We start from the raw sequence: 144179 nt of genomic DNA on the forward strand, positions 1-144179 counted from the left end.
TCAAAAAGATTAAACAAGCACATTAAAAGAGGAGGGCAATAAGGACCGATAAGCAGATAGAATACGTAAGCAGCAAACTAACAAAAAATCCTGATTAATGTAAGGCTTTTAGGAACCAAGACCCTGGGCCAGCAAATGAGACTACTAATGGTATTAAAGTGACGCCTAGGATTAAACACACTTTTATTTTAATTGCATCTTTTTGTGCAGCACCCCAAATCCTGTATAAATGAGCACTTCTGGCCTGATCCAAAGATCAGTGAAATCAATGGCAAAACTGTCACTGGACGTGAAGGACACTACTTACAGATTTCCAGTTAAACATATGCCTAAAGGCTTTCCTGAATAAGGCCTTCATCTAGATGTATACTTCCTGTACAAATATTATAAGTATTTTCACTGCAAACAGCCTGCAGTAATTACAGAGAATTCATGTGAAGAGCTCCAGGTCTGGAACAGGGTGCTGCAGTCTGTAAGTGTGGATGGACACTGGAGGTAGGACATGGAGGAAGAAGCTGACTGGATTTTTGAATGCTAATGAGAAAGAAAGGATGTTTCTGCTGTCCAGGATACCATACATGGCTACTACAGTTGATCAACTTTCTCTCTGCTTTCATGTCTACACAGAAAACAGTAGAGATCAAAGTCTGCTAGATATTTAGTCAGACAGAATTGCTGCGAGTTTGTCCCCAGGGATTTGACTTTACCAACAAGCCCCTCTAAGCTTGCCAGTACACTCATGTTTTTTCTGTAGTCCAATTTAGGCTGAAGAGCCATCCAAAAACAAACCCACTGAGAATGTCATTGAGCTGCCAGGATATACACAGTATAGGAAATAAAGGGACTACTGAAACTCTAGGGGAACACTTAGAGGGAGATCAACATCTTCAGTCTCTCTCTCTTTGGGCATTCTGGGACTCTGGAGGACCTTTACCATAAAAGGGGGAAGAGCGGGTAGAGAAGTGAGAGAAAAAACTGAGGGTTAAGAGTTTTAAATTTCCTGGGCACCACACACACAAAGACAGACAAGTGAAATAGGCCACTTTATTAAAAAAAATCCTTAAATATGTTTCAGATTTCATTTTTATTATATCTATGAAAAGAGAGATAAACTCCCGGACCAAATTCAGTGGTTGTGTGAAAGGATCCATTGCTTACTGAAGTCAGTGGGAGTTACACCTGCTTACATTACAGCAGAATTTGGCCCATTCTGAGAACAGTGCTACGAACACATTTCAGTGTAATTACTTTGCCTTGACAATTGACAGTATTTTGTTTTTGCATAGTTGACACAGGTCAAAGAAAGTGAAAGGCAACTGCAAACCTAACCCAAAAGTAACATAGCACATTGAAAAAGTGTTATTTGTAAGTTCTTGGAAATAGATACAATTTGTCACCTTTTATCTGACATTAATTAGGAGCTATAGTGTTATGAATAATCCATTCTGTGATCTGTGCCAGTCTGCTAGAGGACTGAGTAGTCCATTCCAGGTTTTGGTTTTGACAGGAACATTCAATTACATACAGAGCCGTGCATGCTGTTTTCTCTGAGCTACAGGATTAAACCAGTGGTGTGCAGAATCTTACTTTAAAACCGTATATTGTATCTGTATGATTGATTCCAGAAGTTCCTACTCCAGACACGACATTGGTGACTAAGATGGGATCAACAAGAACCAGAAAACAAAAAACAAACAAAGAAAAAGGACCACAACAAAAGGGGAAAGAAAAGATATGAGCTCCTTCTAGCAGTTTTAGATTGTACAACGCAGCCCACAGAAACAATAGTCTCCCTACCTGAAGTTGCAGAAGCCACTCTCCTGCCATCCTGTGATTGGCACTTTGCAAGCATTGTGCCTTGCTCTGTCAGACCGGAAGTGTAGTGGCAGCCATTTTGAGTTGGACGTATCCTCCAGATTGTATCAGAAAGCCTGGGCATTTCTGCCTTAAATTAAAACAAAGAAACAGAACCAAAAAAATCCAAACACACATCAGTGTACACAGAACATTGCTAAGCAAGGTTTTGTGACAAAAATCTGTCAAGGGTCCACCTTATCTCCCACAGCCACACTGTACACTTTGCAATACTGCAGTCATAACTTATTAAAAAAAAAGAGTTCCCAAACTTCCTGAGTTTCCTGTCCATGAATCTCATTCTACTCTGGGACCCAGATGAGCACACTGGTTTGAAAGGTTAGGAAATCTATTTATTGCAGCGAAGGAAGATGCCTATCACAAATTGTGCTATGATCCTACACTTTGCAGGAAGCAAGGTGCACCATATTTTTAAAACTTTACCCAACAATGGGGACAGCAAGGACTTGAGAAAGCAAAAATCAACAGTCATAAGGTAATTTAAACCACATAAAAAAACTGACTATGAACAATATATGTTCATGCATGTATGTTATCAGGAAGGGGAAAACACGGATGTATATCATGCCCACGTAACTTGCCTTATGAGTTCGCTAATGTAGATCACAAGAGGGTAGATAACAAAAGGATGTTTGTCAGCTAAGCTGAGAAGACAAATTCTCCAAGACCCCCAAATGACTTGTTAGAATACTGGACACCGCTCAAGCAAACTAGATGTTGGAACACATGCTCAACAAATAGAGCAGGGAAGCAATATGTATAGAGGCAGCACATGTATTCCACACTAAGAACTAAATCAGGAATCGAGCGTGGCGTTCTCAAGATAGTAACCAACCCTGGAAAACTCAGGGCCCAGCCACAAAGATGACAAATGTCAAATGTTACAAATGTGGAGGCTCTTACCGCACCAAGCTGATTGGCCAGCAAAAGGGGTTTTCTGTGATAGTTGTGGAAAACAAAACTACTCCCCCACAGGTCAAGAAAGATTTCCAACAAAGACATCAAGATCAATTGAACATGCTTCAAGCTGACATCTCAGAAGATCACAGCTCTCATGCCTTCATAGTATTCCCCAAGAGAACAAGTCTTCCAAGCACAGCGTTCAACTACAATGCCACATCACCATATAATGATACGATTCTGAAGTTTTAATTGACACCAGTTCATCAATGAATGTGATGGCTCAACATATGAGGCCATGCCACAGAAACCGCTTTTACAACCAACAGCAGTAAAAGTATATGCCTATGGCAATCCAGACCAACTGACAATGTGTGGTATATTCTCAGCTCATTTTGTATTTAAGGATGGGTCTGTTACCAGTTTGATATATGGGCTGACTAATGGCACAGGTACACTGTTAGTTATGCCACAGCAAGTGCACTAGGACTGATTCGGATCATCCAAATGGGACAGCCTAACAGGCTAAATCAACTCCTTTAATTTCATGAGGATACGTTCAAAGGAATAAGAAGGTTTAAGGGACACCAAGTAAGATTTCACATTGATCAGATGGATCATCCTACAGCTCAGCCACACAGACACATTCCTTTCCATGTAAAAAAGCTGATGGAAGAACCACTTGGAAGAACTTGACATCACTGAGCGAGAGGAAGGCCCTGCATCATGGATCTACCCTATAGCAGTGGCACAGAAACCAAAGCAAGCAGGCAAAATCCAAATTTACATAGATATGCATTTCCCAAGCAGGTTAACACATCACCTGATGGTGGTAGACATTACTGCAGATATGAACAAAGTGAAGTTCTTCTCCAAGGTTGACTTCACAGAAGGATACAATCAACTTGAGCTCCACCCTGAGTCAAGGTACACAGTAAACTTCACAACACATGTGGGTTTACTCTACTATAAACGACTCAGTTTTGGCATTTCTTCAGGCACAGAAATATTTCAAAACACCATAGGTCAGATACTTGCTGGAATCCCTGGAGTTCTTAATCTAAGTTGATGACATATTAGCATTTGGCATGACATCTGAAGATCACAACACTTGATTAGCAGCTGTTTTTGAATGAGGAGCAGACGTTCATGCTAAACTCAGACAAATGTGAGTACAATAACCCACATTAGAACTTTTGGATACAAGTTCTCCAAAGATGTACTTCAGCAGATCCTAAAAAAGTGAAGGATATACACAATGCTATCATGCCCACAAACCCCACTGATGTTCATAGCCCACTAGGGTTTGCAAATTACTGTGGCAGATTCATGCTGAGGCCACTGTCACACCATCTGTGAGAGTTCTTACCAGGAAAAATCAAATAAGGGTTTGGTCAGATGAACATCAAAATGCATTGCAGGAACTACAGAAATCCCTTCCCAGCAATGCAGTCATGTCATATTTTGATTCCAGTAAGAAAACTGAGCTCATAGATGTCAGCCCCGTGGATTAGGAGCAGTCCCAACCACAGATTGATCTGTAGTTTGAGTTTGAACACACTGCTTATGCAAGCAAGGTTCTTTCTCCCACTGAACAATACTCTCAGACAGAAAGAGAAGCTCTTGCTGTAGCATGGGGATATTCCCACTTTCATTTATGGATGTCATGTCATGATTCCAATGATGATCACAAACCTCTTGAACCTATGTTCAACCATCCCTCTTTTTGCCCCCTAGCTCACACTGACCTGCTCAAACTGCAAAGTTATCTACTTCTCTGGAAAGAATAACTCTGCTGACTACTACTCCAGGTACCCTGATTCTGAAACAACTAACAATCACAACACTACAGAGAAAGAAGAAGCACATGTAAACTTCCTCCTCTCACACACCATTCCTAAAGCTTTCATTACAACAAATAAAAACAGCTACAGAATCCAACACATCTCCAAATGGTCATTAAAACCACTCAGAATTATGTCTACATACCCTACATTTGACTTCTGAAACAATCTGTTCTACAATCGTTTGCCCATGCCAAAGGTGAACTTAGTGTCATGGACAATGATTTCCTACTCCAAGATATGAGACTTGTTATTCCACGTTTGTTGTGGGATCACACAATTGATTTGGTTCATGAAGGTCAGACTGATAAAAACAAAATAAGAGCTCAAAGAAAAATCTGATACCCTGGGATTGACAGATTTACTGAAAACTCTCATTAAGTCTTTTAGACTATGCCAAGAATCAGTTCTGCAAAAATCACACTCCTCCACTACATGTATCTCCTCTGCCCACATCCCTATGGATGGAAGTTAGAATGGATTTTTTGATCTCCCAGATGGAAAACATTTTCTGGTTGTTATATAGACAACTATTCTCATTTCCCAGAAGATGAAATATTCAGTGCTACCTGTGCCAAGGCTGTTATACCCAAATTAGATAAGATTTGTCAGCTTCTGGCATACCTGCTGTTATTAAAATTGATAATGGTCCTCCCTTTCAAGGCTTGCAAATCACTCAATTTGTTGAGCATTTTGGTTTCAAACATCATAAACTTACTCTGCATTGGCCAATGGAGAAGTTGAGAGTTTTATGCGAACACTCAGAAAGCACTATGAATTGCTGCAGCAGACAGATTGGATATGAAACGAGGGTTCTTTTTGTTTCCTCCACAATTATCAAACTGTTCCATTGGCATGGCACTAGCTAACAACTGTCCTATTCAGCAGACATCTAAGATCAAAATTGCCACCAGTTGAGCTAAGACAGTAGTTCTCAAACATTTGTACTGGTGACCCCTTTCACACAGCAAGCCTCTGAGTGCAACCCCCTTATAAATTAAAAACACTTTTTTATATATTTAACACTATTATAAATGCTGGATGCAAAGTTGGATTTGAGGTGGAGGCTGACAGCTTGTGACCCACCCCATGTAATAACCTCACGACCCCTTAAGGGGTCCCAACCCCCAGTTTGAGAACCCCTGAGCTAAGAGCTGATGATAAATCTTTACAACACTATGACCATGAAGTGAAGCTCATAGAGAAAAAAATATACCAAGACCAGATCTTTCAATGTGGGAGATGTAATTCTTGTCAGAAATTTTCAGCCTCACACCAAACTCTCTATGCCCTTTTATCCTGAGGCTTACAAGATCACAGTGGTGAAAAGCATGATGGTCACTGCTCAGAGAGGCTCCCAAAAAGTTACACAAAATATGTCTCAAATTAAACCACTTCATGGCACTCATTATGTTCTCACTCCACAATAAGATGATGACAATGACGACAACAACAACCTTACAGAGACTGAACCCCCTGTATGCTCTCCAAGGCAAGTGAGTGGGTCAAGTGAGTGCTCCAGAGGCTGAAAGTCACCATTACCTGAACAGAAGTAGTTGTCAACCTCCAGTGCATTTGAAGGATTGTATAACATAAGTGACTGTGCTTTTGTGCAGGGCTTTGGAGCTGTGCTCCGGCTCTGCTCCAGCTTCAGGCAAAAACCTGCAGCTCTACTGCTCCGCGCTTCAGCTCCGGGCTCCACTCCAAAGCCCTACTTTTGTGGATGTATTGATTAATCACCAACCTTTTGACATTGCTTCATTTATTTTATGCTTCTTGCATTTTATTTATAAGTTTGAAGTGTTTCAAAGTAATGAATTTAATAACTGTTGTAATTTGAAGTGTGTGAGGGAAAGGGAGGGATGTACTGTTTGTGAAGAATCCATTCCATGATCTGTACCAGTCTTTTAGAGTACCGAGTATAGCAGCTAGGTCATATTAGTCCATTCCAAGTTTTGGTTTTGACTGGAGAACTCAGCTAGGAATACATGCTGCGTTCAGTGAGCTAGTGGTGCCTGGAACCTTACTTTAAAAACTACATACTGCATCTGTGTCATTCTTTCCAGGAGCTTCTAATCAGTTAGGACACAGCAGGAGCCTTGCATTATCATGGCTACTTGAAATGTACCTGCAACTCTCTTTGACAGGCAGGCATTTTGTCAATGAAAGTTTCAGGCAAACATTTGAGGGTGAAATTTGACAGAAAACTGATGGAAGGACTTTAGCTGTGAGAAAGCCTTTACTCTGGAGTTCACGCCTCTACTCCTGAGTCTGTTAACCATTCAGACACACTGCAAAGCCTATTCCTGAGGGAGGAGCATAAGATGATCTAGTAGTTCTGGGCGGCTTCAGCTTGATTTTCATTGTTTGGTTGGCTATTTTCTGGGTTTGCAGGTGAGGCGAGATTGCTCTATTTACTCCTGTTTGTATAGATGTCAAAAGATCTTTGGACAGGTGCTTTTATTCTTTACGTATGCATTGAAAGATACTCAAATAAAATCTGCACAAGATGAATATGTCTAAGTCTATCTTCAAGCAATTGGCAGTTGACCGCATCGGATGGCACCGCCCTGTAGGGTGGGTGTCTATGACATTGAGAAGAACCGTGTTGCTGAGCTGGAAGCACAATGCCAGGTATGGAAACAACGTGGAGCTCAATCAACACAAGCAGGCAAATAGCTTGGTGCGGTAAATGTTGTTCTTCCCGAACTGGTCTATAGAGCCATGCGAAGACCCATTAATGCGAAATGTGACTGTCGGTCATCCTCAAAACTGGGGTGACTACTATTATGATTATTGTTAGTATGTAGACCTGTTTGTTAGCCTGAGACAGAATTTTGGATTTGACCTCTGATACTCATATCCTTACTAATATGTATGAACAAAGAACAAAGACACTGTGTGTTGCATTTCCCATAACCAGATGGGGCTTACAGCACAATAAGAAAAGATAAGGGATAGAGTTAAAAGTGTTACTGGGTATGGTGGGAGTGTAATATATGTGTATACGCTGGAAGGCTGCCTGGCTCCTCTCTCAAGCCAAGGTCAAGCAACCAATCAGGAGGGACAAGGAGGGAAGTGGCAGGGGGAGGCATAAGAAACACTAAAAGCCAAAGAAAGGTCTGGCCTTGGCCAGAACACCACCTCACTCCTTACTCCTCCCATGAGATACAAAAGAGTTGGTACTAAGCCCCCAGACTCATGACCCTTCAAATGCAACGTGACCATAAGTTGTAACGGGTGGAACCAGAGGCATACACTGCAGGTATATTTGGGCCTGCTAGGAGGAGGGGGGACAGGGACACAGTTGTTGGTGTCACTGGGCAGGCGCCCTAGGTAACTCGGGAGGGTGGAAGACCACGAGTGTCGATGAAGCCCCCCTGCTCTAGGCCCAAGTGAACCAAAGCTCCTCCATGTTAAACTTTGTATAACAAAAATGTGCTAACAGCTGCAAAAATGTAGTGTTAGCAGCCAGTTCTTTATTGTAACACACTGAAGCTAGGCTGAACCTAGCTCAAAGCCGCTTTTAGAGACAGCATACATGTCTGTAACAGAAACAGGGGGGGAGGAAGGGGGAGACAAAAGATTGAGTGAGAAGAAACGCTGCAGCTGGACGGAGGAGGGAGGGGGAGTGGGGGGTAAGCTAGTCAACGAAAAAAAGTTTTGCAGTAAACAACTGGGGTATATAAGGGAAAACCTGCTTGTATCAGTGTGATGGTTTGAGGTGTGTCAGTCTCCTTGCACCGCTTTGAGATCTCAAATAAACTTTGTTTGCTTCTCCACCCTAGTGTGTTCATTGGCGCGAAGCACACCGGGCAATGGACGCCGCTGTTGCCCCCCTCGGGCACTCTGTGCCGGCAACATTTCTTGGCGCCCAATGTGGGGCTCGAGGCTGAAAATTAGCCTTGCCCGGATCCCTCCTGGTGGTCGACAGATTGCGGCCACGACCAACGCCCAGCACGCACCGGTGACTTCATCGGGGGCCTCGGCGAAGACGCGGTGTGAGTGACCCCAGAGGGAACAACGGTGCAACACGCTCGAATAGTGGAGAAGCAGTTGCAGGCGACGGTAAGGAACTGGTCCATTGGATAAGGTAGGAACAGTCCAGTGGTCTGGACTTTTGCCCGAGATTGGAGATGCCCAGTCATTGTAATTCCCATTAGCTACTGGTGTATAGGCATATAATGGGTCAAGGGCATGGTGTGGGGCGGCAGGTACAGTGTACACCCTTAGAATGCATTCTAGCAAATTGGAAGGTGTTTGGCTTGGATCCAATGACTAAGAATAACTTTAAAAGGTTCTGGACAGTAGACTGGCCTCAATATCAACTAGAGGGCCAGGAGAGGTGGCCACCGGAAGGATCACTTAATTACAGGATGATCCTCCAATTAATCCTGTTTTGTCAGCGAACGGGTAAATGGAATGAACATCTGTATGAGCAATTGTTTATGGCTTTATGGCATAGGACTGATATTTTGCAACAGTGTAATTTGACTCCGACAGGTTCGGTAGTCACTAATGTTAGTCCCCAGAGCCCTCCTACAGTTTTTGTAATGGCAGATTCGGTGTCCCCTTCAGCTTTAACACCTCCACCATATAAAGAGCAGGTGCCCCAGGCCCCAGAGATTGCTCCCTCCGTGGGATTCTATCCGTTGCTTACCGAGACTGTGGTAGCCTGCCCGACAACGGACACACGCCCGGTTGGCACAGTGCAAGTGTACACCCATGTCTCTTTTAACCCCGTGGATCTGGCAGCCTTTAAAGCACAGGCTGGGGAATTCTCAAGGAATCCAAGCCGGTTTATTTCAGTTTTTGAGGGGTGTCTGGCTAGCCACAAGCCTGACTGGGATGACTCTCAGATCCTTATGAGAACCCTGTTGTCTGAGGTGGAGCGGAATCAGGTTGTGTCCAAGGCAAGGGAGGAGGCACAGCGGAGACATGAGGAGAATGCCAATGATCCTAATCCCGTGCAGGCGGTTCCCATGGTTGATCCCAGGTGGAACCCTAATAACCTCCAGCACCTCGCCCTCCTCACCTCCTACAATGAGCTGCTTTTGTACGGACTCCGACACTCAGCTGTCCGACACAACAGTTGGGCAAAACCATATGAGATAATACAGGAGCCAAAGGAAAGTCCAGTTGCCTTTTTGCAGCGCATCTGAGACGCTATTTGGCAAAATACAAATGCAGCCCCTGATAATGAGGCCACAGAGGCAATTATAAAAGGTATTTTTACCAGCCAAGCGGCCTCTGATATTAAAAGGAAATTGCAGAAAAAGGAGGATTTAGTGGGCATGAGCATGGCACAGATACTGGAAACTGCAAATAAGGCTTATAGCCTTAGAGAGGGAGAAAAGGAGAAAAAGCAAGTGAAAATGTTGGTAGTGGCAGTGCAAGCCGGCAGGGAAAGGCCCCAGGAAGGTGGAAGGGGCCGGGGAGTAAGGGGCCGTGGGCATGGATGCCCTGGCCCGCAGGAGAAGCGCCTGGGTCGCAACCAGTGCACTATCTGCCGGCAAGAGGGACACTGGAAAAATGAATGCCCCCAAAGGGAGCGTACTCCTATGATGGCTGCGGAGGAGCAAGAATAGGGGTGTCAGGGGAGACGGACCATCCTGCCCCCGGAACCCCGAGTAAAAATGCGGGTGGGAAATTTGGAAATAGACTTTTCAGTAGACTCTGGGGCAACACGCACCACTATAAATCAAGCCACAGGAAAAGGAACCAAGTGTTCAGTGTATGCCCCAGCGGAATGTGCTTTGGGAAACAGAACTATATCTCACAAGCTGGTTTACCTCCCCAATTGCCCAACACCCCAGCTAGGACGGGACCTGCTTTGTCGCTTAGGTGCTACCCTGCATTTTACCCAAGATGAAATACCCTTACCTTACCGCCCAAGAATGCTTGGATAATGACTCTTGCAGTTGAGCCCTCAGCTATGCAAGCCCCAGAGTGGAGCCAGTGGGAGGACCAGGTGTACCCCCTAGTCTGGGCATCAGGGGTCCCGGGAAAAGCCACACACCAAACCCCTGTCAATGTGCAGCTTTTGCCAGGAAAAGGCCCGGTGCGAATCAAACAGTATCCAATCAAGAGGGAAACCAGAGAGGGGCTACAGGGAACTATAGACTGATTCCTACAATACGGTGTACTTCTAGAATGTCAGTCAGCTTGGAACACTCCTATTTTGCCTGTGCAGAAGCCCGATGGCACGTACCAGCTGGTACAGGACATAAGGGCAGTTAATGAACAAGTTAAGACTCTGCACCCCCTCGTCTCAAACCCATATACCTTGTTGTCCTCTGTGGGGGGACAGTATACCCATTTTTCAGTCCTGGATTTAAAAGACGCTTTCTTCACAATTCCGGTTGACACACCATCTCAGAAGATTTTCTCCTTCCAATGGGAGGACAAAAAGAGGGTTAAGAAGCAGCTTTGCTGGACAATGTTGGCCCAGGGATTTAAAACCCCCACACCCTTTTTGGCCAGGCCCTGGCTAGGGACTTGGAGGAATGGGACAATGAGGACAAGGTCCTCCTCCTGTAATATGTAGATGACTTGTTAATTGCAGCTGTGGGTCTAACCCCTTGCCTTAAAGCCACTGTGAGCCTCCTGAACTTTGTTGGACTCTGAGGCTATCGGGAAGCACGGAGTAAGGCTCAAATCGCTCTCCCAGAAGTACAGTACTTAGGGTTTCACATAAGGCAGGGAGAACGTCAGCTTTCAAACGAAAGGAAGGAAGCAATCTGCCAAGTTTCTATCCCAAGCAATCGTAAATGGCTCAGGGCATTTTGGGGCATGGCAGGCTTTTGTAGAATATGGATCCCTGAATTTGGACTGTGGGCTAAACCCTTGTAAGAATGCGTTAAGGGAGCGGATCACGACCCCTTTCACTGGTCCCCAGAAGCTGACAAGGCATTTAAGGTTCTGAAAAGAAAGCTGATGGAAGCTCCAGCCCTGGGTCTGCCGGACCTCTCCAAGCCGTTTCAACTGTATGTACATGAGAGGAAAGGGGTGGCCCTGGGAGTGCTTACTCAGTTATTAGGCACCTGGAAACATCCTGTGGCTTATTTTTCTAAACAACTTGATCAGGTTGCCAAAGGGTGGCCAGCGTGTTTACGGGCGGTTGCTGCAACTGCCCTAGTACTTGAGGAAGCCAAAAAGCTAACTCTCTGGGAGGGGTTGTGCAAGTGTACACTCCTCACATGGTTCAGGCCCTGCTGGATGCCAAGGGTGGTCTTTGGCTCACCCAGGCTCGGGTGGCTCGGTATCAGGCTAAACTTTTAGAGAATCCCGAAGTTACCCTGCAGACCTGCCCCTCCCTTAACCCATCCACCCTTGTGCCAGAGACAGAGGAGCGGGAACATGACTGTTTAGATGTAATAGATGCCCAATACTCCAGGCGTCTGGACTTAAAGGACCAACCACTTCCAAATGTGGAGTGTGAGTGGTACACAGACGGCAGTAGAGCTGTTGTAGATGGACAAAGGAGGGCGAGCTATGCTGTTGTGACCCTCCACGATACCGTAGAAGCCGAGAGTTTACCCACTGAGACATCTGCTCAGCTTGCTGAACTAGTAGCCCTGATCCGTGTGCTTGAACTGTCAAAAGGAAAACGGGTCAACATCTTTACTGACTCTAAATATGCTTTTGGAGTGCTACATGCACATGCTGGCCTGTGGAAGCAAAAGGGACTGCTAACAGCCCAAGGCTCTCCAGTCAAGCATGGGTCTCAGATCCTCTGGCTCCTAGAAGCTGTACAGCTCCCCTTAGAGGTAGCAGTGGTGCACTGTAAGGCCCATCAAAGGGAAAATCAAGATGTGGCCTGGGGTAATGCCAGGGAGGACAGGGAAGCCAAGCGTGCTGCCACGCTGCAGCCACCTGAGGCAGAGGCTGCCCATATGCATGCCCTCATCCCATCGGTGGGGGAGCTCCCAGCCCCTCAGTACTCTCCTGAAGAAAGAAACCTGGCTGACAGGCTTGGCCTCCAGGAAAAGGAGGGATGGCTCCACTCCACAGAGGGAAAAATCCTGTTACCTCAAAGCCTAATCTGACCAGTGTTACAAAAACTACATCAAACCACCCATGCAGGCAGGGAGGCTCTTACCCAGCTTATAAGTAAATATTTTCTAACCTCTGGACTTAGACCCCTAGCATCCCAGGTACAGGCCGAATGTTTGGTCTGCCAAAAGAATAACCCTCGACCAGGATTGTCAGTGACATCAGCCACTCTGGAACCTACCCCGGGCCCAGGATTGGTTTGGCAAATAGATTTTACTGAGTTCCCCCGGACTCAAGGGTACAAATACCTTCTCATCTTAGTGGATTGATTCAGCGGATGGCCGGAAGTCTTCCCATGCCAAAACAATACTGCCAAAACAGTGGCCTTAAAATTTGTCAAGGAGATCATTTCTCGATTCGGACTCCCCCAGTGGATAGAATCTGACAATGGAACCCACTTCACATCAAAAATTGTTCAGAACATATCGGATGTCTTACAGATCCCTTGGAAGCTCCACACTCCATGGCGACCGCAGGCCAGTGGAGTAGTGGAACGCACGAATCAGACACTCAAGCGACGTCTCTGAAAAATCTGCCAGGAGGCTTCTCTTCGGTGGCCTGATGCTTTGCCCCTTGTTTTACTCCGTGTCCGTGCTCTCCCTAAGGGCAGATTAGGGCTCAGTCCCTTCGAGATTATGTTTGGAAGGGCATGGCCTATGAATGGTACTTCGGTTCTGGCAGGGGAGTGGGAAATGGGGTGTGGTTTCTTGTCTCAGTATATGCGCTCTTTGTCTGCTGTTCTCTGTTCTCTCCACAGGTACACCAAAGATTTTCAGCCTCTTCCGCTGGATGTCCCAGTCCACTCCTTGCAGCCAGGCGACTCCGTGTTTGTTCATACCTGGAAGGATGAGCCTCTCCAAGAGAAGGGGAAAGGACCCCACACCATCCTGCTGGTTTCCCATACAGCAGCAAAGGTTGAGGGACACAAAAACTGGATTCATCACTCTCGTCTGAAAGCAGTGCCCGCTCCTGAACAGTGGACCATCCAGCCTGCTAAGACAACTTCCAGCAACGATTTGGGACTTAAGCTGTTATTTAAGCAACAATAATAAGTGCTGGGAATGCCCCGTGATCCCTTTGGACAGCCACAGCGCACTCCCTGCAAACACGTTGTACATTGGTTGTGTTTATTTTCAGAGGACCAGCCTAACCTGTCGGCCTGGCTCCTTTTGTGGGGGTTTCTCACATGCTTGTTGTTAGTATTTTTTATTCTGTGGGCACTTGGGGACTTGTGATTCTAAGACCCTAAAGTAATCCGCCCAATAAGGGTTCAGGTCCAGGGTCTGCTCTCCTGTTGCTGTTTGCCATGACATTGCTGCTATTAACTCCGGTGTTCTCCCAAAAGCATGCAAAGTGGGAGAATAATAGTTTTTTGCATCTAACCCGTGCAGTTGCTCAAGGTGTAAATCAATCCTCATGTTGGGTCTGCATACACACTCCCACCCATACCGATCAGGGCATTCCTCTATGGAGTGTTCCCCTTCCACTCAATGGCACACTTATAGATCAGCTTTTTCCTGATTGCAACTATGGCCCGGACTCCCCGGTTCAGACATGGTCCATACATATGGCACCTCAGAGTCCCTACGCTGCGTGCTACTGGCGAGAGAAGGGAGACAATACCATCTTTGTGGGCAATGCCGCGGTGGAGTGCAATTACTCAGAACACGTTTACCTGAGCTCCTCCTCCACCTGTGGCCGAGCCCCATGGCCGGTCCCTATGGGATCTGGCTGGTATTGGCTTTGTAATCAGACGGCTTATAAAGCACTCCCAGCTGACTGGTGGGGCTCTTGTGCCCTGGGGGCTGTGGTCCCCGCGGTCACAATACATCCAACATTGAACCAAGGCGAGGTCCGTAATCATGTTTGGCGGAGCCGATGGAATATTCCTGCTAATCCCCTGTCCAGTCGGCCTACAGGTTTTCATGCTTTTGTCCGCTGGTTTCTGCCTTGGTTGGGAATGAGTGAGTTAGAAAAAGCCATAGTAAATATTTCTGCTGCCTTGGAGATAATGGCAAATTCCACAGCAGATGCCTGATCAGCTCTGTAGGGTGAAGTCTTTCAATTGTCCCAGACAGTTCTACAAAATCGATGGGCTCTAGATTACCTCCTTGCTAATCAGGGCAGAGTTTGTGCTTTAGTCAACTCCAGCTGATGTGTGTTTACAAACCAACAGCAGCAGGTGAAAGCTGATATACATGCTGTCAGGAAGCAGGCTGCCTCCTTTCACCGTATTACCCTTGATAACACCGGTACAGGAGTACAAGAGGTATGGGGTTGGTTAACCTCCTGGATACCCGATTTAGGTGCATGGGGCCGGCGTATAGTGTTTTTGCTCTTTGGTGTACTCCTCTTCTTTGTTATTCTTTTTGTGCTCATACAATGCTGTAAAATGCTTCTGAACTCACTCAGCTCCCCCCGATCCCCTGGCATTTCCCAATTGACTCTAACTAGTGACCCACACGCCTACGAGCTTAATCAATTCTTATCCTCTGCATATGAGAACACTCAGCCAAAAGCCTTCTCAAAGGGAGGGAGTTGTTGGTGTCACTGGGCAGGCGCCCTAGGTAATTTGGGAGGGTAGAAGACCACGAGTGTCGATGAAGCCCCCCTGCTCTAGGCCCAAGTGAGCCAAAGCTCCTCCATGTTAAACGCTGTATAACAAAATGTGCTAACAGCTGCAAAAATGTAGTGTTAGCAGCCAGTTCTTTATTGTAACACACTGAAGCTAGGCTGAACCTAGCTCAAGGCCGCTTTTAGATACAGCATACATGTCTGTAACAGAAAGCGGGGGGGAAGAAGAGGGAGACAAAAGACTGAGTGAGAAGAAACGCTGCAGCTGGACGGAGGAGGGAGGAGGAGTGGGGGGTAAGCTAGTCAGCGAAAAAAAGTTTTGCAGTAAACAACTGGGGTATATAAGGGAAAACCTGCTTGTATCAGTGTGCTTGATTTGAGGTGTGTCAGTCTCCTTGCACCGCTTTGAGATCTCAAATAAACTTTGTTTGCTTCTCCACCCTGGTGTGTTCATCGGCGCGAAGCACACCGGGCAACGGACCCCACTGTTGCCCCCCTCGGGCACTCTGTGCCAGCAACACAGACACGGGTTAAAGGCTCTGCAGCATCAGAGCTATGTATATGCTTGCTTGAAACTAACCTCAATAAACATTTCATTGCCTGCACTTCGGACTTCCGGTCTTGTGCTTTCTGTCTGCATGACAAGAACCAGGGTGGGGTGAAGGGAAAGCCCCCACCAATTATGCATTGAAATGACTCACTTGAGGTATTTCTGCTACCACAACATTGCCTTATAGGAGAATTGGGCATTGTTAAGTGTAAAGCCACATTAAATGTCAAACCCTTTTAAATTGTGATCCTTTCAACCTTCCACCATGTTTGCTTCAGCTCAGTTTCTTCCTCTCTCCCCTAGCTCATTTGCCAATTGGTAGGTTTACAATTCTATTTCCCACTCTCCCCTGATTCATCTCCTTAACTGGCCACTCCATTGGTCAGGTCTGAATATTTTACTGAAGACATCCTCTGTCAATGTTTTGTTCAAAGAACAAAAGAGAAAGTCCAGCTGCCAGAAAAGATTTTCTTAGCTTCTAGAGAGACTTCCCTTTTCCCCCACACTCATGTCTACTACCACAATAGTAGTCAACTCTTTAGCTCTATTATTGTTCATGACACAATATCATATACATTAGCAGAGGCAAAGGTAGGTGAGCTTGGGACCAAGCTCTCTTCAGGATCACTCCTAACAATGTTTTGTTATACTAGGGATACATATGAGATGCCTGGACAATAGCAACTCATCCGTGCTGCCTAAAATAGAAACAGAAGTAGCAAACTTTAATGTTCATCAACATTGTAAGAGTATGTGACAAGCGCCATTAACACAACTGGCACTAATGGAGGAATCTCATGAAGATTGCTACCAACTAGCACTCAGAAGCTGTATTAAAATGTATATTGTTTGCTTGCACCCAATTTACCAAGCGATCCAGACCATTTGGAATCAGTGACCTGTCCTCTTCATTATTTACCACTCCCTAATTTTTGTCATCCACCAATTTTCAGTGATTATTTTATGTTTTCTTCCAGGTCATTGTTAAAAGTGTTAAAGCCAACTCTGTGGGACCGGAAACACATCAGTTTGACAATTTCCTGTTTACAATGATAGTTTGAGACCTACTAGTTAGCCAGTTTTTAATCCTTTTAATGTGTGCCATGTTAATTTTATGTTGTTCTAGTATTTTAATCAATATGTTGTGTGGTACCAAGTCAAATGTCTTACAGAAGTTTAAGTGTATTACATTACCACTATTACCTTTATCAACCAAACTTGTAATTTCATAATGAAAAGACTGCAAGTTAATTTGACAGGATTCTTTTCCATAAACCCATGTTGATTTGCATTAATTACATTACCCTCTTTTATTCTCTATTGAGTGCCCTATATGCCACTCCATGTCTTGCCCAGTACTAATGTCAGGCTGACAGGCCTCTAAAGGTCATCCCATTTAACCTTTTAAAAAACTGGCACAACATTAGTTTTATTTTGGAATTTCTCCAGTGCTCCAAGACTTACTGAACATCAACATTAATGGTCCAGCAAGATTCCCTTTGAGTGCTTGACTTGGCAACCTCAATGTTCTTTTTAAGGTAGTTCTAGATGTAATTTCCTAGGTTTAAAAATAAAAAAAAAAATAGTGTGGCTTCCTATTGACATCCACATGATTCATCAGCAAGCTGGGAACCTTTAGATTTGCAACACCAACCTCTTCCACTTGAGTTAATGAAGTAGCTGATAATTGACTATTGTATCATCCTCAATGGGAACCTCAGTACTAGAAAGGGATGAGACATATTTTGCCAGTGGGTTTCACAGCTATTTACTGACAGTAGAGGAATGGTGAGACTCTGGAACCTTGGGTTCCATTCCAGGCTCTGGAGGGAAGCATTCACTAGTGGTAACAGACTCTTTCTACCTACGCTTGACCCCTTTTTCCCCCATCTGCTCCCCCTCCCCAGCTCCTTGTCTCAATCTCTTTGCCCAGCTGGTCCCTGTTCTCCCCCTTTCCCCCAGGTTCTAGTCTCTTAGTATCCCCCCAGCCAATTGGCTCCCAGTCCCAGATCTCCTCCTCAACCAGTTACAATCTCTCCCCTAACTCTCAGTCACATTTTCTCTTCCCCCCTACAGTCTCCCAGACTCTCTATCCCCATCTACTCCTTTCTCTCACCTCATTCTGGCTGTTGTCCCTCTTCAATCAACTCAGACAGTTCATAATGCCAGCAGGAGAATCACTGAAACCAGAGGAGAGACAGAATTTCTGCTCGCTGTTGTGGTGCCCAACCCTACCCAGTCTGGAGCAGCAATTACAGGGAAAGTCTAACATCACCCCTGTAGCTCTTGACTGGAGCCCTGAGTTGCTCTGCAGGGATAGCACATGTGCAGTCCAGTCACACACAGGAGTTGTAAGGGGCTGGAGCATGAGGAGTTGCTCTCTGGGAGTAGCACTTGTGTAGCCTGGTCAGCATTAGGAGCGGGGAGAGGCTCAAGCAAGCTCAGTGAAGTGGAATCTTTGAAGATTTTAGATGCTAAAATCAAAAGAAGTCTCTACTGGGCATGTGCAAAGTGTAACTTTTTATTTTGGCAAATTTGAGCAGATTTTCATACAGATGTTGAAACAAACATATTTGAGATAATGGCCAATATGTGCCAGATTTGAAGTCACAGCTCCAAAACATTGGGCACTAGAGGTATTCAGGAAAAAAAAAGGATTCTAAACATGGGCTATACCACATTGGTTGTTTTGTTTTAAATTTTAACAAAAAAGAGTCTGTCCCCCCCGCCCCCCCATTTCAGAGAAAAGAGCTAGAAAAAACTATCAGACTGAGGCAGACCCCTGACTTGGAATATTTCACCCCCAATGGTTAAAATTTCTCAAAGTTATAAGCAAGTGAAAACAGAGTCTTATAATGGGAAATGTTATATAGCAGTTTTCATCAGTGCTTATGTCGGTGTAACTTATGTTGCTCAGAGGTGTGGAATATTCACACCCCCAAAAGACATAAGTTTTGCCAACATATACCATAGCATAGACAGCCTACGACTTTGCAGTTTTTCTCTGTGGGATGGTACCATGGTGCTTTCCTGCCAGCACGTGTATTATATGAGGCTATGAATTAACAGCACTCCCAGGCCACTCATGTGATCTATGGTGCTATTTAGTAGTGAGTACTGCTGGTTTTCCCTGGACCCAGAGGACCTCCAGAATGGTAGAAAAAACCACCTCCCATGAAGTAAGAGTACTAGACGCTTACTTGTAAAAGAGCAGGAGAAAGGAAGAAACCTGCACACCAATCTGCAGTCACTGCAGATGATCCCTGGGGCATTATATTACAAAGGTGACACTACATGGGGAAAAATCAGGGTGAATATTTTAATAATTTTGCTTACAGTTGGTTAAGGTGTGAGCTATTTAACTATGACAGTGTCCCTGTAAGTACATGCCTTGCAAAAAAATATGGCATTTCACACTGTGCTGTTATAAAGCACATGATTAGCTAGACCTTCAGCTGGTATAAATTGGTGTAGCTCCCTTGAATTCAAGTTAATCTACATCAGCTGAGAATCTGGCCCATTACATATATTATGGGGAGAAATAGGCACACAGTATGGTGATTTCCAAGGTCAGCATGCAGCTAAATAAGCACATGGAAAATAGAATTTAATTTAGCTGTTTAAAAAGTAATAAATTATAAAGAAAAGGGCTCTGAAAGAAGACGGGGGGGGGGGGGAATAGTCTCTTCTGTAAACATATTTCACCTATATGTGATGTGACTGAAAAACCCAAGAGGATGGCATCATGCCCACTCAAACATCAGCCAAAGGAAAGTATGAGATTGTATGAAAGCACCAGGAAAAACTCATCCAGGTTGGATTACCACATTATTAAACAATTAAAGCACCACAGAAGGTACACAGAAAAGGCAACAGGGATAATCCCAGAGTGGCCTATGATGGGTGACTAAAAGTTGGAGCTGACAGAGCTTGGAGAAAAACAGCTTTGATGAAAAGTAAAGTCACCAAAAATACATGCTTAGGAAGATCTTATTTAAAGTCAATGGAGAAATTAGACATGGAAACAACTTGGACAGCAAAAATACTCTTGCCTAATTTTCTGACAATTTCATCTTACTTTGTAGATTTTAGTCTATTTTTATTTCTTTTTCTATTTCTTTCTTTTTATTTTCTATTTCTTGCTCCTGAAAGTTAGACAGCACTAGGATCTAAATTCTTCTGTCTGTCACGAAGAGGTCAGTGTTTGTTACACAGCTCCCCTCTGTAACCAAGACACAGAGGATGTGAGTTTATTACTGCACCAGCTACATAGCCTGGTTCTAGCTCAAATGGGAGAGATTTATGCTACCAAAATAGCTACTGTCGCATAAGTGGTGACTTGTCTGGGGTTCAAACTGCCCTGGGTCTCAGATACTGATGATGAGCTTTCTGTATCCAAAGGAAGTATATAACCCACTGGTCAATGAGTATAATGTGCTCCAGATATACAAAGCATATGAGTTTGTTACAGCTCCAGTGCCTGTCTCTACAGGTTGAGCTGAAGAGCCTTATGTTTTCAGCTTTGGAGATCTGGGAGTCAGTTCTTGGGGTAGGCCACAATAGCAGCTGTCACATAGCTACAGAGTTTGTACAGGTTTAGACTGTATCTTCACTAGCAAGCTTGGTATCTGTAAATCTCCATCTTTGGGAAAAACAGTAGAAGCTGTAATACAAACCAGGCTCAGCTATAGTGATGGGCTTGAAATCTAGAATACCTTTAATAGCTCCTTAACTTTTGCATGCTTAACTTTGCAAGCTTAATGTTCTTTCTAATGTAAATTTGTGTGTAATGCCAGTTGATTTTATATATTATTTGATTATGAAGTCTATTTTCAATTGTATCATAAGTGAATCACTATCATTTTATTATATTTTACACATATATTAGGGAAATTCAGGGATTGGTTATGGGCTATGTTGTTAATATTTATTATTTGTATTGTGATAGTTCCTACGAGCCCCAGTCATGGACCACAACCCTAGCAGGACTTCACATACACCCCTCAGCCAAAAACCCCTGGGTGAGTTCATACACACTTAATGGGATTCACTACTGAGGTACTTCCTTGTGAATCAGCTCATGACCAGTCTGTTGCTCCTTCCTTCACTTTTTCACTCTGTGGTCTCACTCACTCTCTCCATGGCTTGACCCTCTAGCCAGGTAACTCTGTGGTTCCCCCCACCCCCTTCCAGGGTATTAGAGTCTCCCCATATTGGCTGCCCCAGTATTGTTCCCAACATTGCTATAATTCAAAGCAATGCCACTTCCCCCGTGGCTGGTAGGGGAACCTGAGTCCACCCACTACTGCAGGTTCCAGCCCACGGACCTTACAATCAGCAGCCAAGGTCTGCTCCATCCTAAACCCTGAGCTGCTTCCTACTGCACTTCTATCAGAATTCCTTATCCTTCTATCAGAATTCCTTATCCACCACCCTTCTGGGTAAACCCTTCCCTCAGGGCCATGATCCCAGGGCTTCTACTCTCCCTCTGGGTTTCCTCTTTTCCCTCTCTGATCGCAGAAAGTAACTGCAGGCATCCATGCTGCAGTATCCTTTCTGTTTCAAACTTCCTGATTTGATACCAGCCAAGCTCCAGTCTCAAGCAGTACTTTCCTATAAAGCATAACTCTCCCTCAGGTGTGGCCTATTAGGTTACTTAGCCCCTTCTGAGCCATATTAACCTCTTCCAGGATAATGCGGTGTGAATACCATTTGTTTTAGGTTAGTGCTTATGCCTGCAGTTGTTAATTGAAGGGTGAGTTCACATCTATCAGTCTCAATGTGGTTTTTACTCAACTCCTAACAAGATTTCAGATCAGAACACTAGTTAGGCCTTGTCTACACTGCCACTTTACAGCGCTGCAACTTTCTCGCTCAGGGGTATGAAAAAATGCACCCCTGAGCACTGCAAGCTTCAGTGCTGTAAAGTGGCAGGGTTGGCAGTGCCCCAGCACTGGGAACCGCCCCCTAGCCCTGGGAGCTACTCCCTCGTGGGGGTGGGTTTTTTACACTGGGAGAGCTCTCTCCAACCGCTGGTGCCACGACTACACAGCTATGTTAATACGCTGCCACAGTGAAGACATGCCCTTCGTTATCCACCCAGTCTCAGTCTGTACAGCTGCCTCACTTGCTGTTGAAAATAGTTTGTGCCATGGTTTATATCAGAGATACTCTAGACTGGGGCTCCCAAGCCTCAAGTGGCTCTTTAATGTGTCTCCTACAGCTCTTTGCAGCGCATTCTATTAAAACACTGATTTAATTATTAACCAATCAGGATGCTTTACCTATGTTATTAACCAATTGTAGCTGATAAAATAATACTACCTTGTCAGTCATTTTGCAGTTATATATAGTGTAAATGAAACAATGAATTCACACTATTGTGGCTCTTTTGGATAATGCTGATGGACAATTTGGCTCCTGAATCACTGAGGAATGAGTATCACTGGTTTATATGATTAGATCAGGGCCCATAAGAGGAATGAAGTCTTATTTTATATTCTACTTGATCGGTTATAAGCATTTCATGTACTTTATTGTGGTTTGTATATGTTTAAACCAAGCATTTGGTGTTCAGTGTAAATAAAAAACAGTCAAGACTTTGTCTCTAAAGCAGGCATTTCATTGCTGAGACCTTCAGGGTTTTTAATTAATTCTCTTAATCTGTTTATTTCCCCAAGCTCCCTGCTTTAGTTTACAAGTCTAAATTATCAGCGCTGGAGGATGACTAATAAATTGACTCCGAAATGATTCTTGGTTTTCCTTCTCTGAATTTACAAACAGTGAACGAAAACAAAGATATCACAGCATAATGTGTGACCACACCTTTATGATAATCTTATGAAAGCCAGAGCTAGTCTTGAATGGCAAGTACACAGTAATGTTATGTAACCCTTCTGTCCCTCTGAGTTGGCAGCAACAAGGGCCAGGTTCAGTATCCAGGGGTTCCGTTTCAGTAACACAATGCATAACCGGCTCGAGCCCCCACCCAGTGACCTGGGACACTCATATACCACACCCCCCTGGGCGCCTCTAGGAGGCAATACTTCCCCTCTCGCAAGCACGGAGTCTGAGTGTAGCAAAATCCTTTTAATAAAGGAAGGAATCAATGCGGCATCCCGCTGGAGAAACACCACAAACAGGGTTATAACACAAACCATAAACAAAAAAAAAACCCACCTCCAAGTACGTTTGGCACTGTCCTTTTTCCCTTTAGGGTTTTAAGTCCAATCACCCCAAAGTCCAACAACCCAAAAGTCTCTGGTCAATGCCACCCCAGAGTTTGAGAGTTTATCTGTAGAGGTCCCGCCCCCCAGCCTGGGTAGAAAGGGGCACCTTACGTGGTCCGGGGCCAACTGCCCTGCCTCTCCGTGGGTTCTGCTTCTGCCTTCTCCACGAACTGCTCCGCTTTACCAGCCGCTCCACTCTGCTCCTCCAGCCGTCCTCAGAAACTGCTCCGCTCCACCAGCTGCTCTGCTCCATGAGCTGCTCTGCAAACTGCTCGGCTCCGCTCGCTCTGTGGGCCACTCCACCCGTCCCACAGCTACTCCGCTCTGCCAGCCACGCTGCTGCCACCAGCTGTCCCGTGATCCGCTCCAGCCGTCCCCGCAACTGCTCCACTCCGCCAGCTGCTCTGTTCCACAGTATATCTTCAGGCTCCCCCACTAGCTAGCACAGTACTCAGTGCTCTCAGCTCAGTTATTTCAGCTCTTTAGTGATTTCCACTCTTAGTGATCTCAGCTCTTAGTGGGGGAGCCCCAGTGCTAGTGCACCATTAGCCCAAAGTGAATTCAGCTCAGTAACCTGTATTTAGATTCTTGAGGGAATAAAAAAAATCAACTCTGACATTCCACAGTGGAGAGAGGAGGGGGTGCAACTGGTGCTTCTGGCTCCACAAGGAGACTGCACCACCAGGCACAGATACCCATACCCAACCTCTCTCAATCCACTGGGATTTTGGAACCCATGTCCCTTGTCTAGCAAGTACCACCCAACTGAGGGTGAGTCATTTGTCACCAAGCAGTCCCACAGCTCAGCAGTCTGGGATAGGGTAGACGTGCCTATGCAAATACACTCTCTGACATTCTTTCCACCAGATGTCAGGGTAGAGCTTATCCTGACTCTGCTTACATCTATATAAGCAATTAGCCATTATGATTACCCATATTTTTCCCCTCTCTTTATGACGGATACTCTAGGCCTCCCTTCCCCATATATTAAAGAAAAGCTTCTGTACTAAGTAGGCTTAGCAAGCTGGTCAATTAACCGGTCAAATGATGGCATTTGACTCCCTCTTATTTGACCATCATCAAACATTCCAATCAGAATGTCCTGATAGAGGTGGCAGCCTACTTTTTTGATTGCATCATGGTTCCATCTGTAGCACGCTTACTTGAATGTATTGATTGTTCACTTTACTCCATGCTAATGCCACATGTTGGGAAAATGCTTAACTAATTGAAAGAAACAGCTCCCGCGGCGCTGGGTTCTGACCCGCACGGGGCCGGCGAGGCCGCGGGAAGGATCAGCGGGGAGGGGAGCTGGGCTGAGTCCGTCCCTAGGCCACCTGGCCTGCAGTAAGGGGCGCCCTTTGGGTGCAGGGGAGGTGGGGTTCATTTTGGTGGGGATCTGGGTGGTTGGGGCGCACTGGGGAGGGTGTCTGGGGGAGCTTATGGGGGTGGTATAGATGCAGGGGAGGTGGAGCTTCTCAGGGTGAGGGTTTGATGGGCCTGCGTAAGTGGAGCCCCAGCTGCTGCCAAGGGGCTCTGCATGAGGGGGAGGGATCGCTCAGCGGTTTGAGCATTGACCTGCTAAACCCAGAGTTGAGAGTTCAATCCTTGAGGGGCCATTTAGGGATCTGGGGATTGGTCCTGCTTTGAGCAGAGGGTTGCACTAGATGATCTCCTGAGGTCTCTTCCAACCCTAATAATCTATGATTCTATGAGCATCTTGACTGATCTGAATATTCTAGAACAAACAGAGTATATATGTATAACTTTATTTGTTAATCAGGCCATCCATCAATGTACATGGTGGTTTTCAAAGCACATTAAATAAGGTAAAAGACAGAGTCCCTGCCCCCAAAAGTTTACATTCTAAACTGACTAGATAAATACTGAAATTAACACACAAGAGAGTGGGGGAAGGAGAGGAGGATTCACGATCATTAAACTTCCTGCCCCAGCACAAAGAGAAACAATATACAGCCATTAAGCCACTTGAAGAGTTGGCCTGCTGCCTGCTTAGCATGAGTACATTTAAAATTGATGACTTCTTTTCTTCTATGGTTGCTATTTTTCCATTTCTTTTGTGCCTATTCAGTATTGAATAACATACATTTAACTGCTAATCTAACATTGCTAATAAAAAGGAATTATTTTTTTCATTTTTTAGAACCTCATTTCATTGTGTTTCACATTTTTCTGAGTTAATATAACTTAGTTACGTAACTTGTTTTTGTTTTTTTTAAGGAGGCATAGTGTCTAAGCCTAAGCCTACTGGAGACCATAAAGTCTTACTCTTTATTATGGTTGTTACTTTTCTAACAAATCGGTGCTTTAAAATATTTGACAATTTTTGAACAAGTCAATTGACCAATTATTTTTTGACCTGTCAAATGCCCAGCCCTACAATTAAGCCTCACTGCAGGGCTGGTTCCCCCTTGCAATCCATAAGCAGCTCTGGCCTGTTCCACTACAGCCAAAGTTACAGTGTAAGTTAGAGTGTAACAACTGAATGGAAGGTGATGAATCCTGTATAAAGACACACCACAGGCAGGAGTATGGATAAGAGACTGAACCATATTTCCTGGCCTTGGTCACAATGAGTGTAACTATTTGGTGTTCCTGTCCTAGTATTTCTTCTGTTCTAGTTTCCTTCAATGTAGTTCTATGAAACTTCTTCAATTAAACAGTGGATTGTCAGTTGCTGGTATAATCCACTGATCATGGTGTCCCCCTCTGTGCCCAATCCACAGAGGATGTAAATGTTTTTATAGCTCCAGCTCCAAGCTTTTAGCTCTGGAGGTCCCTGTTCAATCTCCAAATTGGTGGCTATCAGTTTGGCATTTAGGATTTTGTCCTTTGTCCATAAGCCTCTGGAACTGATACACCTTTTGAAGTGTGTTGTAATATTGTAATAGTATTAAGTGTAATGTGCTAGATATGCTAAACATTTGTATGCCCTTTCATGCTTCAGCCACCATTCCAGAGGACATGCTTCCATCCTGATGATACTCCTTAAAAAAAAAAAGTGTTAATTAAATTTGTGACTGAACTCCTTGGGGGAAAATTGTATGTCTCCTGTTCTCTTTTACCCGCATTCTGCCATATATTTTGTGTTATGGCAGTCTTGGATGATGACCCAGCATATACTGTTTGATTTAAGAATGGTTTCATCGCAGATCTGACAAAATGCAAAGAAGGTACCAATATGAGATTTCTAAAGATAACTACAGCACTCAACCCAATGTTCAAGAATCTGAAGTGCCTTCCAAAATCTGACAGAGAGGAGATGTGGAGCATGTTTTCAGAAATCTTAAAAGAGCAACACTTTAATTTGGAAACTACAGGATCTGAACCACCAAAAATGAAAATCAACCTTCTGCTGGTGGCATCTGACTCAAGTGATGAAAATGAACATGCATCGGTCCACACTGCTTTGTACTGTTATTGAGCAGAACCCGTCATCATTATGGAACAGGGTCAAAGCATGAAGGGGCATATGAACGTTTAGCATATCTAACACCGGCTACAAGAGTGCCATGAGAATGCCTGCTCTCACTTTGTGGTGATATTATAAATAAGAAGCAAGCAGCATTATCTCCTGTAAATGTAAACAAACTTGTTTGTCTGAGCGAATGGCTGAACAAGAAGGAGGAATGAGTGGGCATGTAGGCACTAAAGTTTTACATTGTTTTAGTTTTGAGTGTAGTTATGTGACAACAACAAAATCTACATTTGTAAATTGCATTTTCAAAATAAAGAGACTGTACTACAGTACTTGTATGAGGTGAACTGAAAAATACTATTGTGACGGGTTGTCACCCTTGGAGTGCAGTCTCACTGCTTTTCTGTCCTCACTTCCCTTTCCCGAAAGAAGCAAACAGAAAATAAATTGGTAATCTCTTTGACTGATCTCTAGCCACCACACTTAACTTTCACTTTAAATCTCCACCAGCGCATGAAATGCAAATCTCACTCAGAACAAGCTGTGCATTTCACCCTGCTTGACTACACCACTGTGATGGGTTGTCATGCCCAGGGTACAATCTGCGAGCCGTGGGGACCGCTCTGCCCCCTAACCCTACAGCTGGGCTAACCCTTCTGACATGGCTCTGCTGGTGACTCAGTCAGCCTCTCCAGGCCCTGTTATCACCCAACACGACTGCAGATAGTGCCACACACCAAACTGAGCTACCTGAGTACTTTACCTAAGTCACTCAAGGACAGACAAAAGACAACAGCCAATTTCCCAGCTTCTTGAGAAAGGGATATTCTCAGTAAGTGTCCAATCAAGAAACAACTAACTGACAATGAACTTCGGGAGATGCCAATCCACATCTGAGCTTTCCTCCGAACGTTCAAACTAACATGTAAACAATGGCATTGGACTGCAAACTAAGTCATGCATGGACATGTGACTTGCCCATGTGACTCCAGAATCCATCTTGTTGCTATGATTTTCCATAGTAAGAACAAAAGGGGTCCTTCCATGGGCAGAGAATATACAAGGCCCTGAAAAACCCTCCATTTTGTCTTCAGTCCTGCTTCTTACTTCTGGAGGAACCTTGCCACAAACCAAAGCTCTGAACAAAGGACTGAATGACCCATCCCAGCTGTGGATGTACTCCCGAGACTTGATTTGACCCTGCAGTTTATTCCATCACTGCTGCAAGCCTAAACCAAGAACTTTGCCATTACTGAATGTAATTGATTCCATTGAACCAATTTTAGCTCTCATATTTCTTTATGAATAAACATTTAGATTATAAAGGATAGACAACAGCATGATTTGTGGGTAAGTTCTAACTTGTATATTGACCCGGGTCTGGGGCTTGGCCCTTTGGGATGAGGAGAACCTTTTTTCTTTTACTGGGGTATTGGTTTTCATAACCACTCATCCCCATAATGAGTGGCACTGGTGGTGATACTGGGACACTGGAGTGTCTAAGGGAATTGCTTGTATGACTTATGGTTAGCCGGTGAGGTAAAACCAAAGTCCTCTCTGTTTGGCTGGTTTGGTGTTCCTTAGAAGTGGAAAAACCCCAGCCTTGGGCTGTAACTGCCCTGCTCTAAGCAGTTTGTCCTGAATTGATACTCTCAGAAGTGTCCCACCAAAGGCAGCACCATTACACACCCCTGCTGGAGCATAAACCCAGAATTATACCATCTTGCACTGGACAGGGATCTGTACAATGTAAGTACATTAATATAGTTCGCTTTCCCCTTGATGTGGAAAAGGTATGCAGTTTTGTGTTAACCAAGCTGAGATTTTCCAGACCCTTCATTCAAAACACACTGGTTAAGATAAAGCATAAAACAAGTGTATTAACTACAGAAAGATAGATTAAGTGATTATGAGTGATAGTAAACAGATCAAAGCACATTACCTAACAAATAAACAAAAACTGCAAACTGAGCCCAACATACTAGATAGATAGGATTTGACTTAGCAATTTCTCACCCTGCAGGCTTGCAGATTCTTAAGGCACAAACTGCAATTGCTGTGCAGCCTGGGTTCCCCTCCCCTGTTCCAATTCCTTTGTCTTTCAGAGCTTCCTTGGTGTTGAGTTGTGGGGGAGTAAAGACCAATCATGATGTCATTCCCCACCTTATATAGTCCCTTCCTATGGTGTGAACCCTTTTTTTTAAGCTAAGTTCCCAGCCCAATTTGTAGAAAAATGCAGGGTCCAAAATGGAGTTCCGTGTCATGTGATCTGGTTGCATGCTATGCTGACTCATAGTAGCCATTACGCTTCCGACAGCCTATGCGTTCTCAGGAAGGCTCACCAGGTGGGGGATAAGCTCCTCCTAAGGCCTATTGTTTCCTTTAATGGTCCATTACCTTGAACAGGCCCTTTACAACCAGCTGCCTAGTGGGTACAGTGTTACTCAGGTGTAACCATTTTTGAAATACAGATACATAGCCAATACTCATAACTTCAGATACAAAAATGATACACACATAGAAATAGGATAGTCAGATTCAGCAAATCATAACTTTTCCATAGACATCTTAAATGACATATTATATACTATGTCATAATCATTTCACGATACCATATGATGAATATGAGGTGCAGTGTCACAACTATTTCTTCTCTCTTTTATACAGTGTAAATATTTGTAATAAAATTAATAAAGTGAGCACTGTACACTTTGTATTCTGTTTTAATTGAAATCAATATTTGAAAATGTAGAAAAACATCCAATAATATTTATTAAAAAATTCAATTGGTGTTCTATTAACAGTGCAATTAAAACTGCAATTAATCACAATTTTTTAAAATCAAGTTAATTTATTTTTTTTAGTTAATTGCTTGAGTTAACTGTGATTAATTGACAGCCGTAATTTAAACTCATTTAGTATCCCAGTATGGTGTTGCATTGGTACTTGATATGTTGTACAATCGCTCAATTTAAAAAAAGGGTAAGTAGTAGTCCACTCATAAGTAGTAATGATTCCTGTTTAATTTAATAAAAATAATAATAATAAAGTCTGTGCCAAACCTTGGCGCAAGAGCAATCAGGAATCCCATGGAGTTTCATTTTATTTGTATTTCTTTAATTTCACACTTGGATAATCTTGCAGCAGTAGTGGATTAATGCAGGCCGGGGCATCTGACCTATTTGGGGACCCTGCAGGAGAATCAGAAACTGGGTAGATGGGGGGGGGCATCAGCACTGGAACTGTGGCCTTTCCCCCTGCTCCTACTCTTCCCCCATGATACCACTGACCGGCTCTGGCTTCTGGCAGGGCTGCCCGGAGGGGGGCGGGGGGCAAGTGACCCCCACGAGAGTTTTTCAGGGCCCCTGGAGCAGGGTCCTTCACTTGCTCCAGGGGCCCTGGAAAACTGTCGTGGGGCCTGGGCCACCGGAGCTTCTTCCACTCCGGGTCTTCGGCGGCAATTTGGCTGCGGGGGGTCCTTCTGCTCTGGGACCTGCTGCCAAAGTGCCCCAAAGACCTGCGGCGGGGGGATACTTCCACCCCAGGACCCGCCGCCAAAGTGCTGGGTCTTCAGCGGTGGGAGGTCCCCGCTGCCGAAGACCCCAGGTCCCCTGAATCTTCTGGGTGGCCCTGGCTTCTGGCCTGGCCAAGGGGCAGGTCAAGAGCCAACCAGGGGGCCCAGTCTGCTGTGGAGAGTCCAGATCCTCCACCTGGCCTGGGCAGGGACCAGGGTGCCCAAAAGTAGCCCCCAGCCTGTGTCACTTCACCCCAAGCACACCATCCCTGGTGGGACTCAAGAGGGGAGGCTCTAATCTGGCCGTTTACCCCCTCCCCGGGGCCTGCAGACACACCACCCTGCCCCAGATAGAAGCTCTCAGGAAGCCCCGGGAAGATCACAGGCAGGAAGGGCTACTCTGGCATGGCTCCCGCTGCTAATGGCCTGGCCTCAGCGGCCACCACACTCCACCTGGGCTCACTCAGTGCCTTTGCCTGGCTTCTGCTGCCAGGCTGCTCCTGCTGGGTCCTACTGCTGCCCTGATGCCTCCATCGGGTCCCTCCTGCTCTTGGTGACAGGCTGCCCCCACTGCCATCTGGGCTTTGTGCCTGAGACAGCAACCGTGTACAGTACCATTCCACCTGTCACTTCTGGCCTGCAGTTTGAAGTTCAGGGGGAACCACCACCACCCCCTTCCTTCCCAAACTATGCCCATGCCATCACTGTTTCACACCTGCCTGAGGTTACTACGCCCATGTTAAAAAGTGAGGGGGCATGACCCTCTCTGTCCCCCCAGTTCTGGCACCCCATGGCTCTCAAGATGTGGGGCACCCAAATGTTCTTTGTGCCCAGAGCCCCAATAAATCCTAATCCACCTCTGTCTTGGGTGAAATCCTAACCCTATTACAGTCAAAGGAAGAACACCCATTTACTTCAGATGAGTTTGGATTTCACCTCTTATCTTCAATGGCTGCATTCGTGCCTTGTCAGAGTTGGACATCTCAAGTTCGGTTCTTACACTTCTCACTGTCTAATTGAGCACTATGGATTGCATTTACCATTTCCAACTTTGTGCTGCATGGTTGTATAACCTGAAATGCTTGCTGCGTCTGATGGGATTATGCATGAATGTCATTGCTCTTATCCCATCTCTTTCATCCAGTCCAGGTGACCCAAGTCTAATTTATATAGCAGCTTTCTTTCTTATGGGTCTCAAGATTGGAGTTCATCAAAAATTTTCCATAAAAATTTTCAGAGAAATTGGATTTTTTTTCTCCAAAATTTTCAACAGAAGGTTTCAGGTTTTCATTTAATTTTTTTTCCAACAAATCATGAATGCTCTTGTGAACATTTTCATTTAATCTTAAGAACATTTTTTGGACTAAAAGTTTTAACTGGCTCTATTCAGAATTTAAAAAAATAAATTATATCTAAGAACAATTAAAGCAGCAGCAAGTGTATCTCTCTACCTTTTAATTCCAGAAATTTACATGCAAATTCTCAATAGAAGTGTGAATCCCCCATTAAGGAAAATATTTATAAAATGTTCTAGCTCCATTTTCTCAAAATTATAATTAGTACATAACCAATTAATGTTGATCTTATTGCATTAGAAAGCATATACAGTGACAAAAGTAAAATTACCAGGCTATAATGCTGTTCCCATTCAAGTCAGTGACTTCAGTGAGAGCAGGATTAGACTCTATGCGGAAGACATTACTATCTAACAACTGTTCATTGGCCTAAATGAACTAAGATGGCTGCTCCCAGGGGATGGATATTCACACACAAAAATATCACAAGTGGCACACTTCTTAAAAATCCCACTGACCACCCTTCCTAATCCATAAATGGGATCCTTCCAAATCAGAACTGAGGCAACTACGTAGCAACATAGTGTGGAGATGTTTGCAGGGATACTACTCATGGGTTCTATCTGTTCTGTGGATAAATAGAGCCAACACTATTACTCACACCTTTCACAAGTACTATACTTCTTTTTAAAGGAGACAAGTCTGGAGTTTATGCTCTTTTTGTTTTTTAGTTTGAACAGTATTCTTAATCTGCCCACCAGTGTCAACTGCTAATGCTAACCTGTCAACATTTCGTTTCAGGGAGATTCATTCTTAATGTACTTTCACCTGGACAAATAATTATTTTCCCATCACTCTGACTCCGACAATCGTATACACAGCACAAACCACCAGAAAGACAACACATTAAGATATGTAGTGCATTGGGGTTTGCAAGTGTTCAATTAAAAAATGTCTAATTTCACACATTGTCATTGCAATAGAACCACAACAAAACCATGAGCAATAAGCAGCAACATGGCTGTATCTTTAGACTGAATAAAAATCAGTGGATAGAGGGAAAAGGGTCAATATAAATATATTTGGGGTTTATTAAAGTGTTTAATAGAAGGTCTCGCAAATTTTACATTGCATTTTAATTTCAATCAGTTTGGATAAGAGTAGTGTCATGGATTGAAAACTGACAGCGTTGTCTTCTAAAGCTATCTGGTAATTTGATTTTGAATTCAGTTTGTGGTCTAGCCTGTTATAGTTGCCTCTTTTTTAGAACAGCAGGATAGGATCTGTTGAACACTGAATAATATTTGCAAGGCCTATACATTTCTGTAGGTACTGGCTGACAGAGTCAATTCTGTACTTGGGGTTTTATAAATAGTCAGGGGGAGAAATTTAAATTGGTAGAAAAAGAAAAGAATTTTCTGTAATAAAACTGTCATGGTATAAACCCCCACTCTGAACCTTAGTGTCCAAAAGATGGGGTACCAGCATGAATTCCTCTAAGCTCAATTACCAGCTTAGTACTTACAGCGCTGCCACCAACCAGGAATTCCAGTGCCTGGTACACTCTGGTCCCCCCAAAACCTTGCCCAGGGACCCCCAAGACCCAGACCCTCTGGATCTTAACACAAGGAAAGTAAACCGTTTCCCTGACCATTGCCTCTCCCAGGCTTCCCCTCCCTGGGTTACCCTGGAAGATCACTGAGATTCAAACTCCTTGAATCTTAAACAGAGGAAAATGCACCATCCCCCACTCTTCTCTCTCCCCCTCCCAGACTCTCCCTGAGAGAGACAGTAATCCTAACACAGAGAGAAATTAACCTCTCTCTCCCTCTTCCCTCCTTTCTCCCCACCAATTCCCTGGCGAATCCAGACCCTGTCCCCTGGGATCTCACACCAGAATAAAAAAAAAAAAAGTCAGGTTCTTAAAACAAGAAAAGCTTTTAATTAAAGAAAGAAAAAACAGTAAAAATTCTTTGTAAATTTAAGATGGAATATGTTACAGGGTCTTTCAGCTATAGACACTGGGAATACCCTCCCAGCCTAAGTATACAAGTACAAATTAAAATCCTTTCAGCAAAATACACATTTGCAAATAAAGAAAACAAACAAGCCTAACTCACTTTATCTACCTAGTATTTACTATTCTGGACATAAAAGAGATTGTATCAGGGAGATTGGAGAGAAACCTGGTTGCACATCTGGTCACTCTCAGAACCCAGAGAGAACAACCACCAAAATCTAACAGCACACACAAAAACTTCCCTCCTTCAAGATTTGAAAGTATCCTGTCCCCTGATTGGTCCTCTGATCAGGTGACAGCCAGGCTCACTGAACTTGTTAACCCTTTACAGTCAAAAGAGACATGAAGTACTTCTGTTCTATTAACTCTTAACTATCCATTTATGACACACACCCCAAATCGCTGACAGTGTGGAACCACACTGGCAGTGATTTCTCCCTAGAACTCTAGAATAAACAGATCAATAAACACATGCACCCTTACATATGCTACTAATTATGTACAACTACAAGATTCTTCACATTGTAAGGACAATTTTTAACCAGTGGTTTTTGGGAAAATTTCACAGGAGAGTGCATCAACTCCTTGATCTGTTGCCACTGCAGACATTCCAGGGTTGTGGAGAGGTTCACCTCTTCCACGCCGCCGTCACTTTTCCCTTCATCGTAGACACCGTCAGGCCACTTAGCATCATCTCCTCCCTGTGCTGCAAACTGACAAACCTGTAAGTCTCTGGAATAAAAGGGCTTGAGAGAACTAACATGGTACACTCTGGGCTTTAGGGAGGAATTGGGAAATGCTATGAGGTAGTTAACAGCTCCCAGGCGCTCTTGAACCATGAATGGCCCTTCCCATGATGCTTCCATTTTACGGGCCTGTTGCACCTTCAAGACCATAACCTGGTCTCCTACCTTGAAGGGACGCTCTCTGGTATGTTTATCATACCAGGCCTTTTGCTCTTTCTGAGCATCCCCTAGGTTTTCTTTAGCTAGGGCGAAAGAGTGTCAGAGGGTGTTTTGTAGGTTACTTACGAAGTCCAGAATGTTAGTTCCTGGAGAGGGTGTAAACCCCTCCCATTGCTGCTTCACCAACTGTAATGGCCCTTTAACCTCATGGCCATACACAAGCTCAAACGGTGAAAACCCTAAACTGGGATGTGGTACAGCCCTGTAGGCAAAGAGCAACTGCTGCAACACTAGGTCCCAGTCATTGGAGTGTTCATTCACGAATTTACGTATCATGGCCCCCAAAGTTCCATTAAACCTTTCCACTAGGCCATTGGTTTGATGGTGGTATGGGTGGCAACCAAGTGATTCACCCCATGAGTCTCCCACAGTTCTTTCAGGGTCCCAGCCAGGAAATTAGTCCCTGAATCCGTAAGGATGTCGGAGGGCCAACCTACCCTGGCAAAAATGTCTGTTAGGGCCTGGCACACAGTTTTAGCCCTAGTGTTGCCTAGAGCTACTGCTTCCAGCCATCGGGTAGCAAGAATAACTTGCGAAGGGTTGCTAGGATCGGCTGTGTTTTTCTGCTTAACCTGTTCTAATGCCAGGGCCTGCTGGTGGGCCTCCCTCTGGAGTTCTGTTTTCTGTGGGCTGCCTCTTTGTCTTCTTGTTCTCTTTTGTGGGCTGCCTCTCTTTCTCTTTCTCTCATTTCCATCTCTTTTTCCCTCCTTTCCTTCTCTCTCTTTTTCTTTTATCTCCAGCTCTCTCTGTGGCAGCCTCTCTTTCTCTCAGCTCCATCTCTTTTTGTTTTATTTCTAATTCTTGTAGTTTCTTTTCCATGTCTCGCCTGTGATCTGCGTCTTTGATTTGTGCCTCTGCATCCAGTCTTGCCCGTCCCTGTTTCAGGGTGTCCTTGGTAGACATGGTTTCTGCTTTCTTGTGTTGGGGCGCCCTCTGCTGTTTACTGCCTGAAATGCTGCTTCTCTGTTGCCACCTTAGGGTTGCTTAGCAATAGAGTCTTTTTTTAACTCCTTCCACCTAGTATTCTGGACATAGTTAGAAAGGAAAAAAAACCATTCATTTGCAAATGTGTTTTGCTGGTGTCCCTTTGTTTAACAAAGATCCTTGTTAAACCTAATGCCTATGACATCAGAGTACTCAGAAGGGAGAGACCAAGAAACTTGCAGACCTTTGCTTTTAAAAACAATCTCCTCTAGCCTGCTTTACACACAGCTAGCAGGGAAAGAGAATGAAAAAAAATCTTACTGGCTTTTGCTTCTAAACCCAAACCTCAGTCTGCCTGCAGATAGCTAGCAGGGAGAGAAATAAAAACCTCATTGGCTTTTGGATTCTATCTTATCTATCTATCCCACACGCTGCACACCATGTCATGGTATAAACCCCCACTCTGAACCTTAGTGTCCAAAAGATGGGGTACCAGCATGAATTCATCTAAGCTCAATTACCAGCTTAGTACTCGTAGCTATGCCACCAACCAGGAATTCAAGTGCCTGGTACACTCTGGTCCCCCCAAAACCTTGCCCAGGGACCCCCAAGACCCAGACCCTCTGGATCTTAACACAAGGAAAGTAAACCCTTTCCCTCACCGTTGCCACCACCCAAAAAATTAGAGTGTTTTGGGGCACTCTGGTCCCCCTGAAAAACCTTCCCTGGGGACCCCAAGACCCAAATCCCTTGAGTCTCACAACAAAGGGAAATAATCCTTTTTCCCTTCCCCCTTCCAGGTGCTCCTGGAGAGATACACAGACACAAGCTCTGTGAAACTACACAGAGTGACTCCCCCTCTCTGTTCCCAGTCCTGGAAACAAAAAGTACTTTCCTCTTCACCCAGAGTTGACAAAATCCGGTTTCCTGATTGGTCCTCTGGTCAGGTGCTTCAGGTGAAAGAGACATTAACCCTTAGCTATCTGTTTATGACAAATGCTCAAACCACTGAGCTATCCCTCCCCCCCAGAAGAAGGGAAAATGTAAAATAAATCACAGTATTAGAAACAAGCAATGATAAAAGTAATGGGTAGGGGTTTTTGTAGAGAACACACTATTTGTTTCTGGGTAAACTGATGGCTCAAGGAAGTATACCAAAGGTGTTTTGTTTATGCTAGACAGTAGGAATTGATCATTCCTGGCTATAGGTGGTGCTCCTTCGAGGGAGTCCATAATGCAATTAGGGAGCTTCACTGTTTTGGATAGCAATAAAGGATTTATTACTAGAATTGGTATGATAACTGCTGAGCTGGGTGTGTGCAGGCATGGGTTCATTAACATCTGGAGCAGAGATCCCCCATGATGCAGGGCTTCCCTGCTTTTTTGGTTCCAGAGTTCAGTGCGGTTCTTGCCTTGGAATCTCTGTTCTCCATTCTGTATGCTAATGGAGATGCCTCCCTGTCCTATTTTTGATGCAGATGAGGCTAGGGGAGTTTCCTTAATCCTGTCACCCTTGTCCGGAGGGGTTTAGGTGTGTCTCCCATTGCCTTTTCATTGCTTTTTGTAAGTCTTTCTTCTGATTGGCTTTGGTTCAAGCAAAGGCTGTGGAGGGGGGAAGGTCTTTTGTGAGTCAGACAGGCTGGATACTGCACCCTAGTTCCCCAAGAACACAGAGCTGATTGGTCACCCTACTGTTACCTGACAGCAAGTGTAAGAAATCGGGACAGGGGGTAGTGGGGTAATAGGAGCCTTTAAAAGAAAAAGACCCAAAAATTGGGACTGTCCCTATAAAATCGAGACATCTGGTCACCCTAGGTAACGACGTAGGTAAGCCACCTCCCTAAGAGGCAGTAGCAAGGTCGATGGAAGAATTCTTCTGTTGACCTAGTGTTGTCTACACTGAGGGGATAGGTCAGCTTACCAACACCACTCAGGGGTGTGGATTTTTCATATCTATGACCAATGTAGTAAAACAGCCCTAATTTTCTAGCATGAACTAGGCCTGAATGTTATTCAGCCAAGGAAGAAGTTCAAAGGGGCCGCAAGCCCAAACACACCTTGTCTTTCCTTGGCCAAAGCAGGGAGAGTAAGAAATATGTTACATATCTTAAAGATTAGCCGAGAGTTGGGCGATTATTATTTTTTAAGCACACAGATCTTTTTCAACGTAGAGTGCTTTTCTTCTTTTTTTTGGTGGGATGCAGTCAGAATAGTCACAAATTCAGGCCAGGTCAAATTTGACAAATAGTTTCAGCCAAGAAAAAAAAAACTCTTTCTTAAGAAGTTGAAATGCTTTATATCGTCCAAGTTGAAGTGTGTTGTTTTAACTTATTTCAAAATGCTGATTCAAATTTGGCCATTTTTCTCTCTCTCTTCCCCCCCCCCCCCTTTAAGGGCAAATGCCACCCAAAAATGGCCAAATTTAAATGAAAGGTTTAAAAAAAAACAACAACAACAACCACCACATTTCAAGTCAACCTAAACATATCAGTCAATTGAAAACAATTTAATAGTTTGATTTGATACAGAGATTTGAACCAAAACCAATTTAAAAAAAAATCTAATCAATTTTTTTTCTTCAGATTTTTCAGTTTTGTCCTTAAACTAAAAATCTACTTACTCAGCTCTCTCCACCACATTTCATTTAGAATTAATCAGCCTGCCAAAAAGCTAGGCCCATTTGCTTCTGGGGGTTGCACAGCTGAGATGGCTACCTAATTTTGTGCTGTGTCAGTGACTGAAACAGCAATTCAAAGAAAAGAAAGTTTAATAAATTGAAATAAGTTAAACAACAGTAATCAGGAATCAGTGTGGGTCCTAGATTGTTTCAAACACATGGCTTAGAGCAGGGCAGGATTTATACTTTACGTGCCCCTAGGCACAGCATCTTCAGCACACACACACACAGAGCCAGCCTACAGCTCACCATAGTGTTTTCCATAAAAAATGAAACTTTTAACCCACTTTTAACTCTGGGGCACCCCTATGCACATGCCTGTTGTGCTTAATTGAATGGCTCTCTCTGGAGAAACAGTATGTGTAACTAGACAAAAACATCAGGCTTAAACCTAGCGGGTGCAGGCCACATCCTGTTACTGACCTGTTCTCTGAAGAGCAAATTCCCTAAGCAGCATTGCCCTTACTGTGAGGGTGACCAAGGAGCTCCAGCCAGGAGAGAAAGGTGAATAGGGTCAGCTGCAGCCATGACTCCTCCCCTACCCTTGCCTACCACCTCCCTGCCCCCTATGCCAGGCACTGGCTGCAGGGGCAGTGCAAAGCCTTCATGCCAGCTCTACACCAGATCTCATTGTCACGTGAAAAGCTGCACTTGCAGCAACCTCCTGTATCTCCTTAACATCAAAGAAAGCACAAAAGTAGAGCCATGTTAACTCTCACCTACTTACATATGTGGATCAGTGTAATGGGGTGCACTCACCTCTCGTGAGCACCTCCTGGCAGCTGTTGCCCTTGGGAGGCAGGTCTTCAGTGGCTGAACCCTCCAGCTGAGAGTCTCAGTCTAAAATGAATGAACCCTTTCCAGGTAACAAAGTTCCAACAGGGCCTATCACTGTGCCCTGCTCAGTTCTGCACCCCTGTCTCTGGGCTCAATTCTCAGCCCTTTTTAAGTTCGCGTTAAGTTTGTCCCCGCCCTATTATGGAGCACTACCCCCAGGGCTTTCTCCCTGGAGACTTCGTTGTTAGCAGTTCTGTGGTTTTCCAGCCACCTAACGAGGTCACTTCTTAACTTCAGTCACCTTTCAGGGTAGTGTGACTAGATATCAAGAGTGAAAAATCAGGACACTTATTTTTTGGCGGGGGTGTATAGTTGCCTGTATAAGACAAAGCCCCTAATAGCAGGGCATTAGGTCACCCTATTCCAGGGTAACAAAGGTTCAGCAAACCTTTGGGGGTCGGTCTAGATGACCTCCTGAGGTCCCATCCAACCCTGGTATTCTATGAAATAGTTGACCTCTTCAGGGTCATCAGGCCCATCTCTGAGCTTGTTGAAACTCCCAGCCCCTTTCTTGGGCTTTTAATACAGGGTCTTTTAGTACAGAGTCTTATCCCCTCCTTGAGGCTTAGGGCACTTCTCCAGTGGCCAGTGCGGGGATCCAGGCCCACCCACTATTCCAGGTCCCAACCCAGGGATCCTACACATAGCAGCCACATACTACTTCCTCTAATAGTTGCTGCTGCTATTTCCTGGGCTGCCTCCCAAGTAGCCCCTACCTCAGGGCTGAAGTTCTCAACTCCTTTCCAGACCTTCTTCTGGGTCTCCCTTGAGCTCCAGCAAGAGCTTCCTTACTGCTCTGGCCCAAGCCAGGAACTGATCTGCTCAGACCCTGCAGAAACTTTTAACTGAGCCTGCTGGGCTCTGATTAGCTGTTTCCTTGCAGCCTTTCTAGGCAGGCCTGAAGGACTCACCTTCTCTGCTCCTTCTCTTGAGTGGGGTCTGGTAGGACTGTGACATGCAGCAGGGGGCCTCAAATGGCCCAATATGTAATGTCACAATCATTCATTATTGATAAATTCCCGTTCTCCCATTATGTACCAGCCTCTTGCAAATCAATCCGGAATCATGGAGCTCTGTGCTGTAAAGTTTTTTGTGAAAGATCATACTGTATATGTTCAACCTGCTGCATGAATCTTCGCAATAACCCAGAGATGGATTTACCCATAAGGTTGAGTCTGACATGCTTGAATAATATGATAGTGCCTGTACACAGAGGGGCCCTTGCTGAAACTCCTGACGCAGGAGACCTTGGTGTTGAAAGCAGCACTGAAACCGTGTGCTAATTACAGTTTTGACAGATGACTCAAACTGAAGCTCTTTGCAAATTCATTTTCTAAAACAGAGTTTGTCACAGTTACAATGAATAGCAATTAAATTGCAAATATCAAAATGGAGAAATTTACCAGCCAGCACTTAATTGCATTGCCGTTCTAATGCTTGAAAGCTTTAGTATCAGTATAACAATGCATCTAGCTCTAGGTGATCCTTTTGATTGTAGTGCTTTATTAATCTATGAAATTATCACCAGAATAACTCCAAGCACTAACACAATGATATATTCTTCTTTCCCCTCCCAGAGATTTAATTCAAAATTTTTAATCAAGCACATAAAAACACCATAATATCTTACTGGGAAATCTATTTTTATATGAAATCATGCAACCTAATGCATTTTAGATGTTCTTTACTGTGGATGAGGAAACTGGGACTGGGATGTAGGGTGACCAGATGTCCCCATTTTATAGGGACAGTCCCAATATTTGGGGCTTTTTTTAATATGGGCTCCTAGAACCCCTCACCCCCATCCTGATTTTTCACACTTGCTATCTGGTCAACCTACTGGAATGAGAAGCCTGAGAAGTGGAGAAATGAGGTGGCTAGGAAGGAAGAGACAGGACTAGGCAGACAGGTTGGAGGCAGATAGGCTCCAGCCTGAAGGGAAAAGAAAGGGTCTGTGAATGGAACCTAAGATTCCTGAGTCTCTCCATTCCTCTACTGTCAGCAAATATCAGTGAAACTCACCTCTTTTGTACATACCCATTGTGTCACAATCTTTAATTATAAGATCCCATGCTATATTTTCCATAGGACTCCTGCCTCATTCAGTGCATAAAAATGGATCAGCACTGGGAATGAATCAGGGTTGGATAGTAAAAGGGGCCTTGATTTTTGCAGAAATTAGGAGTGTGATGAATATGGCAGGGTTTTGTAGGGAGAGAAAGGATGGTCTTATGTTTAAGGCAATTGAATAGCACCCTGGAGAATTGACTCCTATCCCTGCGTTTGCCACAGAGTGCCTGTGTAATGCTAGTCAAGTCATTTAAAAATCATACTTTTTACAAGTGGTAATTACTTGTGTGGTCCTCATCCTCTGGGCCTTTGGGTCTGAGTGTGAGCTGCTGCAGGGATGAGCACACACAGCTGAAATTGAAGTCAAGAGGAGCTGTGCTTTATATGTTCAAAGTTCCATATAAAGCTAAGTATTCTGAAACATTGGGCCCTATGAACCTCACATTGGGCACCCAAAATTAACATTAATTTCTCTGTTCTTTAGTTTCCTACAACTAGAATGGGGATAATACCCTCCATCCCCTCACCTCCCAGGGATGTTGTTAAAATATAATGTTTCAAAGCAAAGCACTTTGCTACTGTAGTTATGAGTGCCATTAAATTATTAATTTCCTCATAGGCTTTTCCTGTCTTCACAGGAGGAATAGAGCGCAGGGACAATGGGGAGAAAAAGTATTGGATAGTTGCTCATTAAATGACCACCATCCATCTATCCCGAATACAGTCTCCACTGAAAAAAATATGTTCCCACCTAATAAAGATAGTATCATAATGCATATGCACTAGCGGGCCAAATTAAGGTTGCACGAGCATCTGTAATTCTGGCATTACTTAACTTATCAATGCTTGACATTACAAGCTTAATGTTCTTTTAATGTCATCTTTGTCTGTAGTATACTGTATACCAAATTTTGTTTTATAGCTCAGTTAAATTATAAGCAGTGATTTGGCTTATCAAACTAAGTACACCTTGACATTCTTCTAACTTTAAAGTTTAAGGCCTTTTCCCAGCTGGATGCTGCTCTGTCAATTTTAGGTTTATTCAAACAATGCAAAGCTCTACAGATTTCTCCTCTTGCGCTTTTCTGTTGTTGTCTGATAAACAAAGTTTCCAAAATAATTGAGTCCCTTGGTAGCATTATTTTACTATCTGTCTGAAGTGCAAAGCTTCTTCACTCGAAAAATATATATAACAGAAATGTTGTAAGCTCTGCATACCTTCCAATGCTTTACTATGAAGGCAGTAGGTGAAGTTTATTTATTGTTTCTGGTTAAAATTCCCATTTCACAAAAATTTCTAGGCAAAATTTAGTTGGGTTCTCTACTTGACTATATGGTGATAATTTGATTTATCACAAGCACCAGTCCTACTTCTCCAAATCTGAATTATATTATATACACTAGAGAATATGCTTAAATTTTAAGAACTTGGGGATTTGCCCATGACAGTGTTCTAAGGAATTTTGTTTTTAATTCTACTTCCATTTCAATCCATTACCAATCTGTAACATCTAAAATATTTTAAAATCAATTTTCATTGATTAAACTTTCTAGCATAGAACAAGGGATTTAAGTATTTGTCTGTTTCAACTCCTAGCTATAAAAGCATATATAGTTTTGGTTTCAAGTAAGCATTTCACATAATGTATAGGGTTCCATTTTGTTTTTTAAAATGTTGTATGTGACAGAATTCTTCAAAGTCAACAATCAAAATGACTTCATTGCTATTTTTTCCACTGGGATTTGCAGCTATAATGTTTCAGAAATGCAGAGGTCTTAAAGCTCGAAATCCTGATGGTAGAAACAGATGATTGCAGTCAGGAGCTCCAAAACATTAGAACTGCAATCATTTGCTTTCAAAACTTTTGGGTAAAATTGTGGTGCTATTGACTTCAGTGGAAATTTTGCTACTGACTTCAACAGGAAAGGATTTCACTCATTATGTATGGAAAAACAGTTTCTGTGTTGCATTCTATAGGTGATATTTTTGATTAGGGAAAACAAAAAGGAAAAGAACAAAATAGTCGCCAATAGAGAAGAGTATGCATGACTTTCTAAGAGCAACCATCCTGAACACGCTCAAAGCAGGATAAGGAATCAACTCTAACGCTTAAAAATAGAATGCACGGAAACCTGGCTAACAGTTACAAAGTGACATATCACATAAAATAAATACTATTTTACCAAGTCCAATCAAAGCTGTTTTCATAGCTGCATACATCAGAAATGTTTTTGAAATGCCTTTTGTTCAACAGATCAGAAGATAGAGTGAAAATTTAGCAAGAGTATTTTCCATTAAATATGTATTAGCTACAGCAGCTTGCCAATTAAGTTACACATTATCAATGTACAGTCACTGTTCCCACTGATGTCAAAGGCACTCTCACAATTCTAAGAGTTATAAATAATGGTTTCAAGAGGATTGGAAGGAGAAGTTCTTACTTGAAGACAGACCTCATTCAAATATGGATTTAACTCAATTTTTTTTTTAGTTTTAATAGAAATTTGTATGAATTGCTCTCAGCCACAGTGGTAAAATTCTTTCTGCATCCACTGGAGACTCATAGGTGAAATTCTGACTCCACTGAAGTCAATGGCAAAACTCTCATTGAGTTCAGTAGAGCCAGGATTTCACTCCATGTTTTCCTTTCTAAAAATGAAAATCTTTGTCACAAACACAAGTTTAACAGTACCACACTTTCACTCTCCTTGCTCAGCAAAATATACACATTTCCTGCTCAAAATTTACAAAGCATCTTTCATTTAGGAGTAGGTAACATCTCACAAGAGGGCTTATGTTGATGAAAAGTACCAAATGATGTCATGCAAAGCACTACTTTCAATAGATGGATTGTTTTCCATGTCAGATGCTATCTCCTCTGGACATAATCTCATGCTTGGGGCAACCCTAAACCTCTGACTGCTGAAGTTGGGAAGGGATGATGGGTGGCCCTCACAAAGTTGTCATGTTTTGACCACTCCCTCTGAAGCTCTGGTACTGGCCACTCAGAGACAGGATACTGAGCTAGATGGATCATTGATCTGACCCAGTATGTCCTTTCTTATGTTCTTAGTCTTTTTCTCTCACTTCAGTTTTCAAAATTAATTCAAAGGAAAGAAGTAGTGTGCAAAATTCATTTCAAACTATGGAAATAATTACAGTGGTAAAAGTATTGCAATCTGCCACAGCATATATATTAAATGGCATCAAATTAATTCTGTATTAATCCAAAAAGGACAAAGAGGGTTACTGAACAGCAGCCTGATTTGCTAATTTATTGCAAAAAATGCAAGATCCTTAAAGAGCATGCCTTTTCCTTAATGTCCACAATGCAACCAGGTTGACAGAATACATTCCTTTATGTGCTCTGTGAGTTGGGTATGATTGTCTATTTTACAACATGAGATCAGCTGTTCTGTTTCATCCTGCTAAATGTCTTATTTTTCTATCTATACAACTACAATCTACATCTCAGGACCTGGGCTGAATGACCAGGGCAAAAGAAAAAGAGGTCTTTAACAGCAGCTCTCCTTTTCACCATCAAATAACAAGAACCAGCTTTGTGAAACTAGAGTTGCAAAATACTGGGGACACTCCAAAGGTTTAATTTCTCAGCTGCTGTCCACCCATCACTTTAGCAGTATGTTCTTGGGACCAGGGGTGAAAGTAGGCCGGTACGGTGTACCGGTAAGAAGTGGCTGCCATTACCAGCACGTACACAGCCCACATTAAAGCACTGCTGCTGCTGTGCTTTAAGGACCCCCAGTTTTACCATAGCTGCCCCTTTTGCTCCCCCATCAGCAGGGCCACCAACGGGGGCGGGGGTAAAATGGGCAGCTGCTCCGGGGCTCCAGCATCAAGTTAAAATGGCCTGGGGCTCCTGGCTGCTGCTACTGCTACCGTGGCAGCATCTGGACCCCTGGGCCCTTTTAAATCGCCATGGGAGCCCCAGGTGGTATGGGCCAGGCAGCGCAGATGGTCTGGCTGGGGGAGGCTAACCCCCAGCCTCCAGGAGCCGAGAGCCAGGCCCCTCTACCGGTAACTCTTTTGTCCTACTTTCACCCCTGCTTGGGACTAAAGGTTAATTGTCTGGGGGTAAGCTCATAGGTGCTGGAACTACGGATTCTGGGGGTGTTGCTGCACCCCCCTGGCTTGAAATGGTTTCCATCATCTACAGGGTTTACAGTTTGGGTCAATGCCTCTCAGCACCCCCACTAAACAAATTGTTCCACCACTTCCGGGTAACATGCACAAAATTGCAGGACCAAGAGAAGTAAATAGTGGTGTCCCCCAGGGATCGGTACTGGGCCCAGTCCTATTTAACATATTCACAAACAATCTGGAAAAAGGGGTAAACAGTGAGGTGGCAAAATTTGCAGATGATACAAAACTACTCAAGATAGTTAAGTCCCAGGCAGGCTGCAAAGAGCTACAAAAGGATCTCACAAAACCGGGTGACTGGGCAACAAAATGGCAGATTAAATTTAATGTTGATAAATGCAAAGTAATGACCTTTGGAAAGCATAATCCCAACTATATATATACAATGATGGGGTCTAAATTAGCTGTTATCACTCAAGAAAGAGATCTTGGAGTCATTGTGGATAGTTCTCTGAAATCATCCACTCAATATGCAGTGGCAGCCAAAAAAGCGAACAGAATGTTGGGAATCATCAAGAAAGGGATAGATAAGAAGATAGAAAATATCATATTGCCTCTATATAAATCCATGGTATACCCACACCTTGAATACTGCATGCAGATGTGGTCACCCCATCTCAAAAAAGATATTGGAAAAGGTTCAGAAAAGGGCAACAAAAATTATTAGGGGTATCGAATGGCTTCCATGTGAGGAGAGATTAAAAAGACTGGGATTTTTCAGCTTGGAAAAAAGGCAACTAAAGGAGGATACGATAGAGGTCTATAAAATCATCACTGGTATAGAGAAAGTAAATAAGGAAGTGTCATTTACTCCTTCTCATAATACAAGAACAAGGGGCCACCAAAATGATATTAATGTGTAGCAGGTTTAAAACAAACACAAGAAAGTATTTTTTTCATGCAATGCACTGTCAATCTCTAGAACTCCTTGCCAGAGGGTGTTGTGAAGGCCAATACTATAACAGGGTTCAAAAGGGGGTTAGATAGATTCATGGAAGATAGGTCCATCAATGGCTAGTCTCCGATTCCCAGAAACTGGGATTGGGTGACAGGACATGGATCACTTGATGATAAACTGTCTGTCCATTCCTTTTGGGGCACCTGCCATTGGCCACTGTCAGAGGATAGGATATTGGGCTTGATGGACCTTTGGTCGACCCAGTATAGCCATTCTTATGTTCTTAAGCTGAAAAGCACATTACCCTATAGTGACCTCTCTCAGCAAGCTAGCAAAGGAACTGATGAGCTCCAGGAGGAGTTCCATCATCAAGATCTCTTTGATCAGAGAAGGTCATCAGCAGCACAAAGCTGTTAGAGACTAGGTATAATATTAGAAGGGAAATATCCTCTACTGAGAGCCAAAGCAAAACAAAAAAACCAACCAACATCTACCTGTTTTGTTGCCCTCACTATCATATCACTAACAATGATGACAAGCATAGGTGACCATGTCCAGTTTTGTTCATTAGTTCTCGTAAGTAACTCATGATATAGACCTTTAAGCCGCTTTGTGCTGCCCACTATCTTTGTATATAACTGCTGTCATGGAAACACTTCCTCCAACTAATGTTTTATTCAGCACCAGCCTATATATATAAGCCAGTAGGGGGTATTGGAAAACACAGAGTGACTCATATTAATCCTAGGAAGCTGGTTAGTTTTATAGATCCGTTAGCAGTTCCTGGAATAAATGACACCACCCCTCCCCCCAGTCACATTTTAGCAAATATTTCTGCTCTTAAATAATTACAGCTCTTTAACTGCAAACTATGGACCAGAAGCTTGAAGTATGTATTTAGGTTTGTTTTGTTTTGTTTTAAACTGTGCCCTTCTTCAGTGGGAATTTGCCTGAGTAAGGATTTCTGACTTTTGCTCCAATAACTGTGACCATTTCTGAAGATAGTTTTCAATTTTAGGTTTTACTTTTTCTTGTGCTCTTTTGATTTTATATCCACGGCATTTTTGCCTTAGGTCACTTCTGAACATAAATAGAAATTCTGATTAAAATCATCAATAAATAAGCCCAAGTGTGTCACGTGCACTACACCTTATTCTCCATTGAGAGGTAGTAGAAAGTCATTTACCTCAAAACCCTGCTCTCCTGAAAAATGTGCTGCTGTTTCTTCACCAGACTACAATAATTTTTTCATGAATGGCTTTTACTGATCATATGCCAGGTGTTCTCATGCTTCTGAAGTGAAATGTATTTCACCTTTATCTGCTATGTTTAACATGAGATACCGAAACTCTGATTTGCATAAAGCCAGTGAGGTTTCTCATTCCATGGGCTAGACATAAACCCCAATCCAGCAAAACTTGTAAACACATTAATAGTCCCATGAAATCAATGGCACTCCTCGTGCTTAAATTATGCAAATGTTTAAGTGTTTTGCTTGATCAGGGCCCCAGCCTGGTAAACCTCAATTAACTTAGTTGCTCACGCTTCGACCAGATCTGAATTCGGATTCATGTCCCCATGGAATTTAGAGAACTAAATAGGAGCCTGAATCTCTGTGTCACTTTTTTGCTCTGAAAGTCTCATAAATTAACATCATGGAAATTATAATGCACAGAAATATACATAGTGTTTAATAGAAATTCTAGTATAACAGTCTGAAAAGCCCAATTCTAGGTTTATTGTAACTCTCTTAAAAGTCCTTAAAAATCATGTTAAAATGATAACTTTGGAGGCAAACTCTTTCTGCCTTGTACTATGGGAGATTTTCCAAAATATTTTATTTTAAACTTATATTAATAAATATCACATCTCCCTCCCCCCCTCGAATGATATCTGAGTTTATTTGCAGAATGTAAGAACAGCCATTTAAGTGTTGCCAGCTACTGGCAACAAACCAATTCCTCCCATTCCCTCTCCCCCATCATCCACACCCACTCAGAATAATTCTTCCATACTTCCCACCCCAACCCAGCTGCAGGCAAACATTAAAGAAAAGCTAGATGAACAAATGTGTCTTGCTCTTTATAATTAGTGTTCTAAACAAACTTGATATTACATTTAGTTTATTAAGGTATTCATGATGCAATGTTACTTTTAAGGGCAGAAGCTGTATAGAGGTGATGCAACAGATTGTAGATTCCCAGTCATCTGGCCTGGACAGAGCAGGATGACACAGGGATGGCAGAAGGGATACACTGAGCAGTGCATCTTATTGCTGCTCCACAAATAAGTAGATGTGTCCCCACGCATGCCTGGAGCTAGTCACAGCATGCTGGTAGCTAGCTGAGGATCTGGATTCTCACCCAAGCCAGTAGACCATGACCCTTCAAACCATGGAGTGCCAGGAAATTCAGAAGTCACATTCCCTTTCTAGGGCACTCAAGTGCCAAATAGGAAAGTTTCTCTGATGCTATGGAAAGCAAGTAGCTACCTACATCCTCTTCCCCATGACTCTTTAAACCATGTTATATATACATTCACATGGTGATAGATCAGTGTATTCTAAAGATATTCATACATGGCTAGAGGTTAGAGATACCTGGTTCCCAATCCCATCTATGCCCTTGGCTTGCTGTTGTTTTGGGCAAATCATGTAGCCTCTATCATCTCCTTCCCAACCTGTAAAATGGGACTAAGGATATTCAGAGGATCATTCAAGAGCTAAGTATTCTTATACATACACACTATACTTTCAGAAAAGAACTATCTCAAAATTGAATTAAAACAGAGCATATATCAGTGATTTAGGGTAAACAGAGGAATATTGTAACTATCCCCAAATGAAGAATAATTCTAATGATTTGAAGATCAGTGGTATCTACCTTAAACAATATTTTTTTAATTTTAATGGTTAGGGACAGATTCCCTGGTATGCTCTGGGTGTTCTATGCCATGCTGGAATAGTACAAAGCAGCCAGAGTGCACTGGCCAGTTAAGTTGAGTTTACATTTCTCTTGCTGAAGCAAGGACTGAATAATTTTGAAAATTTCACTACGAAAATGGGTTCCCCAAATTTTAAAGAAAACAAAATAGGGCCCTATAATGCATAAGAGATCCCTGCCTTGCTGGGGCCATCCACGTGTGGATCTCTGACTTGGAAAGGAGAGGGCAGGGATGACACTCGCCTCTGTGGCAACATTCCTCCCTTGCCCTAAACTTTTTACTGCATTCTCTGAGTCTGGGGTTCCATGAGGAGGCTGGGAGTGATTAGACCTCCAATAATATACTCTTAACCAACAGCATGCTTCTCATCCAAGGTTCTGAGTCTCGGTTGGTGAGTGGGTAGGACTTCCTTTCAAAAGTACAGTCATCACTGCAGCTGTCAGCCCTAGTGGGGACCAGGAGGGACAGGACAGCTCCCACTCTCAGTGCAGGATTCTGTGTGTTTCTGTGTTTGATGTGTACTGAAATATATTACCGCATTCTAACAATGGAAATTGAATTAGTACAGGAAAGGCAAACTTTCTAAATTCCTCCTGACACTATTCATAATTTTAAAATTACATCTTTTAGACAAATCATTTTTAGTTAAATTAGTAATTGGTTGAATACACAAGTAGTGATTGTCACATTTTTATTGTAAAAATGTAGTTCATCATCCATGATTCATATCTGAGCTGGAGTAGAATTCATTTTAAGAATTCTAATAGTCCTGTGTTTTGAAAAATGGACTGAGTTTGACTCTGGCTAACACCTCCAGCCAGGTCAAGTAACATATGAAAGTGCAGCAGTTAGAACAAAGGATGGACAGCTCTTGCAGCAGGGCAAGATATATACAAGGTTAGAAATATTAGATTTTTAATCAATAAATGTTGGTAAACAGATACCACCATACACACAAGCCAACAAAAATATTTCCATTAATAATAGTCATCAAAATTTACAAATAAGCAAAGAAAGAAAAATGCTTCTTAGGAACTTAAAGTAAAAATCCAGTGATTCAGACTTTTGACTTAGACTTGTTACAAATGGACTAACAAATGAATAGTAAAAACAGGTTGATTTTTTGGTTCTCAGCCTTTGTTGATTCTCAGCCTTTCCAGACTACTGTACCCCTTTCAGGAGTCTGATTTGTCTTACATACCCTAAAGTTTCAACTCACTTAAAAAGCTATTTGCTTACAAAAATCATAAATAAAAAATACAAAAGTGTCACAGCACACTGTTACTGAAAAATTGCTTACTTTCTTATTTTTCCTTATAATAAATCAATTGGAATATAAATATTGTACTTACATTTCAGTGTATAGTGCAGAATAAACAGGTCATTGTCTGTATGAAATTTTAGTTTGTACTGACTTCACTAGTGCTTTTTATGTAGCCTGAAGTGCCTAAACCCAACTTTCAATGAAACAGTGTCCAAGTCACTTTTGAAAATGTTACCTCATAAGAACACAGGAAGTTCATAAATGGTTAAGTCCATAAATGGCTATTAGCCAGGATGGGTAAGGAATGGTGTCCTTAGCCTCTGTTTGTCAGAGGATGGAGATGGATGGCAGGAGAGTGATCACTTGATCATTGCCTGTTAGGTTCACTCTCTCTGGGGTGCCTGGCATTGGCCATTGGCAGCAGACAGATACTGGGCTAGATGGACCTTTGGTCTGACCCGGTACGGCCATTCTTATGTTCTGTAGAAAACTAGGCAAATATATAGATGTGTTGATGTACCCCCTGGAAGGCCTCTGCATACCCCCAGGAGTACATGTACCCTTGGTTGAGAACCACTGGATTAAAAGATATTTACTTTGTATATTTTGACATATGATGTTGACAATTTATTTTAATGGTTTACAAAGCTTTAACTTTTCAAATCTCAAATCTATGGCCCTTAAAAAATTACCTGACGCTCCCTCTCCCTCATAATTTCACTTAACTGCGAAATTTTAAGTAGATACAAATCTAAAAAAATGCTTACAAATAAGTAGATATTAATTGGTCAAACTTACAAAAAAATAATAATTGAATTAAGCCAAACCTAGATATATATTTGGGGTAATAAGATGTGAAGATGAAACAGGAAAAATGGTAACAAACTCAATCTAAATCAATTAAATCAGTCCTGAATGGGTTTGGGATCCAGACAGCAGCCAGATGGCATGAGACCCCATCTTTTGGGAGGCAGAAAGGAGGAGTTGTGACAGGATGCCTGGGGTACAATCTGGAACTGGGGTATCTCTGTGTCCCTTAACTCTCCAGTCTGGGCTCTCTCTCACAATTGCTTTGCTAGTGACAAGCAGCAAACCCTTCCCGGCACTATCATCATTCAGTACAACAGCATGTGGAGCCCCACACCCAGTTAGATTGCATAAATGCTCCCAGAGCCACTCATAAATCACACAGAGAAAGATACCAGCCAAATCCCCCCAACTCCCAGCCTTACACCCCACAACTGTACCACTTTGCCCTTGGTAGAAGCCTGACCACTGTAAGGCTGTGGAGAGAACACACACTAGCCTTTGTAACCTAAGCTGAGATTTCCCAAACATTTCTACCATAACATATTGTTTTAAGTAAAATACAAAAACAGATTTATTAACTACAGAAAGATCAGTTTTAAGTGATTATAAGTGGTAGACATTAAATATCAGAGCTAGTTAGCTGTGATAACTACACAAGGAGGGCTAAACCAATATAACATACATTATTAAAGGTTAATACCTAAGGTAGAAAGGAAAACAGAGCGAGAGCAAGAAGGGGGATCTCACTGCTCCCTGAAGCTTGAACTGGCCGGGTTCCCAGGTGATGGTGGTAGCTCAGTGTCCTGAGGCAGGAGACAGGCAAAGTCCCCAGCACGATCAGACAAGAGATGGAGTCCCAGTGGAATGATGCAGAGCTTGGGTCTATGCATCAGAACACTGACTGGAGGGTGAGTAGGGATTTTTGTAGAGAAAATACAATGGTTCAAGGGAGAACACTAGATTTGTTTGTAGGTAAACTGATGACTCAAGGGTTTTCTTTAGGCTGGACCGGGGTCGGCAACCTCTGGCATGCGGCTAGCCAGGGTAAGTCCCTGGCAAGCCAGGCCGGTTTGTTTACCTGCCGCATCCGCAGGTTCAGCTGATTGCAGGTCCCATTGGCCACAGTTCACCACTCCAGGCCAATGGGGGCTTCAGGAAGCCACAACCAGCACATCCCTCGGCCGGTGCTGCTTCCTGCAGCCCCCATTGGCCTGGAGCAGCGAACCGCGGCTGATGGGAGCCGCGATCCGCCGAACCTGAGGACGCCGCCGGTAAACAAACTGGCCCGGCCCAGCAGGGTGCTTACCCTGGCGAGTCACGTGCCAGAGGTTGCCAACCCCTAGGCTAGACAGTAGGAGCTGATCACTCTTGGCTATGGGTGGTGTTTTCTTCCAGGGAGCTCACAATGCAACTATGCTGCTTCAGTATTTTGAATATCAATCAAGGATTCATTACTAGAATTAGTCTGATAATTGCTGAGCTGGGTGTGTGCAGACATAGGTTCATTAGCATCTGGAGCAGAGATACCCCATGATGCCATGCTCTCCTGCTTTTCTAGTCCCAGAGTTCAGTGCAGTTCTCTGTTCTTCATTCTGTAGGCTAACAGAGATGTCTTAATCTTGTTACCCTTGTCAGCAGGGGTCTAGGTGTCTCTCCCATCGCCCTTCATTGCTCTCTGCAAGTCTTTTCTCTGATGGGTTTTGGTTTAAGCAGAGACTGGTAGGGGGTATCTTTCACGAGTCAGACAGGCTGGATACTGCACCCTGGTTCCCCAAGAACACACAGCTGCCCCGTGAAAAGGTCACTGAAATTTGAGCCAGCTGCTCCGCTGTACAGAAGCCAAATGCTGTTGAGACTTGGCACAAGGAGAATCTGTTCCTGTATGACAGAGTGCTGGGGAGTCTGCTAAGAGCTTATGTTCAGGCATCAATGGTTCATGCACTGTGTTACTAAGAGAGAGGGGAGACTCCCCAGACAAGAGAGAGACTCAGGGTTCCTGCAGGAGGAGCAGAGGTGAAAGTAAGTTGGTACGGTCTTGTACGGCATACCAGCAAGAGCCAGTACGCCGTGCCAGACTGCATCGACTTCCACAGCGGGGATTTAAAGGGCTTAGAGCTCCCCACCGCTGCAGGCAGCCCAGAGCCCTTTAAATCCTGGCCGCGGCTCCAGCAGCAGGGCTGGGGCTGGGATTTAAAGGGCTCAGATCTCCCCGGGGCTGCGGGCAGCCCAGAGCTCTTTGAATCCCGGCCATGGCTCTGGCGGCCAGGCTGAGGCCCGGATTTAAAGGGCTCTGGGCCAGAGCCCTGGGCCTTTTAATTTGCCCAGGGGCTCCCAGCCACCTCTGCAGCCAGGGGCCCCTGGTTGATTTAAAGGCTCTGGGTCTCCCAGCCACAGCTAGTTCCCCAGGGCCTTTAAATCTTGAGAGGCCACGCCTCTTCTGGGTGAGGCCATACCCCCCTCAGGACTCCAACAGTACTGGTAAGTCCTGTAAGTTACTTTCACCCCTGAGGAGGACGGATGAGTGGATAATGGAATGGTGTCCCTGCTGAGGGGTGCAGGGGCAGGGACTGGAATTTGTCTCTTCCTAAGAAATATCTGAACTGGCGCCACCTGCTGTTATTTGCATAAATAGCATCATCATGTCAAAGATGGATTGTGTTTGTTTCTGCTGTGTTGTTGAGAAAGTCCATAAGGGCAAGAGAAGATCTAACATAAAAGAGAAAGCATCATTCTCAACTAGTTTGTTCATGCAGGTGTCTTTTTTTCTGCCATACACACAATAAATATATTTGCACAACTGAAAAGTATCTCATTCAGGGGAGTTCACAACTTTTCATTAGAACCACTATATTTCTTTTACATTATCACAGAGTATGGTGGATATAAATGGTGTCCCATTATTCCATCTTCAGGATTCTCCTCAGTTCCATAGGCCTAATTCTGAATTTTACAAAGGCCCCTTTTCCACCACTACAGACGTGTAATGGAGCCCTAAAGTGGGAGCAAATCACATTTACATTCAATTTAAGGCCCCTTTTACATTGCCAGAGCAATGCAAAAAGCATTACAGTAAATAAGAATCAGTGCCTATGTGTTTAGTGACTTTCTGGACTAGTATCCATATTCTGAGAACTTGCTTCTCATGAAGAAGTAACCTCACTTACTGATGTGCAGTCTCATAAAAACTGTTTGCCAAGATTCAAGTCAAACAAAGTGAAGGCACATTTATAATGCTCACTCTGTGTATCACATTTAATTCCAATGACAGTCTTGGCTCCATGCATCAGTACCAGCCAATTCTGTTTATCGCTCTGGGGAGTGGAGGTTTGTTCTCTATCTTATCACTTCAGCTCTTTGTGTATTATTCTTTTTCTTTGGCAGACATTTAGATTTAGAATGAATCCAGATGAGTCTCTTTCCAGCACCCTCTTTCACTTAACTGCAAAATGCTTCATCTGTGTGCAGCAACTTACTCATGTTTATAGATAGAATTTGCACCTGTTTGGGGAGAGAGTAAAAATGAGGTAGAGAATTATTTCCCCCTTAAATTCCTCCCTCTTCTTTAATCTTTTCTAAAAGATTATTTTCTGAATTCCAGTGTCTGGGTTATCCTCATTCCCACAGTGGTTCTCAAACTTCTGTACTGGTGACCTCTTTCACACAGCAAGCCTCTGAGTGCGACCGCCCCCTCCTATAAAATTAAACACACTTTTTTATATTTAACACTATTATAAATGCTGGAGGTGAAGTTGGGGGTAAGGGTGGAGGCTGACAGCTCACAACCCCCAAGTAATAACCTTGCCAACCCTCTGAGGGGTCATGATCCCAAGTTTGAGAATCCCTGAAAGGTAAGTGGCTTCCCACTGCAAGAACAATCACATTGCATTTTATATGTGTGATGTGTTAGTTCAAAGTAACATAATGGGCCAGGTTCTCTGCTAGGACACCTCTACCCTGATGTAATGTCTCCCGATATAACAAATTCGGATATAACGTGGTAAAGCAGCGCTCTGGGGGAGAGGACAGCTGTGCGCTCCGGCGGATCAAATCAAGTTCAATATAACGTGGTTTCACCTATAATATGGTAAGATTTTTTGGCTCCCAAGGACAGTGTTATATCGAGGTAGAGGTGTATAAATATAAATGATTGCCACTGAAGTCAGTGGAACTCCAATGTACACCAGCAGAGATTTTGACCAGTATGTTAAAGCTATTTTCAAATATTTTAGTTTAAAAATATGTTCATTAACTTTGTCCAGGGAAAACAGTATAATGCAATTTAACAGGAAAAGGAAAATAGGCTATATTGATCCCAGAGTATGCTAGCAGGCCACAGCCCTGCCCTCCTTCCCCAAAGGTAGAAAGCGTGCCTGCCTGCCTGGTGGGAGACTGTAGCAGTACAAGGTTTCTGTAACCTCTGTCAATGGGGGACCTGCAAATGGCCAGTGCAACCCAAAAAGGAGATATAGAAATACAGGTATCATCTTCTTGTACTTAAATCAATGATGTATGCATTAATACCCAGAATTTACCTGCAGGTGCTTTCTTTTACCACATGTGATGAAATTCTCAGATTGATACATCTGGAAGTGATGTTTCTATGTTAGCAAATTAGTATCTCAACAGTTGAAAGGAAATTTTTGCAAGTGCAGTACTAATGCAGGTGGTATTTCAAGAAATAATGATCACCAGGAAAGGCCGTTAGAGAGACAAGGTGGGTGAGGTAACATCTTGCATTAGACCAACTTCTGTTGGTGAGAGAGAAGTTTACGAGCTACCCAGAGCTCTGTGTAGATTTGAAGAAGAGCTCTGGTTAACTGATAAGCTTCTCTCTCTCAACAAACAGAAGTTGATCCAGTAAAAAATATTACCTTACCCACCTTGTCTCTCTAATGTCCTGGGACTGGCACAGCTACAAAGAGGAAAGGCCAAAGCACTGTTTCACTAGTGAAGAACAGAATGTATATCAATTAGGTGCCCTTCCCAAAGATCAAGTTCCGAAGCCACTAAATTAATCATGTCTCTTTACAGCTCAAATAAAGATCACACCATTCCCTTTTCTAAAATAACCAGGAAATCTCTCAAACCATTCTATGTCTAGGGAACATGTGTTATTTGCCCTGCCATTTCTATGCAAATAAGCAGAGTGCTTTAATATATATATATAGGCTCGGAAATGCTTTATTAGTGAGCATATTACAATTACATTATGAACTGTCGAGCTCTGTACAAGCAGCCACACACAATTAATCTTGCAATTTTCTCTACTAGTCTTAAGCAAATTCAAGATTTCTGACAACAAAATTGATGGCTCACGTGTATCATAAGTAGTCTCCCATTTTAAGAGTAATGGCAGGCTATTATTTAGCCAAGAACTCTCTCAAGTATTCACTAATGATGCTCTACAGTATGTTCCTTCACATCATTTATATCATTAAGGAGAAAGATTCCAGGGTCACTCAAATAATCCTGATACTTACTAAAACTGACAGCTCAGTCAACTTCAGTTGCTGAGGATGGTGATCCACTAGGAATCCATAGCACTCTATTTCATGTCACCACTATTGATGTTTCAACATCAGCTCAAAAATAGATTCTTATTCTTATATTTTGATTCAGAAGCTACCATTGTATTTACAGTATTCAGAGTGACATTTTGGAGATAGTAAAGAAGTGTGTGTGGGAGGAAAGGAGGTGTACAAGCCAAGAACAAACTCATTAAAAATGTTAAAGTAGTAAGAGAACAAGCTGGGAACTAAAGATTATAAAAATGCTAAAAAGATCAATTTTTGAATTTGGCCCAACTCTACAAACCTCTAAGCACTGATGCTTGTAGTGAGGTAGATCAGTTAGGAGCTTTATTGATTGTATCTAACTCTTCTGCCAGGCGGAGCCAGCAGCAACCAGGGCCAGGTTCAATATCTAGGAGTTCTTTTCCACCGATACAACACGGAATTGGCTTGAGTAACCTGGGAAAATTATACACCACCCCTTGGTGCTTCTGAGAGGCAATACTTCCCCTCTTGCAAGCACAGATTCTGAGTGTAGAAAAGAAACTTTTAATAGAAGGAGGAAAGTAACTCAGCATTAATTTGGAAAAACACTGCAAACAGGGTTCATAAACATAAACCATGAGCAAAAGACCCACCCCCAAGTAAGCTGGACAGTGTCCTTTTCCCCTCAGGTTCTTAACTCCAGCAACCCAAAAGTCCCTTTCACGTGCCCGACCCTTCTCTGCACCTCACTCACAGTTGCTGTCCTTGGTCAGTGCAGATCCAGAGTTCAGAGGTGCATCTGCAGAGTTCATCTCTCACCCTGGCTGGGGGGGAGGAGAAAGGAGGGGTAGAAGAGGCACCTTACTCACTCTGCTACTTGGGCACCATCAGGGGCTTGTTCACCTGCACATCTACCAATGTGATATATGCCATCATGTGCCAGCAATGCCACTCTGCCATATACATTGGCCAAACCGGACAGTCTTTACGTAAAAGAATAAATGAACACAAAACATTAAAAACCAGACAGAGAACACTTCAATCTCCTGGGACACTCAAACACACTTGAAAGTGGCAATTCTTCAACAAAAAAACTTCAAAAACAAACTCCAACGAGAAACTGTGGAACTGAAATGAATTTGCAAACTGGACACCATCAAATTAGGCCTGAATAAAGACTGGGAGTGGATGGGTCACTACAGAAACTAATTTCCCCATACTGTTGCTCACACCATCTTGTCAACTGTTTGAAATGGGCCGCCCTGATTACATTGCCCTCATTGCCACTACAAAAGTGATTTTTCCTCCCTTGGTATTCTACTGTTGAGAATAGCCCACTTCCACTTTAATTGAATTGTCTCATTAGAACTGACCTCCAACTTGGTAAGGCAACTCCCATCTTTTGAGGTGCTGTGTATATGTACCTGTCTACCGTATTTTCCACTCCATGAATTTGATGCAGTGGGGTATAGCCCATGAAAGCTTGTGCCCAAATAAATTTGTTAGTCTCTAAGGTGCCACAAGTACCTCATTGTTTTTGCAGAGTGTCTCAGTGTTCGATGGGCACATACAGATCCTCCATTAAAAGCCGCTAAATCCAGTAGTGGAAATGTATTCTTGTTATACTATTATAACAAGTTCATCATGTGATAGAGTTTAAGCCTGTAACTTCTCATTTTAACTTAATTACTTGTAGAAAAATACTGCTCACCTACTTAAAAAGATAGTCACTGGGTTGTTTTTTCCTCTTTTGGAAGAATGTGGGGGGAGGAGTACACTGTTCATCTGTCACTGACTGTTCACAGCCAAAGATAGAAAATGCAGTTCTAATTAAAATATTTGATTGATCTGTTTTTAAACCAAAAAAATATTTTTTAGAAGTCACTTATTGTTCCAAAGGATTCATTTTTTTTTAAAGAAATACTTGAACATTTGGAGTAATTTAGCAGTTGGAAGAACTATTGCTTGTACAATATGCGTGGCTCTAAACCATTTTTCTATTACCTACTAAATTACATCTTATGTAAAAGTCTCTTTATGCCATTAGTCAGTTTTAGCTATCCCAATCAATTTTTCTTTACATTTGCTGGCTGTGAAAGGCCTAAATAAGATCCACAGCCGTTCAGTATAACATGGGAAGACTTTACATCAAGACAAAAAGGTTGATTCTATTATTGTATGATTAGTGTAATGTAAAGCTGGAAGAGACCTTGAGAGGTCACCTCATCCAGCTCCCTGCACTGAGACAAGACCAAGTATATCTAGACCATCCCTGACTAATCTGCTATTAAATGCTTGTTTGTTTAACCTGCTCTGAAAAAATCCTCCAATGACAAGGATTCTCCAACCTCCCTTGGAAGCCTATTCCAGTGCTTAACCATCCTTATGGCTAGATTCTCCACCACAACCCCAATATCTAACCTGAATATCCCTGACTGTAGATTAAACCCTTTTCTGTCTTAACTTCAGTGAACATGGAGAACAAGTGTTCTCTTTATAACAGTGTCATAAACAGATAGTAGGGGTTTATAGAACAGAAGTACTCCATATCTCTTTTGCCTGTAAAGGGTTAACAAGATCAGTGAGCATGGCTGTCACCTGACCAGAGGACCAATCAGGGGACAGGATACTTTCAAATCTTGAGGGAGGGAAGTTTGTGTGTGTGCTGTTAGTTTTTGGTTGTTGTTCTCTCTGGGTTCTGAGAGTGACCAGACATGCAACCAGCTTTCTCTCCAATCTCCCTGATACAGGTTCTTATAGATTCAAAATAGTAAGTACTAGGTGATAAGGCGAGTTAGGCTTATGTTTGTTTTCTTTATTTGCAAATGTGTATTTGGCTGGAAGGAGTTCAAATGTGTATTTGGTTGGAAGGAGTTCAAATGTGTATTTGGTTGGAAGGATTTTAATTTGTACTTGTATACTTAGACTGGGAGGGTATTCCCAGTGTCTATAGCTGAAAGACTCTATAACATATTCCATCTTAAATTTACAAAGACAATTTTTACTGTTTTTTTTCCTCTCTTTAATTACAAGCTTTTCTCATTTAAGAACCTGATTGTTTTTTTATTCTGGTGAGACCCCAGGGGACTGGGTCTGGATTCACCAGGGAATTGGTGGGGAGAAAGGACGGAAGGGGGAGAGAGAGGTTATTTTCTCTCTGTGTTAGGATTACTGTCTCTCTCAGGGAGAGTCTGGGAGGGGGGAAGGTGAATTTTCCTCTCTGTTTTAAGATTCAAGGAGTTTGAATCACAGTGATCTTCCAGGGTAACCCAGGGACGGGAAGTCTGGGAGAGGCAATGGTGAGGGAAAGGGTTTACTTTCCTTGTGTTAAGATCCAGAGGGACTGGGTCTTGGGGGTCCCCGGGCAAGGTTTTGGGGGGGACCAGAGTGTACCAGGCACTGGAATTCCTGGTTGGTGGCAGCGCTACAAGTACCAAGCTGGTAATTGAGCTTAGAGGAATTCATGCTGGTACCACATCTTTTGGACGCTAACGTTCAGAGTGGGGAATTATACCATGACAAACACCCTTTAACATATTTGAAGATTGAGGTGGGATCAGATAACAGTCTTCTTTTCCTCAAGACTAAACATGGCCAGTTTTAACCTTCCCTCATAGGTCAGGTTTTCTAAACTTTTTGTAATTTTTGTTGATCTCCTTTGGACTCTCTCCAATTTATCCACATCTTTCCTAAAGTGTGGACTCCAAGTGTGGAGAGAGCACTGCAACTGAAACCTCACCAGTGCCAAGTAGAGTGGAACAATTACATCCTGTGTCTTATATACCACACTCCTGTTAATATACCCCAAAATAATATTCGCCTTTTTGAAACTGCACCACATTGTTGACTTACATTCAGTTTATGATCAACTACAATACCTGGTTGTTTTTAGCAGTACTACTGCCTAGTCAGTTATTCCCTATTTTGTAGTTGGGAATTTGATTTTTTCCTTCCTAAGTGTAGTACTTTGCATTTGTTTTTATCGAATTTGATCTTGTTGATTTTAGACCAATTCTCCAATTTGTCAAGGTTGTTTTGAATTCTCATCCTGTCCTCCACAGAGTGCTTACAACCCATCTGTAATGGGGGGGGAAGAGTCTCTACTGTTTACAAGCAAGCAGCTTGATCAGAACCCCACGCAGCTGCAAGAGTTGCCAGTCATGGAGGCAGGCACCCACCACTGCAAACAACAGAGAAAACAAGACCTGTTAGAAAGGGGAGAGTGCAGAGAAGGAAAAGGAGGCAGTAAGGCCACGAACAGCAAGGTGGCAATTGCCATACACAAGGCTGCCTCCGAGAAAACAGCCAGACGACTAAGCCCAAAAACAGAAGGCCTGCCACTTTCCCATTGAAAGTGAGGGTCCAAGAACTGACCTGAGTGAGAGCAAACTACCGAGCATCAGTCAGGATAAACTAAGGCCCCTTGAGAGACCACCCCCAGAGGTGGTGACACTGTCCCAACTTGGTGTCATCCAAGCCATTAATATATTGACTAATACCAGATGGAGGACAGACCCCTGTGGCACCACATTAGATATGTCCTCCCAGTTTGACAGCGAACCATTAATAACTAATCTAAGTGCAGTATTTCAGCCAGTTATGCACCCATCTTATAGTAATTTCATCTAGTTCACATTTCCTTACTTTGCATATGAGAACGTTGTGTGGGACTGTGTCAAAAGCCTTACTCAAAATCAAGATATGTCTACTGCTCCCTCCCATCTACTTGGCCAGTAACCTTGTTAAAAAAGGAAATTAGGATGGCTTGGAATTATTTGTACGTGACAAATCCAGGCTGGCTATTATTTATCATCCTATTATCCTTTAGTTACTTACAATTTGATTGTTTAATAATTTGTTCTAATATCTGTCCAGGAATTGAAGTTAGACTGACTGGTCTACAGTTCACTGGGTCCTCTTTGTTCCACTTTTTAAAGATAGGTACTATGTTGTCCTTCTCCTGTCTTCTGGGATGTCACCGTCCTCCAGGAAGTCTTAAAGATAATGGCTAATGGTTCTGAGACTGTTTCAGATAGTTCCTTAAATACTGTAGGGTGAATTTCATTAGGTCTGTTGATTTGAATACATCAATTTATCTAGATATTCTTGAACCTGTTCTTTCCCTATTTTGGCTTGTGTTCTTTCCCCCCTTGTTGTTAATATCCAGTCATACTTTACATTTGTAGTGAATACTGAAGCAAAATAAGCATTAAAAACTCCTCAGCCTTTTTGATGTTGCTCATTATTAGCTTTCCTTCTTCTTTCTCTTGCTCCTAATGTATTTATAGAATCTCTTGCATCTTAGGGCAGGTTTACACTACAGTGGTAATTGATGCTGTGAGATCAATCCACTGGCAGTCGATTTAGTGGGTCTAGTAAAGACCCGCCAAATCGACTGCAGATCGTTCTCCAGTCGATCCCATTGTCTATTCCCGTTGACCCCTCGTAATAACTCGACCTAAGGTGTGTTGACTCCAGCTACATTATTCACGTAGCTGGAGTGGCGTAGCATAGGTTGACTTACTGCGGTAGTGTAGATGTCGCCTTAGCCTGAAGCACCTGGTGCAGGTCTCTGTTGGAGACAGAATACTGGACTAGACAGACCACTCATCTGATCCAATCTGGCAATTCCTATGTTCCAATTTTTCAAGACATTTTCAGAGCAGCATCGGAAACTTCAAAGCACCAGTTTTCAAAACATAGTGTCTGTGTCTATGGTATTTCTAAGGCATATATCACTGACAAAACTGGCAGGGAGCCCATTTTTAAAGTTTTGGCACCTTAAAAGGACATTCAAATCCAGCATTTGGACACTAATCAGCACTGAGGTGCATAAATGAGTCTATAAATTCCTTTGAGCATCCAAATTCAGGCTCTGAGTGTTCTACAAAAGCAAACCAGGGGATGTTTATTTTCTGTGGAAAATAATGAATACATACAGTATGAAAGGCATAGAAAATATAGCTAATTTATTATACTAGTATCTTATTCTAGATGCTAGCTCTTCTAGTTTCTGGGACAGCCTTTCAGTTGTCTTTGTCACTATAACCTCCTCTGGCATTGGACACTGCCACTACCTCAGTTTCCCCACTTTAGAGATTCTCAACAAACTGTCCCAGACTCTTGTGCAAGTTGAGAAAAACACCTTTTGCAATCTAGTTTAATAAAACACAGTTCAGAAAAACAAATATATCCTGCAACCTACTCTGGGTCTTCTCTTGTTCCATCAAGAGCTCCCTCATGGGGCCACATGCTGTCTTCACCTTCAGTGGGCTCCACACTCTATTACACCTGGTTGGTACATGGCAACTTCCTCTCACCCTCGCTGGAAGTCCCAGATTGAACTGTAAACAAAGTGCAAGTATCAACTCCCTTCAACGCCCATCTACACTCTCCAGTCCATGCAGGTAGCTTTAACCTATCTTTTCCTCTGGCTAATCTAGGAGAACTTGTTCCCTGGCCCTCTCTTAAGCTAGGTCTCCTCAGGAGCCTCCCTGAAGGTTTCTCCTCTTCATCCTTGTATCAGCAGTCTCTCCAAGCTCCTCAGGCCCCTCTTAGGTCTTTTCTAGTCCCAAGTGTCCCCCTGCATGAGCAGGTTCCCTTTGACAGAGGGTTAGAAAGTCTTTGGCTACCATCATGTCATGCCTGTCACTTGACCTGGCCCCCAACCTAAGCCCAAACTCATCACCTGGAAGGCAGATTACTAGGCACAAGGAACCAGGCCACTCTGTGACAGTCATATACTCTCTTTGTTAGGTATAGCAGCAGTTGTCTGTACTCTCAGAGCAGAGATTGGTTATATATAACCAAACAAATAAAAAGCTTGCAGCCAACATTTCCAAACTATAGGGAGATCAGACCCATTTAAGGTTCCCTAGTTGCAGGGAGACAGTGATTTGCTTAGTGCTTATTTTCCATCTCTCTGCTGCTGCTGCCACTCCCATTTCAGGCCCTGGGTTCTTTCCCTTTGCTTTAGATGGCAAAACACAGCCTTGTTGCCTGCAGTCTCTATGGCAACAGACAGGGAGCCATGTTGTGTAGCACATGAGCATAAGGAGGAAGAGACAGGAAAGGGAGAACAGGGGGAAAGAATCATGAGAGAATGAAGAAGTTGGGGGTGGAGGAGAGCTAAGAGAAAGAAAGTGACAGAACCAAGGAAAGAAAGGAGGGAAGAGATGGAAGGTGAGAAAAGCAGATTTGTGAGAAAGGAGATCAGGAGGAACAAAAGGAAAAATAAGGAAAAAAGGTAAAAAGAAAAAGGAGTTGTGAAAGAGGATGCACAGAAGCAGTTGAGTTAGTGTACTGGGAGACCTTGGCAAACCAGTAAAGTGCCTGAAACCACTATGGCTTATTGTTAAAGGCTGGGGGGGAGCTTTGGGGTGCCACAGAAAAGACAGCTTGACCCCATGTCCTTCCTGATAAGAATTGTGTTAAAGTTGCTGATCCTGCTCTTTTAAAATGCATGTATGTGCCTCAAGGCTGTAAACTCCGGAAAAAAACACACCTGGTTAATCAATAATCAGAAGGAGCCTCTTGCTTGCCCATTGAAATTGCTTGCTTAACAAGGTTTCTTTAAGGGACATGTCATTCTATTACTAGGACTGGAAGGGACCTCTAGAGGTCATCGAGTCCAGTCCCCTGCCCTCATGACAGGACCAAATACTGTCTAGACCATCCCTGATAGACATTTATCTAACCTACTGTAAGGAGACTGTTATCCCCTTACTAACATTCAGTGGGGGTGTTTTGATTGCAAGCTCCCAGCACTAAAAGGGGAGGGATCGATGGCAAATCAGGATCCTGAGGCTGACAGTCCCCAGGAACAATGGCGAGAGGCCAATGCTCCAGGTCAGCCTGATTGACAGGGTGGGCAGGCTAATCAAAGAGACAGAAGGCCAGGGGGGGTCCCGTCCTCCGTGTGAGTTGGAATTGCCTGGGTCAGACTGAGTGGGGCCGAGCTAAGGAGAGAGCAGGGGCGCAAGCGAAGCTGCTAGGAGCAGAGCTGCAGCCCCAAAAGCCAGAGCACAGCCCAGAGAGAGAGAGAGAGAGAGAGAGAGAGAGAGACAGACCTGCCCCTGGGAGGGGAACTGCAGCAACCAGAGCCAGAGGGGCCAGACAAGCAGCCCAGGAAGCAGGTGAGAGCTGAGAGAGAGTCACAGAAGCAGCCTGCAGAGCAGACCTGCCCTGGGAGCAGAGCTGTAGCAACTGGAGTCAGAGAGACCAGAGAAGCAGCCCAGGGAGCTGAAGGCAGAGCAGCAGCAGCAGTCGCCGCCACTGTGCTGAGGCAGTGTGGAGCTGGGGCTGCAGCAGTCCGGAGCTGGGTGCGGTGAGTAGCTGGGAAAAGCGAGGGGGACCATGGGCAGTGGGCCCAGCACAGGGAGATGCCTCAGCCAAGAGGCCCTGCAGGCCAGACTTGGAGGGGGATCGTAACCCTGACACAGTGGAGGTGACACTGGGGAGAAGGGTCCTGGCACCCAGAGTCTGAGAGTGTGTGGCCACCGCCAGAGCAAGTGTCCAACCCACAGTGTTCCTGCAGCACAGCCAGGGCCTGAGAAGGCGGACTGGGACCTACAAGGAACAGACTGTGAAGTGCCCTGATGTCCAGAGACATTGTTTGTGATGGTCCCTGCCACAGAGCAGGGTGATGTGTTTTCCTTTAACCTTTCCCAATTTTTCTTATTCTTTTTTTAAAATTAATTGTTAATTAAATAACGTCTATATGCTTTAAATTGTATGATATGATCAGTGGGTCAGGGAGGTGCGCAGTGCAAAGAGAGTACCCTGGAGTGGGGACATGCTAGCCCCTGTCCTAGGTGACCACAGCAGCGTTGGGGGTTGAGCCCCCTGGGCCCAGCCTTGTTGGGGTTACGAGGACTCTGCCAGACAGGAGAGTGGAAAGGGAGTCCTCAAGGGCAGGGAGGCCTCTGGGTAAAGGAAGTGGGAGCGAGGACGCAGATCCTTTCGCTAGCCCACTTCACCGGGGTAGTGCAGAAGCCAGGAAAGTTCCCCACAATAGCGGGATTATTCCCCCGCTTACACTACTCTTAAATATCTCCAGAGATGGAGATTCCACAACCTCCCTAAGCAATTTATTTCAGTGTTTAAGCACCCTGACAGTTAGGAACTTTTTCCTAATGTCCAACCTAAATCTCCCTTGCTGCAGTTTAAGCCCATTGCTTCTTGTTCTATCATTAGAGGCTAAGGTGAACAAGTTTTCTCCCTCCTCCTGACGACACCCTTTTAGATACCTGAAAACTGCTATCATGTCCCCTCTCAGTCTTCTCTTTTCCAAACTAAACAAGCCCAATTCCTTCAGCCTTCCTTTGTAGGTCAAGTTCTCAAGACCTTTAAATCATTCTTGTTGCTCTTCTCTGGACCCTCTCCAATTTCTCCACATCTTTCTTCAAATGCAGTGCCCAGAACTGGACAGAATACTCCAGTTGAGGCCTAACCAGCGCAGAGTAGAGCGGAAGAATGACTTCTCGTGTCTTGCTTGCAACACACCTGTTAATGCATCCCAGAATCACGTTTGCTTTTTTGCAACAGCATCACACTGTTGACTCATATTTAGCTCGTGGTCCACTATAAACCTTAGATCCCTCTCTGCCATACTCCTTCCTAGACAGTCTCTTCCCATTCTGTATGTGTGAAACTGATTGCATTTGTCTTTATTAAACTTCATCCGGTTTACCTCAGATCATTTCTCCAATTTGTCCAGATCATTTTGAATTATGACCTGGTCCTCCAGAGCAGTTGCAATCCCTCCCAGTTTGGTATCGTCTGCAAACTTAATAAGCGTACTTTCTATGCCAACATCTAAGTCCTTGATGAAGATATTGAACAGAGCCGGTCCCAGAACAGACCCCTGCGGAACCCCACTTGTTATACCTTTCCAGCAGGATTGGGAACCATTAATAACTACTCTCTGAGTATGGTTATCCAGCCAGTTATGCACCCACCTTATAGTAGCCCCATCTAAATTGTATTTGCCTAGTTTATCGATAAGAATATCATGCGAGACAGTATCAAATGCCTTAGTAAAGTCTAGGTATACCACATCCACTGCTTCTCCCTTGTCCATAAGACTTGTTATCCTATCAAAGAAAGCTATCAGATTAGTTTGACATGATTTATTCTTTACAAATCCATGCTGGCTATTCCCTATCACCTTACCACCTTCCAAGTGTTTGCAGATGATTTCCTTAATTACTTGCTCCATTATCTTCCCTGGCACAGAAGTTAAACTAGCTGGTCTGTAGTTTCCTGGGTTGTTTTTATTTCCCTTTTTATAGATGGGCACTATATTTGCCTTTTTCCAGTCTTCTGGAATCTCTCCTGTCTATTATTAGCTATTATCTTTGGAAAATCATAGGAATCATCATCTGCCACCACTGAGAACAGCCTAGCGCCATCCTCTTTGGAACGACCCTTCAGGTAGTTGAAGGCTGCTATCAAATCCCCTCACTTGTCTTTTCTGCAGACTAAACAAGCTCAGTTCCCTCAGCCTCTCCTCTTAAGTCATGTGCTCCAGCCCCCTAATCATTTTTGTTGCCCTCTGCTGGACTCTCGCCAATTTGTCCACATCCCTTCCATAGTGGGGGAACCAAAACTAGATGCAGTACTCCAGGTGTGGCCTCACCAGTGCTGAATAGAGGAGAATAATCACTTCCCTCGATCTGCTGGCAATGCTCCTACTAATACAGTCCAATATGCTGTTGGCCTTCTTGGCAATGAGGCCACCCTGCTGACTCATATGCAGCTTCTCGTCCATCATAATCCCCAGGTCCTTTTCTGCAGAACTGCTTCTTAGCCAGTCGGTCCCAGCCTGTAGCAATGCATGGGAATTTTCCTTCCTAAGTGCAGGACTCTCATCAGATTTCTTTTGGCCCAATCCTCCAATTTGTCTAGGTCACTCCAGACCTTATCCCTACCCTCCGGTGTATCTACCTCTCCCCACAGCTTAGTGTCATCTGCAAACTTGCTGAGAGTGCAATTCATCCCATCATCCAGATTAATAAAGATGTTGAACAAAACCAGCCCCAAGACTAACCCCTGGAGCACTCCATTTGATACCGGCTCCCAACTAGACATGGAGCCATTGATCACTACCTGTTGAGCCCAACAATCTAGCCAGCTTTCTATCCACCTTATAGTCCATTCATCCAATCCATACTACTTTAACTTGCTGGCAAGAATACTGTGGGAGACCATATCAAAAGCTTTGCTAAAGTCAAGATATATCACAACCACCACTTTGCCTTCTATGATGAGAGAACTGGCTCTGTGGATATGGGGAATCAGGTTGGTCAGGCATGACTTGCCCTTGGTGAATCCATGTTGACTGTTCCTGATCACCTTCCTCTCCTCCAGGTGCTTCAAAATGGATTCCTTGAGTACCTGCTCCATGATTTTGCTGGAGACTGAAGTGAGTCTGACGGGTCTGTAGTTCCCAGGTTCTCTTTTTTCCCTTTTTTAAATATGGGCACTATATTTGCCTTTTTCCAATCATCCGGGACCTCCCCTAATCCCCACGAATTTTCAAAGATACCGGCCAATGGCTCTGCAATCACATCAGCCAACTCCCTCAGCACTCTTGGATGCATTAGATATGGACCCATGGACTTGTGCACGTTCAGCTTTTCTAAATAGCTCTTAACCTGTTCTTTCACCACTGAGGGCTGCTCACCTCCTCCACATAGTGTGTTGCCCAGTGCAGCAGTCTGGGAGCTGATCTTGTTTCTGAAGACTGAGGCAAAAAAAGCATTGAGTACTTCAGCTTTTTCCACATCATCTGTCACTATGTTGCCTCCCCCATTCAGTAAGGGTCCCACACTTTCCCTGACCACCTTCTTGTTGCTAAAATGCCTGCAGAAACCCTTCTTGTTACCCTTCACATCCCTAGCTAGCTGCAACTCCCAATGTGACTTGGTCTTCTTGATTACACCCCTGCATGCTCTAGCAAAATCTTTATACACCTCCCTAGTCATCTGTCCAAATTTCCACATCTTGTAAGCTTCCTTTTTTAGTTTAAACTCACCCAATATTAGTTACGCCAAGCTCAATTTACAGTGGAGACACAAACAACTTTCTTTTGACCATTTGTTTACCAACAGCCTCCACAACAATTTTTAAGAACATATTACCAATATACACACACTCTTTATACCCATCACGCAGAGAGATTCATGACCAGTTTTTAATGAGATACCTTACAAGATACTGTTTGGCTAAATATTCTGACAGCAGCGTGTTGGGTCTGCCCTTTGCCCATTGGCATAGAAGGAGCTCCTAAGGTCACAATGTTCCATCATAAATGCACAGAGATCATTCATCAGAGGGTTCTTATTTTCGAAATTCAGGAATAGGTGTTAGACAGCAACATGGCCTTGGGGCAGCTCTAAATATCACTCAGCTGCCATTCCAGCAGCAGAGAATAGCCAGAGTGCAATGGTGCTCTGACCTTGCTGTGTCAAATTCAGGGGATGAGGATGAAAATGTAATGGGAAGGGGTAAAACAGTGGTTAATAACCAGAGTGTATAGTTGATTAATAGCATTCGGGAAGGTAGAAAAGACGACATATATAATAGGTTAAAACTGACAAGAAGTTTAAAGGGATGAGTGAGAAGGGCAAATGATTAATGTGAAAAATCAAAAATGGTTGTATCCTTCCCAGCCACTTTGCCCCCAGCTCCTTTGTTTGGATGTTGATTTAGATTGCAGGCCTTTCCAGACAGGGACCTGTCTTTCTATATGTTCTGTAAAATGTATAAGATTAATAATGAAGTTTCCAAGACCTACATGCTTTGTCTCCTTTGAACAAACTACCTACAAAAATATCTTTCATGCTGCCTGACATCTGGCAACGTGATTTCCTTTCCATCTCTCAGTGTAGAAAGAAATGCAACGCAACATGGGCCAGCTTTCCAGATAGTTTCCAACTTCCTTTTCTATAGATGTAAGTGCGTGGGGACATTATAAATATATACACCATTCTGTGCTGACAACGAGTGAATTAGATTTTCAAAACTATATCAGTTCTTCCTGCTCTTATATATATTTTTCATTACCAAAAATCATCCTTAAAGAGCTCAGTAAATAAGTTTTGTGCACGGAGAGTTGCAGGCACATTTTCATCTTTTTGATAGTTTCAATGTTTTCTCTCTCCAAAATGTTCTTCATTCTTCTTCCAAGGTGAAACGCCTGCTCCCACCCCCATTCTTAGTTTGGCAAAAACTACTCCAGCTCTAAAGCCCTGCCTGGTGACTGCAACAAAACTATGTCCACTCATATAGCTCCCATATTGTAGCCACCTAAGAATTCCTAATTTTAAACAAGAATACAATTTAGGACCTTCTGATCTGAAAATGTAAGCCCTTATCTCTTGAGCTAGATCTGTAAAACTGTAGTGATTTAGGTGTTTATGAGCCAGATCCAAACAAAAGGAGAACTCAGCCATAACTCCTACTTGAATGCAGGTTTCAGAGTAGCAGCCGTGTTAGTCTGTATCCGCAAAAAGAACAGGAGTACTTGTGGCACCTTAGAGACTAACAAATTATTGTTGAGATTTAAAATGGAAATAATTCAAGAAAAGTAAAGGTTTTCACTGGACCAGAACTATTCAGGCTATTGCAGAATGACATTAAAATGTGGTTAAAAATAAAAAGGGTAATTAACACACACATTATGGGCTATATTCTGCTTCTTGAACTGCTGTAATCCTACTGGGGCAAATTCATCCCTGGTAGAGCTCCAGTGAAGTAAATTGACTTCAGTGGGGTAGACCTAGTGTATATTAAGGCAAAAATTGGCTTTATGTAATTTTTAGTCATGAGATGTTACTATTGCTAAACCATATTCCTTCAGATACACACAGATTATTTTCTTAAGTGAGTGCTAAGCCCATGTACTAAATCTTCAATTTTAAACACAAGGAGCCTAATTCATCCCATAATTACACTGACAGTAAGTGATTTGAATATTTAGTATTACAAGGCCTCTGCTTTTTATGAAACATGAATATAGGAAGGAAGCAATTGGGAGTGACCTATATATCCAGAACAACTGTGCAGTAAATGGCGTCATGTAAAGCAGCTGTTACTGTAATTCACTGTCAGAACAAGAATGGAGTTTTGACAGAATTCTCTGTTCCTTCTGACTCGTGATCTCTACAAGAGGTTTTCTAATAACAATTCTATCATGTTCCAAATGTAGCTTCATGTTAGACTGCAATTTGGAACTCTACAAGCTATTCCATTTCAGTTCAGGGCCCAATACAGTACATATACATTTGACGATCAAACTGTAAAATTCTCTGGCTATCTAAACAGGACAAGCGAGACTTCCGTGCTGTCGCTGTATGCATTATCTGTTATAAAGTAGAGCTAACTGATCTTTATACTTTGACCATATTATTTTAGATTGAGATTTAGCACCAAAGATTAAAAAAAAAACCAATCCTCAGCTGTGAGTTTTGAGAACCAAAACATTTCATTACCCATCTGAAAATAAATCAAGAACCAACCAACCATATTACCTGCCAGTTCATGAAAAATGAATCTGATAGTCCTGTGGAGCCTGATTCAAAGCCAACTGACGTTAACTGCAGTCTTCCATTAACTTCAACAGGGTTTGGATAAACGCTTAGTGCACAAACTCAGAACTGAATGGCAAAATAATCAAATCTATGTGCTCTTCTGATCCTGGGAAAAAAAAAAAAGAGAGTCCAGTACATTAAGTTAATTTTCATAAAATTTAAGGAAATAAAGGCGGTCAGCCTTTAGAGTACAGCATACTTCTTACCTTTTAAACAGGCTCACATATTTTTACACCTTTATTCACAATAAAGATGGAAAATAGGGTTATTTTCCAAGCCGCTAAGAAGATGAACCAGATAATATGCCTTCTCTAGACCTCTCCTTGTTAGCATTGTCTCTTCCATTTATTTCTCACTTCACCTGCTTTCTTCTTTGGCTCTCATCCACAGTGCAATACAGCTCCTTCAGTGTGTTTGTTACCTGACATCTTTCTCTCTCCTTTAAAACTTCACTGTATCATTTCTCTCCTCCTCTTGACATCTAGTATAGTACTATGTCCAAAGAGAACTTCCTTGCATAAAAGCATTGGAGTCACCATCTTATTTCAAGAATGGGGAGGAGGGATAGCTCAGTGGTTTGAGCATTGGCTTGCTAAACCCAGGGTTGTGAGTTCAATCCTTGAGGGGGGCCACCTGGAGCAAAAATCAGTACTTGGTCCTGCTAGTGAAAGCAGGGGACTGTACTTGATGACCTTTCAAGGTCCCTTCCAGTTCTAGGAGATAGGTATATCTCCAATTATTTTATATTATGTTTATTTTTAGGAATTTAAGGCTGCTCACAACCATAGCAGTCATTGAAGTGTAAGTTGACCCTTTCCATGCGACAGGGATATAACCTCTTGTAACCTTGACCCACGTTAGGTAACTGAGGCCACAAAATAAAGTTTGGACTGTCACCAGCACTCCTGCAATGTCTATCAAAGTTATTACATCTACATGCACCAGTGGCTTGTTGTACACTCAGTCTGCCATATTCATTCTAGATTTTCTTTATTTTGCTGCCAAGTTCACTTTGAGTCTAGAGCTGCTGTTCCCTTTGGCCCCATTGCTTCCCTTCAGCAGAATACTCTGAGGGTTTATTGTCACTGACTCTAGAACTAAATGACTCTCTGAAGCTCATGTAGTGAAGATAATGTTGTAGTGACATGGTGAGAAGAGACTTTTACCTACGAAATATTTTATTAGGTCAGATTTATTATCAATTTATATTTAAATACTACCTATTCCAGAGCCCTCACTGAGGGCAGAGTTCTAGAAATGGGTTTATATTGTTTAGCAGTAGTTTTGAATACTTGTTTGTTTTGTAACTAGATGTACCCAATTATGCAATAAAACCCAGGGAGCTGTCCCTGTAAAGTCAGGCTGGAGCTATCTAGAGTGGGCCCTTGCAGAGGCCTTTAAGCAGTTTGCACTGCTGTACTAAGATAGTTGCATGCAGCTGAAGACAGAGGAGGACTTAGCCTGTAGGATGTCCCGTCCCTCCCTCTCAAAAAAAAAAAAAAGATTCAAATAATAGTTATCTTTAATTAAACCAAAGCTTGGTCCTTGAAGCTGTACAAACACATGACACTGAAGCAGGGTTTCCAACTTCCTAATTGCACAAAACACCCCAGCCTCCACCCCCTCCCCAAGGCCTCACCCCTGCTCATTGCATTCCCCCTCCCTCTGTGGCTCACTCTCCCCCACCCTCACTCATTTTCACTGGGCAGGGGACTAGGGCTCTAACTGGGTGTGCAGGCTTCAGGGTGGGGGCAAGAAATGAGGGGTTCAGGGTGCAGGAGGGGGCTCTGGGGTGGGGCTGGAGATGAAGTGTTTGGGATGCAGCAGGGGGCTCCAGACTGGGGGGTGAGGCTGAGGGATTCAGAGTGCAGGAGGGAGCTGCAGGCTGAGGCAGGGGGTTGGGGTGTGGAAGGGAGTATGGGCTCTGGGCTAGGGGTCTGGGCTCTGGGGTGGGGCCAGGGATGAGGGGGCCAGGGTGTGGGGGGAGGCTCTGGGCTGGGTCAGAGGGTTAGGGTGCAGGGGGTGAGAGCTCTGGCTGGGCGTGCAGGCTCTGGGGATGAGAGGTTTGGGGTGCAGGAGAGGGTTCCAGATTTGGGGTGACTCAGGGCTGGGACAGGTGGTTAGGGCACAGGCTTACCTCGGGCAGCTCCTGGTCAGTGGTGCAATGGAGCTAAGGCAGCCTGCCTGCCTACCCGCCCTGGCACTGTGCTGCATCCTGGAAGCAACCATCAGGTCTGGCTTCTAGGCAGGGGGGAGGAGGCTCCACATGCTACTCTCACCTGCAGACACCTCCCCCCTGCCCTGCTCCCATTGGCCAAGGTTCCTGGCCAATGGGAGTGCAGAGCTGGTGCTTGGGGTGGGGGCAGGGCATAGAGTCCCATGCTCCTGCCCACCCCAGGAGCCGAACCTACTGATCACTTCCAGGGTCCAGTGCAGTGCCAGGACAGGTAGGGACTAGCCTGCCTTAGACCCGCAGCACCACCGACCAGACTTTAAACAGCCTGGCTGGCAGTACTGACTGGAGCTGCCAGTGTCCCTTTTCAACTGGGTATTCTGGTCGAAAACCCGACACCTGGCTACCCCAATCTGAAGCCAGAAGAAGCTGCATTCACATACTAGTGCCACTAGTCCCACAAATGGCACTCTCTAATGGATAGACAAGATGAGTGAGATAATATCTTTTACTGAACCAACTTCTGTTCATGAAAGAGACAAGCTTTCTAGCTTACACAGAGCTCTTCTTCAGGTCTGGGAAACGTATATTACAGCTAAAGACAACGTGGAACAGACTGTTTAGAATGAGTAGTTAACAAATCTTTCAAGGGACCATTCAAGGTGAAGTGGCTCATTAAACACTCTTCATTAATACCTCTTGCAGAAGCTGGTGTTACTTGAGTTGGGGTGTCCTGGTCTGTAGAGCTTGGGGCAGGGGGTTGTTTGAAGGCTGGAAGAGGAGGGTTCAGGAAAGATTTCTTTAGGAAGTATGGGTGGTAGTTTGATGATACCCCATATGGGTTCCAGTGTGAGGTGGTAGGTGACAACTAGGGGTGTGTGGTCAGAGAATCGGAAGTTATTTCTGTATCAAAGCAGGTTCTCTCAGGATATTTGGGTGGCTCATTCCATCATGTGATCTACTTCTCTGGTGGAAGCAGTTTTGAGTGTGTTATGATGTATATCTAGACTTCCTCCTCAGAGCATATTCTGTGGTATCAGAGTGCCTTGCTGGAGATAACATTTCCTGCTGTGTTTGGGGTGATTACTGGATCTGTCAAGGTAGATTGGTGATCCAGGGGTTTCTTGTATATGGCTGTCTATAGGAATCAATTGTTGAAGCTGATTGTGGTGTCCAGGGAAGTTGGTTCTAGTGTGGAAGTGTTCCAGAGAGAGTTTAATGGATAGGTAATGGTTCTTGAATTTTTGATGGAGTAAGTTATCTGTCCAGAGGATTAAAATATCATTGATGTATCTCTGTATTATTAGTTTTGTAGTGCATTTGTCAGAAATTCTTCAAGGTAGGCCACTTGACCTTAAATGGTCCCTTGAACCGTGTGTTAACTCCTTTTCTTAAACACTCTGTTCCACCTTACATTTAGCTGTGCCACCTCGAGTACCTTTCCCAGACCTGAAGAAGAGCTCTGTGCAAGCTTCTCTTTTACCAACAGAAGTTGGTACAATTAAAAGTATTGCCTCATGCACCTTGTCTCTCTAATATCTTGGAACTGACACAGCCTCACCATTGCATACTCTCTACTGGATGTCCATCAGAAATGTGACCTCCTTTCTCTAAGACTTGTAGTGGTTTTACACAACAAATATTTCATGGCATATGTTCCATCAGTGCTATGACAGGAACAACCCAGTAAATGTGAAATAAGAAACTAGGAAATCCCTAGAGCTGAGCAAATATTGAAGGAAAATAATCACTAACATTTTCATGAATTCTGAATTGCTTTTTTAATAGAGGCCTGTGAGGCAGCATCTTTGTTTGATGATCCAGGGCTCTGTTTTTATTCCCCCTCCCCTGCCTTTTAGTTTGCTTTTCTATGACTAGTTAGAAGAGTTAAGGTTTTCCCTATGCTGCTTCAAAAGTGGTGCATCTTTTTAAGCAGACAATACTGGCTGTATTGCATGCTATACTGTATTGTCTTAAGCAAATATGTAATGCTATCTTTTCCTGGATAGTATGTCCCAAATCTGTGCAAGCCTGTATCAGTTCCCTCTGCTGCAACATTGAGGTTAGTGGAACAGCTCTTCTAGTTCACTAGATAGAGGCCTGTATTATTCCTCCTACGCCCGAGGAATTCTAGTCCTAATTCCACATTGATAAAGTGACTTGTATAGGAGGATAATTTATATTCCACTGCTGAAAAGCTAGTGTTTAGATACCAACTTTACGCATCTTTTGAGCACAAGTTGTATAGACCATAGGTTTGCTATGTAGGATTTTGTAACCTATGAAAATAAGAAAAAAAGTGGCCACCTTAAAATCTCAGTTATCAGAGGATAATAAAAATGTATAAGAAGTGGCTAGCATCTCCGGTACTTTTGAAAAGGAAAATTGAAACTTTCTATATTCCTGTTTATTCATTTAATTCAATAGTGCTCAGGATTAATCTTTGGTGTTTAGCTTCTGGGATCAGTTTCATCCAGAGAAAAGCCAAAATCCATTTGATTAGAAAGATGCATGGCTATATGGAACTAATTTAAGCTCTGTTCACAAATTTGCTGAAACTCAACACAGCTGGCAGCTTTAGCTCAGAAGGGAGTTATGACTGACTAAAACTGAAGAACTTATTGTACCCTATCAGAAAGAGCAGCCCTTCCAAACCAGAGAGTTGCAATAACTGGGGCTACAGATTAGGTGAATGTAGCTTTAGTATCTCTTGCTGATCCACAATATGCATTACCTTTATTAGTGTCATATGACTTTTAAAACTAAGAGTTCCCACATTAAGACAATGGAGTAAAAGCTTTTTTAATCTGGCATGCAGGAGGAGTGGGGGATGCCTGTAAATGAAAAATTCTGGTTAACTAAGAGGGAGGGAGTTTGGGTGAAGGGCGGGGGGGGGGGTTTCAAGGTGCCAGATCTGGGAAGCACTCACCTCAGGTGGCTCTCTGCAAGTGATGACCTGTCCCTGCTGCTTCTAGGTGGAGGTATGGCTAAGCAGGTCTGTGTGCTGTCCCCCACCCTTTCCTGAAAGCTCCCATTGGCCAGGAACTACAGCCAATGAGAGCTGCAGGGGTGGCACCTGTGGGTGGGGGCAGCGTGCACCTCCATCTAGGAGCAGCAGGGACAAGTCACCACTTGTGGCCAGGTAGAGAGCCTGCTGGCCCCACACCAGCCAGATTATAACTGGACTTTCTATTAAGATTAGAAATGCCAGTTTATAGAGCTTTCTGGTTGGTACAGAACTGGATAGCACAGCTTTTACTGTAATATGGTCTTAATGGATGTAAGCATCTGTTTGTTTGGGTCTTTTCCTGCTACTGGTTTGGCAGAGATGCAGTACTGAATGAATAGGCATCTGGCAGACAGTAAGCTAATAGCCAACACCATCCAAGCCAACACTGAGGAGCACTGCATTTTTAAATGCCTGTTCAACTCCAGCTAGAAGCAAATAATAAGCTCAGGTTTTTAACTTTACTGTCTGGTTGATCTTTTGTTATTGAATCACAAGGGTGTTGAAAATTTTAATATAGGATACCACCATAAAACTACAAAATACCTGGTAAGCATTACTGCTGTTCTTTATGAACTTAAACAACACCTTTCCTACAAAGGCGTATTACTAATCTTACCTATTTCTAAAGTTGTTTCATACAGGACTTGTTTTTTGCCTCTCTCCCAGAGATTCAAGTGCTTTTATATTCGGGATTAGAGCTAATAGGGCCCACCTGGTCTGGGGGACATAGTGAATCAGCAGAATATTGACTATATATGCTTCTACAGACTGGTGAATCTTAACTCCTGTTAGGGTGCTAAACATGCATAATGAGGAAAAAAAGTCCCCTTAAATTGTAGGGTGATTACACAAAATTTAGATGAACAAGAGTCAGGGGATTGGATATAGAGCTTTTTATCTGCTACCATTTTGAATCCAGGTCAAGCAGATAGTGGACAAAAAGTTAGTATATTCTTATAGCTACACTGAGGCCTCTGTGAAATGAATTGGTGGTCTTAGTCCTGGCCATTTAACAGGCCATACCTCTACAATAGGTGTGAAGTAGCTTGATTGTTGAGTCTCAGCTACCAGTTCTGGGGGTAGATCCTGGGAAAAATGAGGCATGGACTGGAATCCCTTATGTTATGCCCTGGCAATTCCTGGCTGCTGTAATAGATTAAAACAACCTTTAAAATATTCTAATTTAAATCAGGGACCAGCCTGGCTCCAGGAGAAAGGTGGTCTACTCCACCCTTGATAGCCCACTGCTCAGTGCCACTGAACACTGAGCTACAGCTCAGGCTCTAGGCTGCAGGTTGTTCATCAAACTCTGTCCACAAAGGTCGCTGATCAGAGCGGCTCCAAGCAGATGTATGCAGCTTGAGATTTGGAACTTATTGTAGCTAAGAGAAAGAAGAATCCCTACCTTTAACAAGCAGCAAAGAGTCCTGTGGCACCGTGTAGACTAACAGACATATTGGAGCATGAGCTTTCGTGGGTGAATACCCACTTCGTTGGATGCATGCATGCTCATGCTCCAATGTGTCTGTTAGTCTATATGGTACCACAAGACTCTTTGCTGTTGCTTTTACAGATCCAGACTAACATGGCTACCCCTCTAATACCTTTAATGAATGCCCATTTTTATTCTGTTCCATCACTGTAGTAGCTGAGTGCCTGTTTAGGGAGGTTAGATAATATTTTGTCCAGTAAATGTTTTTAAAAAAGGTTTTACATGTCTTCATTTTTTCCTGATCTTTTCCTTATGCCCTCCACTACATTTTAGAATTATGCACTTCAAACTACAGCACCACACAGCCTAGAAAAAACCCAGCTCCTGAAGTTTCCTTAGCAACAGTAAGCACCTGAAAAAATTTGGCAATTCTGTTCATGCTTGGTGAGGTTTTTAGCACTTAGAGCATGTGATATCAGTGCATTGTGTCAGCAAGATCTGAAATCAATGCTGAATTATCCTTTCAATCAGCAAAAGGTTGTTCTGGCTCTACTGATTACACTGCTCCACAGCCAAAATGCTTCTGAAATCAATGTAGTAACTTTACTAATTCTGGGTCACTGAGAACAAAAATGATGCTTAAAATTGTTGATTGGCTCTAGTTTTCAAGATATGCTATTGGGTCAGTATATACGACCCTTGACTTGGGAATGGTGGAGGATAAGTGAGTTATAAAGGGAAGGGATCTCAATTTAAACCAGAAATGACTAAAATACATCTTTGACTGGATCTATGAATAAATCTATGACTGGGTTTGGACAGTACTTGCTTTTTAGGCAAAAAAAGTAATGATGCAATCTGAAGCTGGTATTGCATCATACATGATATGAATTGCATGTTATTCCTAGAAGTCATGGATGATGCAATCATAACGAAGCTTACATCACTCTGCTGAACAAATTGCCCTATATCAGCTCTAGAAATCTTACAGTGTCCTGCTCTCTTCTTTAGCAGTGTTTGATTTTGCAAAGGGACACATTTCTGTTTAGCCAAAGTGAGCAGAGATGCCTCGTACTTGTGTGAACAGTGCAGATAACTTCTGCTATGTTTGTGGTGAAGTGACTTTTGCATCACAAAAGCGCAGTATAACCACAATGGTTAAGAAAGCCTATCGCCTTTATTTTGGCTGCAAAATTGGAGATCAGGACAAGAGGTGGGCCCCACACATATGCTGCAACACTTGTGCAACAAATCTTGGCCAGTGGTTGAACAGGAAAAGGAAATCTATGCCTTTTGCAGTGCCAATGATTTGGAGAGAGCCAACAGATCATACCAGCAATTGTTGCTTCTGCATGGTGCCTCCAGTTGGGAAAGATGTGTCAAAGAAGAAAAAGTGGACTGTGCATTATCCAAACATTCCATCAGCTATACGCCCAGTACCCCACGGAGAAGGACTGCCGGTTCCTGATGCACCAGAATCACTCTCACTTGAGTCAGACGAGGAAGAGGAAGAAACTTCTGGTCCTGAACCATCAATGTCACAGGACCCACATTTTCTCCCATCCTCCTCCTGAGCCACACCTCATAACACAAGGTGAGCTGAATGACCTTGTCAGGGATTTGGAACTACCCAAGAGTAAGGCAGAGCTGTTGGGCTCCAGACTACAGCAGTGGAATCTCCTGGCAGGCTATCAGGGCAAATGGAGCCCATCAATGCTTGCAGACTATTGCTGGACAGTGATAAGAGATGCTCCATTTAATGAATACAAGAGACAAGCCAAGAAGCGCCGAGTAGACACTGAATAGGACTAAACTATGTACATAATAGTTTTTTGCCTTTTGTTTCATAATAAATTTTATTTATATAACCCTTTTGCTGATTTTTAAAGTGTTACATAAACAGGACAGGTGAAATATCATCATGTAAAGCAACCATAAACACATGAAAAGACCTAGGTTTACAATTTGATTAAAACTCTACTATCTATACAATATAGACATAAAATGTAAAAACTTAAATATCTTAGAAACAGTAGCCAGTTGTTTTAATTGTCATTTGACTTCAGCACATCAAAATACATAATAAATAGCACATTTTATCTCTGAAGCAGACGACTTCTCAAAAATTGTAGACCAGTGTTACTTGGGTGCTTCAGGCACAACTGATAACTTTTAGTCTCCATTCCATATTAATGGTTCAAAGCTACATTTTAGATCAACACTTTCTTTCACTCAGACAAGCAAAGCTAAAACTTGTGCTGGACATTTAAATTCAGTTTAGCTAAAAGTATTTGTGGTAATTGAAAGATAATAACTGGATCACATTTCACTTCACTGATAGAAAGCTGGTTTTATATGGCATCATAAGAGAGCCAGTAATAGAATTATATTGACTTTAAAGTGTGTTTGCGTAGAATATGCACACACACACTTCATAAAAAGGTGACTTTATTAAATACTTCCGTTAAGTAGGTAAGATCCCATGGGAAGCAAGTCTAAGGGGAAAACCAATAGAAGAAAAACAAATGGTAGATTTCAAACAGACATTATTACGGGCACAAGAGGAAACTATCCCACTGTGAAGGAAAGATAGGAAGTATGGCAAGAGACCACCCTGGCATAACCAGATCTTCAATGATCTTAAAGAAAAAAAGTCCTACAAAAAGTGGAAACTAAGTCAATTTACAAAGGATGAAAAACAAACAAACAAAAAAAACACAAGTATGTAGGGACAAAAATTAAAAAGGCCAAGGCACAAAATGAGAACTAGCTAAAGATAAAGGGTAATAGAAAAAACATTCTACAAATACACTAGAAGCAAGAGGAAGTCCAAGGACAGGTAGGTCCGTTACTCAATGGGGCAAGGGGGTGGGGGAGAAATACAACAGAAAAATGTGGAAATGGCAGAGGTGCTTAATGAAATTGTTTTGGTTTTCACCAAGAAGGTTGGTGGTGATTGGATGTCTAATATAGTGAATGTCAGTAAAAAATGAGGTCGGAACTGAAGAGGCTAAAATAGGGAAAGAAAAAGTTAAAAATTACTTGGACAAATTAGATTTCATTAGGCCTTATTAGCAGTTTTATTTTGGCACTGCTTGGGGCCGCAAAAACCCTGGAGCCAGCCCTGCACACATTCAAAATGGGAAATGACTGCCTAGGAAGGAGTACTGTGGAAAGGGATCTGGGGGTCATAATGGACCACAAGCTAATTATGAGTCAGTGTAATGCTGTTGCAAAAACCACCACGCAAGGATTCTGGGATGTATTAACATGAGTGTTGTAAGCAAGAAACAAGTAATTCATTCTTCTGCTCTACTCTGATTAGGCCTCAACTGGACTATTGTGTCCAGTTCTGGGCACCACATTTCAGGAAGGATGGGACAAATTGGAGAGAGTCCAGAGAAGAGCAATAAAAATGATTAAAGGTCTAGAAAACATGACCTATGAGGGAAGATTGAAAAAAAATTGGGTTTGTTTAGTCTGGAAAAGAAGATTGAGTGGGGACAGTTTTCAGGTACTTAAAAAGGTTGTACAAGGAGGAGGAAGAAAAATTGTTTCTTAACCTCTGAGGATAGGACAAGCAGCAATGGGCTTAAATTGCAGCAAGGGAGGGTTAGGTTGGACATTAGGAAAAACTTCTTAACTGTCAGGGTGGTTAAGTACTGGAATGAACTGCCTCGGGAGGTTGTGGAATCTCCACCATTGTCTCACCTGCTCTTAAATCTCCAAACACCTGTCAGGAATGGTCTAGATAATTAATCTTGCCACAAGTGCAGGGGACTGGACTAGATGACCTCTCAAGGGTCCCTTCCAGTTCTAGGATACCTATCTTGCATATAAAGTCAGAGGTCAACAAAATATTTATCCTATTTATTTGCACCATTAGTATTGCAACTGTGGGAGCCAGATAAAGACAAATGCACTGATCAAAATAGATGCCAAATCAATTTCTTCAAAGCTAATTTTAGTCAAGTTAATTAGGGCCATCTTCTGCACAGAATGGAATAAATCTAACATTTTGGATAGAGCATGAAATTAATGACAGAACAGAGATACTGTTATTGCAATGGAAGTCATTCACTGCCAGTTTAAGTTAGTTCATTTCTAGCAACTATTTGTCTGTCCATTCAGAATCTAGATGAAATGTTATGCTCTTATGAGTACAGTTCTGCATAAATCCTATTGTAGAGGTAAAGTATTTCCTTTCACTTGGATTTTGTTGTATTCCCACCCTGGGGCACCTCTGAGACAAGTGTGGAGTCTGTATAACAAGGAATTCAGTATTGTTATGTTTTTCCTAATTAATGATTTCAAAAGCATGGAGACCTGAAGTTAACACTTACCCCACAATATCTTGGGCAGTGTCCACAGTTTCCCACCTCTTGGTATGAAAGTTCAGACATGCCTGTCCCCTTTCCCTCTACTGCATTGCCCTCAGTTTGTTGTTAGATCAACAAAGGCAGAATTTGGGGTGCATTCTTGAGAGTTCACTTCCCACTCCTGGAGTGGGAATGTGTTGAGCAATGCCACTGCTACCACTTGCTGCTGATCACCACTGATCACCTCTGCCTGCTGATGTGATGTGTTCTGAGGGTTGAGTGCCCCAGCTTTTAATGTGTAGTAGAATGCAGCTGCAGTGAGGTTTTCTGTCTCTCACCACACTAGATTTAAGATTCAGCCTCCTAGAAGAAGAGAGCTCCAACTCGAGTCTGATCACCTGTCTTTAAATATTGGAAGGGAGAGCCAAGTGATAGCTAAGAGTCTGTGGCACTACCAAGTAGGAATACCTATTCCCACCACCTCAGACTTTCACTTGGCATCACTACCCTCTACTTAGCAAATGAGGTTCAAGTTAGAGTGCCCCCCCACCACCACATTAGGGCACGGTAAGTACAGTTTTGCTGCCCTTTAATCATGCAATTGTTTTTATCCCTATGTATTACCTTGCAGCCAAACCTAAAAGTGAAGTTTTAATCCAAAACAGCCAAAGTTGACAACTTTCGCAAAGCAGGTTTATCAGATGATCACCTAGACCAGCGGGTCTCAACACATTTTTGATGGCTGCACTCTGACTCTTGCTGGGGACCACTCTGACAATTTTTCCTAAAATAGTTAATTAACTTCATGCATTTTGTTTTTTTCCTAAACACATTCAAGTGCTGACCCATCTCTGTCCCTGCCTCCCATGGCCCTTCAGCAAAAAAGTCTGTCCCAGGGAAGGTGGGTCAGGAACTCCCCAGCTGTCCGCGGAGCCCCAGGCATCTCATGCCCTGGCTGGGCAGAAGGAGTGGAACTGCCTGGGGAGAACCCTGGTGACTGAACGCCACAGCTGCCTCCACAGACAAGAGCTGCTTCTAATACTATGCACATTGGCCCCACATGTCTCCAGAGGCATTGCTCAGAGCCCCCAAAGAGGCTGTGCAGTGCAAGGCACCAATCCCTGCTCGCAGCACCAGTGCTAACATCAAGATGGTGCATCTCGCTGCCCTTGGTAACAATTAATCAGGAGCAACAGCTGGGTGCTGCAGGAAAGGAGTGCTGGTTTCTGGGAGGATAGACTGCAGGGGTGGGGTTGTGAGAGTCGAGCCATTCAGGGGGTAGCTGAAACTTTAACTTGTGCCCCTCCACCATCAACATATACAGTTTGGGGAAGCAAGGCCCTCTATTACTCCCTCCCAATCTCTGGGCATGCTTTGGAGGCTGCTGTGGCAGTAAAAAAGCCGCTGGTGGCCACATTTGAGAAATGCTGACCTAGAAACACCAACCTACTTCACCCAAGTGAATAGGGTCTGCTCCTGAAGCTTCTTTCCCCAGGTTATCAACAGAGGGCAGGCAAGAGCTTTCAGACCTTGGCTTATAATAAAGGGTTTATCATGACACTGCTATGCTTCTCAGCAAGATACAATCTGGGGCTCCATTGCTAGTGCCAGCGCAGCTGCACCTTTGGTGGGAGTTGCTGTAATACAGGTACAGAGAACCTCCCTGAGGCAATTCCTGCAAGCTATTCTGAAGATAAGGGAAAAAAGTTTAGCCACTGGAATGAGGTATAAGAAAAAAGGTACTTGACCTGGAGAGTAGGTCACAAGCTTTGGGCAGAAGTATGCCTATGAATAGTGCTGCCAAGATACAAGCAGCAATCATAAGGAAAGACTAATGAAAATGGTAGGCACAGCAGGCAAATGGTTACAGGATGAAAGATTCAAGATGTTGAGAACTAATAATTTCCCTGATACTAAGAACCCCATCTGAAGAGGAGACAATTGGGAAGAAAGCCTTTCCCCTACTACTTTATAGCAATGTGCAGCTGAGCAAGCAATATCTCCTGAAATGCCTGCCTTAAGTTGGAATCAGCTGATAAATATATAGTTCATGACAGGCCAAACTGAAAGAACAGAACAAGTTTAATAGTAATTAACTTTCTTAATTTGTATGTGTGTTTAATATTGCAGAGACAAGCACTCAAAAGTTAAGAAATGCAGAAGTAAAGATTCCTGCGCAACCTTGATTTGGCCCCTTTGTGCATATATTATGATGTGGTCTTTAATTAAATGTTCACATATGGTTTTTTACAGGACCCCTAACATTCAGTGCATAGGATGGACAATTCTCACCTAGTGAGGAGCTACTCAGTATTTTTTCAGTAAATGGCATCACACCTTATTGACTGAACACTAGGCATACCCTGCCCTGAAAACAGTATTATTGATTTCCTTGTGGGCTTTTCTCTGGTGCTCATCACCATATTATCTGAATGCTTTAGAAATATTAACCATCTTCACAAAACCCCTGTAAAATGATGGGCTGGTATTCCCATTTTATAGATGGGGAAATAAGGCACAAACAGATTAAGGTCAAGAGTGTCCACTAATTTTGAGTGGACAATTTGAGATGCCTAAAACCTGACTTTTCAGAGTACTTAGAATTATATAACAGAATCTATGTTCAAAGCACAGCTCCCACAGACTTCAGTTGCGGTGGAGAGTGCTCAACACTTCTGCAAGTCAGAGACTAGGATCTCAGGACATCCTAGAAAATAAGGCACCGGCAACTAGTGAACACCTATGAAAAGGTTGGTTTAAGTAACTTAACTAGCACAGAGAATATCTGTGGCACAGGTAGGGATAGAATGCAGTTCTCCAAGGAAGCATTCAACTGTCTTAATACACTTAAGTTCTGCAACAAATGAAGGGGTCCTACAGACAGCTTCTTTCACTACACAACTTGATTCATTTGCAAAGCAGGGCCATCCTGTGCACTGAATGACAGCTTCTGTGAAGGAAAATAGTATTATTATGTAATTAGAAGCTATCATCATAATTAGAGATGGTACAGGCAACCTTGAGCATTCAAAAGTTAGGAAGTTCCAAAATTGACTTTGCAACCTTACTGTTCTTTTAAGAGGTGTGTTATTTGCTACATTTTTGAAGAAAAACAGAAATTCCATCATGTGACATCATATTGACACTTATGTACTTCGACAGCAGGGTTGGAACCTTCATATTTACCACATAAGCCTCTGCCACTTGAGCTAATGTAGCTGAGGAGTAACTGATAGCAATAGTAGGTCATCCTCCATGTGGACCTGCACTAGAGGGAATGAGACTCACTTTGCCAATGGCTCCGCTCATGATCTTACCCACAGCCTCAGTCCCGGATCAGGAATGGAGCTGCAGTCAGTGGCCAGGGATGGTACAGGGCTGGGTGTGCAGCAATGCCAAGGCTGGGGATAGAGCCAGGTATGGGGCCAGAAGCCAGGGACACAGTTGTGGGCAGGACTGATCAGAGCTGGGGGTGGGGAGGGGCTAGGTGACACTCCTTCCTCATCCTGTGGGAGTTGGCCTAGGCCCTGCCACAGATCCCTGTACAGTCTTCCATGCCCCCGCTAGGGGAGCACACCCTGTACTTTGTGGATCTCTGCCTTACCCAGTCAGTACTAGTTTCTCCCAGGAGCTCCACAGCCAAACCCACTTTCCTCACCACTCCTAATCTTCCAACCCCCCCAACCCTTTGCCCAGCCAGGCCCAGGTCCCTATTCCCAGCTCCTTCTCAGGTTTGTCTCTCCCCTTCCATGGCCTCAAATCCTTCTTCCTTTGCTCCTGTTTAGGCCCTTACTGGCCAGACAGTCCCAGTCTCGCTCCAAGGGCTTCTCATCCAATCTGTTTCTCCTACCAACCCCTGTACCCTTTTCCTGTCTCCTTGTCCAAGTTCTTGCCCCCCCCCACCCTACACACCCCTCTTGTTGGCTACTTTTCCCAGTCTTTGCTCATCTAGTCCCAGTATTCCCCTTGCATCATCCTCAGATACTGGTCCCCTCCTTATTTCCCCAATATTGGTTCCCAGTCTCTTTGCCCAGCCAGTCCCATTTTACTCCCCCACCTCTCCCACTTTTCATTCAATTCAATCTTAGTGTCTCATAGGCACATCCCTCAGCAGTGCCTAGGCCCAGCATCCCATTCCTAGTCAGAATCTCCTGGCCCAGCCAGTCCCAGTCTTCCCTGCAACTCCCAGTTAGTTTGTCTCACCACCTCCAGTCCCAGTTTGACCAAGTTCCTTATTCCAATATACTTTCCCTCCGCACTGTCCAGTTCTTGTTCTCTTTGGAACCAAGTCAGGCAGCTTCCCCATCCACATGCCTGGGTGCATGCAGAAGAGTCACTGAGCACAGAAGAGAGACAGGCTTACTGCTCTGTTCCAGTGTCCAGCCTCACCAAAGGCTAGAGCAGCTGTGAGGATGGAGCCTGCTCAGTTGCTTTGTGGGGGATGACATATGCACAGTCTTGAGTCACACATTCAGCGAGAGGCTGAAGCACGTTCAGTGCACATTGAATCTTCAGCAATTTTAGAAACTTGCAACTGTTTAGCTTGTACTGTTCATGGACAAAGATTTTTTTCCCAAAAGTTTGTAACCTAGCCAAACTTGGACAGATTTTCCATAGGACCAGCAAAAAGCATATTGCTACCACGCACAGGCCATCCCCTGCTAAATTGCACTTTCCTGTTCCATAAGATGGGGCACTCAAACCACCAGAGTCTTTTTTTTTTTTAAACATGAAAAAAGCCAATTGTTTTTTCTTAACGTTCTAGGAAATAGTTTTATCTATTTTGTCTGAAGCTTTTTCAAAAACATTGAGGCAGAAATGTATAATTTTTGGCCCAGAGTTCTGCAAAGTTCTAAGTATCTAAAAACTGGGTCTTATAATGGGAAGTGCTGGGCAACCTTAACAGGGCATATGACCAGGCTCACCTATAACAATGTGACCGCCCAGGTTATGATACTTAGCACTTATATAGCATTTTACAACTTGTGTTCTCTACACTTTTCATAAACGGATGGTTACGGGTTAATGCCTCTTATCTGTAAAAAGAGGCAAAAAGTTCACCTAGCCTAGCTAACACCTGACCAGAGGAACCAATGGGGGAACAAGATGTTTCAAAAGGAAGGAGGGAAGTTTTTCCTTTGTTTAGAGTTTCAGTTTCAGCTGGAGTGAAAAAGATCAAGGAACCAGCCTCTTATCAGAGTAGTAAGTTTTAGAAAGGAATAAATAGGTTTATGTTTATTTCTTTGTAACCTGTCTTACCCAACTTGATTCTACCTCTAATTGCATATTTGGGTATTTTTTTGTGTAACTAAATTTGTGCCCAGGGGAACATCCTCTATGTTTTGAATCTGTTGTCAGAGAGTAGCTGGTATGCTAATCTCTCCCAGGGGGTTTTCTTTTACCTTTCTTTTCTTTAATTAAAAGCCTTTCTTAATACCTGATTGATTTCTCCTTGTTTTTAGATCCAAGGGGATTGGATCTGGACTCACCAGGGATTGGTGGGGGGAAAGGAGGGGGGATGGTTAATTTCCTTCTGTTTTTATATCCAAGGGGATTGGATCTGTGTCACCAGGAAATGGGTGAAGTCCCTCAAAACTACCCACAGAAAAAAGTAGTGCTTGGGGGATGGCGGCAGCGATACCAGATCTAAGCTCATCCTCCCTGATTGAACTACCTCATTATCTCTAGCTTGCCTGCATATTATATAATACATATACATACACACACCTACCTGCCCCTGGAAATTTCCACTACATACATCTGACGAAGTGGGTATTCACCCACGAAAGCTCATGCTCCAAAACGTCTGTTAGTCTATAAGGTGCCACAGGACTCTTTGCTGCTTTTACAGATCTAAGCTGGTAATTAAGCTTAGAAGTGTCCATGCAGGTCCCCACATCTGTACCCTAAAGTTCAGAGTGGGGAAGGAACCCTGACATGGTGAGCAGCTACTCACAAACAGATTCAAAACACAGAGGATGATCCCTGGGCACAAAAATTGAGTTACACAAAAAAATACCCACATATGCAATTAGAGGTAGAATCAAGTTGGGTAAGACAGGTTACAAAGAAATAAACATAAACCTATTTATTCCTTTCTAAAACTTACTACTCTGATAAGAGGCTAGTTCCTTGATCTTTTTCACTCCGACTGAAACTGAAACTCTAAACAAAGGAAAAACTTCCCTCCTTCCTTTTGAGGCATCTTGTTTCCCCATTGGTTCCTCTGGTCAGGTGTTAGCTAGGCTAGGTGAACTTTTTAACCCTTTACAGGTAAAAAAAAAAAAAAAGAGGCATTAACCCTTAAGTGTTGTCATAAACAGATGGTTAACTAATTCTATTAAACCTATATACAGCCCACAAGTGTCTTGTGTATTTCATGTTGCTCCTTGACAGGGTGGGGGAAGAGAAGAAAAAAAGAAAACCAAAAGGAAAGAAGGTACCCAGTGAGGTTTATTAGATGCAGAAAAAGTTGAGTCTAGAGAAGAGAAGACACAGTTTAAGTAAGTAAAAAGCAATGGGCTTAAGAGAAGACACAGTTTTCAAGTAAGGACCAGAAGCAATGGGCTTAAATTGCAGCAAGGGCAGTTTAGGTTGGACATTAGGAAAAACTTCCTGTCAGGGTGGTTAAGTACTGGAATCTTCTTCATTAGGGATTTTTAAGAGCAGGTTGGAAAAACACCTGTCAGAGATGGTCTAGATAATAGTCATTCCTTGAGTGCAGGGGACTGGCAGGGGTGGCTCCAGGCACCAGCACACCAAGCACATGCCTGGGGCAGCAGGCAGGTTGCCTTCAGCAGCATGCCTGTGGAGGGTCCACTGGTCCCGCGGCTTTGGCGGACCTCCTGCAGGTGTGCCACCGAATCCGTGGGACTGGGGAACTCCCACAGGCAAGCCGCCAAAGGCAGCCTGCCTGCAGCGCTTGGGGAAACAAAATACCTAGAGCTGCCCCTGTGAACTGGGCTAGATGACCTCTCGAGGTCCTTCCAGTTCAATGATTTTCATTATCTTGTCATGCCTTTGCACTACTCCTTAGAGCAGGAGAAAAAACACCAAAAAACAGTATTCTGCTGAAGATCACCTGAACTTCCCCTTCTTTAAGCATCTTACTCAGCTGAGCTTAGTCATCCTTGATCCATTTCACTTGGAATCTAGCAGTGTCATGTGTCCTGACATGCAGCACAAAGGATTTTTCCCTACTCTTCAGCATCCTTTTCAGCTTTGCATCTGTATCTCATATCCTTGCTCCTGGCAGACACACACTTCTGTTTTCTGCATCTGGTCTGGTGACAGACTTCTCAATTCTTCCGAGTCCCCAGTCACAGAGACCTGTCTCTTCCTAGTATTGGTATGAATCTGTCTTATGTTCTCTCTTGCAGTCCTCTGTATGTTTTCCCTTAAGCCAGGGAGCAGAGCCATCTCCATCTCTTCTGCAGAGACTGGCTTCTCTTTTCTTCCTCAGCACCTCATCTTCTGCCTGAATTTCCTCTTGTTCCCCAACTCTATTTTGCCACCACTAGTGGTCTCTTCATCTTTATTTGCCTCCTGGTCACATTCTTCCATGGATTACCCTCCTCTTCTAGTAGTCTGTCCTCCAGGTCCTTTCATTTAGCAGATGTCTGCAAATCTTGAGTTTGTCTATCACCTCCTCTCCTGCATTATACTTTCAGAGCTCCATTTGAATTCCATCATCTCTGGGGGCTTCTCTATACTACTCCTTAAGTTGCTGTAACTTATGTTTCTATAGGGTGTGAAAAAGCCACCCTCTGAGTGATGTAAGTTACATCAACTTAAGTGGTATCCACACCACACTATGCTGGTGGGAGATGCTCTCCAGCTGACATAGCTTCCGCCTCCCATCAAGGTGGAATGATTATGCCAACAGGAGAGTGCTTTCCCATCGGCATAGCACATCTGGTGAAGATGTGCTACAGCAGTGCACTGATGTAGCACGAGTAGTGTAACTAGTCCTAAGTGATAGAATTCCTGGCAGAGAAAATCCAACAGGTGGCAGTTCCATATAATTAGCTTCTATCAAATACCCACTTGAGGATGATGTATATCATGGAGCTTCCACATCCAACCATCTTCTTTGTCTCCTCTCCTCCTTGGGTCACTTCTACTACTACCTCCATAGCCCTATGCCAATTTACAGAAATTGAGCATTTGGTCTTTAGGCCAATTCAGAAAAGAACTTTAGTTCACGTTAAGAGGAAAGTTAAGCGTGCATTTAAGACAAGTACATGCTTTGCTGGAAGGGAATGCATTATTGAACTGGGGCCAACTTCAGTATTTGCAAGAGAAAAAAGCAATATGCAAAACAGATTTGTCATTAGAATTAGAAAAGTACTTCCTTGTTAAGCAAGCAGATCATGTGGGATGCAGACATTAGAACAGTTCAGGAAGAATGTTAATTTATTAGATAGCTGGAAGAAGTTTTATTACTAAAATAGTTGTAGGAATAAGAGGCTATGTATGCATGCAAATGCAGAATCAGATTTGCATACATCACATGTACAATTGTATGATTTTTTAACTGATTTTAAACAAAAAATCACATCCTAAAAGTCTAGCATTAGAATGTATAAAAAAAATAAAAAGCCTCTATAGCAACATATTACAGTTAGAGTTAAAAAAAGCCTCAATTGTTGTAAGTTGATATAGTATGGTTGACTCCAACTGAGTTACATTAATTTACACCATCATTGGATTTGACCCAAAAAGATTTGAGGAATTTTAAGTTTCACTCACTACAGAAAGTTTTAAAAGTTATTAATGAAATATATTGAAAAAAGTTTTATACAAGACACCAACAACACTTAATAAAGCTTTTAAAGAATGTACTGCTGTAGTCAATGAAGCATATTAGCATATGTGCAAGGTGCCTCAGGTGGCACGTGACCAGGATTTGTCACTGAATTTGGTCTACTGGTCGGATCATTAACTTCCCCAGGCCAGGCCGGGTACTGATGGGGAGTGCAATGTGAATGCTGCTCCATGCTCCCCAGTGAAGTGTAATACAGTAAAGAGCAACAAGACACAAGGACACTGAAGTCAGTTATCTGCCACTGCATCGGATACAAAAAAGAGAAGCACCAAACAGTTTGAAGAAGTGGGACCTTATACAAGCAAGACTTTGTTGCATGAAAAGTTGAGATTTTGAAATTTGGTTCTCTTCTGATGTGGAATGAACCTTTTAAAATTTTTAAATGAATCAAACACTAAAACCCTGCTCCAGAATAGCCAAAAAGCCAAGTGAACAGGGCACTGACCTGGGATGTGGGAAATACAGATACATGTGCCTGCCATACTTGATTCAGACCACAGCCGGGAATGCAGGTCTCCTGCATCTCAGATGAGTACCTTAACCATTGAGCTATTGGCTAGTCTGCATCTCTGACTTTTATGAGGGGAGGGAGAGGAAGACAAGATAAATTCTATCCCAGACTGAGAACTTTCCCAATTAAAGTTTTGATTAAAAAAAACTGGTATATTTCCACAAAACATTTCAGTTTTGACAAATTGGCATTCTCCAACAAAGAGAGAATCAAACAAACAGTTCCTGACCAGCTCTACCTTAAAAGAAAAAAGTGTGGCTTGTGTGCACAAACAAAAAGAGAGTTCAATGGCTTCCAAAGCCCTGTGAGGAAGTCTGGACATTTTTACTGAGTCAGGCTTATAATTAACACTGGTCCGCTTCTAAATTAACAACTCTTGTTGCAGAGGAACTAGCTCTGTTACACTCTGAGTTCTCTGTACTATTTCCAAGAAGAGCATTCTAATGCCTCACTCAGCACAGCAATATTAAAAGAGAACAAGTTGATCTGTTGTGAGATCAAGTGCACATGACGTACATCTGTGCGGGACACTGCTATGTTCATGTGGCGCTTGCAGTCACACAGGCAAAACTTGGCTAGTTTCATCTTCTGTTACAGACTTAACACTTAGCTCAAGTCCATTCAAAAGTTCATGAATCTTTAAAGTAGCTGGGCCCAATTTCAAAAGAAGGGACCAGCCAGTGATTGTTCTCAGTGAAACCAGGTGAAACTTGCTTGTTCATTCAAACCTGAAGCTTCAGAAATACAAAGCCACAAGTGGAAGCCCATGAAAGAGGTCAATTGAACTCTTGCAAACACACAGCTTTTCATAAAACCTACACACCAACCTATCAATATACCACGGCAAATGAGAGTGTGGAGAAAAGGTTTCAACTTTAGCAGATTGCTGGTGACATTTATGTTTCTTCCCCTTCATGTGATTGGTAAAAATGTAAACAAGATTAACAGGTGAAATCATATCAGCAGAAAAAAACCTAGCTGAACACCACAGACCACTAGAAAAAGAATTACAACTGCCTACTCTCCTCCCTACCTAGGTGTAATTATAAACTCCAGCCCCAGACTGTAGTGAAAGAGGTAGAAGCCCGTAGTATATAGGACCTCATGTCATTCTCCCTTTCTTAACTATGAAGCTTCCACTGAAAAAGGAAATGGATATTACTACAAATTGCTTTTCAGTGTAAAACAAGGGAAAAGTTCAGATACAAAAACTGGAAAAGAGAGTAGGGCATCTACAATGATGGGATACTGTGCACTCTGGCAATCCTTGAAACGTTAGACAAAATGGCAAAGACATAGGCAGGTGACGGCCCTGACATGCTGTATATCTGAGTTGGTGCTGCCACCCAGCGTTGGACATGAGTACATGAACACTGCCACAAGAAGGATGTCATGAAGACAATTGTGGCAAGTGAACAGGAATTGCAGCTATGTTCTTCCAGAGGCAGGTGGAAAGGGTGTTGCTTATTTGCAGGTATTGAAACCAATGTCAGCCTTCTGTACAGCTGCTTTTTGTCCTTCATAGCCCTCCATGCCATTTTAAGGGTGACAACATCTCAGTGCGTTAGAGGGCTATATAGGCCAGCACAGTTCTGTCTTCTCAACCCCCATACCTGAGCTGTCTGGTCCCTTTTTATAACCTCCTCCAGGTAGAACAGGCTCTGTAGGTTAGGTAGAGCAGAGTCACCTGTGCCCTTAATCACACCTGTTCCAGTATGGTGTTTATACACACCCATCACAGGGAGAAAAATGTGATATTAAAAATATATTTGAAAATCTCTGCCTCCTTGCTTTTGATGTTTTAGTTTTCAAGCATATCTGCAACCATGAGAGCTAGAAACTTAGCTTTTCTTTTCATGAAAGCTGAAATTGTTTCCGAGTAGCAGCCGTGTTAGTCTGTATCCACAAAAAGAACAGGAGTACTTGTGGCACCTTAGACTAAAATTTATTTGAGCATAAGCTTTCATAGGCTACAGCCCATTTCTTCAGATGCATGGAATGGAACATATATTGAGGTATGTGTATATACACGTTAGTCTCTAAGGTGCCACAAGTACTCCTGTTCTTTTTGCTGAAATTGTTGTATTCTTATGACTCTAGGAGCTGGGACTTCAAGAAAACACACCAAGTATCACAAGACACAAACAATTACAAGAGTTGGCAACACTGCACAGCAGTGTTTTCCCAGTGACAGTAAAACAAGTTGTCCTTTCATTTTCTCATCCTTTTCCTGTCAAAGGACAGGGCAACTGCACCTGTATTTCCTTTCAGTGGTTCAGCAAAGCCACCCACTCAGCTCCCCACCTGTTGCCTTTCTAGTTGGAGACCCATACCTCCCCCTCTCTTTTCACTAAGGTACTCCCCAGCTGTGTATTTCCCAGCAAAGACATTTGTCTAAACAAACCTGCTTGCTTTCTCTTCAGAGATTGATAAGAGTGGTTTCTACAGATTATGTTACCTCAGTTATTTCAAAGCAAGCCTTCTTTATTCTTCAGGTAAAAGGTATTGCAGAGAAAGCATTAAAATAATAAAGAACCTGCTCATATGCTAATAAGCTCACCAGGAATCACCCCACTCGGGTTTCTTTGGGGTTATAAATTCATCATAGCTTCAGCTCAGAACAAGCAGTCTTATGAGACCTCCCTAGGTCACACCCTTCCAACTCTCCCCTAAGGACTGGGGATCTACATGGACCAGGGGATCCTGTCAGCTTGCTGGATCAGGAAGAAGACTGAGTCAGCTTAGGACCCATGTTTTTATCCAAGAGTCTTTTCTTTGTCTGTTGGTCTCTGAAAATCCAGTTTGAATTAGTATTTGCATATCTCCAGGGGGAGGCTTCAAAAGCCAATACAGAGGAAATACATTAGCATCCCTCTTCCCTAGTAGAGGAGATATATAAATGCTACACCACCACATACACAATTACATTTTTAATACAGTGTACTCCCAAAGGTATTATCCCTAATTCAATAAACTTTATCTTAATTCCATCAGGTTTGTTCAGGATATCATCAACCTTTCACCATCTGCTCTGTATACAGAGTCAGTTCTTGCTCCTGCGCTTGTGAAAAGTTTTTCTGGAAGTCAGGCTTTTCCAGTGATCCAAGTCCCTCCATACTGTGTGTTTACTCTGTTTCAGCTGCTGCTTTGTTTTCTTGTTAAGCACACATTCGTGCTGTAAGTTACGCTACTGAGGACTGCTACCATGTTCCCCTGTGCTGTGTGCTCACCTAATAATGTGAGAGGACTCCATGTTCTGGAACACTGAGGAAGATTGAAAGAAAGCTAAGGGTAAATGGGATGACCTGGGTAATTATAGGCCTGTCAGCCTGACTTCAATCCCAGGCAAGATAGTAGAATGACTAATATAATGCTCAATTAATGAACTAAAGGAGCAGGGCCGGCTTTAGGCCGATTTGACCGATTCCAGGGAATCGGACCCCGCGCCTAAGAGGGCCCCGTGCCTTAGGCACCTTTTTAATTTTTTGTTTTTAAACTTAGCCCAGTCCCTGGCTGCGGTCTGCTCCGGGGTCTTCCATGGTCCCGCTCCTTTGAGCGAAGCGCTGGCGGGAGCGCCCCGCGACCCCGGCTGGAGCTCCGGCCAGAGTGCGGCAAGCCCCGCGATCCCGGCTGGAGCTCTGGGCCCTTTAAATAGCCCCCAGAGCCCTGGGGCAGTGAGGGGCTCCGGGGGCTATTTAAAGGGCCCGGGGCTCCAGCTGCCTTTGCCACCCCGGTCCTTTAAACAGCCGCCGGAGCCCCACCTCCCCCATGCATTCCCCAGCGCTCCCGTGGCTATTTAAAAGGTCTGGGGCGGGGCAGAAGGGGGTTTGGGGGCTACTTAAAGGGCTGGGGTTCCAGCTGCCTCTGCTGCACCCCCTGACCTGCCCACACCAGTCCGGCCCCCTCTGCCTGCAGCCAGCTCTGCACCCGTACCCACAGCCAGCCCCTGCCAAACCCCTTGTCCTGTCTCCAGCCAACCCCTGCCACACACCCCTGCAGCCCTGCCCAAAGCCAGCCAGCCCCACACACTGCTGCCCACACCAGCCCTGCACACCCTGCCCAGCCCACACCCTCTGCCCTGTCTCCAGTCAACCCCTGCTGCACCCCACTGCCTGAAGCCAGCCAGTTCCACACTCTGCTGTCTCCAGACCTGCAAACCCCTGCTGCACCCCCCTGCGGCCCTGCCTGAAGCCAGCCTGCCCCACACCCCGTGTCCAACCAGCCCCACACCCCTTGCCCTGCCTGCAGCCAGACCCTACCTCCAATCAGCCCCTGCCCTGCCTCCAGCCAGCCCCATGTTCACTGCTGCCCTGCAGTTTCCAGGGCAGTAACCCTGCACACCTGCTTCAATAAGAGGGGCAGGGAGCAGCTGGGACCAACACATGTGCACACCCCCAAGGAGTGGTGGGGACCCACACATGTGAAATGGCGGTCATTAATAGCCAATCAACAGCATATATGATGCAATGTATATAATATATAATTTTATTATTCATATAGTTATGGAGAGTAAATAATACATGAAAGAAATGAAAGGCTTTCCCCCCCCCCCCTTTTTTTTTTTTTAAAGTCATCCCTGCCAGGGCCCCGCCAAAATTGTTCGAATTGGGCCCCGCACTTCCTAAAGCCGGCCCTCTAAAGGAGGGTAATGTAATTAAGACAAATCAACATGAGTTTATGGAATCTAGAACCTGTAAAAATAACTTGTTTTTTATGACATACATTTGGTTGATAAAAATAATGGTGTTGATATAAATGACTTCTGTAAGGTCTTGGACTTGGTACTGCAAATATTGATTAAAAACTAGAATAAAATTAACATGGCACTCATTAAATAGATTAAAACTAAAAACTACTAACCTCTAAAGTGTCAATGTAACTGTAAACAGGGAATTATCATCAAGTGGATCTGTCTCCCTGTGGGGTCCCACAGGGATCAGTTCTGAGCCCTACACTATTTAACATCTGGAAGAAAATAAAATCACTGATAAAGTTGGCACATGCCAAAAATTGGGGAAGTGGTAAACAATGAAGACAGGTCACTCATTCAGGGTGATCTGGATCAGTTGCAAACTGGGCACAAACAATGTGTTTTAATACAGCTAAATGTAAATGTATGCTTCTAGGAAGCAAGAATGCAGGTAGTATTTATGGGATGGGGAATGCTATCCTGGGAAGCAGTGACTCAAAGATTTGGTGGTTTTGGCAGATACTGGGAACTCATGTGCCACTGATTATGATGCTGAGGCCAAAAAGAGCTAATGTGATCCTGAGGTGCACAAATGGGAATCTCACATAGGAGTAGAGGGGTTATTTTACTTCTATATTTAGTATTCCAGCAATCGGTGCACCAAAGCTATGTCCAGTTCTGGTATCCACAATTCAAAAAGGATGTTGAAAAATTGGAAAGGATTCAGAGAAGAGCCACAATAATAATTAAAGGATTAGAAAACCTGCCTTATAGCAATAGATTCAAGGAGCTCAATCTGTTTAGCTTAACAAAGAGGATTGCTGGTGACACTTGATTTGGCAGAGAAAGGTATAACACAATCCAATGGCTAGAAGTTGGAGCTAGACAAATGCAAACTGGAAATAAGCCATTTGTTTTTGACAAATGAAAAATTAACCATTGGAACAATCTACTAGGAGTTGTGGCAAATTCTCCATCACTGACAGTTTTTAAATCAAGATTGGATTTTTCTAAAAGATGTGCTCTAGGAATTATTCTATGGAATAATATTCTAGGAATTTCTGTGGCCTATGTTATACAAGAGATCAAATAGATTATCATAATTATCCTGTGACAGGATTCACTCACCACTATAGCACCTCCTGCTAGCTGTCCCAGGGATTCACCCTGCTAGCTGGTGTGCCCTCTTCTGACAGTGTGTTGCTGCTGCCACTTCTGCTCCAGGAAGCAAGTATCCTCTTCATGACACAGCCTTCCAGCCATGTCACATTCTGTTCTCCCCCCCTGCCAGGGGAAACTACAGTTTACTGTCTAGCCACTTCCCTTAGTGGCAACTTCAGCCAATAGTCTGGCCACTTACTCAGTGAGAAGGAGTGGGGACCCAGGCCCACCCACTACTCCAGACCCCAGCCCAAGGCCCTTGTAGATGGCCACCACTTGTGGCATGCCTTCTGACCCCTCAGTCCATTTCCCTGGGCCACTTCCCTGTGGTGCCCCAGCACCCTCTTTGTCCTTGCCTCAGGGCCTCAACTTGTTAATCCCTGCAGCCACCCAGGAGCCATCCTTAGCTCCCCCAGGTCCCTGCTAGCAACACTACTCTGTCTAGGGTACTAGTACTCCTACTAGAGCCTGATCTTCCTTCCTCAAGCTCCAGGTAGCTACTGGCCCTGCTCCGCCCAGCAGCTCTTCTTACATGGGACTGCGCAGCCCTGATTGGAGGACTGCAGGCTCCTTACAGACCCTTTCTAATTGGCTGCATGCTGTGCAGCCTCCCTAGAGTTCTATTAACCCCTTATGGGCCAGCATGGTGCAGATGACCCATCACAGTTCCCTTCTGGCTTTAAAATCTGTGTTTCTAAAACTGAAGTGACTCTTAGAGATGCTGCAACCGCAGCTAACATTCTAGCCATGTATGCACAGATTGTTTTCCCAATGCCTCTTCCAAACTCTTCCCTCTGGCAGCCTGTGCTTCTCCCTCCAAGTTCCTTGTAGGTTGCTACACTGAGAGTAACAAACTTTGGCTAAAGATTTCACATGCAAAAACTATTTAATATCAAGTAACAGTAACCTTTAATATGGCTCTATAGACAAAGCAGAGTTAAGGATAAGGTTTCTGGAAATGTTTGTCCATTATCCAGAATTCCCCCCTCCCCCCAGACAACATGGTAAAGATACTGTACTGTTAGAATTAAGAGGTGACAAATTGACACTGAAAGGCAAGCTCATATTTGACATTGAGACAATGAGATTACTTTAAAATGTTCAATATCCTAGTTCTGTCATTCACCAGATGAGGCCTACTGTTCATCAAATAGACATCTTAGAGAAAACACTCAGGCTTTTCTAAAAACAAAAACCACCACACACACACACCAATTTATGTTGGCAATTATAGATTTGATTAGCACAGCAATTTTTGCTCAAACAATCAAGGGACTCAGATTTTTAATTAATGGAGTTATAAAATAAAGAGCCTGAGACTAAGTTATATTCTCAGGCAACTAGTTTAAACATTTTTGCAATATAACTGATCTTTAAATTGACATTTAAATGTAGACTTAATTCTGCTCAGCCACACTGAGGAAACTACTGAAGTAGTGTGGTTGCTCCAGTATAAAAGATCAGGTTTTAGCTCTGTTTGTTTCTCATTATGACAGTTATTGAGAGCTTAATGTAATGCTCAAAGGTTGTTCAATCACTTTGCTAATAAAGAAGCATTTTTGCCATATTTGTTTGTTACATGTGTAATGTTCCATGGCACTCAGTATCCCAGATACCACATTATATACTTATCATCAAACTTGATTTCAGATCAGTTTGAATGCATCAGAGCCATTATTTCTGTGACTGAATTGAGTTTACCTGGTAGGAATCTTGTCCCCCTATGACTGAAGATAAAGTGAACTAATTAAATTCAGCCTAAGTAGTGTGGAGTTGTAACAATTAAAATTATTTCCAATATAAATTTTCAAACATTGAGATAAGATTGTCAGTTTAACAATAAGTTGTTTAGAATGGTCATATTTTATCAGATAAGGTCACACGTGCATAACTCCAGGACAGGGTTCATGGGTGAGAATTGTAAGCAGAGCTATGTGGTTCTCAGTAGCCTGGACTTAAACACCTAACTCTATGAGATGGGGAGGGCTTGGGACACACCCCTCTTATCAGCATCTCCCACTGCTATTTTAGGCAGTGTCCTGCTTTTGTGAACTGCAGGTGCTATCTCTCCCCATTCATTGAATAAGGAGGCTAGGTGCCTAACTCTGTGATTCACAAAGCCTGTGTTGTTCCTGTGATATTTTAGGTGTCTAAAAGTTAGGTGATGCAAAACTTGGCATCACAGCAACCCAGACCCTTTATGACTCTCCATAATACATTTAATTTTTAAAATTTGCTGTACACTTTAAGTGAGGTGTGAGTGCCCTCTTGTGTTTGAAAGACAATTATTTGAATGCAGTTCAAGAGAACTAGTTCACGTGCCATGTGTGTAACTTTATTAAAGTTATTTCAAGCCTTGACTTGCTCTTAAAGGCCTGATCCTGCTGTCCTATATGTGGATCTCCCAATGAAATCTGTGGGAACTATTTGTGCTAATGAGCTGGATCATTAACTGGATCATTAAGACAATTTAAACAAATCAATTAACATTTCCTGTATCTGAGATCAATCCTCTCTGCACATCTATCTATGCTAGACAAAAGCTTAAATAGACCATATGCATCTTATTCCTTGAAGAATCTTAGATATGTGGCAAACAGTAGTTATAAATACAATATTGGCACAATGAACTAGCATTATTTCTTATTTGCATGGAATATTTAAAGTAGATTATTTGATACCTGAGCTGATAGAAATAGCCCTATCATTTTAAGTTGTGATTCCCACTCCAACACCCTTCAAAATGTGTTTTTTTTCATTGTGATCAGATAATCTGACCTATATTATACAAGCAACAGAACTTCACCAAAATAATTTCTTTTGAACTAGTGCATTATGAAGTACTGTGTATATTTATGGTGCTATATAAAAGCTTAATACAGTACAATTAGTCCAAAATATGAGTAACAAAGAAGGAATACTAGCATTTCTCCAAACTTAACCATAGTTTTATAACACAACTTAAGGCAAGAATGATGGTAACAAATGGCTACCTACATTTCTGTAACTGTTCTTCCAGATGTGTTGCACATGTCTATTCCACTGCATGTGTGTGTGCACCCTGTCCACTTGTCAGGGGTTTTTTTTCACTCTGTGGTACCCATCAGGGTGGGTCAAGCACTCTCTGTTGTCACACACCCCTGTGTGCTGGTATAAGAGGGCAGGGTTACCCCTGTCTCCCCTGAGTTTCTTCAGACCAAATAGGATCCAAAAGAGGTGAAGGCAGGAGGGTTGTGGAATTGGACATGTGCAACACATCTGGAAGAACTGTTATAAGAAAAAAGTGATTACCTATTTTACTGTGAGTGATTGCACATCCAGGTGATTCACAGATTCACAGGCCTGGATCTACCTGAACAGTGATTGTAAGACAACCCGTCCGAACCCAGCATCATCCCTGGACTGATGGGAAATGGCATAATAAGAAGCAAAAATGTGGCCCAATGACCAAGTCGCTGCTTTACAAATGTCTACAATCAGCAATTGTGCTAAGAAAGCAGCCAAAGTTGCCTGTGCTCATAGACTCATAGACTTTAGGGTCAGAAGGGACCAATATGATCATCTAGTCTGACCTCCTGCACAAAGCAGGCCACAGAACCCTACCCATCCACTTCTATAACAAACCCCTAACCTATGTCCGAGTTATTGAAGTCTTCAAATTGTGGTTTGAAGACCTCAAGCTGCAGAGAATCCACCAGCAAGTGACCCATGCCCCAAGCTGCAGAGGAAGGCGAAAAACCTCCAGGGCTTCTGCCAATCTGCCCTGGAGGAAAATTCCTTCCTGACCCCAAATATGGTGATCAGCCAGCACTCAGGAAAGAATTCTCTGCGGTTACTCAGATCCCATCCCATCCAACATCCCATCACAGACCACTGGGCATACTTATCTGCTGATAATCAAAGATCAATTGCCAAAATTAAGCTATCCCATCATACCATCCCTTCCATAAACTTATCAAGCTTAGTCTTAAAGCCAGATATGTCTTTTGCCCCCACTACTCCCCTTGGAAGGCTGTTCCAGAACTTCACTTCTCTAATGGTTAGAAACCTTCATCTAATTTCAAGTCTAAACTTCCTAGTGTCCAGTTTATACCCATTTGTTCTTGTGTCTACATTGGTACTAAGCTTAAATAATTCCTCTCCCTCCCTAATATTAATCCCTCTGATATATTTATAAAGAGCAAGCATATCCCACCCTCAGCCTTCTTTTGGCTAGGCTAAACAAGCCAAGCTCTTTGAGTCTCCTTTCATAAGGCAGGTTTTCCATTCCTCAGATCATCCTAGTAGCCCATCTCTGAACCTGTTCCAGTTTGAATTCATCCTTCTTAAACATGGGAGACCAGAACTGCACATAGTATTCCAGATGAGGTCTCACCAGTGCCTTATAGAACCGTACTAACACCTCCTTATCTTTGCTGGAAATACCTCACCTGATGCATCCTAAAACTGCATTAGCTTTTTTAACGGCCATATCACATTGGCGGCTCATAGTCATCCTGTGATCAACCAATACTCCAAGGTCCTTCTCCTCCTCTGTTGCTTCCAACTGATGTGTCCCCAATGTATATCTAAAATTCTTATTATTAATCCCTAAGTGTATGACCTTGCACTTTTCACTATTAAATTTCATCCTATTACTATTACTCCAGTTTACAAGGTCATCCAGATCTTCCTGTATGATATCCCGGTCCTTTTCTGTGTTAGCAATACCTCCCAGCTTTGTGTCATCGGCAAACTTTATTAGCACGTTCCCGCTTTTTGTGCCAAGGTCAGTAATAAAAAGGTTAAATAAGATTGGTCCCAAAACTGATCCGTGCTCTAGAAGAATGTGCCAATACTCTAGCTGGTGAGGTTATATTAGCCAGTCAGTAGCACAAAAAAATGCAGGAAGGGATCCAGGATGAGATTCTGAGTGGAAACTGATAGCCCTTAGCTTTGTCTGCAACTGCAGTGAACAGCTGCATAGAGGATCTAATGGGTTTAGTACACTCCAGCCAGAAATCTAAAGTACTTCTGACATCCCAAAAAATGAAGTTTTTCCTTGTCCCTGTGTGCATGGGAAGAACATCAGCAAATAGATTTCCTGGTTAACCTGAAAATTAGAGACTGCTTTTATGAGAAATTTTGGGTGAGGGCAGACATAAACTCTATCTTTGTGGAAACCTGTATAGAGAGGCTCTGATAATCAGGATCTCAACTCACCTACCCTTCTGGCTGAGGTAATTGCAACTAGAAATGCTACCTTCATAGAGGAGTGGAGGCAGCAAGTTGCAAGGGGCTCAAAGGATAGTCCTAGCAAAGTTGATGGGACTAAGTTCAGATCCCAAGGAGAGATGGGATCTTGAGGGTGGGAGTACAATCTTACTAAGTCCTTTAGAAATCTGACAATGGGGTTGGAGAAAAGGAATCTACTATCCACTAAGACATGCAAAGCCAAAATTGCTATTAGCTCTATAAAAGTGAATCTGGCAGCTAAAGTCTGGTTTTCTATCTAGAAGATAGTCCAGCATGAGAACAAGGAGTGTCTGCTCTGGACGTACACCTTTCTGATGAGACCAAATCGCTGGCTAAGTGGGGTGCTTCTCCAAGTGTTCCTAGCTGAAGGACATTCTGAATAGTAGAAAACCCTCCAGCTGGACCCTGGGAAGTAAAGGAATCAGAGGGAAGGCATACAGGACAGAATTCTATCAAAATAGGAGAAAATAATCTGTCATTGAGCCTGGGCTGAGCCCTCCCTGGGAACAGAACTGATGGAATTTTCTGTTGGTTCTTGTTGCAAACAGGTCCACTGGGGGAGTCCCCAGAGCTGGAAGTTGGACCTGGCCACATCTGGATGTAGTGCCCACTCATGGTGATCCCAGAAGGACCTGGTCAGATAATCCAGGGAAACAGAATACATTAGCAGAAGGTAAGCAGCACTGAGATGAATTCAGTTGGTTATACAAAAGTCCCATAGGCAAACTGCTTCTTGGCACAGTTTAGTTGACAGTGTCCTTCCCTGCCTGTTTATGTAAAACACGTTCACCAAATTGTCTGTTAGAATTAATTCTTTCCTACTACATAGAGAAGGAAGGCCAAGCAGGCTATACATACCCCTGATAATTCCCTGATATTTTTGAGTTGTCAGATCCTGAGATGACTAGGCACCCTGAGTCTGCAGGGAACCCCTATCTGAGACTAGAGTGAGGGTTTGTAGTGGCGGGGAGGGGAGAGAAACCCCTACACAAACTTTCAGAGGGTCGATCCACCAATCCAGAGATGACAAAATTATTGTTCCAGAGCCACCAGGGTCCCTTTTCAACCAGGCATTCTAGACAAAAACCAGACACCTGGCAACCCTACTATTGGCCCAAGTCAATAGCATAGCTCTCATTGTCAGGGCAGTGTGGCCTAGTGGCCAGAGTCAATAGCATTGATGAGCTGGATCACCACCTCTGAATGAGTGGTGGCTACGGTAGGGGGACCCAGGCCCTCCCTCTCCACTGGGTCCTAACCCAGGGCCCTGTCGGTGGTGGGGTTGCTCACCACCAACTCAGCTGGGATCCTGCCGCAACAAACCAAGCTAGTCTCCAGTTCTACAACCGACTCCCCACAAAGTTTCCCTGGTCACTTCCTATCTGATTCTCCATGGCTTGCCATCTTAGGATTTCAGTGGTGTCCTGGGCATGGAGCTCATGAGTTATCTCTGTCTGGATGGCCTCTGCATCCTGCAGTGCAGGTGGTCCTTTGACAGGAGTCAGCAGTTCACTCCTTCCTTTCCAGTGGTCAGCCCAGACTGATCTGCTCTGCTTCCTTTTATATCCTGTTTCCAGCTGGAGTATGCCCAGCACAGCCAAGAGGGCATGGCTGCCTTGGCCCAAAGAGAAAGATTAACCCCTGCTGCACCAGTGCAGGGTTGGTACACACTGTCCCTTTGGGGTTCAGAACATTTTGTATAATGAGCAGAGTTTTAAAAACTCCTCACCTTACTGGACCTATGTGCTTATTGGGAGCCAGAGAACTGGAATGCAATAAAGGGGGCTGTGTGATTACATTTTTCAGCTCCTTAATAACCAGTGGGAGAATCAGGAGCACAGTTTGTGACTGGATAGTGAATCTAATTTCAGTTTTAACCTCCAATTCTGAGAGAATCTGCTCCCCTTTTGCAGCCTGCCCTGCCATTGGCAATTTCAGTGAGGGCTACCCTAGGCACCCCAAGTCACAGTAGGTGATGAGTGTTCCAGGAAGATCCTCTCCCCTGAACACCTTGTAGGGTCTCTGCCTCTGTCTGGATTCAGTACCAATACAGTTGAGTGAGGTACCGAGCCTGAGGAAGAGCTACGTCTTTTCTTTGGTACAAGCTAATGGGACTGAAGAGTCACTCTGTGAGGTGGTGCCACCCTGACTCCCCTCAGTTCCTTCACACTGAACATCTAGGGGAAGACTCCAATTCAGAGGGGCTGGAGGGTGGGTTGTGGAATACACATCTGCATCACACCTCAAAGAACCATGCTTACAGTAAGTAACCATTTCTTTTTTGAGTAGATGCAGACGTGTATTCCAGGTAGGTGACTCATAAGCAGCCCCACCTGTAAGGGATGGGGCTCGGAGTCAGGACTATTCTTCCAACATTAGCATCTGCCCTGGAAGACGCAGTGATTGCGTAATAGTCCGTAACCAAATGTATTGATGGCCATGTGGCCGCCTCATAAATGTTCAATATGGAAATGTCAAGGAACGCTACTGATGTTGTCCGCGCTCTTGTCGAGTGAGTCAGTGTCAGCTATGCCTCCTTAGCACATATGATCTCATACACAGTGTTAAAACAAGACATTCCCAAGGAAACATGTCGTGCGGGGGAGGGCGCATGGAGGGTCCAGTGCCCCCAGCAGTCACCCAGGTGGCAAGAGGAAGGGGTGGGGCCAGAGCCAGAGCAGAAGAGATGGGGCCAGAGCCTCTCCAGCCGCAGTGGGACACTGCCCATAGCAGCAACCTGGGAGAAAGCCCAACTGCAGTGGTCACAGGCTTCCCTTTTCCCCCGCCCCCACCGCCCGGCTTAGCTACCAGGGACGGCGGCTGAGTGAGCCAAAGCGCATGCGTGCACACACACACACCCCCACGGCACGTTCGGCTTGTCCCCAGAAGCCGAGCCCGGGCAGGGAGCAGGCTACCACTGCCCCCCACCTCAGCCAGTGTCATAAACAGATAGCTAAGGGTTAATGTCTCTTTCACCTGAAGCACCTGACCAGAGGACCAATTAGGAAACCGGATTTTTTCAACTCTGGGTGGAGGGAATTTAGTGTCTGAGTCTTTTGTCTGTCTGCCTGCTTTTTCTGAGCTTTGGAGAAGCAGTTTCTACTTTCTAGTCTTCTGTTTCTAAGTGTAAGGACAAAGAGATCAGATAGTAAGTTATATGGTTTCTTTTCTTTGGTATTTGCATGAATATAAGTGCTGGAGTGCTTTGATTTGTATTCTTTTTGAATAAGGCTGTTTATTCAATATTTCTTTTAAGCAATTGACCCTGTATTGTATCATCTTAATACAGAGAGACCATTTGTATGTATTTTTCTTTTTTTTTATATAAAGCTTTCTTTTAAGACCTGTTGGAGTTTTTTCTTTACTTTAGGGAAATTGAGTCTGTACTCACCAGGGAATTGGTGGGAGGAAAAAATCAGGGGAGATCTGTGTGTTGGATTTGCTAGCCTGATTTTGCATTCCCTCTGGGGGAATAGGAAAGTGCTTTTGGTTTCCAGGATTGGGAACGGAGAGGGGGAGTCACTCTGTGTAGTTTCACAGAGCTTGTGTCTGTGTATCTCTCCAGGAGCACCTGGAGGGGGGAAGGGAAAAAGGATTATTTCCCTTTGTTGTGAGACTCAAGGGATTTGGGTCTTGGGGTCCCCAGGGAAGGTTTTTCAGAGGGACCAGAGTGCCCCAAAACACTCTAATTTTTTGGGTGGTGGCAGCAAGTACCAGGTCCAAGCTGGTAACTAAGCTTGGAGGTTTTCATGCTAACCCCCATATTTTGGACGCTAAGGTCCAAATCTGGGACTAAGGTTATGACAGCCAGGCTCTCCCCCAAGCAGCTGCTGCTGTGCACAGAGCATGCCGGGGGGGGTGGGGAGCTCCAGCTCCCTCAGCTCCTGTCCCGGAAGCTGAGTCCAGGCAGGTAGTAGGCTGCTTGCTGCCACCCCTCCCAGCCAGGCTCTCTCCGAGGCAGCTGGCTATGCTGCATGGAACAGCAACTGGAAACTGCTCCGTTCCACTCCCTGCCCAGGCCTGGCTGCCAGGGAGGGCAGCCAAATGTGCTGGGGAGAAGACATGTGGGGAGGCCATGAGTCCTCCACTTTAGCTGGTGCCCCCCAGTAAAGGGAAGCACCAATCATGTAAATGCAGTGGAGTGTTGACATGAGTGAGCAGCCCTTTAGCAACCAGTCATCAAGAGAGGAGAAGATGTAGATTCACTTCTTCCTGAGGTACAGCATGACCACCGCCATGCATTTGGTGAAGACTCAATGGGCAGAAGAGAGGCTGAATGGAAGAACCTATACACTGACAATGACGTTCTCCTGCTACAAAACACAGAAACTTCCTGTGACTCGGTAGAATGGCTACATAAAAATAAATGTCCCGAAGGTCCAGAGCAGCGAACCAGTCATTCTGAGACACAGCAGGGAGGGTAGCTGAGAGTGTGACCATGAGGAACCTCGTGATTAATTTGAGTCTGTGAAAATCAAGGATAGGCCTCATCCCACCCTTGAATTTTGGTATCAAGAAATACTGGGAGTAGAACCCATGACTCCATTATTCTTGCAGAATTTCCTGCACCGCTCCCAATGTTAGCCGAGAGCTGACCTGCTCAAAGAGCAGTGTCTCGTGCCAAGGTCGCTGAAGATGGATAAGGAAAGGTGGTGGGGAGGGAGGGTGAAGAGGAACTGGATGGTATAGTCTGATCTGACAGTGTCAAGGACCCAGCTGTCAGAGATAATTGTGACCCAGGCATTGTCAAAGGAGGCTAGTCTGTCCCCAGATGAACAGAGGGACAACAAAGGTGGAAGAACAACAACTGGAATGTTGCCCTGGACTCACTGAAGTGTCAAAATGGGCACTTCGCAGGCACTGAAGAAGGGTGAAAATACTGGCCAAACCTCGAGTTCGAGCAGTTCCTTTTGTGAGACCTCTCTCTCTTCCTGGGATAGTCGCACTGTTTCGGGGGGAAGGGCTGCATGAAAGGATGCTGTGGCCTATATGACTGTTGTTGCTGTGCATCTCTGCATGGGTGGCATGTATAACCCCAAAGACACTCTTAAGGCCATTTATGTGTCTCTGGACCCTGTTCAGTTGTCGAATTCAGATGGTTTTTAATGCCCGAGGGTTATGGTGGATTGGGTAATCGGTGAGTTGGAGAAGGGTGCAAACCCTACTGTGAGGGGCAATCTCTACCAAGATCTGAGACCTCTTTCACGCTCCCATTAGGACTCAACATTAAGCTGACAGAGACCCCCTCAATGAGGAAAGCCTCTGGATGGCAAGTTCTACCACCACCTCCTCGTGGTGAGAGATGGTAACTGGTATGGATCGCCAGGCAGAATGCAGAGGGCGAACCCCCCCATATTGGAGGGTGGGGTGGGCAGCCCCAAGAAAATCTGCTCCCGCTGGTAAGCGTAGCCCTTCCTTGGCAAGGGTAGCCTCCTCCAGGCATGAGTGAATCCCCCTGATAAGGGATAGTCTCCCCCTATGAAGGGTTACATCTTTTTCACTATGAAGGAAAGGAATTTTAATATTTATACTGTAGTGGTGCTGGACCAGGTAAGCAACGCCCCCACTGCTGGTTTTGATGCCCCAGCAGGCAGTGTAAAATATGTTAGGGGACTAATTCGGATTGCTGGACTGATGCATAAAACATTTTTTGTGAGTGGTTACTTCACGAGACTGAGATGATATGGGAGTGGAGAATTTTGGCTGGTTAGGTGAGGACCAGGTTGATAATGATTTGTCATTTTTACCTATGGTTTTTATGAATAGCTTTTTTAATAATTTGGATGTTGACAATTTTAATCCTAGTTCTAAGTATTTAGGTACTTTGGATGATCCGTATTTTAATGAGATTGGACACTTTAGGGCTAATATAACTACTGTTTTTAATAATGCAGATAACTTAGAAAATAGCAGCTCATGGAAGGATGGAATTTCTTATTTAGAATATCCTGTTGAATGTTGTCGTTGTCCTATATGCCCACAGACTTTAGCAACCTTTGGTAAGTAGGCTAAACATATCAACGTAGTCCATAAGAGTATGGCTATTAGAGTTGTTTGCAAAAAATGTGGTAAACGCTCAGTCCCATAATATAGCTTGCCAGTACCCCAAGTGTGTGCCCAAGAATGTGGCCACTCCGGATATTGGTTGTGCCTGTTTGCTCTGTGGGTCGGCTTTCCACACTAAGTCAGGACTGAGATAACATACTAGACATAGGCATCCTGCAGTTTGAAATGAGCAAAGGAAGGAAAGTAAGGTGGTTAGGAAGGTTGTTAGTGAGTCAACTCACTCTCAAATATGGACTGAACAAGAAGTTGAACTTCTTACCCAATTAGAGATTAAATATGCAGGTAAGAGAAATACAAATAAGTGTATAGAGAGTGAATTAGGGACTTAAACTAATAAACAAATATCAGATAAAAGACATAAGTTGGCTAAGAAGAGGGTTAGTAAGGATATTGTTGATTTAAGTAATGAAGGAGTTTGTGATGAGTGTATACTGGAGGTTCCACCCCCGAGGGAAAAAATTCTTTCTTTAAGAGATACTCCATCGGTGGATAATGTGGTTACAGTGTGTAGACAAGGTAGACAAAGTAGAAAGGTTGAGCAGGCTTTAGGTAGTCTGGAGGAAATAGAAAAGTTATTGAGAGAAGCTCATATAGTTTCTGTTGGTCAGGAATGGTAGAGGAATTCTGTAAATCAGGAGTCGGCAACCTGCAGCACGTGTGCCAAAGGCGGCGCGTGAACCAATTTTTTTACTGGCACGCTGCTGCCAGCCAGAGTCCCAGCCCTGCTCAGCCCACTCACTGACCTGGGTGAATGGAACCCTCGGCTGCCAGCCAAGACCTCCTGCCAACTGGGGTCTGTGCCTCTGGCCCTGCTCAGATCTCCTGCTGGCCTGGAGTACCGGCAACCAGCCCAGGGCTCTGCTCCTGGCCTGGTCCCAGCACTCTGCAGCTCTTATAAAAAATTACACTACTTTAGCTTGAAAACTTAAAAACTTTGTATTTTACAGTAATCATTAAAACATGTGCAATATTAATAAATACATAGGTTTGATGAAACAAAGTGGTTGTACTTACGTGTCTGTGCTTAATTTGTGTTTTTGATGATTTACCTTCTAAAAAAATCTCACGTCTCGCACTCCCAGAAAGGGCATCTCGCACCCCCAGGGAATGCATGCGCCCCAGCTTAAGAACCACTGCACTAAACTGATAAGATCTGCATTTTAATTTAATTTTAAATGAAGCTTAAACATTTTAAAAACTTTCTTTACTTTACATACAACAATAGTTTAGTTATATAATATAGACTTATAGAGAGAGACCTTCTAAAAACTTTAAAATGTATTACTGGCATGCAAAACCTTAAATTAGAGTTAATAAATGAAGACTCAGTACACCACTTCTGACCTCTGGTGTAAATCCTTGATAGATGTTGATTTAAGTAGTGGTGCTGAGGAACAAGAGATGAAGAATGGAAATAGGATAAGGAATAAAGGGAATGGAGATGAAAAGAAGCAGTCAATTTCTACTCAGAGGCATGCTACTAAAAAGGCCTGATACAAATTCTGACAGTTATTTGTTAAAGATAAGAAAAGATTGGCATGGATAATTATGCGAGAACTAAATAAAGCCAAATGTAATACTCCCTTGATTGAGATCAAACAATATTATGTACATATGTTAGATAATATTGGACATGGTAGTATGAGAGGATGACCCCCAGACATTGAGGATGCGGATAATTATTTATTACTGAGTCGATCTCTATGGAGGAAGTTAGGGAGGCCGTGCGAGTTATTTGTAAAACTAGTGCCCCAGGCCCTGACAGGGTAACTATTACTGTTTTATGGGAAATATTTAATTTGGACTCTCAAATTTTTAATATATGGTTTTTATATATGCAGATCCCTGACTATTTATTTTAAAGAAAATAGAACAATTTGAATCTCCAAGGGACAAGATGAGGAAGAATTAGCTAAACTGTCCTCTTGAAGACCGTTGACCATGGATTAGACTGTATACAAAAATGTTAGCCAAGAGGTTGACAAATGCAGTTAAAATATGTAACAGACGAAAGGGATTTATTTCAGTCCCGGGGTGTGAGGAGAATATTTCTATTTTAGATAATTAAATTAAGAGAGCGAAACGGAATGGAGACAAGTTAGCTATTGTTTTTGTTGATTTGGCCAAAGCCTTTGATTCTGTTTGACATGGGGATATTATATCTGGCCTTAAGAGGTTTGGCGTTAGTGAACATTTTATAGAAGGTATTAGGGATTTATATAGTAATTGCACTACTAAAGCATGGGTTGGTGGTGATAGTACTGAGTCCATTTTTATATGGAGTGGGATAAAACAAGGAGATCCTTTTTCTCCAATTTTATTTAATATAGCTGTAGATCTCTTATTAGTTTAATTAGAATCAGAGGGGTCTGGGTTTTATGTTTGGGGAAATAGTATTACATCATTGGCATTTGCTGACGATGTGGCAATTTTAAGTAGTTCTTATTGGGGGATGAATAAAAATCTTGAGATTTTAGACTGATTTTGTATGACTACCAGTTTACAGGTCAATGTTAAGAAGACAAAAGGGTTTCACATATTACCTAAGTGTAAGACTTATGTGATTAACCCTAAGGACAATTGGAAATTAGGTAATGAGAGTATCGACTATGTGCAACCAGGTCAGTTTGAAAAATGTCTGGAGGCAAGAATCAATCCCTGGATTCGAATGGGCGATGTGTCTCTAGAAGTTAAATTGACCGAATGGTGCAGGGCTCCCCTTAAGCCTGCCCCAAAATTGGTGATTTTACAGACATATATTTTACCTAGGCTATTTTATAATTTGCTTTTAGTTGAGCCTACCTTTTATATTTTAAGTGGATTGGATGTTCTGGTTAGGAAAGTTGTTAAATATTTTACATCTCCCACAGTGTACTACAGATGGGTTATTTTATGTTTAGGGAAGAGATGGAGGGTTAGCATTAACAAAATTTAGTGTGCAGATTCCCAATATGTTGATTCGTAAATGGAGGAGGCATATAGTCTCAAGGGATAAAGGGATTGATTTATCTTTCATTTACACTGGAGAAAATGTAGTGGATACGATCTTGATTTATAGTGCTGGTACTTCTTACCTGAAGAAATGGAGAGATGAGGAATTTTTCAGATGATGTAGTTTGAGGTGTCAGGGGGTGGTTATTAAGTATTGTAAGAACAATATTGTCAGTAACTTGTTCTTGAAGAGACTTTGTATAGCTAAATCTTTCTCCTTAATTGCTGCATTACAAATAAGGGCTAATGTTTATCCAACTAGGGAGACTTTAGCAAGAGGAAGAGAGGAAGTTAATGCTATGTGTAGATGGTGTGGGATGGTCCCCCTAACCTTTCCACATATATGGAAAGTGTTGTAAAACTAAAGATGCTCGGATTAAAAGACTTAATAGGATAGTCTGAGCTGTGATTGATAAAGTTACTAAACTTGGGGAAGACAATAGTGGAGCCACATCTTAGAAATACTGAAGGGAATTTTCATAAGCAGGATGTTGTTTTTGTGAAGCGGTGATACTACAGTTGTAGTAGATGTTACCATTTGTTCGAAGGACAATTCTGACAGTTTGGAAAGGGCTCACAGGGAGAAGGTTGACTACTATTCCGAGTTGAAAGAAGATATCAAAAACATATCTGGGAGTATAAACGTCCACTTCTTTGGTCTCGTAATTGGGGCTCATAGCAAATGGAGTGAAGGTAATTGTTTTTTGTTTGTTTGTTTGTTTTAAAGTTCCTGTGAATTGAGAGATGTACGAATTTTAAAGAAAATCTTTGCAGGCTCATGCTATATGCCACTGCTGATATGAGGGCCATGTTCAGAGACGAGTAGTGATCCCAGACTCCCATTCCACATATCCTATTATTTATTATCTTCTATTTCGCCATATTTTAATTCCAATGTATCATTGGTTGTCAGTAGCTCTGTATCCATTGGCTACTTACTCACCTGTCTTTTATTATATAGTGGTCATAGGCACCGACTCCGTGGGTGCTCCTGGGCTGAAGCACCCACGGGAAAAATTGGTGGGTGCTGAGCACTCACTGGCAGCTCCCCGCCCCAGCTCGCCTCCACCCTGCCTCCACCTCCTCCCCTGAGCACGCCGCGTGCCTGCTTTCCCCCCCAGCTCCTAGCGCTTGTGCCGCGAAACAGCTGTTTCACACGGAAAACACGGGGAGGAGGGGGAATGTGGCGCGCTGGGGAAGAGGTGGGGCTGGGGTGGAGATTTGGGGAAGGGGTCCAATAGGGGCAGGAGGGAGTTGGGGCGGGACTTTTGGGAAGGGGTTAAAAGGGGCGGGGCAGGGAAAGGGTGCGGTTGGGGCGGGGTCAGGGGTGGGGGGGCATGAGTATCCACCGGCACCAGGGAAAGTTGGCGCCTATGATAGTGGTTTTAGTTTATGAATAAATACTTATTAATTAGGATTAATATCCTATTTTAAATTATTTTTACTGGACTTTGATGCAGACAGGCTGCATACAGTAATCAGGAAAGGGCAGGTAGTCACACCTGTACAAATGTAGCCCTGGAATCCTTAAAGGAATTCAGAGTATCATCAGTCTTGTTCAAAACCAGGGTTTGGCCATCAAAAGGCAAGTCCGCAAATGCTTGCTGTGAGACCAGATCGATTCCCCCAAGATTTGCAGCCAGGAAACAGAGGCCATCACCTTGGCCGAGATATCTGCAACATCAAGGGCAGATTGCAACAACCTCTTGGTCACCAACCAGTCCTCAGCAACAAACAACTGAAGCTCATCACAATAGGCCTTGGCTAACTGACCCTCAAACTTGTACACAGCAGACCAATTGAGTCATATTTGGACAGCAAAGCTTGCCAGTTTGTGACCCTCATCTGTAATGAAGATGAGAGGTGTGTATGTGTGTGTGTGTTTCTGCCCAAAAGGTCAAGCTGCTTAGAATTTCCATCCATGGGGATGGACTTGAACCTTCCCTGATGGGCTCTGCTGTGACCACCGGGAAGTTCAGGATCAGATGAGAACAGAACCTCTCATATCCCTGTGCAGGCACAAAATAGCACTTCTCCAAGTGCTTAGCCACCAGCGGCACTGAAACTGGTGTGTCGCGAAGAGCTCTCACTGGTTCAAAGAGCACCTCGTTAAGTGGGAGTGCCACCCTTCCAGGAACAGAAGGCTCGAGAATGTCCACGAGTTCATGGGTATTTTCCTGGAAAAACTCCACTTGAATACCGAGGGATGAGACCAACCAACATAAAAGCCCCAGGTATGGCTTAAAGTCCTCTGGGATGAAAGGGGAGGATGAACTGGGCAGCACAGAATCATCCAGAGACTAGGATGAGGCCCTTGGCTGAGTCACAGTCAGGTCCTGCTCCTGATCTAGTATCTCTGGACAGGGAAACTCTGGCAGCTCTACAGGAAGGGGAACTGGGGTACCTGGGCTTGTACTGAACTGCAGCCACCAATAGTGCACAGGCAAGGGACCTCGCCTTTGAAGTGGACAATGAACAAGACCTGCAGGCACAAGGAGCTTCCCCCTGAGCCTAAGTGGTCACTCGTAGGGCAATCTATGGCTCAAGGAAGGCCTCTGTGCTGGGTGAGGTAGCATGGCCTGTTCAAGCAGGTGCTGTTGAGGCAGAGGTCCTGTGCCACCTACATCCTCTTTTTGAATGATCTACAGCTACAGCAGTGCTCTTTAAAGTGAGCTTAGCCAAGGCAGAACAACTACCATATGTAGGGGTTACACTTGGGAATGACCACTCCACATGGACAAGGATGCTTGAACCCCAGTGAGGGCATCACCAGGGATCACTAATACTATATTCTATAAGGTTTCTTTAACAAACTAGCTACAATGAACTAGGCTTAAAAAAGGATGAATGTGAGGTTGTGAGACTACACCCTTGCAGAGCTCCAACTCCAGCCAGCAGAACTTGAGGGGTCAGGGTTTTGCTGTCTCTTATAACCAGGGGAGGGGCTACAGCCATGAGGCATGAGCAAATCCCTCCACAGGTACTGCTAGGCAAATCTCTGGCTCTAGCATGCACAGACACCTACCTGGAACACGAATCTATGTGTGTGTGTAGGGGGAAACAAAACCCTCTTATTATCCCTAAATTAATTCTTGCTCAGGCCTTCCATGGGTCACTAGTTTGGAGAGTGGCTTCTGTTGTTTCAGCTATCTCACTCCATAAAGGCCCTTAATGGCTTCTTGCATTTTGTCAGAATGAAGGGTGGCTAGCATGCCTCTCAGCTTCCAGATCAAAGACACCTGCTGACAGCAGAGGTCATTCAAGACAATCTTCCACCCCAAGCAAAACTTCAGTGCCTCCCTCACTGCTAACACCCCCGTCCCTGAACCTTGTGCAGCCTGGCCAGAGTCTGATCCAGGATACAGTGGCCTGGGGCTGCAGAGGCCGCTGGCCCTGGTGACAGACACCCTTCCCCCCCTTCCCCGGGGGAAAAGGAACTGGCTAACATCTGGGCACTGGCAGCTCCTAGACAGCAGGGACCTGTTTAATGGGCAGCATAGACTTCCCACCCCTATGCTACCTACAGATCACCCCTTGTACAGGGAGCAGCAGGGTCCTTCCTACTGGACAGAATGAGGATCACTGGATCTCAGCGCCTACACCCCCAGCCTGCTGCAGCCCCAGCTTAGCCCCACACTCCCAGCCCTCCATGCCATCCCAAATCTACCTGTCTGCCCCCCATAACCCCACCCCACACCTGGCCCCCTGCACTCCACACCCCCAGGCCATCCCAGCCTGCATCACCTATGCAGTCCCCCACCCCTGCCTAGCCTCTGCACCCTCAGCCTACACCTTTCCGGATGAGCTCCTATCCCGCACTGTGGTAGCACCTCCAGAACCCAGACACAGTGGGGTTGAAGTGGCAAAGGCAGCCATGGCAGGGGCTGGGTGCTGCCTGGGTAGCAGGGCCTGTATGCTGACAGGAAACAGGGCAGGTCATTGTATTTGTGGCCAAAGCCCCAGAAGCACTCGTGGTGCTGCCAGGAGCAGCCCTGAGCTACTCAGTGCCTGAGCCATGATCTTACTGCACTGGGGGCAGGGAGTGGTTGGGGAAGGGTCAGGAATGCTTGCCCAGCTGGGGGTGCTTCCTGCTCCTTGGAGTGTCTGTTGGGGATGCCCCTTGCCCAAGGCAGCCCCACCAGCCTCCATCTCAGAAATCTGCTGTGCTAGGCTGTGGCCTAGTTTGTCTATAGCTAGAGCAATTCCTGACTGGCAACTATCTATACTCTTCAGCATAACAATAGTTAAGTGGGAGGCACTGTGAACATTGTGGACATATAACTATATAACATGACCCAATATAACACAAATTTGGATGTAATGTGGTAAAGCAGTGCTCCCGGGGAGCGAGTCTGTGCTCTCTGGTGGATCAAAGCAAGTTTGATACAACGTAGTAAGATTTTTTGGTTCCCAAGGACAGCGTTATATCGAGGTAGAGGTGTATTTCTAACCTTTAAAGGTCTCTTTATTAGTCAGCAAATAAAAAGAGATTCATCTTAGGAAAATGCAAGTTAATACAAGTGGGGAATAATAATCTGAAAACAGATATTCAGTGGGTGGGTCAAACCTGGAAAGTAGCCTTCCAGCAGTGAATGGGGGTGAAAGGGCAGGACAAAGAAGGAAATAAGATTATAGTGTATGGTGTGGGATGGCGGCAAAAAATAAAAAATGTCAATTTGATTTTATGCTGCATACAAAAAGACGTTCTGTAATAACAAATTATAATCTCTCTGTGTATGACTCAGTTGAGACAACACCTGAAATATTTCTTATTACTTCAGTGTCAGGAAATTTAATCAATAGCTGGGTGCTGAACGGATTAACATGTGAAGAATGATTAAAATAACTGTCTGCTATATAGTTTAGCTAAGTGATTAAACAGGGATGTATTAACCATTCTACAAGTATATCAAAGGTGTAAACACCAGGCATGGAGAACAATAATTTAGGATGGTGTAAGGAGGTCACCAAGGATAATGGATTCAAATAAAGAAAAGGGATTTTACAATATCAGGAAAAGTGCTTTGGAAGCGATTGTGGATTGGGATCCACTGCACGTCTTAAGAGAAGGAACAACGTGCCTCAGGTGGCACATGACCAGGATTCATCACCGAATTTGGAGTGCTAGTTGACTCATTAGCTTCCGGCGTGGTTCTGGTACTGATGGGGAGTGCAATGTGAACACTGATCCATGCCCCCACATCCATTGCAGTTATGAGCAGTTACACAAGTAGGCCCACTGTGCCTTCAGTGAGATGTTTTTGTGGATAAATAGTCATCCATGTAAGGGTTGAATGATCTAGTCCTGAAATATTATAGTGACTGACAGTGCAACTTATTAGGCTGCTGAGTAGCCTCCCTTATGAATTAGTGGAAGACGCATCATGAGGGATATTTAAAACTAAATTAGAAAATGTACTGAAAATAAGAATACTAAATTTCATAATCCTGAAGTAATAAATTCCATTTAAGAAAAGTTAGATAACTAAATCCCTATTTCGGCACCTAAATAAGTAAGAGATCTGCAATTTCAAAACTACCACTGAAGACAATGGATTTTTATGTAAGTTTGGGAACACAAGTTTTAAACTTTTGGCCTGAGTGCTGTTTATTTAGGGGGGTGGTCCTCCCTTTGGCCAACTGGCATTTATGTGCTTATTTTGGCTAGTATATAAAATATTAAAGAACGCAAGCATTATAATAAAGAGCTCGTGAAGCTAGCCTTAAAATTGTAATGCCTCTATAATGAGAACAGAGACAGAGTACACAATTCATAGATATAGTTAGTAATTGAAAGAAACCCAGCCACACACCTGTGTTTTCATACCTACTTTGAAAAATATACAAGAACCAGCAGGGAAATGACTGAAAATACATCTTAAGCCTATTTCCATTCACTTTGTGTCTTTTCATAGCACCCTCTTAACTATGCTACAAGAGGATGCACTGTTATCTCAAATTCAAACACAGCCCATGTTCACCTTCTCCATGTCTGTAAAAGAAAGACAAAGTTGATCAACAAGAAAATTTGTAAAAACAACAAGGAGTCCTTGTGGCACCTTAGAGACTAATAAATTTATTTGGGCATAAGCTTTCCTGGGTTAGAACCCACTTCATCAGATGCATGGAGTGGAAAGTACAGGAGCAGGTATAAAAATACATGAAAGTATGGGAGTTATCTTACCACATGTGAGACCAATCACAGGTAATATGATCACAGTTTCTTAATGCTGAAGCTATGTAAAAACACAAGTAGGGGCACTTATAGCAATTTAAGCAGCAACAGTGATTCTCACCTTCTGAGCATTTCAGATCATGTACTATCCCTTTTTCCACATAAAAAAAAATCACAATAGTTTGACCATGCAGTTCTTGAGAAAAACTTTATCTTCTTTCCTCCATTAGGCTGCTACAACTGTAAACACTTCCATACCCTAAGCAACAGTATTCTGGCACTAATTAGACAATGCACAAATAGATGCTGTTTAATAAGAATTTTTTCTCATCCAAATTTTTCTTATGCACTCTGCCAGCCACAAGGCGGAGAGGACAAGTCATAATTTTTGGAGTATCACAACGCTCTTCTCTGGGGCTGTAGACTAAACCACAGTTTGCCAACGCTGTGACAGCCCCCAAGCTCTGAGCGGAAATAACCACTGGAACCTCACCCTGCGCACGCCAGCTCTGCTGCGCGGCACCCTCGAGCCGCTAAGGCGCGCGCCCCGTGAGCGAGGGGCGTGGCTTCAGCTGCACGATGAGGTAATCGAGACTCAAACCCTCCCACACAAAACTCCGCCCCCCGGGCGCTGCCCAATGGGCGGTAGAGGAGGAGTCGGCCTCGCTCTGGTTCAGGCAGCTGCTATATAATCGTCTCTAAGCTACATTCCCTCCTTTTTTCCTGCGGAGAATGGGAGGTGCTGGTTCCAGTGGCGGGTGAGTTTGGGGTGTTCTGCGCCCGGGGAGGGAAGCGGCTGGTCTGATCCGGTCCCTGTTCTCGGGAGACCGCGTTTTAGGTTTCTCCAGGAGCTCTTGCTGCATTTCCTCCGGGGCTGGCGAAGCGGCCAGCGCAGACCAGCCGCCGGCTGCCCCTGCCGAGGCCGGATTGTGTGACTCGCGGCGACGGCCGGATAAGGGCTGCGTGGACTACAAGTCCCAAAATGCATCGCTCCTCTGAGCAGCCTCTTGCAGGTGGCGCGGTGCATGTTGGGGTCGGTGGTCGGCTGAGCCGTGCAGGCCGGGATCAGTAGCCCAGAGAGAGGCTGCGTAACTGGCGCGGCGGCGCTGATCCGCGTGAAGTGCGGCTTGGCGGTGGGTCCAGGCCCTGTCTCGAGCCTTGTGGAGTGGGTGCACGGTGCTGCGTTCGTGGCGGCGCTGCGCTCCGCTTCTTGGCGCGGTCCAAACGCGGTGTCACGTGCCGCACCGCAAAGGGAGCGCGAAATAAACTAGGCTTGGGCAACAGTCTGCTCCCGGGCAGCACCAGGTAGTTCGTCCGTCCCTCTTCCTGATCAGGGCCTGAGCTGTTCGCCGCCGCATCCGGCAGTTCGTGTTCTAAACAAAACAGGGGGCCCGTTTTATGCTAATCTCTGGTTCTGTGAAACTGATCTGTTACTGCTCTGCTTTGATGTGTGGAGTTCACGCTTGCCCAGGCATCCATATCAATTCTGCCACTTTCCTGCAAGTGTAATATGGTACTAGTAGCTGTGTGTGTGCAATAAACTTGCTTTAATCATGTGAATGTGTTGCGGTACTCATATTAAGTTGAAAATATATTAAGGTAGAAATTTAAAAGCATCTCTGAATGAAACTGATCAAATCATTAAGGAAATTACAAAATATAGCAGAGACTAATATTGAATATTGATGGTAACATAGCTGATTTGAATTAATCAGTTTAAATGGGCTATTGCATGGATCCTCAGTGGCTATAAATGAATGCTATAAATTGATAACTTTAATTCCTAATCCTTATGGTTGTGGTATTTCATGTTGAAATCCCCTTTTAGTGCATTTGTACAGTCATGACTCCCACCCAGTATAATTTAGTAGCTGATGCTTGAATTACTGTACCTAAGCCAGAGCAGTACACAAACAAGTCAGCTGGGAATCTTAGTTTTTGGAGTATTACTAATTAATCTTTAGGGATTTAAAACTACAGTCAAGATTAATTACACATTGGAGTTTTTTTCCAACTCCTGATATCTTCTCACTCAGCTTGGCCTAATACCCTCAGATGTGGAACTGGCTTGGAGGAGAAGGGTGGCAAAAGAACAGAAAGCCCAGAGCTTCAGCAGCTGAGCCTCTCTAGGCTCCTGAAGGACAATGAGGGCTGCTGCTGCAGCAGCCTTGAGAGAGGAAGGGCTCCAACAAGCAATTGGGAGGTGGTTGTGATACTGCCCATGCTATGCCCCCAAATCAATACGTGTGTGTGTGTGTGTGGGCTGTTTTGGTTGAATATTGAGGCAGCTGGGGTGTGAACACTAAAATGTAGAACCACTAGTGTATAATAATTATTTAGCTTTAGCAGGACAGTCTCCAACAATTAATCTGAGATTGCTGGGTTTGAGCTATGTAGTTGAAACATAAGCCTTAATTAAGTAGATTGTGTACTTATTGTCAATTATGGTGTTGCACACAATACAGTATGAGTATGCCATGTTTTATCACACATTTTGACAATGTTTTTGTATAATTAGTTGCCATGTTTGTGCTGATCTTTTACACAGCAACAGAACACTTTGTAAATATGCAAAAATTAGCATGAAGACTAAAGACAAGTTTTATTAGCTGAAATTACTTTTAATACTTTTTTAACTGTCTGCACTGCCTACTTGAAATACATAACTAGTTCTGTCACAATTTTGTTTATTCTAGGAACTATGGAAATAAACTTCATGGTGATATCCTGGAAGTTGTGCAGAATAATTAAGGTATGGCTCTGAAAATATTTTGAATTTGGTTGGGCTGGAAAGGGCACTATGTCTTTGGAGTGTTCAATCTTGACCAAAACCCAAAGTGCTTTAGTTGCATAGAACGCTCTCCACATCATCTGTTTGAAAGTATTTCCCTCTTGTGGTATGTGCCAGAGAGTCAATTGCTTTGTCACAGTATTACTAGGTAGAGCTGAATGAAAAGATAGCTACAGTAAATGTGGACTCAGTCCACATAATCTTCCATTTATCAGCTCTCTAGCATTTTACTACTACTTCTCAGTAGATGAAAGCACTTTGGTGCTATCACCAACACTGTCCCCTATATTCTGGACTCTGGAGCACCTGTTTATCCTGGCTCTGTGTTTGGTTTTAGACATGTTATACGCCTAAAATTTAGGTCAACCTAGCTACATGGCTCAGGGCTGGGAAAAATTTCGCACCCTGTGCAATATAGTTAGGTTGACCTAACCTGCACTGTAGAGGGATTGACAGAGGAATTCTTGCGTTGATCTTGTTACTGCCTTTCGAGGGGATGGACTTATTACAGCAATGGGAAAAATTCCATTTGTCACTGTAGTAAATGTCTACGCTACGGAGATGTGGCTGCAGCTGTGCTGTGGTAGTGTTAGACATACCTTTAGGGTTAGTATGTGAATTGGCCATATGGACTAAGCCAGGTAGTTGACTATCATCTGCAGTAATTGGGCCTAGATCCTGCAAGTATCTGAGCATGAATAGCTTTATGTATGTGGCTAGTCCTATTGAGTTATTTTGTGCATAATTGTTTGCAGGATTAGAGCCTGAGTATATGTCTGATATGTTTTGGTTTTTCAGAAGTCCCCTGTCATCGCATAGATAGACAATAATTTAGGTTAGCATAATACTCCATGTTATTTTGAGTGTCTATTGATGTCAACTTTTTCTTCGACACAAGTTGAAGCTTTGTTTTGACTGACTTAGAATATAAATTCTTTGGGGCAGGAAACATCTTACTCTTAAACAGTTTTTATGATGCAATATGACTTAGTGTTGTATCACAACAAAGACAGCATAAGTATTCCCATATTATAAAACTTGAATTTGCTATTGATTTTTCTACATTGAAATCTGACCATCTTCTGTTTAATTTTAACTGCAGCCCTTCATGAAAACATCAACAGTTCTAGAAGACTATATGATGTACAATTGTGGATGTTCCTGAATATTTAAGACAGAAGTATGTTTGTGAATGGTCAAGTGGAAGAATAAATATTAAGATGGGGATAAATGGATTGGCAAAAATCTAAACTTTAATGCATTGTTTTAATTTAATTAATCCATATTTAACTGAATAGTTGGGGTAAAATTGTTGCTTGCAGTCCTGTGAGGTATCATATGGTCTATCCTGACATTGTGAACAGTTGGGAGATTCATGGGTAGATGAGGTGGTGTAGTTTATTTTGATTAAGACCAGTACTATGGGAGATTGTAAACCATAACCATTTGTAGAGTTGCCCCACTAGGCTTTACAACCATGTTAATGCATTGTCAATTAACCTGAATTATCTAACTCAGGATAGAAGTTTAGTGTTCTCAGCTCTTAAGAGGGTGAGAACAAAACTGACCTACTCAAAGATTTTTGTTGGTGGTGAATTCAAATCTATTAGAGAAAATGAACATCTGTTGTGTGTGGTTTTAATAAAAATATGCACACTACCTGTGGTTCTCAGGATCTTGGCCAGTGACCCTGATTGGTGCAAAATTTGGGCCACTTTTTTATAGCTTATGCTGGTTAAGAGTATCTAGTATTTCCCTTGCCTGAAAATGCTTGAGGGGAACATAACTTGTGGTGGTAGGTCACTTTCAAAATTCTGTATTATGTAATATTTATTAGTAACAATTTAAATGCTTGCTTTATCCTTATTTCTAGTGTGACTTATTAGCAAGTATCCAGTGGATAATGAATCAGTGAATGACTGACAGCGCAGTTGGGATATAAAACTACTTGCGACTCTAGTACTACTAAAACAGGTATTCTTAACTTAAAACAATGGGAAAATACACTTTTCTGACAATATTTTGACACAACACAATATCCTAATTTTAAAGCACAAATATTTTTCAAATACTGTAAAGTGTGGGACATAGCTAAGATATGGAGTAAGCTGGCTTTGTCAACTGAACCTTTGAGTAGTCTTTCTTATGAACTGCCTATACATTCCTGCCTCTTAGTCTATAAAAGTGACTGATATTTCTAGCTTATATAAGCAGTTTAAATTCTTTTTTTTTAAAAAAGACATGTAATAGGAACAGATCTGTTAAGTTCTTTCCTTTGTCAGGACAAAAATAGTTTACTGATTTTTCTTGGAGGAAGAAAAATCACTTTTCTAAAATCAACAGACTCTATTGTATCTAAGTTGCAGTGCCTTGTATTGATAAAGGTATCTGGCTCAAATGGATAAAGGGCACTTCTCAACTTGTTGAGAAATAATTTCATTCTAGGATAGTATCTAAACTGAATTATAGTTCTCACATGTTAATTTTGGCATAGTGTTCCAGTATACCAAAAAGTGTCTAATTTTTAAAGTGGTCTATCAGTGATGAACCTATCCCGAACCTGACTTGCTGATGAGAAATTTTATACGGATCTGGCTTCTGAGATAAGACCACCATCGTTCAGAAGAGTTAATCTGGTTACACCACTGTTCTGTGCACCTACTTTGACATGTTTACTGTTACCACTAGAAAAGTATCTAATGTCAATTGATGCAGTTACTCAAACTCATTTTTGTGCTGTACTAGCTGCACATGCGGTTATGTAGTGTTCATACTTGGGGCTGTGCTGCACTGATTTGTGGTGCATTGCTGTCTGGACACCTAGCATTCATAAATAAAATGCCAGTATCAAATTTCTGACTTGGTGTAATCCATTCTACATCTAAAGTGTTTACATGTAAGTACTTACATAATCCTAACTTCCTGTGCAGTTAACTCCTGCATCTGGATAGGTAGCAGACTAGTGGGAAAGTGTGACATCCTCATCACAGTTGCTCTAGGGAAATACTTCTTTAAAATAACGAACATACTAACCCTTGGAGTATTCAGTTTCACCAAACTACTGTGCAATTTGTCTTATTGCAGAGATCGCTGAAGGCTGACTCAATATTAAAGGTATGTATTCTAATAAAGGTTGATATTGATGAAGTATGAGTAATTCTGGTCTTATCAATGATGATACTATCCCAAACCTGATTTCTTGATGAGAAACTCATACGGATCTGGCTTCTGAGATTAGACAACCATGATTCATGTTGCTTTTTCTAAACACTAGAGCTGTCTGAAAGTAGTATTTCAAACAAGTAGTTTTTGTTTACTTGGTAGATTTCATGTATTGACTGAATTTGCCTATTGTATCCTCATTTACTGTTTTCCACAAGGCATGGTTATTGTCTTAGTTTTCTTCTAGAACTGCACTGTTCCTCACTTCAGTCTGATTTCTGAACTTGTGGTGATGCATGGGCTGTTGCATGATCAGTGGCTCATTTTATGTACTTAAATGATATTTGGTTTGTACTTTCTTTTCTAATAGAATATAATGCGTGATCATTCATGAAATATTTGATATTTCAATCTAGGATGAGGCCACTTCATTTTCCATTTCTGTTGCAGTAATAGATTAAAATGCATTGAATACCTGACAGTGCAATAAAAGTGGCCTGGATGTAGGCCTTTAATTTAGTAGTACCTGCTATTTTTAGGCCCATTTGGGATTTTTTATTCATCATAGGCTGAGAACTAACTTTATCCTTTGGGAGTTCTCTCCAGTTCTAATCTGAATGATAGGAAAACAGGAATTTTAGTAGTCTCTGGTGTCATGATCACATTTGTTTGCTTGTTGTTTACCCAGCCTTACAAAGATGCCAAATTTATGTGAGCAAGAAAAGCAGATATTTTAGGATAAGAGAGGATGTGTAACCATGGTGTTACACATGCAACTCAACAGAATTTGCAGAATGTGTATATGATATAAGTCATCTTATGAAAGATGAAGAGGTGTTAGACTTGCATATTGAATGACATTGGCACATGTCCTTGCATAATCTAAGAATTAAAAATGAATGTTTGATTTACTAATTGAATCTTTTTTTTGAACAGTGAAATGGTGGAAAATGTAGGAGCAGATGCATTTAGTTATTCAGGTATGTACTTGAAGAAAATGCACCCTTTGTTGAAAAGTGCCTCGTATTTGTAATTTTGGGTTTTCCACTTCACGGATATCTATAGGCTTAACTTGGTCAGGAGCTGATCTCAATTTGTCCTGACCTGAAAGGACATCCCTCCTCTTTCCAAGGCCCTTAATGTATCAGTAATCTTAATTAGCCTTGGAATTAATCAGCACTGCCTTCTTCTAATCTGTAGAGCTATCTGTGAAATGTCAGTGTCTGTCTTCTATGGGCTGAGCATATTACTTGCACTGTTTGTTTTTTAACTTAAATTCATGAATCAGAGAACTTGTACACCTAGTATTGTACTTTAAATGTGAAGTGAATTGAATTGTAATTTATTGGGGTTTTTATGATCCTATTCTGAACCTGATTTTGTTGCTGAAAAACTCTGGATCTAGCTTCTGAAATAAGATCTTAAGATATCCTACAAATATACTAAATTTTAAATTTCTCTATTGAATAAATCTACCAACTATTTAACCATAAAGGCACACTTTCAGGTGGAATAGCTTCATTTGCTTAAGAAAAAAATGTAAAATGTCTTGTAACACTTCTCTTTTCTGTGTGGATTCAGTTTCTCATGTAAAATAAGCCATTTTATTTAGTTTGTTTTTTCCCTTTTTAGTGATGAGGTGGAATTTTTGTTTCATCACCTGACAAGTGTGGGGAGTATCACTGGAAGAAGTCTGACACCTGAAGATACTTGGATAACATTTTTTGTTGTTAAAATCTTGGTATCAGGTTTATGCTTCTGAAATAGTTTGTGGAGTTTGGTAGTTAATATTTCTGAAACTTCACATGGCCCAGAATCAGTTGGTCTCTGCTTCTTTTAAAACAGTGAGCAATCATGTTCTGTAGAAATCTGAAGATCTTGCCAAAATTGAAGACCCAGCTCCCTCTAGTGAAACCAAAGCTGTCTTATAATAGGGAAACTGCATGTGGGATCAAAGGAGAGAATTCAGTTTTGCTAAAATCAGTCTGAAAACAGAAGATGTTAAATCTGACATGATTTCTCTCAGATTATGGTGGCTTAAGGGAAATAGAACATAAAATCTAACTTTTCCCCACTGTTTATCAGGAGAGGCTCCTCTACTTAGTAAACAAAATATTATGGGCAACAAACAATAAGCTTCAGGGGGAAAACTTAAAGTGGCTAGCCAGTTTCCTGTGAAGGAAATAAAAGCACAATAAAGAAATAAAGCACGCTTTGATATTACTGAGGAAAAAGGTATGCCCTGAACAGTAATAAAATGGGCAATGGAAAATCCAGGCACCTTCTGTGGAAAGATGGTGAGAGCACCAATTAATGTAGAAAATCATCATAATGAGGCTTCTCCCTCTGAGAGCAATTTCATTCAGGAAGTGAAAGAGGAAGATCAGGTGGTGGTATTAATCAGTGAAGCCACTGAGGAAGCAAAAATCAGATATTTGTAAGAAAGCAAAATTCAACACTCATCGTAGGAGTTGTGGTCACAAGAGAACTAGGCTTAAACCACAGCCTGGGTTCTGTTTATGCTGGTGGGGAAAGAAGTAGGTTTTTATGCACTGCTGCCCAACTGCATGATAAGACCAAAGCATTGGTGTGGAACTCTTTTTTTTCTGTTGAGCATAAAGATGCTAGCAATGCATGTTTTTTTTGTGGAAGAGGACCACTCAGGAATTTCTGTTTTAAGAAACTTCTTGAAAAATAACCATGCCATAATGTGGGAGAAACATCTCTGCATTCAGCAACTAAGCACTAATGCAGTAGGGAAAGAGGTAGAGGAGGCAGGTCATAACATCTGATAAATTGCAGTCCACAAATACTCCAGTCAGTGGCATGCTATCCAGTATGCTTTTTAGAGTTAGGAAGGGAAGCAGATGCACAGGCAAACTACCCATTGACTGACATACTTTGACATGTCTTTCAGAGTAGGTTAAGAAAAATTATCCTGTAATCTCCATGCTTAATACAAAACTGGCAACAATGCTAGCAGTGGGTCTGCAGCCCTTTTATTGGGCAGGGCAGAGGGCTTTCAGGCACTAAGGGAATACCCCATTCCCAAGTGTCAAATACCTAGCAAAACCTACTTTTTGGCTAAGGCAATACTATAGTTGAACAAAACTCCATGTTGCAGTGTCCAAGGCATTGAGGCTGTCAAAGGTGAGGAAGATCAATCAGCTCACTGAAATGAGGAGCAGTGGTTAGACCATGGACTGTGTGTATCAGCTCATTGGGTATCTCTTCCTCTGTTACCTGTGGTAGCAGATAGCCAGATACTTTGCCACATCCTACAGCCCAACATTGGGCAACATGCAACACCATGTTTGAAGTTTTGAAAAACCCTACAATTCATTGTGTATTGGAGAAACTGCAGAATGGCTTTCTCCTTGCTCACTTTTAGGAGCATTTATTACCAGTCTTGTCTTAGATTTATGTGCCATTAAGTAAGGGCGATACTTCAATCTGCCATGCTTTGTACACATTCTTGATGCAGTAGTTCATTCTTTTCTGAACAAAGATGAGGATGTGAAGTGCTCTCCTGTGCATGTCAAGTCTGCAGTCATTCAGTTTTCAGCTATTCCTTTACAGCTGCTTATACTTTACAAGCACTGCAAAGGCAAAATAGCCTGCCACTGCACCAACTCAAACACTATGGCCCAGACGAATGGAATTCCACTCTGTGCTTGAGCAATTACTAACTATGTAGTGCTTCAGAAGTGTGAAGGAAGCAATCTGTTTCTAACTCTTCCACAGTGGAGCTTTAAGAAAAGCCTATGTAGTATGTGGAAACCTTTTGATGAAGCTTTCAAAGGGCGAGCTAAAAAGATGCTAGTCTTAGCCAAGTCATTCTGCTCATTTGCCTCCTGGAGGGAAAAAAATGTGCCGCTTGCGAGAAGTGGATGATATTACAGCAATCTATTTGGTAAATAGTATGTTAGCCATTCTGAAAAAAGACTTTTTATATAATTTATATTAGGATGTATGAGGAGTACATTCTTGCCAGATGGGATTGCTAAATATTTTTGGGATCCCCGGTACTTCCCATGTATCACATTCCAAAATGTCGCTCTGGGATTTGCTCCTTGATCTAGGTTTGATGAAAGTAGCAGAAAGGGGTATTATGCCAGAAGATCCTGCTATCTCTGCTTATCGAATGGTGGAGGCCGATCTCCAGGAGGAATTAAATGTAAATAAATCATGGCAGGTTTTTAATTCACAACAAGAAAATTCAGTCACTTACATGATTTTGTAAAGTTACTGTTTAAAAAGTCTTGCATCTTGTTAAAATTCAGTTGCTTTGTAAATGAAGCATTAAAACATTGCATGCATCAGGCAGAACTTGTTGATAGTCTGTACCAATATTCATTGGATCTGAATGTTGAGGTCGTTGCAAGCCAGTAACTGAGAAGTTAAAGCTACATTAGTCAGTTTTATTGTACCGTGGCCTTTAATACATGTGAGAATAAACCATGTGCCTTTAGCGCTGTTTTTTCTTACATTGCCTGAGAACCAAGTTTGATTTAAGGATATTAAATTTCCAATTTCATAACATGATAATGGGATAACTTTTTCTGTTTTGGTAGCTGCTGTCATTAAAAATAGTTAGACCCTGTGTGCAATCCTCTGTGCAACTGAACTTAAACTGGTAAAAATGAGAAAAGGAGCTATCAAATGCTGTATGCTAATCAGCTCCTTCCCTAAGCTAGGCCATGGAAGATGCTGATAAGGATTGTGCTCCATGGACAAAAATGCCTCTTCTGGTGTCAAAACATGTGCATGCGTGAATACAGAGAGCAACAAAATAACACCACAAATAAAGAGCAACTGATATTTCTTCAAGTGGCTCTGCATACTTCCATGTCTGAGAAAGTGGATAAGGAAAAGTTATTTACTTATTCCCATAATACAAGAACAAGGGGTCACTAAATGAAATTAATAGGCAGCAGGTTTAAAACAAAAGGAAGTTCTTCATCCAGCGCACAGTCAACTTGTGGAACTCCTTAACTGAGGAGGTTGTGAAGGCTAGGACTATAACAGTGTTTAAAAGAGAACTGCATAAATTCATGGTGGTGAAGTCCATAAATGGCTACTAGCCAGGCTGGGTAAAGAATGGTGTCCCTAGCCTCTGTTCATCAGAGGATGGAGATGGATGGCAGGAGAGAGATCACTTGAGCATTGCTTGTTAGCTTCACTCTGGGGCACCTGGCGTTGGCCACTGTTGGTAGACAAATACTGGGCTAGATGGACCTTTGGTCTTATCCAGTACGGCCGTTCTTATGCGTAATGCACTGCCTGGTGCAGTCATCTCAAAGAACTTGGGTTACAAATAATTAACACTTGTTTTCTTTCAAGTTTTGTATCTGTAATAGTCCCAGAACCCTAACATTTAAATAAAATAAATTCATTTAAAAATACAACTTTAACATCACTTCACATACTTATTCATGCTAATTGTAATATAAAATAATCAGCATCTGTAATACACTTGATAAGCTCCATCTGCATTTTGAGAGTTGGCCACTGTCAGACAGGATACTGGGCTAGATGGGCCTTTGGTCTGACACAGTATGGCTGTTCTTATATTAGGAAATCTTGCCTCTGTAGCAAATGAAGCTAAAATAATTAATGTACAGTGAATATCAGAACTATAGAATTGTCACATGATTTCCATCAGAAACACAGATACCATATGAAACATAAAATTATATAGAAAATATTAAAGATAGCATCAACATTAGGGGAAAAAAACCCTGAAAGGTAGATCTTTCACATTTGACAGAGGTTTCCTGTCCACCTATTACCACAACCAGCCCTCCATATCCTACAATATCAGTTTCTTGAAGTGATTGTATATGTGCATTCCACTCACTGTCTGTGTGCCCAGTGGTACTCATTGGGCAGCTCAAGCTTCCCTGCTGCCATGTGCCAGTGCATGCAGGTGCAAAAGGAGTAGCTGTCCTTAGCCCTTCTCAGTTCCTTCTTGCCCTAACTGATGAAGAGGGGTAGAAGGGTAGCTCAGGGAATGGACATGTACAACACATTTTGAAGAACAGATACAGAGCAGGTTAGTAACCTGTTTTTCTTTGAGTGATTGCACCTGTGCATTCCACTCTTGGTGACTTCCAAGTTTCAGCTGTGTTTTATATACATAAAGTTTTTTGGACTTTTTTCCCTGTTTTGCGTTTTTTCTATTCACAATACAGAGGTATGCCCCACTCACTGGGTTTCAAGCCATGTGCTGCTTGTTCCAGCCCTGTGCCAGTGAATGACCCGCACAATAGCTGCCTAAAGTGCTTGGAGGAAGCATTGGGAAGGATGAATGCCTTTGCAGGTATAGTATCAGAGGGGTAGCCGTGTTAGTCTGGATCTGTAAAAGCAGCAAAGAATCCTGTGGCACCTTATAGACTAACAGACGTTTTGGAGCATGAGCTTTCGTGGGTGAATACCCACTTCTTCAGATGCATCTGAAGAAGTGGGTATTCACCCACGAAAGCTCATGCTCCAAAACGTCTGTTAGTCTATAAGGTGCCACAGGATTCTTTGCTGCTTTTGCAGGTATAGGGAGGCTAGGCTGAAATTCCTGCTGATAGAGGTGGCGTTTAGGCCACCATTGGAGCCATCCCGCTCTGACTCGGTACCAAGTGCTACAATTTCAGTGAGAAGTGCACCTACAGCTTTAGCAGAATCCTGGCACCTTTCTTCCTTGCCCATACCAAGAAAAAAACAAAGCTTCCAAGGAGGCACTAGCCAGGATTGTCTCCCCCCTCTAAATCAGATAAGAGGATTGAGAAGGAGTCAAGTAGAGTGCACCTGAAACCACTCCACCACCAAATTGGTGCCTAAGTCAGCATCGTTGGTTCCAGCTTTTAAAGGAGCACTGTTGAGCCTGGTGCCAGAAGTGGAACCATCAACTTCTTTGGCACTGCAAAGAGACCATCTTGGTGCCAACTACCCCAGAGGTGTTTGCAATGGCAAGAAATCTCTGCTTCCTGCCCCACCCACCAGCAATTTAACTGCAGTTGTCTGCTTCCCGGACAGGCAGGCCTTTGGTACCATCTAGGAGAAGCCTGCAATGATGGTATCACTCCACCCATCATCAGGCTCTTGGCATCAGTTCCTGGTACCAAGTGGATCATCCCCACCATGGTCAGAGGTAGGGGACTCTTTGTCGTTGGACTTGGAGGTGGGTTTTTACATCTCACAATCCTGAAGCAGGATCCGCCAGTCTCCTCAAAGATCCTCTCGTCTGACCTACTAGCATATCCCTTCAATGGGACCTGCCATGGGAATGTGGCCAGGGCAGTGGGGCCATGCCCCATACCAGTGGCTGTTTTGGATCCCTTAGGGTTTTCCCACCGCTTCCAGATCTTCCCCACACTATGCATACTCAGTGCCTTCATCTAGAAGGGCAGAATCTATGCACTGAGTGGCTTCTTCTCCAGAGTCTGATACCTTGCCTAGTAATAAGCATGAAAAAGAGGGTCCAGAGCAACTGCTGATAGAAGAGATTTTGCCTCCTCCAGTCTTGGTTTTCTCTTTGTCCTTTCCAGATGAAGCCATTTTATCTAGGACAACTTCACCCCTACTGATGATTTTAAAGTTTATCAGACATAGTTAATGAGAACGGCTGCAGACTTAGGTGCACAGGTTAAGGTGGTTAGGGAGTCCTTACATGGCTGTTAGACATTTTGTCATTTGTGGGTTCCACTAGGGTACCTCTGCCAATTAACGAGGCAATACTAGAACTTATAGAGGTTTTATGTTAGACTCCACTCTCTCTGTCTCCCACCTCTAGAAAGATAGAAGGTATTGTGTCCCCTACCAAGATTTTGACTACCTTTATACTCACCCACATCCAGGCTTATTAGTTGTTATGGCAGCTAATGAGAGAGCGCAACAGGGACATGAGGCTGCCACCCTCCAAACCAAAAGATGGTGAGAGGCTAGACTTATTCAGCAGAAAGATGTATTCAATGAGGGTTTGCAACCATGGCTTCCACAGTCTCCATGCATAGATCATCCTGGTTGCAGTCTACTGGTCTTCCGTATGAAGTCTGAAATACCATAAAGGACTTCCTATTTGAAGGTTATTCTCTAATCTCATACCAGATGGACGGTAATCTCCGTGGATTTAAGGAGAGCCATCTTAAAGTCCTTAGGTTTATACACACCTGCCCAGTTAGGAAGCACTATTGGCCACAGCAGATGCGCCAATATTGCATACCTTTTCCTCCACAGGACTTATCAAAAAAGAGGTCCAGGGGTTACAGGCATAGACCTCTCCCTCCTGCTGGTTTCTCTCCAGCTCCACTCCAGGCCCTTCAAAACACCTGGGAAGTGCAAAGCAGTTATTTCGATGGGCCAGTCAAGATTGACATACCAGTCTCCATCTCTCCAGTCCCAAAGTCCCTAACTATCTTGTCCTGTTTCCACGGTGCTCCATCCCAAATTACTTCAGACCAGTAGGTTTTGAGCACTGTAGAAGTGGGATGTACTCTCCAGTTTGCTTCTACCCCTCCCTCCCTGTCTCTCTTCAGGGGCCACTCTCCTTAGAAACTCCTCATCCAGGAAGTACAATCTCTCCTTCACTTGGGAACCAGAGATGAGCTTCCATATGGTCTCAGAGGGAAGGGGTTTTATTCCCAGTATTTCCTAATCCCAAAAGTGAAGGGGAGAGTGGCATCTTAGACCAATTTTAGACCTGCATCAACTCAACAAATTCTTAGACAAAGTTTCTCATCGTCACCTTAGCTTCTGTGATCCCTTCCCTGGATCCTGGGGATTGGCATGCCACCCTTTACTTAAAATATGCTTACTTCCATGTGGCAATCAAATCAAACTCCAATTTCTAATAAAATCATTACTGGTTCACTGTATTGCCTTTTGGCCTGTCAGCAGCTCCTAGAGTCTTTACAAAGGTCATGGCCATAGTAGCTGCATTCCTCCATAAATCAAGAGTTCAAGTTTTTTCCCCTGCTTGTACAACAGGCTGATCAGGGGGCAGTCCAAACTGCAAATACAGAACAGTGTTGCCTTAATCCAGTCAATGTTCAATGCTCTTGGACTGTTAATCAACACAAAAAAATCTCTCCTCACCTTGGTAGAGAGGATAGACTTTATAGGGGCTGTAATAGGCCCTGGCTTGTGATGAGTCTTTCTTCCAGACTTCAGGTTCCAGGCAATCCAATCAATTGTTGTAGGTTTGAAAGCTCATCCGGTCACAACAGCATGAAACTGAGGCTTCTAAATCACATGGCCTCTTGCCACCTATGTTCAATGTGCAAGACTGCACCTCAGAACTCTGCAAAGCTGGCTGGTATTAGTTAGTCTCAGTGGTAAGAGTGCCCTCCTATGTCCTCACATCCCTAGAGTGGTGGACAAATCCAGCCAAAGTATGTGTTTACCCACCCACAAATGACTCTTATGCTGATGACAGATGCTTCTGCTCTGGATGGAGAGCCTATCTAGGTTCTCTGCAGACACAGACTCTGTGGTCCTCAAAGGACTTAGCTTTACACATCAGTGTCAGAGAACTGAAAACTGTCAGAATGGTGTGCCAAGTATTTCTGTCACAGATCAGAGGAAGCCGCCTATTAGTCTTCACACAACAGGGTGGCAATGTTTTACCTCTACAAGGAGCAGGGAGCCCACTTTAAGTTACTTTATTCTGGGAGCTCTGTATTGCCAACTCAATAGATCTAGAAGCATCTTACCTGCCAAGGGTACAAAACGACCTGGCAGACCACCTGAGCAGATCATTACAAGTCACCATGAGGGGTCTCTTCGCCCAGATGTGGCCATATACATCTTCCAGCAGTGGGGGTTTCCCCAAATGGATGTGTTTGTTACAAAGTCCAACAGGAAGTGTCAGCAGTTCTGCTCTCGGTGGGGTCACTGCCCAGGTTCTATAACGATGCCTTTTTACTGACATCATCAGGCAGACTTCTTTCCACTTTCCCACCAATCCCACTCATTCACAGGATATTTCTAAAGATAAGACAGAACCAGGCCAGAGTCATATTTATAGCCCCAGCCTGGGCCCATCAGCACTGGTTCTCTACTCTCCTGGCGCTGTCAGTGAAACCTCCAATTTCACTTCCACTGCAGTTGGACCTAATCACTAAAGATCACAGTCACCTACTCCCCTGAGGCTACAGTCCCTTCACTTAACTGCATGGATCCTCCATGAGTAGACACTAGAGAACAGGCTTGCTCAAAAGAGATTCAAGAGGTCATGCTAATTAGTAGAAATCTCTCTACAAGAGCTACCTACTTTGCAAAATGGAGGCATTTCTCCATCTGGTATTATCAGTATGGGTATCACCGACCAGTTCTTCAGTTCAACATATTCTGGACTACTTATTATGCCTGAAATACCAAGGTTTGGTAATTAGTTCCATTTAAGTACATATGGCTGCCATTTCAGCATTCTATCCTAAAATGGACAATTCTGTTTTCTTCAAAGACATAGCCATAAAGTTTTTAAAGAGTTTAGTAAAATTATACCCTCAAGTGCAATGCCCATTCCCCTGTGGCAGTGGTTCTATTACCTATTTACCACTGTGGGCTACATATGCTGCTCTCTGTTATGTGGGCCGCATCCACACAATATATATACTACCGGTGTGATCTTGCGGATGTGACATGGGTCGCAACTGTGTGCTGATTGTACTGCAAGTGGGCTGTGGGCTGCAGGTTGAGAACCACTGCTCTGTGGGATCTAAACTTAGTATTATCAAAACTTCTGGGTCCCGCTTGAACTGTTGGTATCTGGTTGCTGCTGCATCGCAATCAACGAAGATGGTAGGGGGAGCTCAAGCCACTCCCTGGGTACAACTGAGGGAAAAAGTTTCTGATGGCTGTGAACTGGGCATACCAACACCAAGGGAATGTGCAAGTGCAACACATCTTGAAAAACAACAGTTACAGAACAGTTTAATAACCATTTTTTCCTTGAAATCTTCATATAAAGTTGAATGTATAGTATATTTTTATAACATCATGATCCAATTTTTGTGTGTGGTTCCATTGTGAGAAGTACCCACAAAAATAGCAGAGTGTGGATTCATTGTTATTGTTTTTTAATAATTGACATATCAGATTTACTCAGTTAAATGTATGCATATATTTATTACATATATACATAAAAACATTTTTTGCCTAACTTCGGTCTCTGCATAGTCAACATAAGGTTTAAAAGGTAATTTAAGTTCTTTCCTTCTTTATCATCACCAGTAAAAGATTCCACAGACCAAATTCTGTCCTGAGTTATTCTTTTGAAAACCTATTATCTTTAAATTAAGTCCTTAGTTAAACCTATGTAATCTTGTATCCAGTGGGGCTTGGATAGGTGCAAACTAGTTCAGGATTTTTTTGGCAGATTCTTTTTGTTGGTGATGATGCATGAACCAGGAGAAATAATTGTTTTTCAAATTCCAGGCTAGTATGCAGAGTTGGCATTAGGAATGAACATGGGAACTGTATCCCTCCGCCAGCCACATGCCATTTTTAGTCCCTTCTCAAAGCAAAACTGCTATTTAAAAACTCTGTTAATAACATGCAAAAGGAATAGAATTGTGTTCTCTTAGTTGTGTAAGCTCTTTGCAGTGATAATAGAAGTAGAAAGTAGTAAAAACTTTTGTCACTACAGTAAATATAAAACTCAGTGGCTTGTGGGAGTGAGTTTGATTAAGATGGTGCCAGTTTCAGATAGAATCATAGAACTGTAGGAGCGGGAAGGGATCTCAAAAGGTCATCTAGTCCAGATCCCTGCACTGAAGCAGGATGAGCTATACTAGTCAAAACGCTGACAGGTGTTTGTCTAACCTGTTCATAAAACTCTCCAATGACAGTGTCATAAACAGATGGTTAAGGGTTAATGCCTCTTTTACCTGTAAAGGGTTAAAAAGTTCACCTAGCCTAGCTAACACCTGACCAGAGGAAGCAATGGGGAAACAAGATGTTTCAAAAGGAAGGAGGGAAGTTTTTCCTTTGTTGAGAGTTTTCAGTTTTAAGCCGGAGTGAAAAAGATCAAGGAACCAGCCTCTTATCAGAGTAGTAAGTTTTAGAAAGGAATAAATAGGTTTATGTTTATTTCTTTGTAACCTCTCTTATGCAAATAGAGGTAGAATCAAATTGGGTATTTTTTTTTTTGTGTAACTAAATTTGTGCCATGGGGAAAATCCTCTGTGTTTTGAATCTGTTGTCTGTGAGAGTAGCTGGTATGCTAATCTCTCCCAGAGGTTTTTCTTTTACCTTTCTTTTCTTTAATTAAAAGCTTTTTCTTAATACCTGATTGATTTTTCCTTGTTTTTTGATCCAAGGGATTGGATTTGGACTCACCAGGGAATTGGTGAAGGAGTCTCTCCCAGGGAGGGGAAGGTTTTGGGGGGACAGTGAGTGATCCAGACACTGAAATTCTGGATGGTGGCAGTGGTACCAGATCTAAGCTAGTAATTAAGCTTAGAAGTGTTCCTGCAGGTCCCCACATCTGTACCCTAAAGTTCAGACTGGGGAAGGAACCTTGACAGATGGGAATCCCACAACCTTTCTTGGAAGCCTATTCTAGTGCCTATCCATATAATTAGAAAGTTTTTTCAAATATCTAACTGTAATAGGGTCCTTGATGGGCTGGGTCCCTAGTGGTTAGCATCCACCCTATAGTGGGGGCAGTAGTAAGGGAGAGCCCTGGCCCACCCACTCCTCCAGGCTCTGACGCAGGGCACTAGGAGGCTTAACAGCATTTGGCCTCCAAGGGGACCCTCTGAGTTACCCTCCCTGGGTCACTTCCTACTGCTACTTTCCTCCTTCACCTTCAGGACCCAGTTGAGGTAGAATAAAGAAAACAAACCGTCAGCCCCAACTAGAGTGACCACACAGCAAATGTGAAAAAGGGGGACGGGTGGAGGATAATAGGCACCTATATAAGACAAAGCCCCAAGTATCAGGACTGTCCCTATAAAATCGGGACATCTGGTCACCCTAGCCCCAACTGGGGTCAGCATATAGTTCTGTTCCTTCAGGGAGACTTCTGGTGCCTTTGTTAGGAGCCTTCAGAGTAGGACTGTCCTCTTCCCCAGCCTTCCCCCTTCTGAGCTGTGTTGCTCCCTTTTCAACCCTTTCTCTGCAGGGCAGGAGGGGCAAAGCTATCTAAGCCCAATACTGTCTTTTAACCACTTCCAGCCCAGTGTGGTATTTGTATACCCCATCACATTAACCTAAATCTCACTTGCTGCTGATTAAACCCATTACTTCTTGTCCTATTTTCAGTGGAGATGGAAAATAGTTCATCACCATCCTCTTTATAACAACCCTTAACATATCTGAAGACTGATCAGGTTCCCTTTTAGTTGCCTTTTCCCAGGACTCAACATGCCCAGTTGCTTTAGTCTTTCCTCGTAGGATGGGTTTTCTAAACCTTTTATCATTTTTTGTTGCTTTTCTCTGGATTCTCTCCAATTTGTCTGCTTCTTTCCTAAAGTATAGAGCTCCAAACTGGACACAATACTCTAGCTAAGGCCTCACCAGTGCCAAGTAGAGCAGGACAATTACCTGCCATGTTTTACATACTATACTCCTGATAATACACCCCAGAATATTAGCCTTTTTCACAAGTGCATCACACTGTTGACTCATATTCAATTTGTGATCCAATATAACCTCCAGGTCCTTTTAAGCTGTATTACCACCTAGCCCATTATTCCCATTTTGTAGTTGTGCATTTGATTTTTCTTTCCTAATATAGTGCTTTGCACTTGTCTTTATTGATTTTCTTCTTGTTGATTTCAGACCAATTCTCCAATTTGTCGATGTCATTTAGAATTCTCATCCTCTCCTCCAGAGTCCTTGCAACCCCTCCCAGTATGGTGTCATCTGCAAATTTTATATGTATGCTCTCCATTCCGTTATCTAAGTCATTAATGGAAATGTTGAAGGGTAGCAGACCCAGGGCAGACCTCTGTGGAACTCTAGTAAATACATTCTCCCAGCTTGACAGTGAACCATTGGTAACTGCTCTTTGCAAATGGTCTTTCAACCAGTTATGCACCCACTGGCATGCTATCTGGAGTGACTCATGACCGTGGTGCCTACCTCAGGGCAGACAGTCAAAAACGGCATACATCACAAACTCATGGTATGTTCTATACAATAAAACCTTAAAATTACAACCACCTGAGTTATGGATTGACTGGTCAACTGGAAACCATGTGAAACTGGAAGTAACCAATCTGGCAGTAGCAGAGACAAAATAACCCACAACAAATACTGTACGGTGTGTGTATTTTATCTTAAAGGTAGGCACATCTGGGCTACCTGTCCCCACCCCCACATGCAGAGCAACCTCTTACAGCAAGATGTGGGCTGCCAGAGCCAGCAGAGCAGGAGCAAGGCTGGGGTCTGCATGGCTTTCACCTCTTCGCCAGGAGGGGGACAAGATGTTTTTACCCCCTCTCCTCTGGCTGGAAGGGGGGACATGCAGTTTACAGACACACACACACACCCCTCCATCCCTGCTGGAAGGAGGGAAAGCTTGCAATCTCATGCCAGTGCTGAGTAGGGAGCTCAGCTGCTGCTGAAGCCTGGCCTGGAGTGTCGGCTGCTGGACCTGGAGCCCAAACTGCACTTTGTTCAGAGTTATGAACATTTCAGAGTTATGGACAACTTCCATTCCCGAGGTGTCCATACTTCTGAGGTTCTACTGTAATTAGATTTCACCAACCCAGTAACAAATGTGAATCCCTGGATCCACTACATCAGTCTTACCATAAGTCACAGACCGTCCCCTTAGACTCTCCAGTCTATCTTGCCACCCAGTGTTAAAAGGGGAAAAGGACGGAAAGGCAAAAGGAGGAGAGATAGAGAGAGAGAGTGTGTGTGTGTGTGTGTGTGTGTGTGTGTGTGTGTGTGTGTAAAGATAAGAGACCCTTATGCTTTCTGTCTCCCTAGGTTCAGCCTCCCAGTCCAGTGTCTGTCATCTGGTAGGATCACTTCTCCTGCAAAGAGGACCCCTCCTACCCTAAATAATGAGGAGTCAATTAATAAAGGTAAAATCAAATAAAGTGTATTGAAGGGTTTATAACAAAGAATGGGGCAAATAAAAGGGGAATAAATAGCAAAATGGAGCGATATAGTGATTACCCCCTCAAGCTCAACCCTGTAAAACAGATACATAAAAAAAACCTTCACAGATTAAAGCGATGGCAGGTGCTTGGGACCTCAATCCTCTGGCTGATGGCAAGCCTCTGGAAGTTAGCTCCAAGGAGTCACTTGATGTTCCTTCGGGATCACAGGAAAGCAGAACAGATAGGACACTCAGGAGCTGTTGTTTCTTCTCCTTCTCTCTTCTTTTTACAGGTGAGGAAGCTGTTGGAGGAAAATCCCTAACCCTTTTATCACTAAGATGGTTAGATGCCTGCAGGTAAAACCCGTGACTGTCCCTGGCTGCCACACAGATGGACAGCCCTGAGGCTCTGTATGGGGCAGCCTTTTATACACTTGCCCGGGAAACCCCTTAGGAAAAACCAGTTCTAACTGGAAGTTGTTTACAACTCCAGGAGAAATACAAGAGCAGGAAAAGTAATCTATAGCTCATGTGGGCATAAAACTCCATTTCGGAACCAACATGGATTCCTGTAGTCACAAAACATGTAAAAGTGAACCCAACCTAACACCAGGCAAGCTGGACCTAGTGATAAATAATGACTTCCAGCAAAAACCATAAAATATTCAGGTTGCTTCTAGTTCCAAGAGACCAGTCACTTACCCTAGGTCAATGGGTACCCTAGATCTTACACCAAAGGCAACACCTGTAGCCAATCCTGTCATAAACTATCTACATATTTATTAATTAGGAAAAAGAAATGTGAGTTATTCACAGGTTAAAATATGTAAACAGAGACACACAAATGAGTTGCAGTCTAAAACCTCAGAGTGACAGAATTGTAGTGATCTACCAATTCAAAATGTCCTTCAGGATAGGACGAGCTTCCTTGCATGTAGCATTTCCAAGATCCAACAAGGCCATTCACCAATCCATTGTACAGTAACCCCTCGCTTAACAATGTTGTTATGTTCCTGAAAAATGCTACTTTAAGCAAAACGATGTTAAGCAAATCCAATTTCCCTATAAGAATTAATGTAAATGGGGGGGTTAGGTTCCAGGGAATTTTTTTTTGCCAGACAAAATACGTTATATACATATACAGTATAAGTTTTAAATAACTTTAAACAAACAATTTAATACTGTAGTCATCAATGATGATAGTGAAGCTTGGTTGAGGCAGGGGCATAGCGGGGTCGGGGAGCGGGGGCTTGCCCAGTTCCATCCGCCCAGCCCTCCTGCCAGGGAGAAGAATCAGGTGCTTGCCCACTCCTCAGCTGGAATGCTGGGCGGGCAAGGTTGGGTAAATCCCAGTGCCCCATCCCCTCCCCCCGACTGGAACACCGAGCAGAGCCAGGCAAGCCCCTATGCCCCGATCCCACTCCCTTGCTGGAATGCTGGGTGGAGCGAGGCAAGCCTCCACGCCCCACTCCCCAGCTGGAATGCTGGGCAGGCAGAGTGGGGCAAGCCCCCTTTGTCCCGACCCCGCTCCCCAGTAGGAGCACTGGGCAGGCAGGCAGAGTGAGGCAAGCCAAACAACGTTATCATGGAACGTTGCATGACTTTAAACGAGTATGCTCTCTAATAGATCAGCAACCTAATAATGAAACAATGTTAACCACAATGACTTTAAGTGAGGATTTACTGTATTCCAGTTTTCCTTGGCCCATCTGATTTTGATATTCTTCTGGATCAAGGGAACACGCTTCCCATCTGAGTTCACAAGTTTAGAGCAAACATTTTCAAAGTTATAAAGCATAAATTACATATTTCCCTATAGCAGGGCATACAGATATTACAAATAAGACTAATACATGCAGCAACTTACATTCTACAGAGTCTAAACATTAAGTACATTCTTATAAGGCTAATACCGTTTTTGAGCAACACTAAGATATGAGTGAACTGGTCTGGTCTCCAGCAATGAGTTTGTCATTTCTTAGCTAATGCCTACAGTCTTTGCAAGAACTGGCACCTGGCCTGCCAGCGTCATGCCCACCATATAGCAATTTTATCCAAAAATCCTCAAATTAATCCAAAACAACTTTTAAATGTAGACAAGCCCTGGGGGCTTGCCTACAGAGGGAGTTATTAAGGAACAGCTGCTATCCCTGAATAACCCCATGTGTGGACCCTATTATTGCAGAATAAGCCCTGGTCTGCACTACGAGTTAGGGCGAAGATAGCAGTGTTAGATCGATTTAACCCTAAGACTGTTCACACATTTGGGTTAAAAAATTAATTAAATCTAATTCCATTACATCTTTAAAAGGGACTGATCAGTGAAAAATAATGTGCTTTTGTCTCCAGTTGATAAATTTATTTTGTAAAAATTAGAGTAATTGACTTAAGCCCTGAATCTGCAAACATATACTTAACTTTATTTGTATGTATAGTCTCATTGAATAAATGGTAATACTTAACTGAATAAAGTTAAGCACATACTTAGTTTGCAGGATTCATAGATTCATAGACTCTAGGACTGGAAGGGACCTCGAGAGGTCATCGAGTCCAGTCCCCTGCCCTCATGGCAGGACAAAATACTGTCTAGACCATCCCTGATAGACATTTATTTAACCTACTCTTAAATATCTCCAGAGATGGAGATTCCACAACCTCCCTAGGCAATTTATTCTAGTGTTTAACCACCCTGACAGTTAGGAACCTTTTCCTAATGTCCAGCCTAAACCTCCCTTGCTGCAGTTTAAGCCCATTGCTTCTTGTTCTATCCTTAGAGCCTAAGGTGAACAAGTTTCCTCCCTCCTCCAGATGACACCCTTTTAGATACCTGAAAACTGCTATCATGTCCCCTCTCAGTCTTCTCTTTTCCAAACTAAACAAACCCAATTCTTTCAGCCTTCCTTCGTAGGTCATGTTCTCAAGACCTTTAATCATTCTTGTTGCTCTTCTCTGGACCCTCTCCAATTTCTCCACATCTTTCTTGAAATGCGGTGCCCAGAACTGGACACAATACTCCAGTTGAGGCCTACCCAGCGCAGAGTAGAGCGGAAGAATGACTTCTCATGTCTTGCTCGCAACACACCTGTTAATGCATCCAGAATCACGTTTGCTTTTTTTGCAACAGCATCACACTGTTGACTCATATTTGGCTTGTGGTCCACTATAACCCCTAGATCCCTTTCTGCCGTACTCCTTCCTAGACAGTCTCTTCCCGTTCTGTATGTGTGAAACTGATTGTTTCTTCCTAAGTGGAGCACTTTGCATTTGTCTTTATTGAACTTCATCCGGTTTACCTCAGACCCTTTCTCCAATTTGTCCAGATCATTTTGAATTTTGACCCTGTCCTCCAAAGCAGTTGCAATCCCTCCCAGTTTGGTATCATCTGCAAACTTAATAAGCGTACTTTCTATGCCAATGTCTAAATCGTTGATGAAGATATTGAACAGAGCCGGTCCCAAAACAGACCCCTGCAGAACCCCACTTGTTATACCTTTCCAGCAGGATTGGGAGCCATTAATAACTACTCTCTGAGTATGGTTATCCAGCCAGTTATGCACCCACCTTATAGTAGCCCCATCTAAATTGTATTTGCCTAGTTTATCGATAAGAATATCATGTGAGACCGTAGGATGAGAGCACAAGTTTTTAGAGAGGGATTAAATGTATGAGGCACAGAGTTTGATTTTGTTTTTTAATCTTTTATTGTTGCTGTATTTGTTTAGCTATACAAACACACATTGCCACATTTGTCAATCTTAGCAGAGATGCCAAGGGCTCAATAGATTTGGAAACTGTACTACCATCTAATTCAAAGAGATGGCTCGTGCAGTTCAAGATTGAGGTGAAGTAGCATGGAGAAGCTTGTGTGGCTGCTAAACCATGCTGTGTCTGTCTATGAATAGAGAGTTTCTCTCCCCAACACCATGAAGCTAGCATGTTTCATCAGTTCAAATATAATTGCGCAAGTGAGCCTACATTTCCAATGGAAATTTGCTCAAGTGAGAAATCATAGAATCATAGGACTGAAAGGGACCTCAAGAGGTCTCCTAGTCCAGTCTCCTGCATTCATGGCGAGACTAAATATTATCTAGATCATCCCTGAAAGGTGTTTGTTTAATTTATTCCAGTGCTTAACCAATCTGACAGGAAGTTTTTCCTAACATCTAACCTAAACTGCCCTTGCTGAAATTTAAGCCCATTGCTTCTTGTCCTATCCTCGGAGGTTAATGAGAACAATTTTTCTCCCTCCTCCTTGTAATAACCTTTTATGTACTTGAAAACTGATATCAGATCACCTCTCAGTCTTCTCTTCTGCAGACTAAACAAACCCAATTTTTTCAATCTTTCCGCATAGGTCACGTTAACATGACCGTAACGTTGTGGCATAGAGCGGAAGAATTACTTTTTGTGTCTTGCTTACAACATTCCTGCTAATACACCCAAGAATGATGTTTGCTTTTTTTGCAACAGCTTACACTGTTGAGTCATATTTAGCTTGTGATCTGTTATGACCCCCAGATAGAAAATGTGGCAAAAGACCACCTTGGCTTAACCACGAGATCTTGCATGACCTACAAAATAAAAAGGAGTCATATAAAAAATGGAAACTAGGTCAGATTACAAAGGATGAATATAGGCAAACAACACAGGAATGCAGGGGCAAGATTAGAAAGGCAAAGGCACAAAATGAGCTCAAACTAGCTATGAGAATAAAGGGAAACAAGAAGACTTCTTATCAATACATTAGAAGCAAGAGGAAGATCAAGGACAGGGTAGGCCCACTGTTCAGTGAGGAGGGAGAAACAGTAACAGGAAACTTGGAAATGGCAGAGATGCTTAGTGACTTCTTTGTTTCGGTCTTCACTGAGAAGTCTGAAGGAATGTCTAACAAAGTGAATGCTTATGGGAAGGGGGTAGGTTTAGAAGATAAAATAAAAAAAGAGCAAGTTAAAAATCACTTAGAAAAGTTAGATGCCTGTAAGTCACCAGGGCCTGATGAACTGCATCCTAGAATACTCAAGGAGTTAATAGAGGAGGTATCTGAGCCTCTAGCTATTATCTTTGGAAAGTCATGGGAGATGGGAGAGATTCCAGAAGACTGGAAAAGGGCAAATATAGTGCCCATCTATAAAAAGGGAAATAAAAACAACCCAGGAAACTACAGGCCAGTTAGTTTAACTTCTGTGCCAGGGAAGATAATGGAGCAAGTAATTAAAGAAATCATCTGCAAACACTTGGAAGGTGGTAAGGTGATAGGGAATAGCCAGCATGGATTTGTAAAGAACAAATCATGTCAAACCAATCTGATAGCTTTCTTTGATAGGATAACGAGCCTTGTGGATAAGGGAGAAGCGGTGGATGTGGTATACCTAGACTTTAGTAAGGCATTTGATATGGTCTCGCATGATATCCTTATCGATGAACTAGGCAAATACAATTTAGATGGGGCTACTATAAGGTGGGTGCATAACTGGCTGGATAACCATACTCAGAGAGTAGTTATTAATGGCTCCCAATCCTGCTGGAAAGGTATAACAAGTGGGGTTCCGCAGGGGTCTGTTTTGGGACCAGCTCTGTTCAATATCTTCATCAACGATTTAGATGTTGGCATAGAAAGTATGCTTATTAAGTTTGCAGACGATACCAAACT

General features: G+C 43.2%; 3 non-coding genes across 3 annotated transcripts; all 3 read left to right on the top strand.

Annotated features, from left to right (window-relative positions):
- Window positions 1–122850: 122850 nt before the first annotated feature.
- LOC127050412 (small nucleolar RNA SNORD50) lies at window positions 122851–122920 on the top strand. The gene has a single exon (XR_007774223.1). It is a non-coding gene; the product is annotated as a small nucleolar RNA SNORD50 (small nucleolar RNA).
- Window positions 122921–123481: 561 nt separating this feature from the next.
- On the top strand, window positions 123482–123550 carry LOC127050413 (small nucleolar RNA SNORD50). Its single transcript, XR_007774224.1, has one exon. It is a non-coding gene; the product is annotated as a small nucleolar RNA SNORD50 (small nucleolar RNA).
- Window positions 123551–124826: 1276 nt separating this feature from the next.
- On the top strand, window positions 124827–124892 carry LOC127050414 (small nucleolar RNA SNORD50). Its single transcript, XR_007774225.1, has one exon. It is a non-coding gene; the product is annotated as a small nucleolar RNA SNORD50 (small nucleolar RNA).
- Window positions 124893–144179: the final 19287 nt, after the last annotated feature.

This window comes from Gopherus flavomarginatus, chromosome 4 (assembly GCF_025201925.1).
Source record: "Gopherus flavomarginatus isolate rGopFla2 chromosome 4, rGopFla2.mat.asm, whole genome shotgun sequence".
NCBI lineage: Eukaryota > Metazoa > Chordata > Testudines > Testudinidae > Gopherus > Gopherus flavomarginatus.